Genomic DNA, 144179 nt, shown 5'->3' with positions numbered 1-144179 from the left:
TGGCTTGAGTGCCACTGTGATGTACAGCTTCCAGGTGTTTTTGGCAACCCTTCTGGTTGAATGGGGCTGGAAGGCACTCTCCACAGTGAGTGAAACTAGGTCTCAGCCCCCTTGTCTGGGTGGAAGTGGTAGAAGCTGATCCTGGCTACTCTCAATTTCCCAAACATACTCTCTGGTTGGGAGGGACCACTCTCTACCCTGAGCCTTGTTTATGAATTAATGCTCGTGCCTGTGCATAGCGTGTGAACTTTCCATGCCTGGTACTGGCTTTTTTTCTGGGGGAATCAGCTTTTAATACCTAATTCTTGGCTCAAGTGCTACTGGGCTAGACAGTTTCCATGAGTTGTCACTAGCTCTTCTGGTAGGGAGCTAGAAAATACTCTGTATAGTGTATGGGTCTTTAACTCAGCATGTCAGCAAAGTGGACTCTAAAGCCAGAGAAATAACTTCTCTGAGAATTCAATCAGAAAATTCTGCACCCCACTGGGTTCCCTGATCAGAGTACAACCCTGAGTTGGTTTTGCAGATTAACATAGTTACTGGCTGGGGTTACTACTTGGTCACTGCCAATATGAACTCAATCTGGCAGGATATGTGTGCTGGTTGTTGCAAACCCTCCTTTCTTCTCTGTCACAGTCAGATTCCCTTTGGCTACAACCCACAAATTCTCTTGCAATCCCTGTGGAGTGAGGTCAGAGTAGGGACTCCTGCAAAGTGATTCAGAATGTTGGGAGCACTGTTTGTCTTCCCTGGGTTCTCTTTTCTCACTGGAGGAACCAGAGGCTCAGGGGAGACCTTTCTGTATGGTGCTGCACTGGTCTGGTGGAGGGACATATGGTCAGTGTGTAGGCACTTCTCTTACCCTTCTAATGCAATCTGTCTTGGTCTCTGAGGTACAGTGGGGTGCTTCAGCTTCACTCTGTGTTCTAGGATTCTCTCAGTGTTGTCTTGAGTTGCTCGTTTTGTGAGTTGGGGATGAAGTCAGTAATAACCTGTGTCTCTATATTGTGATCTCCGTTGCATTAATTTTCTTTGACTATGTTAAAATTTTTTCTTTCTCTTTTGTTTTCAGAAATTTGGTTATGATGTTTAAGCATTATTTTCTTTATATTTATACTGTGTGGAGTTCACTGAGCTTCTTGAAGCTGTAAATTTACTTCTTTAATCAAATTTGGGGAATTTTTAGCCATTATTTCTTTACATATTCTGTCCCATTCTAAATCTCTTCTTCTGTGACTTCAATAACTCATATATCACATATATTAGAATGACTGATATTATCCTATAGGCTCTTGAATCTCTTATCATATATTTAATATTTTTCTCTCCGTTGTTCAGATTGAATAATTTCTAATGATTAATTTTCAAGTTCACTGAAGTTCCTTTATCGTTATTTTTCCATTCAGCCTGTCTAATGAAGTTTTCAAATTTTCACTGACAATAGTTGGGATAGCAGTTTTAAATTCCCTGTTTGCTAATTCCAACATTTGGGTCATCTCAAGGTCAGTTACCATTGATGGTTTTTATTTTGAGAATAGGTCACATTTTCCTGTTTCTTCATATGTCAAGTAATTTGGGGTTGTATCTTGAACAAGGTTAATACTAATGTTGTAGAGATTCTGGATCCTATTTTATTCCCCCAAAGAGTTGTTTTAGAATGAAATAAAGTTGGTCACACTCACCCCGAAAACTTTGTCTCTTAGGAAACACTTCAAATCTCACATCCTTTATTAGATGAGCTGATTGAAATCTTCCCAACCACTTGTAATTCACTGGTCAACTAGAGCTTTGGGTACAGTTTATACACAGAATTTTGGGCTCTTCTTGGTTGGTGCTCTTTTCAAGTTGTTCCAAACTCTGTTCTCTGGTTCTTCAAACCAGAAAGACTGGGTTTTCTGTCAGAGTTTTAGACATTTTTTGTTGTGCCAACTGCAGCTGTTTTTACATCTAAAGCTATAATAATGGGAAACTCACTCTATGCCATGCCCTACACTCAAGTATAATTTTTCTTCCATAAATTGTCTGTTTTGGTCACCTTCCAGTTCCTACAGGTGATTGCATTCAGAGTTTATAGTTGTTATCTGCAACAGTGTTGGTCCAGTAGGTTACTCAGCCATACCAGAATTTCAAGTCCTTCCTTCTCTTTTTTACCAAAAGGACATCTGCTCATCTGTCAAGAATAGTTAAGACATTACCTCCCCACAGAAACCCTCTCTTTCTTTCATTTCTTTCAGGTTGAAAGTCAGTTAGCTACATAAGAGCTGATTAGGTGTCTCTCCCCTGGGCTTTCATAGGAACTTGTATCAACATTGCTTAGAGAACTTTTAATGAAGTTATTCATGTGTATATTTCTTTTTCAACTGACTATAAGAATTTGAGCTCAGAGATCCTAGTTTATTTATCTTTATATTCCTTGTGTGTTGTACAAGATCTGGTGCATAGACTATTTTGTCAAACATTCTGTGTTGATATATATACATCTTGTAGCACTGTGTGACACTACAGAGATAGAGAGATAGAGAGAGAGATAGAGATAGAGATGGAGACAGAGATAGAGACAGAGACAGAGACAGAGATAGAGATAGAGATAGAGATAGAGATAGAGATAGAGATAGAGATAGAGATACACATTGACTCTTGAACAACATGGGGATTAGGGGGGTCAACTGCCCACAGTCTAAAATCTGCATAACTTTAACTCCCCCAAAACTTAACTACTAATAGCCTACTATTAACTGGAAGCCTTACTAACATAAACAGTCATTAAAACATATTTTTGTATGTTATATGCATTATATACTATATTTTTACAATAAAGTAAGCTAGAGAAAAGAAAATGTTATTAAGAAAATCATAAGGAAGTGAAAATACATTTACATCTACTGTATGTATATGCATATACAGTTGACCCTTTAACTGCATGGGTCTAGTTATACATGGATTATTTTCAATCAATATACTGGAAAATTGTTTAGAGATTTGTGACAATTTGAAAAAACTTGCATACAAACCACATAACCTTAGAAATATTGAAAAAATTAATAAAAAGATAGGCATGCCATAGATACATCAAATATATATAGATGCTAGTCCATTTTATTTATCATTTACTACCATAAAATATACACAAATCTATTATAAAAAGTTAAAGTTTATCAGAATTTATGCACAGAGTGTACATGGTGCCGTTCACAGTTGACAAGCTTAAGATTCGTATTAAATCATAACTGCATAAAATTAACTGTATTACATACTGTATTGCTGTAATAATTTCATAGCCACCTCCCGTTGCTACTGCGGTGAGCTCAGGTGTTGACTATTTGCTTAAAATGCCATGTGATGCTAATCATCTCTGCATGAGCTGTTTGTCTTTCCAGTAAATTGCATATCACAGTAAAAAGTGGTCTCTTGTGGTTCTCATGTATTTTTCATTGTGTTTAGTGCAATACCATAAACCTTAAATAATACCAGGGGACCCATACAAAGTGCCACTGGTGATGCTGGAAGTCCTCCCAAGAAGCAGAGTCATGACATTGCAAGAAAAAGTTGAGCTTCTTGGTATGCGCTATAGATTGAGGTCTACAGCTGCGGTTGCTTACCATTTTAAGATAAATTAATCCAGTGTTAAGGACCATTGAAAAAAAGAAAAGGAAATCCATGAAATCATCACTGAAGCTACACCAGCAGGTGGAAAAACCTTGCAATTTTTACAAAATACTTTTTAATCTCATATTGAAAATGCAGCTTTCAGGTAGGTGCGGCATTGCTATAAGAAAGGCACACCTATAGACTAATACGATTCAAGATAAAACATTATATGACAACTTAAAACAAAAGGAAAGCGAAGGATTTAAAGCTAGAGAATTTAATTCCAGCAAAGGATTGTTTGATAATTTTAGAAAGAGGTTTAATTTAAAAAATGTCAAGATAGGGGCGCCTGGGTGGCTCAGTCGGTTAAGCGTCCGACTTCAGCTCAGGTCACGATCTCACGGTCCGTGAGTTCGAGCCCCGCGTAGGGCTCTGGGCTGATGGCTCAGAGCCTGGAGCCTGCTTCCAATTCTGTGTCTCCCTCTCTCTCTGCCCCTCCCCCGTTCATACTCTCTCTCTGTCTCAAAAATAAATAAACGTTAAAAAAAATTAAAAAAAAATAAATAAAAATAAAAATAAAAAATGTCAAGATAACAGGAATAGCGTCTGCCAACTATGAGGTCGAAGACGAGTTCACAGATACCACTAAGAAAATCATTGAGAAGAAATGATATCTGCCTGGACAGATTTTTAGTGCAGACAAAAGTGCCCTATCCTGGAAAAGAAAATGCCACAAAAGGCATTTATTAGTAAGGCAGAGAAGTGAGCATTGAGGTTTATGGCAGGAAGGGATAGGCTAACTCTACTATTTTGTGCAAATGCAGTCAGGTTTATGATCAGGACTGCCCTCATCTATAAAACTGCTAACCTCAAACTTTGAAGGGAAAAGAGAAACACCAACTGCCAGTCTTTTGGTTGTATAACAAGAGGGCCTGGACAATGAGAACACTTTTTTTTTTTTTAAGTTTATTTATTTGTTTATTTATTTTTACACGTTGAAATGTCATTCATTTCCCCTTGTTTCCTAATGTGGTTCCTACTGTCAAATTCTAGATATTTTTCCCCTTTTTGGGAAAAAGAAATTCTGACATGACATTTTTTCAAAGAAATGTCAGTCCAGTAAATGAATTGGGGCAGATGGACTAAGGAGAAATGGGTGTGTAATGCTCAAAAGGCTGAGACACAAAGGAGTAACTTCATAGAGAGGGACCCATATTCTTTGAACTTTTTCAGTTCTCTGAGGCAGGGGCTGCTTGGTAGCATTGGGTTTGAGGGCTGAGAGTGTAGCTCAGGTTTCAATAAGGACAGAGACAGATTTTTTTTTTTTTCCCAATGTGGAGAGTAGTTTCTTCAAGCCAATTGAGAAGGAGGATTGGGAAGATCCCTGTGGTTCCTCAGAGCCCTGTCATTGGGAATTAGGAAGACACTGAAAAGGTTGACTGAAGAGCTGAAGGTGCGTTAGGCTCTTAAATTTGTAACACTCTTTTTTCCAATGTCCAGAAACTCTGATAAGTGAAGAAGAAATGGATTTAAGTCTGGATAATAACCATAGCCTTCCTTACTTCCCCCAAATGATTCCAAATAGGATCCCCTGTGGAGTTTCAAAACCCATCCTTGCTATTACACTCCTCCTCAGATTTTGTAAATTGGTGTGGATGGAAACACCATCCACAGTGTTTGATTTAATTAAGTGCTCCAGGTGAGGCCAGTATTAGTTGGCAAAGCTTCCCATTAATTTATAGGAGTTGAGTGCAGGCTTTTGCTCAAGGAGAGGTAACAGGGTCTCCTCTACATGAGTGTGGGAGGATTAAGTCAATGCAGCACACTCTTCCTATGCTGTAGTAGAATTTGTGGGTGTCTGTGGGAGAGGAAGCCCCTGAAAGTATAGAAGGAAAACTCAGAGATTGGTCCCCAAGTAGGAAGTCTTTGTTTCTGAAAAGCTCCTGCTACAAAAAACTAGGAAGTTGGGCATTTCAAAGTCCTGCCTGCCAGTGAGCAGTTTTCTGGTGAAGATGTTCTGTTGGTGCCTTTAAGGGCATTTTCTCCTGATGCAGCTGTGAATTCTCCACAACTATCTTCTGAGAAAGAGATCTAGAGGATGAGGTGAAAGAAGAAATGGCCAGCTCTCAGGTAAGCCTGGTGTCCCAGGTCGGAGGCTGAGTCATCTTTTTCACCTAAAATTCCATGCATTTAGAAATCGCAAATGTTGATTTCTCTATTTCTGATGTTTCTGCCTCGTGTTTTCACTTAAATTTTTAAGCCTTCTCAGTAATGGTACTCAAGGTTAGGTCATTAGAAATCTTCTCCCATTTAACCTGGAGTCTTCTCTACATTCTTCAACCTGGCTTCCAGTAGGGCGTTAACAATTGTACTTTGAAATAAAGTCCTGCAAGTATTGAAAACATTCCCTTTATGACAGATCCAAAGGGGAAAGGCATTGAGTCTGGATTTCCTCTTGCTGATGGGGTCTGGTCCTGGGAGATCACTCAAGGAGAATAGTTTCCCCTTTAGTTCCAATATGGATGCTTTATCATCTCTCTGTAGACCAGGATTAAGAAAACGCAATAATACAAGTCTTAAAATATCTTATGAGTCCTCCTAACATATGAAAGTCCTTCTGGAGGCCCCAGAAGGGGGCCTTTACTTCCCCCAACTCCATAATATATAACCAGTCACTCTTCACAACGCCAGTGTGGCTCTTGCTGCCCACAGGTCCCAGGCCTCTGGTATAATAAAACCACCTTTTTGCAACAAAAAATAAATGAGAAGGTAAACAAGATGGATATGAGGTCCAGAATAACTTGAAAGTTCTCAAAAACAGGGGGGAGGGAAATCTTTCTCTTTAAAATGTGAAAAAGAGGGGCGCCTGGGTGGCTTGTTCGGTTAAGCGTCCGACTTCGGCTCAGGGCATGATCTCACGGTCCGTGAGTTCGAGCCCCGCGTCGGGCTCTGTGCTGACAGCTCGGAGCCTGGAGCCTGTTTCAGATTCTGTGTCTCCCTCTCTCTCTGCTCCTCCCCTGTTCATGCTCTGTCTCTCTCTGTCTCAAAAATAAATAAATGTTAAAATGTGAAAAAGATACTCTGTTTAAAATATACTAGATATTGCAAGACATGCAAACAGGAGTCTAAATGAGAGAGAGCATGAGTAGGGAGAAGGGGCAGAGAGAGAGAGATAGACCGGTCAGCCCAAGTGGGGCTCAATATCACAAACAGTGAGATCATAACCTGAGCCAAAATCAAGAGTTGGATGCTTAACTGACTGAAATACCCAGGTGCCCCTAAATTTAGTAAATATAGCGTATGTGAGTGTATAATTTTTATTATTCTCTTCATGTTGGTAGGTATGTAGTGTCCAGGTATTAAAACCACAGTGTTCAAGGGGATAAGTCCAATATAACTGTTGGCCTAGTAAGTATAGGATGGTTATGGAGATAGCCAAGTAGACTGGGGTCCTTGGAAAGATTCCAGATTTAGCAGTGGGAATGACAATTAAAACTAGGAATGGAAGCAGAATCTATCCTGTTGAGCAGGCACTGATGACAGGGGTTAGAGAAGAAGGCAGCCACATACTGAGTCTACAGGTGCCTGGAGGGTTCTCATTCCATTCGCACCAACCAATTTAAAAATCTACGCATTTAATCTGGAATAGCCTTAAAACTGGATTAGTCTGACCTTTAATCTAGTGATCTTCAGTGATGAAAGTTATTTCTGCTAGGGGACACATCAATCCTGGTCCCAGAAAAGTCGTAATTTTATATTCATTTCATTAAATTGATTCAAATTCAAATTCAAATTCATTTAAATTCAGTAAAAATATCTGTGGGAAGGGTAATAGTTTAGAAGACAGTCAATTAACTGATAGCTAGCTGAGGCCAAGACCAGGCAAGAATAGGACATAGGAGAAATGTATGGAATTGTTGACTCTATACATAGTACACCTGAAACTCATATAACACTGTATGTTAATTATTCTTGAATAATTTTATAGTATAGCATATATGGCAGTAGAGTGTGTATGATGGAAGAACACAAACTGTAAAACATTTCCATAGCTTTATGGAGGGTCACTGTTTGGGAAGATCATTAGTCAGTTTTCCCTTCACAGGCTTCCAAACCTCAGGCACTTAGTGTACAATGAATATTTTCCTCTCTTTGATAAAAATATGAAAATAATTTGTGGCTATTAACCATGATTCATGAGTAAGTCTTACTGAGATTTTATGCACCTTTCTAAGAGATAAATTCACATTATGGCAATAAACAGGATATCATGGATGCAAAGTAACTTTGTTTGAAATTTATGCCAGCTTGCTGTTTGTTGCCTCCAGTAAAGTATAAAGACTCATTGCTCCCAGTTCCGGTGCTCCACCACTCATTTACTGTCTTTATTGCTACTGCTCCTGTCAATAACAATGAAATAACTCTTTCACAGTGGGAGTCTCTTTCAAACTCTCTAAGGGAAATCTCTGCTGGTATTGGCCAGTTATTGGGCACAAGGGCACTATACTTAAGCTGCAGCTCTCATGATAGGGCTATACCTGCTTGCCAGGTCACTTACTACCTCTGGCTCTCATAACTGTGGTTATGAAAAGTGATGAAGAATTCACTACCTGCAAGATAGTCCATTTCAACAACTATGGCTACAAAGCCTCCTAAAGGCAGAATCTAATTACAACAAAGCTTTGTCTAAATGTACAAAACTGTGAATCATAGAGTATTTAAAAATAATTGTATCTACCACCCACTGATTGTCATAACAACACTAATGGTTTTCTTCATTTTACAAGTAAAGAAATTGAGGCTCTGGGTAGGTAGGTTAATTACCCAAAGTTGCACAGCTGTTAGGTGGCAGATCCAGGAAACCTTAGATCTGAGTCTAAAGTGGGTGTTCTTGGTACAATACTATATTGTCTTTCAAAATACAATTTTGTTTCTTTCAAATACTTTAAATGTCTGTATTACTAAAATAGTTTCTTAGCTAACACGCCTGCACATAGTTTCTCTCCTCCTATTCCTAATTATCATACACTCCCCGGTTCCAGAGCCTCCAGTGTTTTCTGATTATCATTTGCACCTTATTACTCACTGCCCTCCATCCATAGACCTCCACTGAATTTCTAGAAGACACCCCCATTTCTTCTTTCCATCACTCCACATCCACATAATTCTTTTGTTTCTCAGTAATTGCCAAATGTTAAGGTTCTTTATGGTGCAAACCAAATCCTTTCTTCCCCAGGAAGTAGGTCTTATTTCTCAAGAACTCCAGAAGTGTTCCCTTCTTGAATCCCCATAATGTCTATTACACATTTTAGCTCTTCCTTAATCACAAATTTGATCATATTGTTGCCTTAACTTTTGCAATTTTTCAATCTCCTTTCCTCTAAAATCATTTTAAAGCTAACATACAGCTTTATATGTAATGGATTTTTCTATCCAGCTCGGTTTTCGCCCCTGAAATAACAAGTATTTTATTTTTATGCTTTTTATACTTGCTATACATATAACATCAGGATAGGCTTTTTTTCCATAACCTTGTACTTTTCACATTTCGAAGGGTCAAATTTTTATTTTGAAACACATTAGAGAAAATAAACTATTATACTGGTTATATACTGGTTATAATGAAAATATGACTAAAAAATTTTTTTGGTGTTTATTTATTTTCAAGAGAGAGAGGGAGGGAGGGAGACATAGAATAGGAAGCAGGCTCCAAGCTCCAAGCTGTCAGCACAGAGGCCGACGTGGGGCTCGAACTCACGAATCATGAGATCATGACCTGAGAGGAAGTAAGACACCCAACCGACTGAGCCACTCAGGCGCCCCTAAAAAATTTTTTGTAGTAAAAAAAAGCAGTGGGGATGGGTCATAAAACATAGCTTTAATCCTAAATCTATTGTTAATGAACCATGTAACCTTGAATGAATTTTTAAATCTCTCTAGAAATTGGCTTCCTTGTTAGTGTAAAATGAGGGGCTTATGCCAGATTATGTACTACTCTAAAATTATGATTCTGTAGTACGATCTCATCTGAACTTTAAAAATACTTTTTAAATATTTTTTTTAAAATTTGTAATGTTTAATTTTGAGAGAGAGCAAGAGCGAGAGCGAGAGCGAGAGAGAGAGAGAGAGAGAGAGACAGAGCGCAATCAGGGGAGGGGCAGAGAGAGAGAGGGAGACACAGAATCCAAAGCAGGCTCCAGGCTCCAAGCTGTCAGCATAGAGCCTGACATGGGGCTCAAACCCATGAAACATGAGATCATGACCTGAGCTGAAGTTGGAAGCTTAACTGACTGAGATACCCAGGCGCCCCTAAAAATACTTAATCTTAAATAGATCGGAATTCCGTTCCAGCTAATGTTAAGGGTATCTTAGACACAATTTCCAAGTTGTGTTTGTTTTTTCACACATTTAACTGAATTCCAATTAGATTCATCCTACCCATTCGCTTAAGACTTTTATCTATCCTGTTACAAGATCTATACTGTTGAATCAGCTGCAAATGTTTATTCAGGTCACACTCATAGTGATGAACTTTATTGTACAAAGATCCAGAATTCACAACATCCTTTAAATTCATGTTTGCTTTCACAATGTTTCCATAGCAGAATGCTATGTTTCATACATTTTCATTACTGTGAAACATATTTCAAAACTACATAACATCTAAACATTCCTAATTTTTTTTGAAGATTTGTGGAATTGAATTATGGATGACTAGTTGTGAATTTTCAAGCTCCAGAAGCACTGTCTGAAAAGTGTATCACAAAGTACCTCCGATTTAAAAGTGGCACTGTGAGAGATGATATGTGTCACCCATGACTTGCCTTCTAGATGACACTTATAGTCACTTAGTATTATTGAAAACATTAGCAGATTGGTTTATCAGGGCAGGACTAGAGGAGATCTCTGCCATTTGAAGGATGACAGATCAAAGTATGGAGCAACTCTGCAACAAGATCTAATAATTATTGTACATAAACATTGACATAGAGAAGATTTTGAGTAATTACAGCTAATGTTCTGCTTTTGCTCTAGAAGAGCTATGGATTTAACACACTCTTGTCTGACCTCATCTGACATTAATTACACAATGTTTGAAGGTAGGGAACAGCTGCTGAAAAATACATAACAAAGAATAAGGGGGGGGGGTAGTGAATGCGTCTTGTTGTTTGCGGCCAGTTGTCAATCTGCTGAGGAAGAACACCCAAAAATCATATCTCCCTCCCAACATAGATTATATAAACAAGTTTGGAGACAATGGTAAGATAGAAAGAAATTTTTTTTGACTATTCGTTTTGTGTATTGAAGATGATTCTTATAAGAAGTTGACCATTCTATAGTATATTATTGTATAGCATTAGATTAGTGTTTCTTAAAGCTTAAATTAAAATTTTTACTGGTAATTTTAAAGCAAATAATTTCAACAAACAGATAGGTTTTACTTAGGCATCGATATTTATCATAAAGTATTGGAGAGATGATACAGATTTTAATAACAGTAGCTTTTTCTATAGGTGAAGAAAAGGTGAGAACTTCTCCTATATGAATTTGTGTTATAAAGTTCTTTAATAACTGAAGCTGGAAAACACATTTAAGGTTTTTCTAATGAACTTATAACCAAGAAGAGATAAATTAAGACTAAGTTGTTTCCGTAATTCTTCTCTTATTACCCTGACTAGACTGGTTTTATTTTTTTCTTATCCGCTTATAACTACTTTATACATTTTAATGTAAACTTGATTTATTTTACTGTCTGCAGTAAAATTTTATTGTATGTTGAGAAGTACTCAGAACATATAAGCTTGTTTTAATTAAATTAATGTATATGCTGTTGTTTTTGTTTCTGGTTATTTCCCTTAAGGAAAACCATGACTAGCCTATTGAAAAATGAATAGTCAACTCCTAAGGATGCCACAAAGAAATGTTCAGCTTTGGATATTTTTAATGAAATAATGAAACTAACAATTATTGCCCAATTTCTGATATCTCTATAGTACACTGGGGAAAAATATAAATCATATTAGCACTCTAAATTAATAGAAGGCACTTTTGAAAAATATAACCTATGCTTTATAAGTTGTGCATAACTAATTCTTTAAAATTCATATTAATTTGAAAGGAGTAAAAAATTATTAAAAGAAATTTTTGAGGATGATTAAAATTGTGACTAAAATTACTTATTTAAGGGGCACCTGGGTGGCTCAGTTGGTTGAGCTCAGCTCAGGTCATGATCTCACAGTTTATAAGTTCAAGCCCCACATTGGGCTTCCTGCTTTCAGGGCAGAATCCAGTTTGGATGTTCTGTCCCCCTCTCTGTCCTTCCCCCACTTGCACTCTCTCAAAAATAAATAAAACTTTTTTTAAAAAAAATTACTTACTTAAAATAAAATCTAATAAAAAGTGGAAAGAAATCTAACAAAAAGAGATGATGTGATAAACATTTAAATTGGTACATGTAAAGAAAGCAGCATGAATCAATTCAGTTGGTCAGGCCTAAGCTTCAGGTTTTAGGATATGGACTGATTTAAGAGAAGGATATGACCATCCTTTGGCACCAAATTCCTCAAACATATTGTTGACAGTAATTGCCTTCTACTCATTCCCTTCTAACATGGCTTCTAATTCTTCCACTTTCCTATAAATACCCTTCTTGAGGCCAGTAGCTTCTTTCTTGCCAAATCCAGAGGGCTTTTCTCAGTCTGCCTATTGCTCAGTTTTTCCATGGTATTTTAGTTGGGTAACTTCATATTTGTTTCATTTTACTTTTAGCATTCTAAATATTATAAAAGTAATATGTGTACTTTGTAGTGATTAGAAAATCCAGATTATTTTTAAAAAGGTTTTCAATTTCCATGAACATTTTAGTGGAATCTTTCCTGGCTTTAATTACATGTATATACTTGGCACATTTGTATCCTGAGTTATGTTTGTTGGGGTCAGAGATAGGAGTCATTCCTTTATTAATATTCAGATGTCACTGGCTTTTGCTCTACCTGCTTACAGAAGTCACTATCCACTTTTGTGTCCTTCAAGTATTTCTGGGGGCTCCTAGAGGTATCTTTCTTGTATTTACAAACAGGTCTTATCTTAAAGGTACTATTACTCCTCTGCAAGGTATCTACCCCTCTTCCAGCAGGTATCCTGGACTCTGCTGAACACCACGTTTGGCTCCCTAGAGCCCTTGCATTGTCAAAGTTGGGCTGAGTTCCAGAAATAAGAAAGGGGAGGAACAGATAGACTGATGAAAGTGACTAATCAAAAGATAGCCAAGTTAGTTACACTAATATGAGATAAAATTGACCAAAAAGCATTATTGGGGATAGATTATTACATAATAATAAAACCTTGTTTGCCTCTACCACATTTTAATTCCAAAATGTTCTCCTTTTTTCACATTTTAATATATCTGAAGTCAGAAGGCATCTCGCAGTTAAAGTCAGACAAGCAGCCAAACATAAAAGGTTTGCTTATAATTATCAATGGTTCAGTGTTTACATCAGAACCTGCAGAATGGGTGTCAGAGACATGGAAGAGAATTCTGGAGAAAATAGTGGAGCACTCTTAAGTGCTTCATAACCCACACTTGATGATACAGAAAATAATACTGTATGGAGAAGGGTGGACATTGATGACTCTTCGTTGAAAAGTGATTCAAGCAAGTCAAACTGAATTGGAATATTTAGGAATATCTTAACCAATCATTTTTCCCACAGTTTTATTGAGAAATAAAGTATGCACAATAAAATTCACTGATTTTAATTGGGTAGTTTAATGAGGTTGGGTATTTATGAATAGCGATGTATCTACCACCACAGTTAAGATTAGAGAACATTTCCAACAATTAAAATTTCTCTGTGGCCCTTTCCAGTCAATGCCTTCATCTCACCTCCAATTCTAGACAGCTATCAATTTGCTTTCAGTCACTATGATTTGCCTTTTCCAGAATTTAATATGATGGAATCATATAGCATACAGTCTTTTGTGTTTGACGTGCTTTCATTTGTGTTGGGTAACTACCTAAATTGTTGTGTTATATGGTAACTATATGTTGAACTTTATAAGTCACATCCAAATTGTTTTTTATATGGTGGGAAGTAGGAATCATAGTTAACTTTTAAAATAAGGATTTATAATTATCCCACTAATATTTATTAAAGAGACTATCCTTTCCCCCATTGAATACCTTTGTACTTTTATTGAAATGTGTGGGTTTACCACAAACCATGAGATCATGACCTGAGCCAAAGTCGGATGCCCAACCAACTGAGCCACCCAGACGCTCATATCAACCATTTTTAAGTAATCAGTTCAACAATGTTAAGTATATTCACATTGTTGTGCCATGGATCTCCAGAAATTTTCCATCTTATAAAACTGGTGCTCTATGGCCATTACACAATGGCCTTTGAACCCTTCATTCAGCCATTGGCAACTCGTACTTTCTGTTTCTGTGAATTAGACTACTGTGAATATCTTATGTAAGTGGAATCATACAGTATTTGTCTTTTTGTGACTGGCTATTTTACTTAGCAAAACAACCTCAAGATTCATCTATGCTGTAGCATGTGACAGGGTTTTCTTCCTTTTTAAAGGCTGAATAATATACCATTGTATGTATATACTACATTTTTTTTGTCCATTCATCCATTGATGGAAATTTAGGTTACTTGTACCCTAAAGTGTTCATCTTAATGTATTTTCTGAGGAAACACATAAAAGATGCTGTGAGGAAAACTCAACTAAGCAACAAGGAGAAAGAATGGATGTGTAATAACTGAAATGAAGTCTATCCACTTGACATTCAACACACCAGGACCTAAAAGAAACTGGGTACACCAAATAGAAAATTAGTCAGTGGATCTATAAGAAACTACATTTATTATCTCCTTTTGTTTTCTAACCCCCTTGTATTTTTGTACTCTTTCTTGATGAAACTATTCAGAGGATATTGTTGGATATAGATATATTTTTACTCTCTCAGTCTAGAAATATACCTGTAAAAGATGTAGCCTGACTGAGTAGAAGGTACCATGGATGGATAGATAAAGATTGGGAGAGTGTCAAACTTTTCAAATGAAAAAACTTTTTCTTGATTAATAAAAATTACATTTAAATCCCAAAAAAAAAAAAAAAAAAAAAAGAAATGTGTGGGTTTACTTTTGGGCTCTCTTTTCTGTTCCATTGATCTATACATATTTTTTTTTCAGTACTATATTGTCGGGATCACTGTGGTCTTAATATCAGGTATTGTGAGTCCTCCAACATTGCTGTTCTTTCTCAAAATTGTTTTGGCTACTGTAGTTTCCTTGTCATTTCATACAAGTTTTATAATCAGTTTGTCAATTTCTACAAAAATCCAGCTGGAATGTTGATGAGAGAGAATTGGTATTTTTCACAATATTGAGTCTCCTATTTAATAAACTTGGAATCTCTTTACATATATTTGGTCTTTGGTATCTTTCATCAGCGTTTTGCAGTTTTCAGCTTATAGATTTTTCATATATTTTGGTAGATTTATTCTTAAGCATTTCACATTCTTTTGGTGCTATTGTAAATAGTACTGCATTTCAGAATTCAATTTCCAATTGTTCATTGCTAGTATTTAGAACTGCATCTAGTTTTTGTGTACTGGACTTGTATCTTGCAACTTTGCTAATATCTCTAAATATTTCCGTGGACCTTTGGGGGTAGATTCTTTGGGGTTTTTCAAATAGACAATCATGTGATCTGTGAATAGAGACACTTTTATTTCCTCCCTTCCCAGATTGATAAATTAATTTACCTTATTGCATAGGAGGGAACTTCAGTTCTCCAGTATGATTATGAATAAGAGTGGTAAAAATGGAAGTTCTTGTCTTGTTCCTCATATTATGGGGAAAACATTTATTTTTTTATCATTAAATATGAGGTTAGATGCAGATTTTTTTTTTTTTTGAGATGCTCTTTATCAGGTTGAAGACGTTCCTTTCTCCTCCCAGTATGGTGAGAATCCAATGTTTAATCTCTACATATTAGGCATTATTATTAGTAGGCATTTTAGAGACATTATTTATTTAGACTGACATGCCTGTTTACCATTTTATATGCTTACTATTTCTTCTGGCATCTCAAAGTGTTCTTATGGTATGATTTTCTTTCTTCCTGAGTACATCTTGTAGAAGTTCCCTTAGTATGTGTATGTGGGTGGTGAGTCTCTTAAGTGTTATTTATCTGAAGATATCTTTATTATACTCTCACTCTTGCAATATAGTAGTAGTGAGTGCATGGTTCTAGACTGAAATTTTCTTTGATCCCTTTGAGGATACAATAAAATCCCCTCAGAATATGGAAACAATATGGCAATATTAGGGAAGATGAAAATGTGGAACTATATACAAAGAAGAGTGGGATTATTGTGGAAATTAAAGAAAGGAGTCACCTGAGTCTGTCTAGCTGGCTGGCTAGAAGTTTTAGTGTTCTGGCTCTATAATTAAAATCTTTGCTCATCCTGATTGTGGTTTTGCACCACTTGGTGGTGGCGGTCTGAATCAAAATAAACACCAGTGATGCCAATTCTGGATCCTGTCTCACTGACTAGAGCTTCCAGGACAGTGACAGCATTTATAGTAATTTATAGTAATCTTCTATATAGCTGGGGCCCATTTAATCATTCTAATCAAAGGAGGGTAGATTGGAAGAATACTGGCAATAAAGGACTCAGCCTCTGCTTCTCTGTGTCCTGAGATTGGGTGCTTAGTTTTTCTCACACAGCTTTTATGTCCCCTTTCTTCATCACTCCACACCCTCTATCTCTTCCACTCAGAAAATAAAGGTTTCTCCCACCCAGTTTGAAAATGGGGGCTAGAGAGAAGGTAGCCAATCATTAATGATTAATTGGTGATTAGTCATCCATTATGCTTGATCCAAATTCTCACTATAATGGAGCTTACTATCCTGGGATTTCACTAATCATTTTACTGTCTTCTGGCTTCCATTGTTGCTATTAAAACATCTGCTTTCAGTCTAATTCCTTCTTTGTAGGTTGTCTTTTTTCTCTCTGGCTATTTTAAAGATGCTTGAAAAAAAACTTTTGGGTTGTATAACAGGTCTAAGAATAGATTTTTAACTTTATCCTCCTGTGTTTCTTGAATCTATACATTCATGTCTTTCCTAAATTCTCAAAAATTCTAAGCAATTAACTTTTGTAATGTTGCTTCTCGATATTTAAAATCTGTCCTTGGAATCTGATTATGTACGTGTCAGATCTTCTCAGTCTGACTCCTATGATTAACATTTCTTTTATATTTACCATGTCCTTGTCATTCTCTGTTCATTCTGGATAGTTCTCCTAGATATTTTATGGTTAACAAATTATTTGTGTATAATCTGGCATTCGACCTATCCACTGAGTGTTTTCATTTCAACAAAAAGGCGTTTAATGTCTAAAAGTGTCATACAATTATTTGTCACATCTGCTTGATGATTCCTGAGAGTCCTTTGTTGCTTCATCATCACTATAACTCTATCCCTTATTTCTTTAAATATATTCTAAATAAATATTCTACATTTCACAACTGATAAAAATTTTTATATCTGAGTTTATTGGGGATTATAAATATTTATTATTTCTTTTGATTTCTCCCTCATGGTGACTTGCTTGCTTCCTTTATGCCTGGTTATTTTTGATGGTGCACTCACATTTTGTTGATCTTAATCCAGGAATCTGGTGGGCTTAATTAAGGATATTTTTCCTCTGAAAAGGCTTTGTATTTGATTCTGTTGGGAGCCTAGGTACATTATCAATTTGGAGCTATTTTAGTCTTTATCAGTTAGTTCAGTAGCTTAGAAGAAGGGTCTCAGGTTCAGATCTTCCATATTACTGATGATCTCAACCTTGCTTTCTGAGCACAGTCCTTTTATGGGCATTTTCTCAGGTTAACCCATTTTATTTTTTAAAAACTTTTTCTAAAAAGTTTATTTCTTTGTTTGCTTTGAGAGGTGGGGCAGAGAGAGAGAGAGAGAGAGAGAGAGAGAGAGAGAATCCCAAGCAGGCTCTGCAGTGTCAGCACAGAGCCCAATGCAAGACCTGAACCCATGAACCATGAAATCATGACCTGAGCCAAAGTCAGACATTTAACCAACTGAGCCACCCAGACACCCCAGCTCATTTTATTTTTTTAATTGCCTATTCACAAGAATCCGTTTTGTTCATTTGGGAGGGCAGAGAGCTGGAGTGGCAGATGTCAGCAGGACACAGAAGTTTTCCTTACCTCTGCAAATTAAGCAATGCGTATATGCTTGTTTAACAGAATCTGGTTGTTGTACAAGAAGAGAATCTAGCTCACAATTCTGTTAAAGAAGTCTCTTTTAGCTTATTTTTTAAAAAATAGACTTTATTTTTTAGAACAGATTTAGGCTTGCAGAAAAATTGAGAATATAGTACAGAGAGTTTCCATATACCCTGCACCCAGTTTATTCTATCATTAACATCTTCTACCAGTATAGTACATTTATTAAAGCTAATGAACCATTCTTGATACATCATTATTAACTAAGGTCTATAGTTTATTCAGATTTCTTTGTCTTTTAACATAATAGATTTTTCTGTCCCAATATTCTATACAGAATACCACATTATGTTTCATTGTCATGTCTCTGTAGGCTTTTTGTGGTTGTGACAGTTTCTCAAACTTACCTTGTTTTGGAAGATTTTGACAGTTTTGATAAGTACTGATCAGGTATTTTGTAGGATGCTCCTCAACTGGAATATTTTTTATTGTGGTAAAATATATATAACATAAAATATACCATTTTAACTATTTTTAAGTCTAAAATTTGGTGGCATTATGTATATTCACAATGTTGTGCAATGATCGATATTAGCTACGTCCAGAATTTTTTCATCATCCCAAACAGAAACTCTCTAATTAAAAAGTAGCTACCCAGTCCCTCTCTCCCTCTCTAGTCTATATTCTGTCTCTGAATTTGCCCATTCTAGGCACCTTGTATAAATAGAGTCATGTAATATTTGTCCTTCTGTGTCCAGTTTTTATCACTTAACATGTTTTCAAAGTCATCCATGTTATAGCATGGATCCAAATTTCATTATGTATAAATATATATACACATATATACACATATATATGTGTGTGTATACCGCCTTTTGTTTATCAATTTTGTTTATTAGCTGCAAGAGTTTTTTCAGTAATTCTTTGAAATTTTCTTCATAGACACTTATATCATGTCTGAACAAAGACATTTTATTTATTCCTTCCCAATGTATACCTTTTAGTTCCTTTTCTTGTCTTATTATCAGCTAGGACTTCAGGTATGATATTAAATAAGAATGGTGAGAGAGGACATTCTTGTCTTGTTCCAGGCCCTAGGGGGAAGTATTCATTTTTTTCTTTTTTTCTTATTTATTTATTTTTTTAATGTTTATTTATTTTGAGAATGAGACAGAGAGACAGAGTGCAAGTCGGGGAGGGGCAGAAAGAGAGGGAGACACAGAATCTGAAGCAGGCTTCAGGCTCTGAGCTGTCCGCACAGAGCCCTATGCGGGGCTCGAACTCATAAACAGTGAGATCATGACCTGAGCCAAAGTCACACTCAACCGACTGAGTCACCCAGGTGCCCCTCTAGGGGGAACTATTCAGCTTCTCACCATTAAGTATGATGAAAGCTGTGGGTTTTTTGTAGATGTTCTTTATCAAGTTGCGGATGTTCTGCTCTGAGAATTTTAGCCAAGAAATTTTCTACCATAAAAGTTGTTGGATTTTCTAAAAGCTTTTGCCACATCAATATTTATGATCATGTGTTTTTTCTTCTTTATATGCTAAATTACATTGATTGTAGAATGGTTTAACTATTTTTGTATACCTGGAATAAATCTCCCATTTGGTTGTGTGTATAATTCTTTTTGTACATTGTTGGATTCTATTTGCTAATATTTGTTGAAGATTTTTGTGTTTATGTTCGTGAGAGATATCAGTCCATTGTTTTCTCTTCTTATAATGTGTTTAACTGCTTTTCAGTATTAGGGACTAATAGAATGATTAGAAGTGTTCGCTCTGTTTCTACTTTCTAGAAGACATTGTGGAGAATTGGTACCATTTCTTCTTTAAATATTTGGTAGAATTCATCAATGAAACTATCTCAGCCTAGTGCTTTCTTTCTCAGAGGGTTAGTGACTCAGTCCTTGACTATGCAAATTATACATTTCTCCTTGTCTGAGTTTTGGTCATTTGCATCTTTCAAGGAATTTGTCCATTTCATCTAATTTATCAAATGTGTGAATATAGAGTTGTTTATAGTATTCTCTTATTATTCTTTTAATGTTTATGAGATAACTAATGATGATCCCATTTCCATTTCTGACCCTGGTATTATATCATTTATATTTTTAATTTTTCTGTGGATTATGGTGTTTTGACATCTTAAAAAACCTTTCTGCCTGGGGAAAGACTGTCTCTCCGGGGGTTAAGCCAATTCTCAGAGATAGCAAAGGACTCAGCCAGGAGCATGCCTTTGGTATGCAAATTAACCAATCCAGAGTCATATCTCTTTTACCTGTCCTGTACACCCCAGGAGGCAATACTCCTCTGCCTTAATTGTCCCAGGACCAGATACCAGGCAACTAGGGACAGCTCCTATGCCCCAAGGCCTGCTGAAATTATTCAAACTAGTCAACCCTAAACTGCCTTGCCTTTCCTGCAGAAACCCCAATAAAAGCTCTAGCCTAGGTTTCCCTCTTGCTTGTGTTTTCTGTCTCCTTACCACCAGAGGCTTTCCCCTGTAGTTTTGTGTGGCATTCTTTGCCACCTGTTTCTCTCCTGTGACTCCTCTCATGGTCATATCTGACTAACCATCACATAAAATAACACAGAATAGGTAATTTATTTTGTGTCTTCTTTCCTTTTCCTAGTTTAGCATGACTAGAGGTTTATTGATTTTATTACTCTTTCCAAAGAACCAGATTTTTAGTTTCTGTGATTTTCTCTATTGTTTTCCTGTTTTCAATTCCAATGATTGCTGTTCTTTTACTTCTTTTTTCCCTTTTCTTTTGTTTTTTTCTCTCTTTAAGCTTAAGTTGCTCTTCTTTCTTTCATTGCCTAAGTTGGAACCTAAGACTGTCAATTTTAAGGTTTTCATCTTTTCTAATATATGCATTTAATGCTAAGTACTCTAAGTACTGGTTTGCTGCTTCCAGTAAGTTTTGATAAGTTGTATTTTTGTTTTCATTTAGTTCAAAATGTTTTTAAAATTTCTCTTGCTACTTGTTCTTTGGCTCATATATAATTTAGAAGTCTGTGTTTTATCTCTAAGTATTTTGAGATTTTCCAGCTATTTTTATGTTACTGACTTCTAGTTTAATTCTATCATGGGCTGAGAATATAGTTCGTATGATCCTGTTATAGGTTGAATTTTGTCCCCTCAAAAGATATGTTCAAGTCCTCAGCCATGCTCCCCAACCTGTGGATTGAGCTTATTTGGAAATAGGGTCTTTGTAGAGGTAATCAAGTTAAGATGAGGTCATTTAAGGTGGGTCTGTAGTAAGTGGCTGACCTTAAGCTTTTGATTGCCAAGACATCCCTTTCAAAGACATCCATCTCGAATAAACATGTTGCCAGCTGGATGACACAGCTACTAACTAAATAACTAGATAAGGAGCGAGGCCTCCCCTATCCATGGACTTCTCCTTTTATAAAGGAAACCTAGATAACGGACTGCTTGAGTGTCCACACCCCTTTCCCCTTTCCATGCCCCAATTCTTACTCTTAGGTTTGAAAATTCACCAATAGAAGTGAATCAAGGAAACCTTAGGCAACCTGTCTTCAACCCTGATAAAGGCAGAATCCCAGGTCTGTACTCCCTTTCTACCTGCAGCCTCCCTTGTATGGCCCTTAGGCATGCTGTGTACCCTCCAGGATTCGTGAGTAATAAACCTCATTTTTTCCTTCATGGTTGTTGCTGGGGTGTATCTTACATTCATAATAAGAACCATAAAGGTCAGTCCAGCCACAACACTGGCTCTGGTTGGGGAAATATCCGTGGGGGCTTGCCACAAGTGGTATGGGTCCAGGTGAGTCCCCCAGGCATTCCTGACTGATAGCATCACTACTGGTAGACTGATATTGACACTAAAACAGTGTATTTGGCCAATACACTGGCAGTCTTTATGAGAAGAAATGCCATGTGAAGACAGAGACGCTTGGGGAGAACACAGTGTGATTACAGAGGCAGAGATTCAAGTGATGCACCTGCAAGTCAAGGAATGCCAAAGAGTGACAGCCACCGCCAGAGGCTAGGAAGAGGCAAGGAAAGATTCTCCCCTATATGTTTCAAAAGGAGCATGGCCCTGCCAACACTTTTTTATACCTCTGTCCTCTAGAACTGTGAGACAATACATTTCTGCTGTGTTTTTAATTTTTAAAATGAATTTATTTAAAATTTTTTTATGTTTATTCATTTCCTGAAAGAGAGAGAGAGAGTATGAGCAGGGCGGGGGCTGGGGGGTGGGCAGAGAGAAAGGGAGACACAGAATCCGAAGGAGGCTCCAGGCTGTGAGCTGTCAGCACAGAGCCTGACATGGGGCTCAAACTCATGAACTGTGAGATCATGGCCCACGCTGAAATCGGATGCTCAACCACCTGAGTCAACCAGGTGTCCCTCTTCTGTGTTAAGCCACCTAGTTTGTGATACTTTGTTACAGCAGCTCTAGGAAACTAATATAAATTATATTCTTTTAAATTTTTTTATTTTGCATTTTTTGATACAGGATGTGGTCTATTTGGATGAATGTTTAATGTGACATTGAGAAGAATGTGTGTTCTGCTCTTGTTGGAGGGAGTATTCTCCAAATGTCAATTAGATCAAGATGATTAATAGCAATTACATCCTTAATGTTTTTCTTCCTGTTTAAACTATCAATTACTGAAAGAGGGGTGTCAAAATCTCCAAATATATTAGTGGACTTATCCGTATCTTATCCCGTTAGTTTTTGCCTCATGCATTTTAACACTAAAATGTTTGTCGCATACACATTAAGGATTGCTGCCTCTCCATGGAGTGTTAACCTCTTTATCGTTATGTAATGCTTTTCCTTGTTGCTGATAATTTTCCTTGTTCTGAAGTCAGCTTTGCTTGAAATTAATACAGCCACTTCAACTCTCTTTTGATTGGCATTAGTGTGGTGTACTTTTCTCCATCCCTTGATCTTTTCATTTTAATAATTTATTTTTTTTAATGTTTTAACAACTTAATTGATGTATTTCACATACCTATGATTCACCCATGTAAACTGTACTATTCATTGGCTTTTAGTGTAGTCAAAAGGTCGTGCAACCATCATCACAATCAATTTTAGTATATTTACAATACCCCCACGAAAACCTTGCAACTTAGCCAATCCTCCATCATCTGTAAAACTGGGCAACCACTAATCTAGTTTCTGTCAATATATATTTTCCTATTCTGGACATTTCACATAATATGTGGTCATATTGGAATGGATTCAGTTAATATGTGGCCTTTTATGAATTGCTTCTTTCACATTTCATGTTTTCAAGGCTGATCCGTATTATAGTATGTGTCAGTACTTCATTCTTGGGTGCAGAATAATATTCCATTTTATTATTATACCACTTTTATTTGCTCATTAATCAGCATATGATCATTTAGGTTATGTTCACTTTTTGGCTATTCTGAATAATGCTGTTATATAAATATTTGTGTACAACTTTATGTGAGGGCGTATGTTTTCATTTTTCTTGGGCATATACCTAAGAGTTGGTTCCTAGATCATCTGGTAACTCTATGTGTAACTGCCAGACTGTTTTCTGAAGTGGCTGCACAATTTTATATTCCCACCAATAGTGTATGAGGGTTTGAATTTCTCCACATTTTCCCCAACACTTGTTATTGTTCGTCTTTCACTTTATTTATGGTATACTTTGAAACAAAATGTTTTTTTTAATGTTTATTTTTGAGAGAGAGAAAGAGACAGAGCATGAGTGGGGAAGGGGCAGAGAGAGAGGGAGACATAGAAGCTGAAGCAGTCTCCAGGCTCTGAGCTGTCAGCACAGATCCCAATGTGAGGCACAAACTCGCTAAGTGTGAGATCATGACCTGAGCTGAAGTGGACACTTAACCAACTAAGCCACCAAGATGCCCCAAAACAAAATGTTTTTGATTTTCATGATGTTCAGTTTATTGATTATTCTCTTGTGGTTTGTTTTTGGTGTTATATTTAAGAGATGATTACTTGATTCAAGGTGAAGATTTTCACTTACAGTTTCTTTGAAGAGCTTTATAATTTTATCTCTTAAGGTTAGGTGTTTGATCCAGTTTGAGTTGTTATACCTGGTGTGAGATAAGGGTCCTATTTAACTCTTCTGCATCCCAGTACCATTTGTTGAAAAGACTATTCTTTCCCCCATTGAATGGTCTTGGCATCCTTGCCAAATGTTGACACTTGTAAAAATTAATAAAAGGAAACCTTATTGAGAATGGAGTCAGGAGACCAGGAGGGGGAAGCTCTTAAACTCTACCACTTAACAATTGCAAATCTAACAGGAAGAGATAGACCTTGCACATGGATACACTTCCTTAGGAGGAAGGGTGTTTCCCATAGCCTGACAACAGCCCAGCCAATAACAGACTGTCACAGCTCAGCCAATGAATAGCAACTATACTTCAAACTCCCAGTTTTTATTCCAATAGGCTTTTTGTTTATAACAGCTTTCCCAGCATCCCCCTTTCCTGTATAAGAGCAGTCCTCTCCTTTGTTCTGTGGATTTGCCTGTGGTTCTGCTGCAGCTTGCTTGTTCCAGATTCCAGTTCTCTGCTATTCCCAAACCCATTTTTGCTGGTAAAATAACTGGCAGTTTTATTTTTTAACATGTGAAGGTTTATTTTTGAACTCTCAATTTTATTCCAAAAGAGCTGGAAAATTTAACTGCTTGCTGTGTTTCAGCCACAATCCTAATCACAAATTCATTTACTCCTCATTGTAACTCTATGAGATGGGAACTATTTTTATTCTCCTTTTACAGGTGAAGTAGCCAAGATACAGAGTGATTTACCCAAGACCGTACAACTAGTAAGCGGCAGAGCCAGGACATGAATTTAGGCTGGCTGATGCTCTGTGAGAAATTAGAACCTAAAATCCCAATAACGAGTTCATTTTTTAAAAACCAGGTGGAGGTCGAATTGGCTAGTAAGTTTGGAAAAGCACAACAGAGAAGGAGCTTTACTAGCTTGCTTCTGAGTTTTAGAAACGGACCTGCCTTCCTTGATTGAAACGTTTCCAACCCCAACTTCACAATTTGTATGTCGACCCAGTAGGCTGGCTTCCTGGGCTACTGGGGCAGTGCAGATCAGGGTTCCCCCTTTCAGTCCACAGCTAGAGCTTCCTCTGTGCTTATTCCCTAGCCCTCATGCCCCACCCCAGTCTCAGACAGCTCTAGAGTCCAGGACTAGACGGAGTCTGCGCCCAGGGCGGTAGGCTGTCTGGGATGCGGGAACTCTCGCGGGAAGATGAGTTCGTTGCCTCGGTAACAGCGTCGGTCGTGAAAGATGGCGGGGCGCAGTGTCGGTCCCCGGGTCAGTTCAAACACAGACACGCGAGTAGCGACTAGATTTCCAGCGGGCTGAGAACGCGGAACCTCATTTAACTTCGGGTCTGAAAGTCCCTTTCTCTTTTACAGAGACGGAGCGTTCCAGGCACTCCGCTCCCGCAGCGTATTCAGCAACCTGCTGCGCCTCGACGTGACCTACTTGCCCGGGAGGAAGAATATAAGTAAGAAGCCGTTCAGCTTTTCCTACTTTCCTTTACCCAAATGAGGCTGCTTGCAAGTACTTTCCTGGTGACTGACGGGGTCTTCGGGGTTACTCACTGTTTACCACTCTCCTTTCATCATCCTATTCGCTAGTCTTTCTTCATCTTTTCTCCGCTTGCATCGTCAGTGTTTGAAGGGGATGGAAATTTACCCCAAGTAAACATGTTCATCAGGAAAATGATAATGCTCTTTGTGAGTAGGATAGCAGGAATTGCCAGTATTTCAGTTTCTAGTTTAAGAAAATCCACTTAATTTGGAGTCCCTAGAGTTTAGTTATGTAAATTTCTCTTGGTTTTTAAATTGAAAGCGTGTTTCTCATTGAAGTTGGAATTCCCGTTCTCATCCACATTTGGTGGAGTTGGGAGGAGCATTTCCTTATCTGCGCTCAGTGTAATTATACCTATTCTGACAACACGTGCTTTCATTTTTAGATCATTTCTGCCTTCATGCCCCAGTTTTCACACAGACCCAGAGTAATCATTCAGTTTGATCATGTCACTCCCTTGCTTGAAACTTTGCAGTGGTTCCCTGTTGCACTTTAGAAACTGTCTGAAGTTAGGGAGGGAGCCAAACCCTAAGAGACTTTTAAAAACTGAGAATAAACTGAAGGTTGATGGGGGGTGGGAAGGAGGGGAAAGTGGGTGATGGGCATTGAGGAGGGCACCTGTTGGGATGAGCACTGTGTGTTGTATGGAAACCAATTTGACAATAAATTTCATATTAAAATAAATAAAAATCAAAAAATCAAAAAAGAAGCTGTCTGATCTGGCTCCTGTCTCTAGTTTGATCTGGTGCCCTCTCTTTTTTGCGTACCAATTTTGAGCCTCACTGGTCTTTAAGCTTCTCAGACTTTTCCCTTGAGGACAATCACACATATGCCTTCCACCTGTAATGCTCTGCGTGGTCTTCCTGAACTATGTTAAAGTAAGCTCCCCAGTTACTCTTTTTATAGGGACTTACTAATTTTTCTTTGCAGTTAGCATAATTCATTTGTTAGTGTACTTTTTGTCTGTTTCTTCCACTGGGCTGTAAGTTCTTTAAAGTAAGAGACCACGTCTTTTATTTGTCATTGCATATACCCTTACAAAAAATTATATTTTACCAACTCATTTTCTTTTTAATTTATCTAATTTAATTTAAAATTGGGAAACATTATAGTACTGCATCATATAGTTAAACATAGAGTTACCATATGATCTGTACTTAAAATTAAAGCATATTTAAAGTTAAAACTGAAGTGAACTCTCTTGATGAACTAGACATGTACTCGTTAATTTGCCATAACATGTAGGAAGATAATAATTCTCCTCTATTTAATGAAATGGGCCTATTAATTCACTTCAGGAGTTTACCTAAGTAACTCATCTGTTGTCTGTGTACAGGTCTGAAGCAGCTGTGCTCAACCCCAAATGGTTATTTTCATTATACTCTAGATAGCACTAAATACCTGCACTGATTAGGTTAATTCATTTACTTATTTAGGGGTATAATTTGCATCTAGCTCTGGTATGTTGTTATGGTCCTGCTTCAAGTCTTCTTAAAGATGTTTATAGGAGCTATTCTATTTTAACAAAAGTCATTTTGTGGTAAAGGTGGCCAGTTGTTGCTTGTTCTGTTACCTGTACTCAGGTGTGCAAATCTGAGGCATATATGAACAGAGTAGCTTCCTGGCTCTGCCTGAAGCTATAGATCACTTCTGTGCCATGCAGAAGAGTAAAATATCTGGCCATTCTAATGGGCAAGAATAAGAGGTAATAACAAAGTATTTTGCCACATGCGCTCTTGATATTAAGCATATTTGGGATGTCTCCAATCAGCAGAACACAGAACTTGCCGGGATCCCAATATAGAATGGTCTACAATCAACTGCTGTTAGATATTTTCAGGAAATAATCACCATCTGAGAGAATATACTAAAGAATGTGCTGATTACTCAAGTCAGTAGGTTTTCCAAGTTTCTTGCCTATATTGTAAAACTAGAAATCTAAACAGTAAGATTCTGTGACCTCTGTTATAATGGTCTTGATAACCGGTAGGGCAAGCCCCACTCCTCCCCACATCCCATACCCATAAATACTACTGACATTGGATTTATAGATTAATTGGCAGAGAACTGGCATCTTTATGGTATTGAATCTTTCTTTCCATGAATATTGATACATCTCCATTTATACAGGGGTTGGGGTTTTTTGGTGTCCTTTAATATTTTATATTACTACATTAAACCCTCACATATGTAATCTATTTCTAGGTGCCTTATAGTTTTTGTGGCTATAATGAATGGCTTTTTAAAATATTTCTAATTGATTAGATGTGTAGGAACATTGGTGATTTTGTATGTTGATCTTATGCCTGTATTTATATATAGTCAGTCCTGCTGAACTCTCTTAGTTGTTGTGTAGATAGAGCCCCTTGGATTTTTTATAATCATTGTTATATTAAATGCAGATAAGGATAGTTTTGTGTCTTCACAGTTTCTTATGCATTTTTTTAAATCAATCTGGTTAGCACCTCCACTGCAGTATGGAATAGAAAAAGTGATGATGAGCATCCTTATCTTGGTTATGATTTTAAGGAGCCCACTTAATTTATCACTGTGTATGAAATTTGATAATAGAGTTTTACTAGATTGTTTTATTAGGTTTAAGGACATTGTTTCCTTTAATTCCTGTTTTGAATGAATGTTAAATCCTATCAAAACTTTTTTCCCTAATTAATTTAGGTGACTAAATGCCCTCCCCCACCATATTTAATGTTTTAACACTTTGAACTACTAAGCAGATTTTTTATTTTCCTTTAAAGCCTGCTGGATTTGACTGCTCTAATTTTATGTAGGTTTTTTGCATCTTCAAACAAATGAAATTGGTCTTATACTTTTTTCTAGTTCTTTTCCTTTCTGATTTTGATACCCATATTATCCTAGCCACATGAAACAACAGAATAGTTTTCCTTTTTGTTTTTTTCTGTTCTTGGAAGCTTTTTGTAACTAGGGATCATCTATCCTTTGATTAAAACTGAAATTGAGTCTGATGTATTTTTTGTTGATGGAATTTTTTTGCCTATCATTTCAGTTTCATAAATGAATAATCATTAATTTAGATGTACTAGTGCTTCCAGAATAAATTTTGGTAATTTATAGTTTTCTAGAAAAGTGTCCACTTCATGTATGTTTTAAAAAGGTAAATTTATAATATAAAAACATAAATATACTCTTAATATGTTTATTTTTTAAGAAATAGTTAATTTATTACTATTTTTTTTTAATTCCAGTATAGTTAGCATATAGTGTTATATTTGTTTCAGGTGTACAGTGTGGTGATTCAACACTTCCATACATCACTCTTTGCTGATCACGACAAGTGTGCTTTTTAATGCCCATCCCGAAGTTGACCTATCTCCTCACCCACCTCCCCTCTGGTAACCATCAGTTTGTTCTCTGTGGTTAAGTATTTCTTGGTTCTCTTTCTCTTTTTTTCCTCCTTTGCTCATTTGTTTTGTTTCTTAAGTTCCACATCAGTGAAATCATATGTTATTTGTCTTTCTCTGATTTAATTTCACTAACATAATACTCTCTACCATCATCCACGTTGTTGCAGGTAGCAAGATTTCATTCTTTTTTATGGCTGAATAATGTTCCATTATGTGTATATGTGTCTGATGTGTGTGTGTGTGTGTGTGTGTATTTTAAGTCTTGTGCGTGTTTGTTACCTTATACACACACATCTTATGGAAGCTTTCTAGTGTCATTTATTTTTGCCTTTTCTTTTTTGCAGTCTTGCTGGAAGGTCTATTTTATTGGTCTTTTCAGAGAACTAGCTTTTTTTTTTTTTCTTTAAGTAGGCTCCATGCCCAGCCCAACACGGAACTTGAACTCATGACCCTGAGATCAAGACCTGAGCAGAGATCGAGAGTCAGATGCTTAACTGACTGAGCCATCCAGATGCCCCCAGAGAACTAGCTTTTGATTTTGCTGCTAATCTATGTTTTTTTATTTGGTCTTTATCCTAGCTCTTCTAATTGTGGTGGATTTTTTTTTTTACTCTTTAGTTTAGTAATTTAGTTCATATTTAGTTTACTAGGGCACCTGGGTGGCTCACTCAGTTGAGCAACTGGCTCCTGACTTCTGCTTAGATCATGATTACAGGGTTGTGAGATGCAGCCCTGTGTTGGGCTCCACACTGAGCATAGAGCCTGCTAAGACTCTCTTTCTCCCTCACCCCTCTCCCCTGCTCATGCTCTCTGTCTCAAATTTAAACAAAAAAGTTATTTTTAATTTACTTTAGTTTCATTTTTAGTTTTGTTTTTAATTTTTTAATAAATACATTTAATTTTTGTAAATTTTTCTCCACCTACAGCTTATTTGTATTTCAGGGCCTAGTTTGATATTTATTTCTTTTGTGGTTATTTGTTTTAAATATTTTATGATTTTCATAAGTGATTATTTAGGAGTTTTTTAGTTCCCAGGCATATAGATTGTTTGATTGCTTTATTTTTATAATTTTAAAATTTACGTTTAATTGCACTATGGTCAGAGAATTACATACTAATGTTATTTGAAAATGTATTGAAACTTACTTCTGAATAGATACATGTTCAGTTTTTGTAAATGTTCATGTATTCTCTGATAGAAAGTATATTTGCTATTTGTTGATTAATCTCTTAGCTCAAGCAAATTAATTTGGCTTTCCATAATATCAGTATCCTCACCATTTTTTTTTTCTTGCTAGCTCTGTTGATTCCTGTTAGAGGTGTATTGAAATAAGCTATAACTATAATTTAAAAACTTTTTCATAGAATTGTGTTCATTTTTTTGCTTGGACACTATATTGTTTGATTTCCTTAAATCTTCCAGATGAAATGAATTATTCCTTTCATTATTAGTTCCATTTTTTATTCTTTTATTTACAAGCTTTTTATATCATTTAGTTTTAAAAACATTGTTTTTATATCCTGTCTGATCATTTCTGCCTCTGATAAGTGAATTTATTTACATTATTGTGTCATTAATTTGAAATTCTTTGGGTCATTTTATTTTTTGTATTTCCTCTTTACTATCCCTTTGTTCTTTTCTGTCTTCTATTGGGTTGAAGTTTTTGTTGTATCTCTATTTTTCTTTTTCTGGTTTGGGAAGACCTTAAAATGCTTTAACTTGGTTTCCTTCTATCTGTCAAGTTAGATAATACTTGACTTGCTCTTAGTTTTGAACATTCCTGCTCTCCAGGTTATCATTAATGTTATTTTTATGTTCTGTACTAATTTAGATTTATCATCATGCTTTCTAATTTTTTTCCCTGTTGTGACCTTTTTTCTAGGTCCAGCTTCCTCCTTCCTGAAGTGTAGACCCTTCATTACTTTTTCTGAGTCTGCAGTCTTTTTTGAAAATTTTGTTAACACTTATTCTTCTATGGTAGTTTAGCTGGACATAGAATTCTAAATGGTCAGTTTTCTTCCTCTGCAATCCATTGAAGTTAACACTTCATTGTCTATTGGAATCTAGAGATGTTGATAAACTGTCTACTCTCAGCTTTTTAGAACATCATGCTGGTAGACTATTTTTTTTTTAAATAATTGCTTTGATAATTTAAAGATTATTTTTGTCTTTGAAGTTCTGTAATTTCACTATGACATATATAGGTGTGGGCTAATTTTCTTTCTTTCCTTCTTTCTTTCTTTCTTTCTTTCTTTTTTTCTTTCTTTCCTTCTTTCCTTCTTTCTTTCCTTCTTTCTTTCTTTCTTTTTCTTTCTTTCTTTCTTTCTTTCTTTCTTAAGATTTAAGTAATTTCTAATCCCAGCATGGAGCTCAACCCCACAACCCTGAGATTACGAGTCATATACTCTACTGACTGAGTCGTCCAGGTGCCCCTGTTTTCTTTTTTGATTTATGTTTGTTATATGATTATATATATATGTTTTGATATATGTTTGTTATATAATAATTTTAATTCTTTTATCCCCAGTGACTTTGAGAACCAGAATGATCAGAGTGGGAAAAGGAGATATGAATGTAACATAAAAGAGGCTAAGTAAAAGCTCTGTAGTCTTGAATTTGGATTGGAAGAATGTTTGAACTTATGATTTATTTTATCTTTAAAACAAAATAGGGGTGCCTGGGTGGCTCAGTCGGTTGAGGAACTTCGGCTCAGGTCATGATCTCAAGGTTTGTGAGTTCGGGCCCCGTGTCGTGCTCTGTGCTGACAGCTCAGAATCTGGAACCTGCTTCATATTCTGTGTCTCCCTCTCTCTCTGCCCCTCCCCCATTCATGCTCTGTCTCTCTCTCAGAAATAAATAAACATTAAAAATAAATAAATAAATATATAATAAATAAACAAAACATCTCCTCCCCTTCCCCCCACCCACTATTTCCTAGCTTTGTCCATGAAAAGACCTAGAAACAGTAACCATTCTAATAACACCAACCTTAGTGCCCAGATTACAGTCTTTTTTTTTAACTTGTTTTATTTTTTATTTTTTTAAATTTACATCCAAATTAGTTAGCATATAGTGCAAAAATGATTTCAGGAGTAGATTCCTTAGTGCCCCTTACCCATTTAGCTCATCCCTCCTCCCCACAACCCCTCCCATAACCCTCAGTTTGTTCTCCATATTTATGAGTCTCTTCTGTTTTGTCTCCCTCCCTGTTTTTATAACATTTTTGTTTCCCTTCCCTTAATGTTCATCTGTTTTGTCTCTGAAAGTCCTCATATTAGTGAAGTCATATGATTTTTGTCTTTCTCTGACTAATTTCACTATTTTAATTCCACTTGAGATCCATGTCTTTCTTCAGTACTAGAAAATTCTCAGTATTTGAATATTGATGTTCCTGCTTCTGGGATTTCCTTCTGCAGCTTCTATTAGGTAGATGTACATATGTCTTTGTCAGTCTCTCTTCAATGCATGTTAACCTTTCTTTTGTATTTTTATCGTTTTGCTTCTCTTTATCTCCTTTTAGGTGCATTGTCTCTTATCTCTCATTCATTTCCTCTTCAGTTCATTTGATTGTTCAGTGTAACCATTGAGTTTGAGTTTTTAAGTGCAATGACTGTTTTTGTTAATGTAATTTCTACTTGGTTCTTTTCTAAATTCAGTGTTCTTTTGTTAAAAAAAAATATTAGCTCTTGCCTAATAGTTTCTATTCCTGCTTTTTGGGGAGTGGGCAAATGAAAAATCCTGATTTAAAATATTTAAAAATAGATTTTAGATTTAGATTTTTATTTATAGATTTAGAAAATCTAGTTATTATGGTATAAGTTTTGTCGTGTCTGCCGTTTCTCTGTCTTGGTAACTTCTTTATGCAGTTTGTTATGTTTGTGAGGTTATTTTTAGCAGGGTTTGCTTTCTGAGAGAGCTCCATATGTTCTACATGAATAAATGTCATTATAGGTTGATTTCACATTTACCTTTCCTAGCTTATCAGAGTTTTCACTGCTTTCGGTGTACCTTTCTACACTAAAATTTGGCACAGTGTCCCCACACCATCTGGGAAAGATGAATTTGCTCTGACCACTGACAAGAGAATCTTTTCCACCCATGACTCCAGTTTCATTCCCATTTGCCTAATGTTATGGGTAGTGTTTTATAGTCTGTGTTTCACAGGTGTAGTCCTTCATGACTCCCACACATGCATCAGTTTTTAGCTGTTAGACTCTTTTGGCTTCTGTTCCTGTTTACTGCTCTCACTTTGAGTTACTGCTTTATTTTTAGTGTCAGGGTATTTTCCTTGCCTGAGTTGGAGTTTAGCAATATTTCCTTCATTACATTTTATCCAACATGTCCATTTGGACATCCATGGTTTGGAGCAGAATAGTGTTCGGAGTCATCCTGAGGAAACTATATTGACCAGAAGCTTCTATTTAAGTTCTCATGATTCTTAAGAAAATGTGAAAAATCAAGTAATGGCATCTTAAATGCAACTTTAAGTCTTTATTAGTTATTTTTCTTTTGATTAACTGATCTTAAGATGTAAAAATATTTCTTACAACATTAGACTGTTTTAGGAAGGCATAAGGAATGTAGTATTGCTTCTCTTCTTCCCCTTTTTTTTTTTTTTTTTTACTGGGGGGTGGGGATTGTCTGAATTTTGTTTCTTCTGAATCACATATCGAAGAAAAACAAAATATCATATCTCATTTTAAAAATTGCTCAACATATTCCCTTCATGTAATTTCAAAAGAGACTAGATGGTCTAGAAATGTGACCTATGAATAAAATTAAAAAGTTACATGCTTTTGAAGATATTTATTATAGTGTTAACCTTTAAAAGTGAAAAAGAATCTTTAACAGTAGGAAGAGTTTAGTACATTATGTTAAGTGCAACTCATTAGAATTGTGTAGCCATTTAAGGCATGAATTATAAAGATTATGTGGAGATACACATTCCTTCTGTTTTTTGTAGGAAAGCATAGTATGAAATTGTGTGTATAGATGAAAATTAGAAGGGAATATGAAAAATAAAAACAATTGGATGATGGTGGAAGGATTATGAGCACTTTTTTCTTTAAAAAGAGTTTCCTTCAGTGATATTGCCATTCTTGCCATTCTTCCCATCTAAATGGAGCCAAATAGTATTCCTATTCTTGGTTAGATTCCAAGTAGATGTGGTGGGGTGAGGCAGGGATGGGGGTGGAGGAAGGAGTGGCAAGTGGAGGCCAAAACAGTCACCTTTGTTTCTGAAGCTGATACTGAAGTATGTAGCTGAGGTGTGAGCCACATTAGGTCTGCTCACTAAACCCAGAGTTATCTCCCCAGTTGCAGCAACACCCCAGACCAAAGCAGGCCTCTCCCCCGCCCTGCCCTATTCCTGTCCCCAGTTGGAGTTGATCCCACGAAGATGGAGAGTGAAACTGAGTTGAACCCATCCAGTTTGTTCTACCCAAATAAATCATTCCACCTGAAGTGAGGGCCAGAGAGGCCACGAGTTACTGTATGAATTTCTACCACAAAAGATAAGGAATCATGAGTGGTTGGAGGTAAGAGTTCTAAAGTAATGGTAATTTTAGGATAAAAATGTCATGTGTGTATTTTGGCATTTTTTTGATTAGCTAAAGTGTAGTTACTGAAATTTAATTGCTTTTATTTTTGTTAGAATTTTGAGTATATCCCAAATAATAATTATTTTCTGCCTTTAGGCGTTTAAATGCAGAATTGGAGGCAAAAACAGCTGATCTGGTTCGACAAGCTGAGGAAGTAATAGTAAGTAAATATGCAATTATTACTAATTTCATGTGAGCGCTAGTTTTTTTTAACTTTTTAAAAGTGCCCAAAACATAAATTTTTAGTTCAATGAATTATCACAGAATGAACATGAATATATGAATAGGTGTATGTATATATATGCAAGTATATGTTTTTGATATGCACGCATTTTTGAAAAGCCACTGAAAAAGTGTTTTCTATTTGATGTTCCAGTCATCTAATTAGTAAGAACATTCATACTTAGTAATCTTTCCCACTACTTTAAAATTAATGTTTGAGAGTAGATGTATATAATTAATTCTGGTAATTCAGTAAGGATAGAAATAACATGGGCTCTGCAAAAAAGTTGAATAAAGGATAACAGTCATCACTGATAGTCAGATGGTAATTTGTTTCTTAAATTCTGCAGTTGGATGTAACTCAGATTCTTAGGGCTAGACTGTAGTCAGTTTTATAGTTAGAGAAAATGTAGTGAAGTTTTATCACTAGACAATATAAGCATATTTTGCCCCATTCTGGCTACCAAATTGTTTATTCCTAATGTAAGCAGCTCCGTATGCATCAACATTCCCATTATTTATTCCTTAGAGGAATAAAGTGGCTGCTTTCAAACTTTTTTCAGTTTTTACTCTACTTAATACATCTTCTTTTAAAATTCTCACCCATCCCCCTTAGGAGGGTAGTGAAGAATAGGGAATAATTTGTTTGAACTGCCTTATACAGTCCTTCATTATTCATTAGTTTTGAAATAATAAATATATGTTATATATAATATTATGTATACGTGTATATATATAATATGTATATATATAATGTATTATGTATACACATATATAATATATAATATAATATATATAATATACATGTACACACATATATACACACATACATACACACACATCACATTCTTTTCAGGTAATGTATTCAGATAATGGTTATAGACTTGCTAGTTTCATTTGTAATTAAAAATTTACTTTTAGTAAAACATTTATGATATCTTTTAGTTTTTGCCAGTGTCTAGAGTAGGAAAATAACAAACCATATTATAGGAAAATGAGGGATTTATTGCTCCAAGAATCCTCTAATAAGGACAATCTACCTCTACCCGAAAAAGAGTAAAGTAGAAGCCCAGGAAGGTCTGGGAAAGGGGAGAAGACATTGCTGCCCCACAGAAGCTAATGGATATAACTTTTGCTCCCTTGAATTTTTGTTTACTCACTTTCATTTCTTGATACATCATTACAAAAAACTTAGTACTTTAGTGCTTCATGATCTTCTTAACATTGAAGTCTTGCCTATTTTGAGATAAGCATTTCTACCCATTAAACAGATTTATGTTCTCATTTCCTGTGAGCCTAATTTCCTTTGTATGTTACAAGTTGGAAGACTAATGTAGTGGGGAAACAGGAGTTAGACAAGATCACATAAGGCATTGATACATTTTTCCTTTAAAATTGACTTTCTTAATCCAAAAAGAATGAAAGGCGAAATTACATTGTTCCAAACCTTATATTCATACCATAACATTTCAAATTCTGTGCCTGGATTTCATGGAAACTATGGACAACTCTGAAATGATTAATGATCAGAAAGGCACTTAACCATATCCTGGTTTTGTGATTTTTGTTTATATGACTTACCTTTACTCATTTAACTAGAGAGATCAGCAAGAAGACCAATCGAGGCCTGTTTCAACACAAATTAAATCATATGAAAAGGAAGAGGATTGCAATTTAAAGTAAGTTAAATCTCAAATACCATTTTTTTGATGATGCATTTGGATCTTTTTTTATGTAAGATCTTTTTGCATGTAAGTATTGGAAATTTATAATTTGAAGAATAATGTAATGTATAATGTAGTAATAAAATGGGAGCTTATATCAGCCAGACACAATGTAAACCCTTTACCTACTTTATCTCATTTAATTCTCAGAGTACTATTTTGAAATAAATGTTATTGTCCTCATTTTAAAAATGAGGAAACTAGAACTTAGCAAAGTTCAGGAGCTTGCCCAAGGATATATAGATAATATGTGATTTCACTGAGATGCAAACCACAGTTGGTAAGATTTCCGAACCTGTTCTTACATCCTATACTTTCTTTTAAAATTGCATATGAAAATTAGGTAAAAATAAATAAATTAGTAAAAATAAAATATATTAGATCTTTTTTCCCTTGAATTTCATGTGGACTTCAGGTATGTTAAAAGAAAAAAATAGGGACCCAAAAAGTATTTAGGAATAAATTTAACAGGAAACATAAAAAATCTATGTGAATAAAACTATAAAATCTTAAAGCTGAGGCAATATTGATCACCCAACATTCTAAGTTTCTTGCTATGAGCAAAAGTCAGACTATTCTCTTCGAAGCCAACAGATAGGAGTTGGGTTTTGAACCTCAAGCTGAGTCTTTCTATGCCATGATCAGTGAAAATCCAGTTGATGAAATCTCCCAGCCTTGTCTCTGGGTGACCATATGGAACTTATGGTAGAAAAAAGTGTGGCTTTAGCTTTGTAGTTAGGTGGTAGCCAGTGAGGAAACTGATCCTGGAAAGACAGAGAAGTTGTATTAAATGTACCAGCAGTAGATTTAGTAAAACTGCCACCTTTGCTAAATGGGAAGGCAGAACAGATGTCAAATGAACTTGTGCGTTAGGGAGAGAGGTTGGAAAACAGAATATTAGTAGTACGTGCTTTTAGTTACTATTAGCTGTATTATTCTTTGCCCACTGAATGGTCTTGGCACTTTTGTCAAAACTCACCTGACCAGAGACACATGGTTTTATTGGTGGACTCTCAATTCTACCCAATTGATCTATATATCTTTTTTTTTTTTTTTTTTTAATGTTTATTTATTTTTGAGAGAGAGAAAGACAGAGTGTGAGCAGGGGAGGCGCAGAGAGATAGGAGACACAGAATCCAAAGCAGGCTCTAGGCTCTGAGCTGTCAGCACAGAGCCTGATGCAAGGCTCGAACTCATGGACCATGAGATCATGACCTGAGCTGAAGTTGGACACTCAACCAACTGAGCCACCCAGGCGTCCCAATCTATATATCTTTTCTTATGCCCTCCCTCACTGTCTTGATGACTCTTGCTTTGTAGAATCAGCTGCTTTTTGACAAGAGAAATTATGATATAGAGAAATTCTTTGAGGAACAAAAGCCTATTAAAGCTCAGCCTTGAAGTAAAAGTCAAACTAAAGATGTGCGCTTCATGCTATTGATAAAACTTTACAGTGGATTAAGATTCTTCAGGGCAAGGATCATTTTGAATGGCACCTAGTGAAACTTTCCAATTGGGTAAAATGGCTCAGTACAAAGATCTAACTAAAGCTGTAGTTTCCCCATAGAAGCCTGACAACCTCAAAGTAAGCCATTTTTAAAGTCAGGAAGGAGAAGGGGAGGAGGGTGAGGTGTTCAGTTTAAAGCAATACAGTCTCAGAGAGAACTGTAGGTGTGGTAATGGCACACAGAACTAACTGGAATCAAATAGGTGTGAAATCCACTAGTTTTTGAGGGAGTTTTATTGGCAAAGAAACTTTGAGTGATAGACTAAAACTGTGACTGTTTAAATCTTAAAACAGCTGTGCGTCCTCCCATTCTTCTGAGATGAAGAAGCAGGCTGTGAAAGCAGCACAGCCCCAAGAGGGTCTAATGTTTAAACACCTTAGAAGGCTTAGAAACAGAAAAGAAATGTGTTATTTAAGCAGTAGTACATTTGGCTCATACTTGAAATATTGGGACATCATTCATTTACTCAAAAATACTGCGTATGATACAGCAATTCTCCTTTCGCTGGTTACCCAAGAGAAATGAAGACACACGTCCAAACAAAAACCTTTATGAGAATGTTTATAGCACTTTTATTTATAATTGCAAAACTGGAACAACTCAAATATCTATCAAGTAGTAAACAGGTAGGATAAGCAAATTATGTTATATCCATGCAATGGAATACTACTTGGCAGTAACAAGCAATGAACTATTGATGCAGCAGCAACATAGAAGCTAAGTGAAGAAGCTAGACTAAAATATATGTATGCTGTATGATTCCATTTTTTTAAAGTTTTTATTTAAATTCCAGTTAGTTACCATACAGTGTAATATTAGTTTCAGGTGTACAATATAGTGATTCAACACTGCCATACATCACCCTGTGCTCATCATGACAAGTGCACAGCTTAATCCCCATCACCTATTTCACCCATCCCCCCACCATTCACCTCCCCTCTGGTAACCATCAGTTTGTTCTCTGTAGTTAAGAGTCTATTTTCTAGTTTGCCTCTCTCTCTCTCTCTTTTTTTTCCCTTATCCCTATGTTCCTTTATTTGACATTCTGGAAATGGTAAAACTATAGAGACAGAATCTGATTCGTGGTTTTATGTTGTGGAGGGGAGATAATTAACTGCAAAGCACAAGGGAACTTTTGGGGGTGATGGAAACATTCTCTGTCTTGGTTGTTATGGTTATATGATCATAAAGTTTGTTAAAATTTATAGAGCTGTATAGCTAAAAAGAGTATATTTTACTGTAAATCAGTAAATCTTTCTGAAAAAAAAAGAAACAATTTTTGAACACCATCCATGCCAGGTCTAGCTACTGGTGATACAGTGATAACAGACCAGGTCCTGCTTCCAAGGAGTTAATGCCTGGTGCATTTTAATTTTTTTTAATAAAATTTTTTCCCATAAAAATTTTTTTATATCATCATTTGACATACACACGTGAAACAACTTATCCTTATTATATATAACACTTTCTGATACTTTATGGGAAATGATGCTATCAAAATTCCAAAATTTGGATTACAGAGAAAATGAGGCATGGCTTTTATCAAGTAAATGAATAGATTGAAATGATGGTAATGACTGCTAATGCCTAGTTTCTGTTGAAGCAAGTGAGAGACTGATTTCACAAGCCTAAAGATAAATCTGTTGGTTTTCTTTCACAAAATTTTCTTTAAGTGCAAAGTGGTGATGACACCTCTGTTTACCTTGGTCAGGTGACTTTTTAAAAAAATACTACTGTTTGAACAATTGGCTTTTAAACATGCTACTTGACTATTAGTTGGGAATTGCTGAATCTGGAAGGTAATTCTGTAGAGAGACAATCCATTTTAGCTTGGAGAATAATACACCTAAATGATTATGGTCAGGCAGTATACATTATAATAGGTCTTCAACATCCAAGGTTACTCTGCCAAACAATACAGTTGGAAAACCAGAATCTAGCTTCTTAACAGTATGGGATACATATCCTTCGATCTGTTGGAAGCAAGGTTTACCACACAAATCATTTCAGTCATGTTACGTACAAACCTTTCATGGAGAAATGTAATGAAAGTAACTAGAATACTGTATTTCAGTTCATTTTTCACAGAAATACACTAGCAAAGTAATGTCACTCAGCTAAACCTGAGGGAGACAGATAACCGTTAAATGTCTTTTGGCTGATACGTTTGTGTATCTGGGAAGGAACAATGGAAGCTACAGAAAATGTAAGGAAATGGCAAATATTTTTGATATGAAGGCCATGGAAGAGGACAGCTAAAATTTTGTACAAAATTTGGTAACATTTTAATATCATATGTGAGAATGATTCTTAGTCTGTAATTTTAAGCTGTTTTAAAGCCTTCTTTTTATTCTTTGCAAAGCTATTTCTGGTTCTTTGAGAGGTTGTATATAATATCTATCTAAGTATATTTTTGTATTTAATATTGAAATAACCTATGTGTAACTAGTTCAGTAGGTGACATCTGATAGAAAGTAATTTTGTTTTTATGTCCTTATTCTGGTAATGAGTTCTCAGGGGGATATGATGAAGTGTTTTGTTTTTAAGTATTTTATTTATTTATTTATTTATTTATTTATTTATTTAGGGAGAAAGAGAGTGAGAATGTGAGTGGGGGAAAGGCAGAGAGGGAGGGAGAGAATACCCATCCGGCTCCACACAGTCAGTGAAGAGCTGCACGCAGAGCTCCATCCCACAAACCATGAGATCATGACCTGGGCCGAAATCAAGAATAGGACACTTCACCAACTGAGACACCCAGTGCCTGTTTTGTTTTTTAATAGCAACAAGATATAGAAATAATAATATATGTAATGGGGATGATCTAGACAATTGATCAGGGGGTAGGCAGAATCTTCTTGTGAAGAGCCAGATAGTAAATATTTTTGTATTTGTCAGCTTTACAGTTTTTGTCACTACTCAACTTTGCTGCTGGTAGTGTGAAAACAGCCATAGATAATGTGAAAATGTGTTGATGTGGATGGATTCAGCCCATGGGCCAGAGAGTGCAGACCCCATAAACACTCTTTGTACTAAATAAAAACATATTTTGAAAACTGCGCAGAAAAATGAGTTGTATTTTAGAGGTACAAATTTCTAGTAATAAATTAAGTCAGTCACAGGGATGTAATGTACACCACAGGGAATATAGTCAGTAATATTATAACAACTTTGTACGGTGACAGATGGCAACTAGACCTATTGTGGAGATCATTTTGTATTGTATAAAAATACTGAATCACTATGATGTACACCTGAAACTAATAGACTATTGTATGTCAATTAAAAAAATGTGAAGTTAAAATGTTTAAAAAATGAATTGTATTTTAGATTCATGCATTTAGCAAATATTTACTTGGTGACAATTTAAGAACCTATATACCATGTACTACACCACGTACTAGGCATAGAGCAGTGAACAAGGCAGACATGATTCCTACCTTCATGGATTTCACAGTGTAATGGGAGAAACAAATACAGACCACGTATTTAAATGCATTAAACAAAGGATAACACTGGGCGGGCTCACACTAAAAAGCCTTGTGGTGAATTATTTTGTAAAATAGATAATCCCTGTGTGTGGCAATAATCACTCCTTATGATTTTAATTTGTTAAAGTTTGTGCTTCATTTTCCTACAAAAATATTGGTATTACATTATAACTTCTTAAAGGTGAATTATTTAACCAAAGCAATTTTCTTGTGTTAATAAATTAACATGCGCATAACTAGAATTATAGCAAAGTCTACTTGGTAGTTGTCTATTTTCCCTTTCAGATGTAATTACTGTTGACTTTTATTGTGTCTCAGCGTAGTATCATCTATTATTAATGTATAATGTTTATTTTTGGTCTGTAGAGGTCTGTTGTCTGAAGGGATAGTTCATCTTCATTCAGAAACTAAGGTATGAAATTGAACTTGCTGTAAATGTAATTACGTTGTATAGAATTTAGGTTATTTTTTAGGCTTTTCTTAGAACAAAAGAGAGGAGTATGACTCTACAGAAATAGAATATAAGCCTTGATACTTAGAAGAGTTGCCTTCATGATGTGTTACTTATAAAATAAGCTGAATCCTTTTTTGTCTCATAATTTCACTGAACAATTTGGTTATATACTGGAAGAAATTCTGAGTAAAATGAATCTGTAACCTAAGGAGTTTGTTTTCCCTCTGAAGCTGAAATTTACCAGGTATTCGACCCAAAAACGAAAATTATTTATATACTAAGAAGGTAATTTGAAAGGTTTATTCATTCATTTAAATATTTGCAGTGTATAGATCACTATTACAGGTGCTGGGCTTATTGAGATCTACAGGTTCCCCACCCACAGATATCAAGGCCAAGAAAACAGCCTATGTGAAGGCCTGCCTGGGGAATAATCAGTGAGGAGAACTCAGTTCTGTGAGTCATAACATCCGGTTTAATATTCCACTAGCCAGCTGAATATCCTTGACTTTATGGGACTCATTTTCCTTATCTTTGAACCTGTTGGTGCTAGTGATATCTAGGTCTTTTCCAGCTATACAGTTTCTGGGATTCTTTAAAATACAATTCAATAATTCCATGAAAATAGGAGTTCTTCTGTGTAGTAAACTAGCAGTTCTCTGTATTACAAAACTGCTTTCCAGGGCAAATGATTAGAATCTAATTAATCAATAATTTAAATTCTTTGATGTAGCCAAAGACCAAAAATGTTGATGCAGTGAACAAGATTCAAAACAGACTACACTCTACAAATAAAGGAAGGAAAACAAATTCAAGGTATAGTACAGTTTTAAAAGTATTACTTTCTATTTTTTTAGTTTTATGATTCATACTATCATGATTTTAGTTATATTAAGCTCTTTCTCTTTCTCCAGATCTTTTTATACCTGGCATCGTATATATCTTATCTACATTCAGTAATTTAAAACATTCTCAACTCAGAAATGTCTTACAGCAGTTAGTAAACATTGTACACAGTTCTTTTAAGCAAAATCGCCACATTTCAAATTTTTAAATGTTATTTTTAGTGAGATATTTTCTTAGAACTGAGTCTAGAACATAGGTGTCTTTGCTTAGTTCTCTCAGACTAGTCTACTTTTTCGAACATTTAATAGAACACCATACATTATTGTGTGTATTGACATACAGAGTGATTTGGTAGGCTCTAAATAAGACTCTAGTATCATTATAATTTACATTCTATTGTTTTTGGTGATAAAGAATTCAAGACGGTTCTTAGTAGTTTAAGCTTGAAAAGGGGACCCAAGAGGCAATCTAGGATAGGAGACCTTCTGGAAAAGGAAGGTCATACCTACAATGGGTTGTACCAACACACTTCTTATTCACAGTAAATTATTAAGTGTCTATTACTTATCCAAACTGATACTGCATTATAATCCTGGAAAAATCTTTGTTAATGTTGGTGTCTTTTAATAGGCTAAATATTTTTTTTGTTTTTTGAATAAAAGAAAAAATACAGTGAAGGGATAAGGAAAATAAAATAAATCTAAAATAGATTGATAGGGGAGCCTGGTGGCTCAGTTGGTTGAGGGTCCAAATTGGTTTCAGCTAAGGTCATAATCTCATGGTTCGTAGGATCGAGCCTCACATTGAGCTCTGCACTGATAGTGTGGAGCCTGCTTGGGATTCTCTCTCTCTCCCTCTCCCTCTCCCTCTCCCTCTCCCTCTCCCTCTCCCTCTCCCTCTCCCTCTCCCTCTCCCTCTCTCCCCCTCTCTCCCTCTCTCCCCCTCTCTCCCTCTCTCCCTCTCCCCCTCTCTCCCTCTCTCCCTCTCTCCCTCTCTCCCTCTCTCCCTCTCTCCCTCTCTCCCTCTCTCCCTCTCTCCCTCCCTCCCTCCCTCCCTCCCTCCCTCTTTTTCTCTCTCTCTCTTTCTCTCTCTCTGTCCCTCCCTCTGTCCCTCCCCTGGTTACACTCATGGTCTCTTTCTCTCAAAATACATAAACATTAAAATAAATAAATAAATTGATAGAAGAAAAGAGAACATATACTGCGTACATCAGTACATGCATGCATACATAACTGGTTATCTTATTTTCAGACTTCAAAACTACTTTTTAAGGAAAAGGTTGTTTTTATAAATAGAATTCTGAAGTCTGTGCTTATGTATTAAAAGAAAGTTAGGCTTTAAATTAAGTAAAAAGTTAAAAACAAGGCTTTTGGAATCATAAACTTGATGGGTTAGGCTTGGCTCATTCCTTAATGCCTTTACTAGTGACTTTTATTTCATATTTCTTCTCTTGTTAAGAAAAGCAAATCCAATTTTTGGTTGATTTTGGTTCTGGTTAGAATGTGTTTCTTTAGGTGGAAAAAAAAGTTGATTTTGATTGAGCTAATAAATGTTCACTCTAATTCTTAAGAGGTATTATTCTCAGTGTTTGCAGAATTATGGCTAAACGCAATATCACTTTATATAGTTCTTCAGCAGCATATAAGTTAAAATCCACAGTCTGGATCTAACTTGTGAGGCCAAGTTCAGCACTCTTAGTTTTGATGTTTACTTGTTTGGAGGCAATGTGTAGACAAACTGGTTTCATAAGCCTTCTCTAGCTCTGTGGCTGTGTGATTCATAAAGATTGAAGCCAAGTCTTTTATAATATAATCCTTGGAAGTATCAATTATAGGTTTCATCATAAATTCAAAATTAATAATTTTTTAATTAATAATTTTGATCTTTTTTATTTGGATAAAAGTCATATTTCCTTTGTGTGTTGACATTGTATATAATATATAATGAGTATGTATATGTGTGTGTATGTTTATTTATAGTATAAAATTGAAATACTTTGATGTACAGACTGCCAATGATGTTGCCATTCCAGAGGATTTCTCAGACTTTTCTCTTGCTAAAACAATTAGTAAAATTGAAGGGCAACTGGAGGAAGAAGGCTTACCTGATTATATCGATGATGATATTTTTTGTGGTGTTAGTAATGACATTGGAATAGGTAAGTTTTCTTCTGTTTATTTTTATCTGTATATCACAATTACTTAGAAACAGATATTTGGGAAATATTTTTTTGCATTTAAAAAAAGTATTGTGATATCTTGCACTTGTTTCAAAATCATCTAGTGGGACATGATGGTAGGAGGAATGAGTGGAATTATAGATGACATAAAATTGGTTATGAGTCAGTTGTTGAAGATGGATGATAGGAAAGTGGTTTTTCATTGACAGTGTCTTTCTACTTTTATATGTTTGACATTTTCCATTATAAAAAGTAAAAATGAAAAAGACTATATGGTATTGGTTTCATTGACCACTGTTCAACTAAGGTTAAAATGCCCCATACCTTATCATTAAACATTAAAATACTTTTTAAAACCCAATGTCTTTGTATTTCTTTCATTGATTGTTACCGTATTCTACTTATGGCATGTTAAAAGGATAAATGAATCACTCATGTGGCATCAGTTAAAATAATCAAATTAGTTTTCTAATGAATGTGATTTTCTTTCTTATAAACTCATTCTCTGCATATCACTTTGAAAAATAATAATAAGTTTAGATACTCTAAAAACATTATCAGTAGTGCCTCTAGAACTGTTGAATTTATGAGGTGCCACCTATGCTATTATAAACATAAGACAGTTGAGTGTAGATGAAGAGTTAATACTGAACTATAATTGTAAGTTCAGGCAAGCCACTTGGCCTCTCTGTAATTGCAATTTCTTAATTTCAAAATTTAGCAGCTTATATTAGATGGTCATAAGGTTATCTTTAAAATTCTGATTCTGTGAAAACAATAACAATTTATATGTATAATGATTATTGTGCTACATGCTACTCATTCATAAATGAGCAATTCATTTATGAATTTATCACATTTACTGGCTAGTAAATCTAAGCTTTCTGGGTGTACTTGTCAGAAGAGAAGATAAAGGAAGCAGGAAGCTGCCTTTAGGTCTTTGTCAAGATGCCTTCAAGGACACACTGGTCACATGTTGGCTGTTTCTCAGTACATAGTCACCCGTGGTCCCATTACAATATTCCCACTCCCAGATACATAGAACCAATACAACAGACTACCTTATATTGCCACTTGGTTTTTATTGCTGAATCACCTCTCTGCCACTTTGTCTCCCTGCATTCCCTTTCCAGAGTCTTTGGCCTAGGTATCTCCCCTTTTGGGGGAGTTTTTCTCTTATTCCAGATATGAATGGGTATCTTACAGGCAAGAGGAAAAGATAAGAAAAGTAGTTTAGTAGCACATACTGCTTTCTAAGACTAAAGTCAGAGGGAGATGGGGATGGGAGGTTAATGCTGTGGCCTACAGAGATGAGAGCACTCAACTCCTTGATGACACTAAGGTTAGTTGGGGAGAGAAAGAGATGGACAAACTCAGGCTCTCGCATTCTTCCTCCTTTCCCCTTAGAGAACAGCTACTGCAAACTTCACATTTTTAAATTTATCATTTCCCTTCTATCCTGTGCTGCTAACCTGGAGTGACACGAGAGGCTTGAAGGAGAGTTGAGGCTGGAGAGATCTAGGTGGGTTAGAGCCAGTCATCATTAATCATCTCCATGATAACACTGGAAGCATTTAATAGAGAGAGCTTTGGGGGCACCTGGGTGGCTCAGTCAAACGTCAGACTCTTCATCTTGGCTCAGGTCATGATCTCATGGTTTGGGAGATCTAGCCTTGCGTCAGGCTCTGTGCTGACAGCACGGAGCCTGCTTGGGATTCTCTCTTTCTCTCTTCCTGTCTCCCTGTACCTCCCCAGCCCACATGTGCACTCTCTCTCTCTCTCTCTCTCTCAAATAAACTTAAAAAAAAAATAAAAAGAAGAGCTTTGGAAGGAGTATGGATGAAGAGATTTTGTGCATTCTCTGGGGTATATTCTAATGACTTCTCAGAGACCACTCAGGGTGTTTACTCAACATAAGATCCATGAAGGCAAAGCTTGTTTTATCCCCATTAGGTCTGGAACATTGTAGAGACTTAATGTATATTTTTTCAATGAATGATTGAATGAATTATGGAGTGAGTGCTAATTTCAGTTTTCACTTTATTTACTTGTATACACCTAGAAACATCAAAGATTTACTGCTGATATCATTGAATAAAGAACTTTAGGTAGCAATGAAATACTTTGCAAAGGCAGATCTTAGAGTTTGTGCGAGAAAGCTTCAGCAGTAAGGTATTAGTGTATTTCTTTGCTTCTAAGGCACATAGACTACATTATAACTTCCGTGAAATTGGCAAGTGTGTTACAGTCAATGGTATTTTATAATTACAATGGCTGAGACTGAAGTTGAGTTTTGTTCGAGTGGTTTTGTGTTTGTTTCTGCCAAACACCTGGGGATGTTACCAACCTGAAACCACTTTAAATTTTGACTGAGGTATTTTGTACCACCTTGGTAAAGACAAATTCAGTTTGCAAGAGTGAATACTGGCTTGTGGTTCAGATTCTAAGGAAAGGTTTTTGGGTTTTTTTCCCCTCTTTACTCAGTTCCACTGTTGAAATGTGAACAGTTCCTTTCTGTTGGGTGGATTTGTTTTTCCTTTACCTTGATAGTATGAGTATTCAGTGTCTTTAGTGTTCTCAAACAGGGGTCTCCTGATAAACTTGCCATCTTGAGCATTCTTTTTCCTCATAAAATGGTCTGTCTGCAGTTAATGGCATCTTAGATTCAGTGAAGGACAATAAATGTAATCATTTAAATCCACAGAAGCACAGAACAGATTTCTAAAGGCCAAACTCCGTGTTATGCAGGAGGAATTGGATAATGTTGTATATGAATGCAATAAGAAGGTATGTTTTTTAAACTAAATGCTCTATATTTAAAGATATGTTAGGAGCAGTTTCATTATTTTTACAATAAATGTTTATTGACATGTAATTTACAGTTAACTTTTGAATTAAAAATTGTATGTAAATACTGACTTATGTTCTAATCTGAGATGTTGAATTTTCACTAAGTGAAAAAATTTTAAATACTTGTTAGCAGTTAGAATTTTTTGTATAAGATTTACAAATGGAAGCTATTAAACACAAATGAAACTTCTATTTTTGAAGATGAGAATGGAACACAATTTGTTATTCTCCTTGAAATGGATATAAGTATCTCATTAAAAATCATCGGAAACTCCTTTTTGTTTTCTGCTTTATGTTTTGATACCAAATCTTGTGTATTTTTCACATAATCTGTAATTTTATAACTATAGGAAAATGAAATTCAGGATTTAAAGTCTCAAATAAAAAACTTGGAAGAAGATTGTATGAGACAGCAGCGAACAATTAATTTGCAACAGTCTCAAACAGAAAAATATAAAACTCTTTTTGAGGAGCTAAATAAAAAATGTGATGGATTACAGCAACAGCTGTCTTCAGTAGAAAAGGTAATAATTTTGTGATTTTTTCCTGCCCTAATGTTAAAAACACTATAAAACATTAAAGTTACATGTTTGTGTAGACATCACTTTTGTTCACTTATTTTGTTAGTGTTTACTAAAAAGTCTTCCACCATATATAGGAGAATATTAATAGATTTATTGAGATAAAATTCACATATAGTACACACCACACTCTAAAATTTTTTTTAATTTTTTTAATGTTTATTTATTTTTGAGAGAGAGACAGAGCACAAGCAGGAGAAGGGGAGAAAGAGAGAGGGAGACACAGATTCCAAAGCAGGCTCCAGGCTCTGAGCTGTCAGCAAGAGTCAATGCGGGGCTTGAACTCATGAGCTGTGAGATCACGGCTTGAGGCAAAGTTGGATGCTTAACAGACTGAGCCACCCAGGCACCCTGAAATCACCCTTTTAAAGTATACAATTTGGTGACTTTTTCTTAAAGTTTACTTATTTTGAGAGAGAAAGAGAGGCATCCAGCATGAGTGGGAGAGGGACAGAGAGAAAGGGGGAGAGAGAGATTCCCAAGCAGGCTCTGCACTGTCAGTGCAGATCCCAATGCAGGGCTCAAACTCATGAACCATGTGATCATGAACCAAGCTGAAATCAAGAGTGAGATGCTTAACTGACTAAGCCACTGGGTGTCCCCCAATTTAGTGGCTTTTAATATATTCACAGAATTGTGCAACTATCACCATGATCAATTTTAGAACATTTTAATTCAAATGAACATTTAAATTTAAATACAGGTTAACATATAGTATATAGTTTAATAATGATTTCAGGAGTAGAACTGAGTGATTCTTCACTTAACCTATAACACCCAATTCTCATCCCAACAAGTGTCCTCCTTAATGCCCATCACTCATTTAACCCATCCCTCTCCTTCCTCCCCTCCAGTGACCCTCAGTTTGTTCCCTGTATTTCAGAGTCTCTTATGGTTTGTGTCCCTTCTCTGTTTTTATCTTAATTATCCTTCCCTTCCCCTATGTTTGTTTGGTTTTTTTTCTTAAATTACACATATGAGTGAAATCATGATATTTGTCTTTTTGTGACTTATTTTGCTTAGGATAATAAACTGTAGTTCCTTCCACATTGTTGCAAATAGCAAGATTTTATTCTTTTTGAGCACTGAGTAATATTCCATTGTGTATATATATGCCACATCTTCTTTATCCATTCATCAGTTGATGGACATTTGGGCTCTTTCCATTCTTTGGCTATTGTTGATAGTAGAGCTATAAACATTGGGATGCATGTGCCCCTTCGAAACAGCACACCTGTATCCCTTGGGTAAATACCTAGTAGTGCAGTTGCTGGGTCATAGAGTAGTTGTATTTTTAATTTTTTGAGGAACCTCCATACTGTTTTCCAGAGTGGCTGTACCAGTTTGTGTTCCCACCAGCAGTGCAAAAGAGATCCTCTTTCTCCACATCCTTGCCAACATCTGTTGGTGCCTGTGTTGTTGATGTTAGCCATTCTGACTGGTGTGGGGTGGTGTCTCATTGTGTATTTCCTGATGATGAGTGATGTTTGTATTTCCCTGATGATGAGTGATGTTGAGCATCTTTTCATGTGTCTGTTAGTCATCTGAATGTCTTCTTTGGAAAAGTGTCTATTTATGTCTTTTTCCCATTTCTTCACTGGATTATTTGTTTTTTGGGTGTTGAGCTTGGTAAGTTCTTTACAGATTTTGGATACTAACCCTTTATCCAATATGTCCTTTGCAAATACCTTCTCCCATTCTGTCGGTTGCCTTTTAGTTTTGCTGATTGTTTCCTTTGCTGGGCAGAAGCTTTTTATCTTCATGAGGTCCCAATAATTCATTTTTGCTTTTGTTTGCCTTGCCTCCAGAGACATGTCAAGTAAGAAGTTTCTGCAGCCAAGGTCAAAGAGATTGCTGCCTGCTTTCTCTAGGATTTTGATGGCTTCCTGTCTTACATTTAGGTCTTTCATCCATTTTGAGTTTATTTTTGTTTATGGTGCAAGAAAGTAGTCCAGATGCATTTTTCTGCATGTTGCTGTCCATTTTCCCCAGCATCATTTGCTGAAGAGACTGTCTTTATTCCATTAGATATTCTTCCCTGCTTTGTCAAAGATTAGTTGGCCATACGTTTGTGGGTCCATTTCTGGGTTGTCTATTCTGTTCCATTGATCTGAGTGTGTGTTTTTGTGCAAGTACAATACTCTCTTGATGATTCTGGCCTTTTAATACATGTTGAAGTGTGGGATTGTGATGCCTCCAGCTTTGGTTTTCTTTTTCAGGATTTCTTTGGCTAGTCAGGGTCTTATCTGGTTCCATACAAATTTTAGGATTGTTTGTTCTAGCTTTGTGAAGAATGCTGGTATTAATTTGATAGGGATTGCATTGAATATGTAGATTGCTTTGGGTAGTATCAACATTTTAACAATATTCTTCCAATCCATGAGCATGGAATATTTCTCCATTTTTTTAATGTCTTCTTCAATTTCTTTCATAAGCTTTCTATAGTTTTCAGTGTATAGATTTTTCACATCTTTGGTTAGGTTTGTTCCTAGGTATTTTATGGGTTTTGGTGCAATCGTAAATGGGGTCGATTCCTGGATTTCTCTTTCTGTGGCTTCATTATTGGTGTATAGGAATGCAACTGATTTCTGTGCATTGATCTTACATCCTGCGACTTTGCTGAATTCATGGATCAATTCTAGCAGTTTTTTGGTGAAATCTTTTGAGTTTCTGTATAGAATATCATGTCGTCTGCGAAGAGTGAAAGTTTGACTTCCTCCTTGCCGATTGGGATGCCTTTTATTCCTTTGTGTTTGCTGAGGCAAGGACTTCCCATACTGTGTTGAATAACAGTGGTGAGAGTGGACATTCCTGTTGTGTTCCGGAACTTAGGGGTAAAGCTCTCATTTTTCCCCCATTGGGGATGATATTACCAGTGGGTCTTTCATATATGGCTTTTATGATCTTGAGGTATGATCTTCTATCCCTATTTTATGATCTTGAAGTATGATCCTTTATCCCTACTTTCTTGAGGGTTTTTATCAAGAAAGGATACTGTATTTTGTGGGATGCTTTCTCTGCATCTATTAAGAGGAGCATGTGGTTCTTGTCCTTTCTTTTATTGGTGTGATATATCACATTGATTATTTAGCAGATGTTGAACCAGCCCTGCATCCCAGGTATAAATCCCACTTGGTCATGGTGAATAATTCTTTTAATGTATTGTTGAATCTGGTTGGCTAGATCTTGTTGAGGATTTTGCATCCATGTTCATCAGGGAAATTGGTCTGTAGTTCTCCTTTTTAGTGGGATCTTTGTCTAGTTTTGGAATCAAGGTAATGCTGGCTTCATAGAATGAGTTTCGAAGTTTTCCTTCCATTTCTGTTTTTTCGAACAGCTTCAAAAGAATAGGTGCTAACTTTTCTTTAAATGTTTGGTAGAATTCCCCTGGAAAGCCATCCGGCCCTGGACTCATGTTTTTTTGTTTTGTTTTGTTTTGTTTTTCTGAGAGAGATTTTTGATTACTAATTTGATTTCTTTTTTTTTTTTTTTTTTTTTTTATTTATTTTTGGGACAGAGAGAGACAGAGCATGAATGGGGGAGGGGCAGAGAGAGAGGGAGACACAGAATCAGAAACAGGCTCCAGGCTCCGAGCCATCAGCCCAGAGCCTGACGCGGGGCTCGAACTCACGGATCGCGAGATCGTGACCTGGCTGAAGTCGGACGCTTAACCGACTGCGCCACCCAGGCGCCCCTAATTTGATTTCTTTACTGGTTATGGGTCTGTTAAATTTTCTGTTTCTTCCTGTTTCAGTTTTGGTAGTTTATATGTTTCTAGGAATTTGTCCATTTCTTCCAGATTGCTTAATTTATTGGTGTATAATTACTCATAATACTCTCCTATTGTTTTTATTTCTGCTGTGTTAGTTGTGATTTCTCCTGTTTCATCTTGATTTTGTTTAGTTGGATCCTTTCCTTTTTCTTTTTGATCAAATTGGCTAGGGGTTTATCAACTTTGTTACTTCTTTCAAAGAACCAGCTCCTGGTTTCATTAATCTGTTCTACTACTTTTGTTGGTTTCAGTAGTATTCATCTCTGCTCTAATCTTTATTATTTCCTGTTTTCTGCTGTTTTGGGGTTTTATTTGCTGTTCTTTTTCCAGCTCTTTAAGGTATAAGGTTAGATTGTGTTTCTGAGACCTTTTTTCCTTCTTAAGAAAGGCCTGGATTGCTATGTACTTCCCTCTTATGACCACTTTTACTGCGTCCCAGAGGTTTTGAGCTGTGGTGTTATCATTTTCATTGGCTTCTATGTACTTGTTAATTTTCTCTTTCACTTCTTGGTTAGCCTATTCATTCCTTAGTAGGATGTTCTTTAGTCTCCAAGTATTTGTTATCTTTCCAAGTTTTTTCTTGTGATTGATTTCAAGTTTCATAGCACTGTGGTCTGAAAATATGCATGGTATGATCTCTATCTCTTTGTACATGTGGAGGGCTGATTTGTGTCCCAGTATGTGATCTCTTCTGGCGAATGTTCCATGTGCACTCAAGAAGAATGTGTATTTGCTGCTTTAGGGTGAAATGTTCTGAATATATCTGTTAAGTCCATCCGGTTCAGTGTGTCATTCAAAGCCATTGTTTCCTTGTTGATTTTCTGTTTAGATGATCTGTCCATTGTTGTAAGTGGGGTTTTGAAGTCCCCTGCTAGTATGATATTATTATCGATGAGTTTATGTTTGTGATTAATTGATTTATATATTTGGGTATTTCCACACTTGGAGCATAAATCTTTACTCTGTTAGATCTTCTTGGTGGATAGACCCCTTAATTATGATATAATGCCCTTCTTAATTTCTTGTTACAGTCTTTTTTTTTAAATCTAGATTTTCTGATATAAGTATGGCTACTAGGGCTTTCTTTTGGTGACCATTAGCATGATAGATGGCTCTCCATCTCCTTACTTTCAATCTGAAGGTGGCTTTAGGTCTAAAATGGGTCTCTTGCCAAAGAGACTTTTAAAAACTGAGAATAAACTGAGGGTTGATGGGGGGTGGGAGGGAAGGGAGGATGGGTGATGGGTTTTGAGGAGGGCACCTTTTGGGATGAGCACTGGGTGTTGTATGGAAACCAATTTGACAATAAATTTCGTATTAAAAAAATAAATAAAAATAAATAAAAATAAAATGGGTCTCTTGTAAAAAGCATATAGATGGATCTTGTTTCCTTATCCATTCTGTTACCCTATGTCTTTTGATTGGAGCGTTTAGTCCATTTATATTTAGAGTGAGTACTGAAAGATAGTAATTTATTGTCATTATGTTGCCTGTAGAGTTGGTGTTCCTGGTGGTGTTCTCTGGTCCTTTCTAGTCTTTGTTGCTTTGGGTCTTTTTTTTCCCCATCTTTTCTCCCCTCAGAGAGTCCCTCTTAAATTTTCTTTCAGGGCTGGTTTAATGGTCATGAATTGCTTTAGTGTTTGTTTGGGTAACTTTTTTTCTCTCCTATTTTGAATGACAGACTTGCTGGATAAAGAATTCTTGGCTGCATATTTTTCTGATTCAGCACATTGAATATATCCTGCCACTCCTTTCTGGCCTGCCAAGTTTCTGTGAATTGGTCTGCTGTGAACCTGATCTGTCTTCCCTTGTAGGTTAAGGACTTTTTTCCCTTGCTGCTTTCATGATTCTTTCCTTGTCTGAGTATTTTGTGAATTTGACTATGATATGTCTTGTCAATGGTTGGTTTTTGTTGAATCTAATGAGAGTTCTCTGTGTCCTGGATTTTAATGTCTGTGTCTTTCCCCAGGTTAGGAAAGTTTCCTCTATGATTTGCTCACATAAAACTTCTACCCCTTTTTCTCTCTCTTCATCTTCTGGAGCTCCTATGATTCAAATGTTATTCCTTTTTAATGAGTCTCTGAGTTCTCTAATTCTTATATTGTGCTCTTTTGCCTTAGTTTCCCTCTTTTTTCCTGCTTAATTATTCTCCATAAGTGTGTCCTCTGTATCGTTGATTCACTGCTCTGCTTCATCCATCCTTGCCACTGGGGCATCCATGTGAGAGTGCATCTAAGTTACAACACTTTTAATGTCATCTTGACTAGATTTTACTTTTTTTAAACCCCAGGTAGTATTCTTATTATTGTGATTCTGAATTCTAGTTCATACATCTTACTTTTATTAAGTCCCTGGCTGTCATTTCGTCCTGTTTTCTTTTGGGGTGAATCCTTTGTTTTGTCATTTTGCAGGAAGAAAATTAATACAATAAAATAAATAATTAATTAATTAAAAGCAACACAGAAAAAAACAAAGGATGCTAGATTCTAAATGTGTTTTGGTCTTGTTGTTGAAAGAGGCTTGATAGAGTAGAGAAAAAAGGGAAAGAAAAGAAAAAAAAAGTTTGAAAATTTTAAAAGATGAATACACTAAAATAGAATAAATTGAAATGGTGAGAGTAAAATAGAACTAAAAAATTTACCAAAAAGTAAAAAATATAGTAGAAAAAATTAAAAATCTTCTTTATAAAAATAATTGTTTTCTCTTCCTGTATTCAAGAATAAAAGGAAAAAAATTGATAGATGGACCAGTGAACAGAATGAAATATGATTAAAGTTATGTCCAGTTTACCCTAGAAGTCCAACTATGAAGCACTTTATAGTCCGTGAACTATGCAGGCAGAGAGACTTGTGGTCCTCTAGGGAACGGTTGGCCCAGTTGGACAGGGCTTGGAGTAAGGACACTATTCTCCACTAGATGGCACTGCCTAATTTACTGGTAGATGGCACTGCTTAATTTACTGGTGTGGATTATTGTGGCACATGTGGCAACAGAGGGTTGAAAATGGTATCACCCAGGTACCCTGTCTCTAGTATCAGAACTCTGTGCTTTTGAGCATTAGCAATCAAGCACCCCTCCTTTGTCTCCAGCTTCTGTTAACTCCCCACTTCTATACTGTGACCAAGCCATCAGCCTGCCAGGCAGCACCTGTCCTAAGTTTTATCTCAGATGGGGCTGTGTTTCTAGACCCCTCACTTCTGAGGGCCCTGCAGCTTTGACCCACTCAGACCCTCTGGGGAATGGCTAGGTGCTGGCCTGCCCTCAGGAACTTTCACATGACTGCTTTGCTGCAGATTCCCAGAGACTACAGCCAGGTGCCTACCTGCCCCAGAAAAAGTTTGCACAATCATGTAGCAGCAGTGTTTCAAGGATTATGGGAAGTTACAACACACATCTGGCACCAGGTTTCACCCTCAACGTCCTTGTTCCAACACCAGCAAACATGGCTGTTCTCCAGAAACCCCTGGGACCTTTGCCTTTGGGGAGGCTGCACAGCCTCTATCAAATGTCCTCCCAGCAGGGGAACCGCCACTCTCCATGTGGCCTGAGGACCCCTTGGTCCTCACTGTCTTCTCCTGGGGATTTGCTCTTCCTACTAGAGCTCCACCAGGTATCAAGCTGCAGAGTTTCAGACTCTGTACTCCCCTGTTCATACAGTCTGAAAGGTATCCAAACCCTCTCCTTTCTCCCTTTCTTGTTCAGTCCCTTGCAGGTTTTCTACTCTTTCTCTTTCCCTCCAGCTGCTTTAGGGGGGAGTGCTTTTTCTGTACTCTCCATCCTCTCTCTGCAAGCAAAACCAGCTCCCTACCCTCTCTGGCTTCTCTCTCCCCATTTCATGTCTCTGTGCCACGTACCTGCTGAATTCTGTGGTTCAGGTTGTATTGTTATGTTAATCCTCAAATCAGTTTTCTAGGTGTGCAAGATGGTTTGGTGTTGATCTGGCTGCATTTCAGGGACAAGAGAGGCAAAAAAAACTTCCTTGCTGCTCCTCCATGTTAGCTGGCAACTCTCAAATTTCTATCTGTCTCTTCTTTGCTTACATAAGCACTTAAAGCTATAAATTTTCCTCTAAGTGCTGCCTTATCTGCATTCCACAAATTTTGATGTTGTCTTTTTATTTTCATTAAGTTCAATGTATATTCCCATTTCCTTTATAATTTTTCTTGATCATTGGATTATATAGAAGTATATTGTTTAATTTCTAAATAATTGGGCATTTTTCATGTCTTTCTGTTGATTTCTAATTTAATTCTGTGGTGTGAGAACCTACCCTGTATGATTTCATTCTTTTAAAATTTATCTCAACTAGTTTTATGGACCAGCATTTAGCATCTTTTGATGAATACTTCATGTAATTTGAAAAAAATATATAGTATGCTGTGTTGAGTGGAGTGTTCTGCAAGTATTAGGGTGAGTTTGTTGATGGTGTTGTTAAAGTGCTTAATCATTTATTAGGTGCCGATGCTGAAATCTCTGACTAGAGTTGTGGATTTGTCTTTTTCTCCTTTCAGTTATATCAGTTTTGGATTCATGTATTTTCAGTCTCTATTTTGGATGCCTGCAGAATTAGGATTGTAGTGGTTTTGATTAATGCTTCTTTGTAAATACTTTTTTAAAATCTCTGATGATATTTCTTGTTCCAAAGTCGACTTACTTTTTCTGATATTAGTGTAGTAGTTCCAGCTTCATGATGCATAGTGTTTGTGTGATACATCTTTTTACTTGTCATCTGCCTTTTATACTGAGAATGAGTTTGTTATAGCCAGTACAAAATTGGGTTTTGCTTTTTTATCTACTTCGATGGTCTCGTCTCTCATTGGCATGTTCATACCAATTACATTAATTCAGGTTTTGATATTTGGATTTAAATCTATCATCTTGCTTTTCTAACTGTTCTGTTACTTCCTTTCTCTTGTGAATTAAATATTTTTTAGTATTTTGTGGTTTTTCCCCTATTGGCTATATCTTTGTTTTATATTTTTATGTTAGACTCAACACAAAAAACATCAAAAATGTTTGCATGCATAAATTACATCAAACACAAAAAACATATTTACCATATCACAATCTACCTTCAAATCATGTTATACTCTTTCAAATATAAGACGCTCACAACCATATACTCCATTTCTACCTCCTTTCCTTTATGCTTGTGTTGTTATACATTTACTTTTAAATGTCATAAATCTCACAATATTTCTTTAAATAGTTATAGTTTAAAAAGATTAACGTATGAAAATGCCTTTTATACTTGCCATTTCTGGTATTCTTCATTCTTTAGATCTGTTTTTGTATATGTCTGCTTGAAATAACTACTCTTTCCATTTTTGTGGTATCAGTTTGCTAATTACTGATTCTTTGTTTTTGTTTCTTTGAAAAAAAACTGTTTTCTTTAAATTTTTTTTATTTTGAAAATCATAGATTCACAGAAAGCTGGAAAAATAATAAGTCCTGTGTACCCTTCACTCAGTTCCCTCATTGATAACATTGAACATAATTACAGTACAATATCAAAACCAGGAAACCAACATTGGTACACGCCACAGGTATTATTCATATTTCATCAATTTTGTATGCACTTGTGTTTGGACCCTTACGTTTTTGAAGGGTATTTTCCTCTAGAGATAGAATTATCAGTTGAAAATTTTTGTCTTCTTTTAGTACTTTAAAGATACCATCCCACTGTCTCCTAGGTTATGTCATTTCTGACAAAAATTTCACAGTAATTCTTTGCTCTGTCTACCTTTTTATTTTTACATCTTTTATCTCTGCTTTTAAGACATTCCCTGGTACTGGTTTTCAGTAATTTGATAATGATGTGTTTTCTTAGTTTTGTGTGGAGAATGTGTTTATTCTGCTTGAAGTTTGTCGAACTTTTTGGATCTGTGGGTTTATAATGTTCCTGAAATTTGGAAAATGTTGGCAATTATTTCTTTCAGTATTTTTTCTTTATCCTCTATTTCTCTCCCCTGAGACTTCAGTTATACTTTTGTTACACCACTTGATATTATCACACTGATAATATATCAATGATATTAGGTCACTGATGTTTTTAAGCCTTTTTCCTTTATATTTTTTGTTTGGATAGATTCTGTTGCTATGTCTTCAGTAGTTCACTCATCTTTTCTTTTCAATGTCTGATGTGTTCTTATTCTTAACCCAGTGAAAAGTTCATTCGGATATATTATTTATCTGTAGAAGTTCCATTTGATTCTGTTTTATATTTTCACTTTATGTTCTCATTATAATAATGTATATAATTAAAATAGCTGTTTGGAAAGCCTTGTCTGCTGGATCCATCATTTTTCTCAGATATGGATTTGTTTCTCTTGACTATTTTTTCTCCTGGAGATCAATCACATTTTCCTGCTTCTAGAATTGGTTAGTGATTTTATATTGGATGATAGACATTGTGAATGTTATATTATTGAGTGTCTGTGTTTAGTGTGCTCTTTGAAGCTAGTATTGGGTTTTAACAGATATTTTTCAATATAGTCCCTTTGAGGCCTGTTTTTAAGTTTGGCTGGGTGTGTCTAGAGTAGCCTCCAAGAATAATTCAACTCTACTACCAAGGCTTCCCTTAAAGATATCTTCCAAAATCTCCACTGAATGCCTTAGATTATCACTATGGACTCTCACTTCTGTCTGTATAGAGCTCAAATGTCTTCGTTCCTTGTCTGAATGACGTGAATTGTTCTATATACACTTCCTGCTTGTTCTTTGCTGGCCTTGTTGAGTTTCTCTGTATGCAGGTGTGGCCTAATCCTCAGTATGTGGATTCCTGAAGTTCCTTCCTAATGGAGTTCCTCCTTACTTGAACCCTTCTTAGAAATTCTAGCTGCTTCAGTCTCCTCCAACTCCCATCTCTGTCTCCTTACTCAGCTCAACAGACCTTGAGCTCTATTTGTGTTTTCTCCTCCTTGTACCCAAAGTGTGGGTGTTGCCTTGACGCAGAATGCTGGGGTGATTATAGGACTACTTCATTTATTTCCCTTCTGTCAGGAATCACCATCCTACTCTTTTCCATGATCTCTGAATAGTCATTTAACAAGTTTTGATTATTTCTTTTAGTTGCTTATGATGTGTTTTTATGTTAGATCCTTATTGTTTATCATGTGTGGAAGACTTAATCTCTGTTTTATGTTGGTTTTGGTCAAATTAAAGTCAGCAGGTACATCCACAAGTTTCTCTGACCATGGATTGTGTCACACAAACATGCTTATCATTAGTAACTCACTTTTTAAAAAGTCTGCTCTCTTTTTATCTTTTTCCCCAGCTAAAATTGATGTTTGTATCATTTCTTGAAGATACTTTATTCTTTTTTGCTTTTATAGCAAAACTACTCAAAATCATTTTCTTAATTTCTTCAAGTTCTTATTTTGCAAAGAAAGTTTTTTAAATTTTTGCCTAGATGTGTCCTGTAGAGCTGTTATATTAATGGTCCTTTTGTTTAATATTGTGTAGTTTACAAATTGCTATCATGTACATAAGATAGTTGTGTATAGTCAAATACATTTTTATTATACAGATCTGTATCTCCCCCCAGTTCTTTATTCCCTTCCTCCCAGCTTAGTTTTCATGTTCACTACTTAATTATCCATTGTATATTCTTAATTTCCCTGCAAATCTAGTGTGTGGGCAAAACTCAAGCCTAGTTAAACCTAATGTCCTTGCTACTGCATGCTTCCTCAAGTGCAGTGAATTTGGGCTGTCAAAACAAAACAAAACAAAAAAACACCAGCCAAATGGATTGGTCCTATTTTAATTTATTTTACAAATCTCAGGTGTAATGCCATTTTCCTCTCCAACTTTCTGAGAAGTCATTTCCCTCTCCCAAGATGATTATTAAACAGGTGAACTTTTCTCCTCAACTTTTCAGTACTTCTTCTAACTTTCCCATTTTAAGTTCATGACTTTGCCCCCTGTTTTACTAAGAAAATAAAATCAAAAGATAACCCTTTGTCATCCTGTCACTAAATCTGTGAATGTCTCTGCCTCTGTACCCATCTACTCTGCTTCCCCCTAATGTATGACAATAGATTCCTACCTCTTCTGTGTAAATGCCTCTCTTTACCATGTACTGGATCACATACCCTCTCTCCTACTCAAGGACTTTGCTTTTACAATTATCCTGTCTTTCTCTCTCAAAAATCACATTCATCTATTGGATTACTCATATTATCATAGAAACATGTTATAGAATATGCAATATATTTTTTAAAACCTCCATAGATCTTATATGTACCTCCAGCTCTATAACATTGCTCCCCATTATAGTGAAGCTTGTTAAAATGGTTGTTTATACCCAATGTCTCTATTCCTCATTTGTCATTCTCTCCTGAAACTAGTCTAGTTAGGTTTCCATCTCTGCTCTGCCTCAGAACCATTCTTTACAACATCATCAATAATCCACACTGCCAGTTGTAGTCAGTTATTATTCCTTTCAGTAATTTGTCTCTCAGTAACATTTGCCATGGTTGATTACTCACTCCTTGAAATACTTTTCATTTGACTTCTATAGCACACTTAATGATTTTCGTCCTTATTTTCTTGATCTTTACATGTGGAAGTGCCCAAGGCTGAGTCCTTGGCTCTCTTCACTATTCTGTCTACATCCAGTTGTTAGATGCTCTCATTCACTTCCATGGCTTTATATACCATCCATATGTTGATCACCACCACATTTCTTTTTCTTGCTCTAACCTCTTCTTTGGTGCCCACTTGATACTTCTGCTTGATATATTAAACTTCGTACATCTTAAAAGGAGCTCCTGCTTCCCTGCCCTCTGCAAACATGCTTTTCCTCTCCTTCTCAGTAAAAGACATCAAGTTGTTCAGGCCAAAATCCAAAAGTCCTGTTGCTCCTTCTCTCTTCCCATATCTACATCCAACCCATCAACAAGTTCTGTCAATTCTATCTTCAAAATACATAGAATTAACTACTTATCAAAAACTCACTACTTCTATCCAAGCCCCAGCTACTGTCGTTCACTTACTCTATTCCAGTAACCTCCTAGATTGATAGTCCTACCTCAATAGCAATACCACCTTGGTGATCTTTGAATATGCTGAATGGATTCCTACCTCAGGATCTTTGTTTTCATTGTTCCTTCAGTCTATAATTCTTCCCTCCAGATCTTTATAAGAATCATCCCCACATTTGGAAGCCTTCCAAATGTAAATTTCGGGAGTAAATATGACTCTCTTAAGGTAGCCAAATGCCTCATCACCTAATTAGTGACATGCATGAATAGATGAACAAGATTCCCACTGTCCCTACCTACTATCCAGTGAAACCAAAGCCAGGGGAACAGGCTTGGCGGAATCAGGGGGGAAAGAAGACCCTGTTGACCTTGACTCTAGTCTGGCATGGTGAAGAGACATGAGAGGTGTAGAATAAGTGAGGCCCCCAGTGGCCCACCTCCCATCCCTGTGAGGGGTTAACCAGGGAATGGGTCAAGCAGGCAATTAGAGAAGAAATTTAAAAATAGATGGAAACAAATGAAAATGAAAATACAACAATCCAAATGCTTTGGGATGCAGCAAAGGCAGTCCTGAGAGGAATATACATTGCAATCTTGGCCTATCTCAAGAAACAAGAAAAATCCCAAATATAAAATCTAACAGCACACGTAAAGGAAATAGAAGCAGAACAGCAAAGACACCCCAAACCCAGCAGAAGAGAAATAATAAAGATCAGAGCAGAAATAATATAGGATCTAAAAAAAAAAAACCTGTAGAACAGATCAATGAAACCAAGAGTTGATTTTTTTAAAAAATAAACAAAATTGATAAACCTCTAGCCAGGCTTCTCAAAAAGAAAAGGGAGAGGACCTAAATAGATAAAATAATGAATGAAAATGGAATTATTACAACCAATCGCTCAGAAATACAACCAATTATCAGGGAATACTATGAAAAATTATATGCCAACAAACTGGACAACCTGGAAGAAATGGACAAATTCCATTGGAATTCCAACTTCTGTTGGAAGGTCTAGCATCAGCAATCAGACAACAAAAGGAAATCAAAGGCATCAAAATTGGCAAAGATGAAGTCAAGCTTTCACTTTTTGCAGATGACATGATATTATACATGGAAAACCCGATAGACTCTACCAAATGTCTGCTAGAACTGATACATGAATTCAGCAAAGTCGCAGGATACAAAATTAATGTACAGAAATCAGTTGCATTCTTATACACTAATAATGAAGCAACAGAAAGACAAATAAACTGATCCCATTTACAATTGCACCAAGAATCATAAAATACCTAGGAATAAACCTAACTAAAGATTTAAAAGATCTGTATGCTGAAAACTATAGAAAGCTTATGAAGGAAATTGAAGAAGATATAAAGAAATGGAAAAACATTCCATGCTCATGCATGGGAAGAATAAATATTGTTAAAATGTCAATACTACCCAAAGCAATCTACACATTCAATGCAATCCCAATCAAAATGGCACCAACATTCTTCTGAAAGTTAGAACAAGCAATCCTAAAATTTGTATGGAACCACAAAAGACCCCGAATAGCCAAAGTTATTTTGAAGAAGACCAAAGCAGGAGGCATCACAATCCCAGACTTTAGCCTCTACTACAAAGCTGTCATCATCAAGACAGCATGGTATTGGCACAAAAACAGACACATAGACCAATGGAATAGAGACTCCAGAATTGGACCCACAAAAGTATGGCCAACTAGTCTTTGACAAAGCAGGAAAGAATATCCAATGGAAAAAGACAGTCTCTTTAACAAATGGTGCTGGGAGAACTGGACAGCAACATGCAGAAGAATGAAACTAGACCACTTTCTTTCACCATTCACAAAAATAAACTGAAAATGGACAAAGGACCTGAATGTGAGACAGGAAACCATCAAAACCCTAGAGGAGAAAGCAGGAAAAAACCTCTCTGACCTCAGCCGCAGCAATTTCTTACTTGATACATCTCCAAAGGCAAGGGAATTAAAAGCAAAAATGAACTATTGGGACCTTATGAAGATAAAAAGCTTCTGCACAGCAAAGGAAACCACCAACAAAACTAAAAGGCAACCAACAGAATGGGAAAAGATATTTGCAAATGACTTGTCAGACAAAGGGCTAATATCCAAAATCTATAAAGAGCTCACCAAACTCCACACCCAGAAAACAAATAACCCAGTGAAGAAATGGGCAGAAAACATGAATAGACACTTCTCTAAAGACATCCAGATGGCCAACAGGCACATGAAGAGATGCTCAACATCACTCCTCATCAGGGAAATACAAATCAAAACCACACTCAGATATCACCTCACGCCAGTTAAAGTGGTTAAAATGAACAGATCAGGAGACTATAGATGCTGGAAAGGATGTAGAGAAACGGGAACCCTCTTGCACTGCTGGTGGGAATGCAAACTAGTGCAGCCGCTCTGGAAAACTGTGGAGGTTCCTCAAAAAATTAAAAATAGATCTACTCTGTGACCCAGCAAAAGTACTGCTAGGAATTTACCCAAGGGATACAGGAGTACTGATGCATAGGGGCACTTGTACCCCAATGTTTATAGCAGCACTCTCAACAATAGCCAAATTATGGAAAGAGCCTAAATGTCCATCAACTGATGAATGGATAAAGAAATTGTGGTTTATATACACAATGGAATACTACTTGGCAATGAGAAAGAATGAAATAGGGCCTTTTGTAGCAATGTGGATGGAACTGGAGAGTGTTATGCTAAGTGAAATAAGTCATACAGAGAAAGACAGATACCATATGTTTTCACTCTTATGTGGATCCTGAGAAACTTAACAGAAACCCATGGGGGAGGGGAAGGAAAAAAAAAGTTAGAGAGGGAGCCAAATCATAAGAGACTTTTAAAAACTGAGAATAAACTGAGGGTTGATGGGGATGGGAGGGAGGGGAAAGTGGGTGATGGTTATTGAGGAGGGCACCTTTTAGGATGAGCACTGGGTGTTGTATGGAGACCAAGCTGACAATAAATTTCATTTAAAAAAAAATAAGTGGGAGGACCCTGGCGTCCCCGCCCCCCCCCCCCCCATGAAGGGGCGGGGCAGGGTCTGCCGGCCTTGCCGGCCAGCGGTGAAATACCACTACTCTTACCGTTTTTTCACTGACCCAATGAGGGGGAGGGCAGGATGAGCCCCAAGGGGCTCTCGCTTCTGGCGCCAAGCCTTCTTTATTTTTCTTCATAGCCCTTATCACTACCAGATATTATGTATGAGTATGTATATATGTATGTGCTTATCATCTGTCTTTTCGTCTAGAAGGTAAGCTTTATGAAGGGAGGAACTTTGGTTAATTATCATGTGCCCATCATTCATATAGAATAGTACCTGGCACATAGTAAGTGCTTGATAAATGTGTTGCATAAGTAATTAGATACACATCTCATCACTTCCAATTTCAGATGTGGAAACTGAGTCTATCACAGTTCATAGGTTTTCTGACTCCACGTTTAATGCTCTTTGTACCTTAGCCACCTGTTTCTAGAACCTTATCTGATCATTTACTTGTTGTCCTCATGTGATTATTTCTCTTCTAAATTACTGTGGCGACTTTTTCCTCTTAAAGCATTTGCTACATTTCATCCTGTGCTGTGGCTACTGATACATACCTCTCTGTATTCTTGCCCTCTTGTAGTGCCTTATGAATGCTTTAAAAGTTATCAGAGGATGGCAAATTATTTCTTGGATCTCATACTCTTTGAGTTTTAAAGTTAGATTTTATTTTATTTAAGCTATCTAGATTTTTCTTTTAAAGCTGATGTAAAAGTAAGGGCTTGAGATCTTTCATAAAAATTTTCTCTAACAACATGTAAAATGCTTAACTTTGGTAACAATAGGTTTACTTTATTATTTTCAGCATATATAAAAAATATTGGTACTTTGTATGCATTTTGTAGAGAGTCCTTGAGTGTGACTGAAAGCAGCAATGTTTTCAAGTTTTTGGTAAGGTTTTCCCTTAGTAGATTTACTCGTATAGGAGTATTTTATTTCGTATTTTAGTATTCTAATGGCTACCGTTTTTCTTTTTCACTTCTCCCAAGCAGGAGGTCAATATTGATTCACAAAAAGGGGAACATAATGTGGTGTAGGATGGTTTCCATTTCTCTATGAAGCAGGTTACAAAGTCACCAGGAGGAAAGAGAAGGGCAAAGATTTATCTCATATTCTTACGAGAGGAGGCTGAAATGAGGCAGCTAGAATTGTGGACTTTCTAGCTAATGAGAATCTCTGCCTTTTCCATGTGAACAGTGAGATAAATCAAGCTTGCTCTTACTGTAGCTACCACCCACAAAGCTGTGAAGAAGGCTGGTGATAGCAGATGGTACCCATACACAGTTTGATTTGTTTAGAAACCTACATAAAGAGCAGCATGTGTTTTGTTGTATTTTGTTTTGTTTTGCCCTTAATTACTCAGAGCCAGGGAGATCAGTTTTCAAATAAAACCTAGTGATGCAGCCAGGAGAAAAAAAACTTAATAAAAGAAGAAAACAGACAACTGTAGCTTTAACTGCATCATTTCAATTCCCTGATATTTATTGAGTATCTGTTGTATATAAAGCTCTGTACTAGGCACTATAGGAAATGCAAAGAAGAGTGGGTTAAGTATTACAAAATAAATTTAATTGAATAAACATGTCATTAAAGTTCTGGGAATACAGAAATTAAGACCATTTCTATCCTTAATGAGTTTATATTATAGTGGGGGAAATGAAGTAAATGGATAGTTTCAGTTCTCCACAGCAGGTACCATGATAAATGTGCGTCACGGTGTTGTAGAAGCTCTAAAGGAAGGGTACCTAATCCAGCCTAGGAGGAGAATGAGGAAGATAATGAGGGAAGGCTTATTGGAGGAGGTAAAGCCCTCGTGTACACCCTTCACTGAGTTTTAAAGGATAAGCATGTAAAAATGAGGAGTAGGCAGGAGGGATCAGGGCAGAAGCAAGAGCATGAGCAAAGGCTTAGAGGCAAGAAACATCATAGCTGTTTAGAAGAGATCCACATACTGCTGATACATCTGAAGGTAACATTTCTGGCAGGAGATGAAACTGTAGTGCCAGATGATGGTAGAATTTGGAGTTTATCCTACATGTTCATGTTTCTTCATGTGTGGCCTGTAGACTCTGTGCAGCAGCATCTCTTAGAATATTTGCAGAAATGCAAGTCTAAACCTACCCCAAGATGGGGAAAATTAATCCACAAGATCTGTTGTTTTTGCTCAGAGTTGGGATTTTCCCTATAAGGCTAACATAGAATGCTCTGTTTTTAACAAATATTTCTTCTATACTTTGTTAGGTTTACATAAACACAGTGTTTATGAGAGAGTTTGTGCCTTACATGGGTGTTTTGGGGAGGTTCCCAAAGGAAGAATTGTAGTTACAAGGAGTTGCTTATAAAATAAATACAGAGAATCTCTATACTACATAAAAAGAAGTAGAAAATTCCAAACAAATAGTAATTTGAAAGTTGAATTCATAACTACATTTTTAAGGATATATTTTCCTACTACAAATTTGGAAGTGAGAATTCCCTGAGACTTCTGTCAGTCAGTCTTCAGCCCTCCGCCCCCAGCTGTATGTGTGTGTGTGTGTGTGTGTGTGTGTGTGTGTGTGTGTAAAATTTGGGAGAAATGGAAAATGTTATATAATAATAGAGGGAACTTGTGATATATTCATAAATGTCCCATATATTTCTTTTACTGTACAGGAATTAGAAAATAAAAGAAGACTACAAAAACAGGCTGCTACTAATCAAAGTGCTACAGAAGTTCGGTTGAATAGAGCTCTAGAAGAGGCAGAAAAGTATAAATTGGAGTTAAGTAAATCAAGGCAAAATAACAAGGTATGGAAAAATTGAACAGTTTGGGTAGTGGTCACCTTTGGTAACTTCTTTTATGCAAGAGTAAAAAATAATAGTTTTTAAATTATAATTCTTGATGTCATGGCAAACAATTCTCTTCAAAGAAGAAATACTTTCATCATCAATATGTACATCTTCAATAAGTTAGGATTATATTTCTTGGGCTATTGCCATAATTGGATGATAGCACACCTCTTTAGAGGATTCAGTCATTTTCCCATCCAAAAATCTTTATTGTGTGCACATATTATGTGCCAGACATTTTTCTAATCTCTGGGGATAGATGAAAGGAAAATGTCCCTTTTCCACCTCAAGTCTGCTTCCTTCTCTGAGCCTCAATTTTTCAGTATATTAATGCAATTATGTGGTTCTCAAACTTGAGCGTGTATCAGAATTACCTGGGAGGCTTATTAAAACACATTGCTGGGCCCCAACCCTAGAGTTTCAGATTTAGTAGGTCTGGGGTGAGGCCTGTTGTAACTACTTTAAGGAAGCAGTTTTAACAAGTTCCCAGGTTGATGCTGATGCCACTGCTTCTGAGACAACATTTTGATAGTCACTATTATAGGGTTGTTGTAAGGATGACTGTTGTATCCTGGTATCTAGCCAGTGATGGTCATAGAATTAGCACTCAGTCCCTGAAATGTCTGTTGAATAAATAAAGGCTCACATATCCATGTTGTGTAAAAACTTTTTGTATACTCTATTTTGTATATCAAAATCTTGTATAAATTTTGGCTCTTAGTTTTTGGTTCTATGTCAGCCTAAAAGTGATGCTCCATTGGAATCTCTCCCTTAGGACAATAATGAATACTTTAACAATGACTTGGGTGATGAAATTAGGAGCCACTGTCATTATAGACACAGATGATACATTTTGGACTAAATTAATAACACTTAATAAGTATTAGAACTAACAGTAACACTATGTTAGAACATAGAACTAAACTGAACTTGATGAATCCTCTAACATGTTTAACAGAGGCAAATATGTTACAGTGACTAAAGAGTTTTAAGATATCTTCTGTGAGATAGTTTATGCTGTGTGATCAGACTATGTTCATGTTCAAGAGCCATCAGTGATAGTATGATGACAGGGATTTATTAATAGAAGTTAGTAAGCAAGTTAGGAAGTCATCTTTATAACTTGCCAATAATTAGCATGCTCTTGGAGTATTATTTTCACTTTGGTGCACTCTGAAGGGATTTTGAAGAAAATGGAATAACCATGTATATGCCAGGATTTGCTAATTCTTGGTTGTAGATGTGATGTCTGTTTTAGCACACACATTAGAGAAGCAGAAGGAAAAACTAGTTTCCATGACAGCAATAATCCTAATCAGCCATTTTACAAATTCAAGTAATGAGGATTTGGTATGCGATCTCAGTTTAAAACCATCAACACTGTAAAAACAAATGTGTCCAAGATAAATTTCTGATCCCAAGTCAGCATTATGGGTGATGAGTTTAAAGATAGTTGGGATAACATTTTGTGTAACTATTTGCTATGAAGTAGGCATTTCAAGATCAGAGTTCTTAGACATAACTTATTTCAGATTTCTGAAAAAATATGTGTATGTCTTTAAGTTTTTCATTTTTTAATTACTTTGCTTTATTTCTAACTTCTGTCTTTGAAGGACTCTGGGCATATGCTGTTAGGTTTTTGCTTGTCGTCTAGTCTGTATATAAGTTTTGTGAGGAGGTATATTTTATTTTCCATTTTAATTCTTTGTACTTTGCTTCTCATTCTCATTAGACATATAAATAGGTAGGTAATTAAAATTATTCAGGTCTGTATGTTTAAGAAAGAGTAAATTTTCCATAAAATAGAACAAGATTTCCTCAGAGTCATAAGAAAGTTAAAGATTTATTTTAAAAATAATGATATATTTCTTCTCCACAGAGGTTAGGAAACAAGTAATCTGGCCTTAGAATAAGAGTAACTTTCAAAATGAAAAGTCAGTCAGCTTAAACCAGATGCTGCATGAGTGGAGGGACCCTGAATGTCTCATCCATTGTTGGGTCTCAGTGCCTGAAACATAATAATTGCCCCTGAAACACACTGCAGGAAGGAATGAGGAAAAACAACTTTGTGATGGTTTAATTGGAATTCTTAAAACAGGGCATTTGATGATTTGCTTGTAATCCATTTAAAACATGTCACCAAGTCCATGTCATTTAGGAACAAAGAATATCTAATTCTTCCTTAATTCATTCAGAAATATTTATGAGGGCCTTCTAGGTACCTGCCAGATTTTTACTAGAGGCTAGAGATATAAACATGATAAAAATAAATGTGGTGCTTACAATCACACACTTCATAGTGAAGAAGCTGTGTGTTAGACAGTTCATCAAGCAAAACTAAGGTGCAACTGTGCTTTCAGCAGGTAACCAGGTCAAGGAATGCTTTTTTTTTTTTTAATTCTTTTTTTTTAATGTTATTTATTTTGAGAGAGACAGAGCACGAGCAGGGGCAGAGAGGGAGGGAGACACAGAACTTGAAGCAGTCTCCAGGCTCTGCGCTGTCAGCACAGAGCCCGACGCGGGGCTCAAACCCACAAACCACGAGATCATGACCTGAGCTGAAGTCGGAAACTTAACTGACTGAGCCAACCCTGCACCTCAAGGAATGCTTTTTTAAAAAGTAATTCTAAGCTAAGTTCTAAATAATATTAATGAGTTAGATGCTAGATTATGGACAAAAGGAATCCTATGTAAAAAATGGCACTGTGGCAGGAAGAAAGACAAGGTATGAAAGTCAGGGATGGATGTCAAGGGAGTGTTGCAAAGTGAGGCCTCCAACATTAGGTAGAGGCCAAACCATCTAGATCCTTTAGGCCATGTTAAGTATTACAGGTTTTACCCAAAGAGTAGTATAAAGTCACTGTATGGTTATTTGAAAAAGGTGAAAGGAGACTCTGCTATGATCAGATGTGTACCTGGAAAGTATTTCTGTGTGCTGTGTGGATAATTGATTGGAAGGATGGATGCTGGTTAAGAGGTGCAGTGTGAAAGATGAGGTAGCTTGGACTAAACTGATAGTGGTAGAATCAAGTTGCATTCTTTTATATGTGAATATCTAATTTTCCCAGCACCATTTATTGAAAACACTATCATTTTCCCATTATTAGTTGACTGTATATGCATGGATTAATTTCTGGGCTCTTGATTCTGTTCCAGTGGTCTATGTGTCTGCTTTTATGCCAATACCATACTATTTTAATTACTAGTCTTACAATATAGCTTGAAATCAGGAAGTGTGATGCCTCCTGCTTTGTTCTTTTCTCTCAGGATTGCTTTGGCTTTTGGAAATCTTTTGTGGTTCTATATAAATTTTATGATTGTTTTATCTACTTCTGTAATAACTGCAACTGCAATCTTGATAGAGAGGCATTGCATTGAATCTATAGGTGGTTTTGGTAGTACGGAAATTTTGCTTGGAGTTGCATTAAATCTGTAGATCAACTTGGAAAAGTGACATCTTAATACTGTGTTTTCCACATCATGAATAGAGCATATCTACTTTTTAAGCCTTCTTCATTTTCTGTAGGCAGTTTTTTGTAGTTTTTGGAATACAGGTCTTGTACATTTTTTTCACACTTGTCCCTTAGTTTTTAATCTTCCTCATGTTATTGTAAATTTTTAAAATTTCAGTTTTCAATTATTTGTTGCTAGTATAGAGAAATACAGTTTACTTTTATAGATTTAATTTGTATCTTGAAACTTGGTAAAGTCACGTATTCTATCCTTAGGATTCTACACAGGACAAAGGTAGGCAAACTTTTTCCATAAAGGGCCAGCTAATAACTATTTTAGGTTTTGTGGGCTACATATTGTCCTTGTGGCCTTCACCAAATTTCATTTTTTAAAAAAATTAATCTTGTCAAAATAAAAGAAAATCATCCTTAGTTCATGTGACAATATTTTGAATTTCAAATTCAGTTTCTCTAACAGATACATAAGTATTCTATATAGAGGCCATCTGTACCTTATTGTGTGATTTGGATGTGTCTTTCAAAGCATCTTTGCATTTTTTTTCGAAGTCATTGTTTTTTTTTTATTTATTGTAGAACATTATACAGCCAGTGATAAAAAGCACAGTGAAAGTTTTATTTATTTTGTTTCTTCAATATATGAAATTTATTGTCAAATTGGTTTCCATACAACACCCAGTGCTTATCCCAAAAGGTGCCCTCCTCAATAACCATCACCCACCCTCCCCTCCCTCCCACCCCCCCATCAACCCTCAGTTTGTTCTCAGTTTTTAAGAGTCTCTTATGCTTTTGCTCTCTCCCACTCTAACCTCTTTTTTTTTTTTTCCTTCCCTTCCCCCATGGGTTTCTGTTAAGTTTCTCAGGATCCACATAAGAGTGAAAACATATGGTATCTGTCTTTCTCTGTATGGCTTATTTCACTTAGCATCACACTCTCCAGTTCCATCCACGTTGCTACAAAGGGCCAGATTTCATTCTTTCTTATTGCCATGTAGTACTCCATTGTGTATATAAACCACAATTTCTTTATCCATTCATCAGTTGATGGACATTTAGGCTCTTTCCATAATTTGGCTATTGTTGAGAGTGCTGCTGTAAACATTGGGGCACAAGTGCCCCTATGCATCAGTACTCCTGTATCCCTTGGGTAAATTCCTAGCAGTGCTATTGCTGGGTCTTAGGGTAGGTCTATTGTTAATTTTTTGAGGAACCTCCACACTGTTTTCCAGAGTGGCTGCACCAATTTGCATTCCCACCAACAGTGCAAGAGGGTTCCCGTTTCTCCACATCCTCTCCAGCATCTATAGTCTCCTGATTTGTTCATTTTGGCCACTCTGACTGGCGTGAGGTGATATCTGAGTGTGGTTTTGATTTGTATTTCCCTGATGAGGAGCGACGTTGAGCATCTTTTCATGTGCCTGTTGGCCATCTGGATGTCTTCTTTAGAGAAGTGTCTATTCATGTTTTCTGCCCATTTCTTCACTGGGTTATTTGTTTTCTGGGTGTGGAGTTTGGTGAGTTCTTTATAGATTTTGGATACTAGCCTTTTGTCCGATATGTCATTTGCAAATATCTTTTCCCATTCTGTTGGTTGTCTTTTAGTTTTGTTGGTTGTTTCCTTTGCTGTGCAGAAGCTGTTTATCTTCATAAAGTCCCAGTAGTTCATTTTTGCTTTTAATTCCCTTGCCTTTGGGGACGTGTCAAGTAAGACATTGCTACGGCTGAGGTCAGAGAGGTCTTTTCCTGCTTTCTCCTCGAGGGTTTTGATGGTTTCCTGTCTCACATTCAGGTCCTTTGTCCATTTTGAGTTTATTTTTGTGAATGGTGTGAGAAAGTGGTCTAGTTTCAACCTTCTGCATGTTGCTGTCCAGTTCTCCCAGCACCATTTGTTAAAGAGACTGTCTTTTTTCCATCCGATGTTCTTTCCTGCTTTGTCAAAGATGAGTTGGCCATACGTTTGTGGGTCTAGTTCTGGGGTTTCTATTCTATTCCATTGGTCTATGTGTCTGTTTTTGTGCCAATACCATGCTGTCTTGATGATGACAGCTTTGTAGTAGAGGCTAAAGTCTGGGATTGTGATGCCTCCTGCTTTGGTCTTCTTCTTCAAAATTACTTTGGCTATTCGGGGCCTTTTGTGGTTCCATATGAATTTTAGGATTGCTTGTTCTAGTTTCGAGAAGAATGCTGGAGCAATTTTGATTGGGATTGCATTGAATGTGTAGATAGCTTTGGGTAGTATTGACATTTTGACAATATTTAGTCTTCCAATCCATGAGCAGGGAATGTTCTTCCATTTCTTTATATCTTCTTCAATTTCCTTCATAAGCTTTCTATAGTTTTCAGCATACAGATCTTTTACATCTTTGGTTAGATTTATCCCTAGGTATTTTATGCTTCTTGGTGCAATTGTGAATGGGATCAGTTTCTTTATTTGTCTTTCTGTGGCTTCATTATTAGTGTATAAGAATGCAACTGATTTCTGTACATTGATTTTGTATCCTGCAACTTTGCTGAATTCATGTATCAGTTCTAGCAGACTTTTGGTGGAGTCTATCGGATTTTCCATGTATAGTATCATGTCATCTGCAAAGAAAGCTTGACTTCATCTTTGCCAGTTTTGATGCCTTTGATTTCCTTTTGTTGTCTGATTGCTGATGCTAGAACTTCCAACACTATGTTAAACAACAGCGGTGAGAGTGGACATCCCTGTCGTGTTCCTGATCTCAGGGAGAAAGCTCTCAGTTTTTCCCTATTGAGGATGATGTTAGCTGTGGGCTTTTCATAAATGGCTTTTATGATGTTTAAGTATGTTCCTTCTATCCCGACTTTCTTGAGGGTTTTTATTAAGAAAGGGTGCTGGATTTTGTCAAATGTCTTTCCTGCATCGATTGACAGGATCATATGGTTCTTATCTTTTCTTTCCTTAATGTGATGTATCATGTTGATTGATTTGCGAATGTTGAACCAGCCCTGCACCCCAGGAATGAATCCCACTTGATCATGGTGAATAATTCTTTTTATATGCTGTTGAATTCGATTTGCTAGTATCTTATTGAGAATTTTTGCATCCATATTCATCAGGGATATTGGCCTGTAGTTCTCTTTTTTTACTGGGTCTCTGTCTGGTTTAGGAATCAAAGTAATACTGGCTTCATAGAATGAGTCTGGAAGTTTTCCTTCCCTTTCTATTTTTTGGAATAGCTTGAGAAGGATCGGTATTATCTCTGCTTTAAACGTCTGGTAGAACTCCCCAGGGAAGCCATCTGGTCCTGGACTCTTATTTGTTGGGAGATTTTTGATGACTGATTCAATTTCTTGGCTGGTTATGGGTCTGTTCAAGCTTTCTATTTCCTCCTGATTGAGTTTTGGAAGCGTGTGGATGTTTAGGAATTTGTCCATTTCTTCCAGGTTGTCCAGTTTGTTGGCATATAATTTTTCATAGTATTCCCTGATAATTGCTTGTATCTCTGAGGGATTGGTTGTAATAATTCCATTTTCATTCATGATTTTATCTATTTGGGTCATCTCCCTTTTCTTTTTGAGAAGCCTGGCTAGAGGTTTATCAATTTTGTTTATTTTTTCAAAAAACCAACTCTTGGTTTCATTGATCTGCTCTACAGTTTTTTTAGATTCTATATTGTTTATTTCTGCTCTGATCTTTATTATTTCTCTTCTTCTGCTGGGTTTAGGCTGTCTTTGCTGTTCTGCTTCTATTTCCTTTAGGTGTGCTGTTAGATTTTGTATTTGGGTTTTTTCTTGTTTCTTGAGATAGGCCTGGATTGCAATGTATTTTCCTCTCAGGACTGCCTTCGCTGCATCCCAAAGCTTTTGGATTGTTGTATTTTCATTTTCGTTTGTTTCCATATATTTTTTAATTTCTTCTCTAATTGCCTGGTTGACGCACTCATTCTTTAGTAGGGTGTTCTTTAACCTCCATGCTTTTGGAGGTTTTCCAGACTTTTTCCTGTGGTTGAGTTCAAGCTTCATAGCGTTGTGGTCTGAAAGTATGCATGGTATGATTTCAATTCTTGTATACTTATGAAGGGCTGTTTTGTGACCCAGTATGTGATCTATCTTGGAGAAGGTTCCATGTGCACTCGAGAAGAAAGTATATTCTGTTGCTTTGGGATGCAGAGTTCTAAATATATCTGTAAAGTCCATCTGATCCAATGTACCATTCAGGGCCCTTGTTTCTTTATTGACCGTGTGTCTAGATCATCTATCCATTGCTGTAAGTGGAGTGTTAAAGTCCCCTGCAATTACCACATTCTTATCAATAAGGTTGCTTATGTTTATGAGTAATTGTTTTATGTATTTGGGGGCTCCCGTATTCGGCACATAGACATTTATAATTGTTAGCTCTTCCTGATAGATAGACCCTGTAATTATTATATAATGCCCTTCTTCATCTCTTGTTACAGCCTTTAATTTAAAGTCTAGTTTGTCTGATATAAGTATGGCTACTCCAGCTTTCTTTTGACTTCCAGGAGCATGATAAATAGTTCTCCATCCCCTCACTCTCAATCTGAAGGTGTCCTCAGGTCTAAAATGAGTCTCTTGTAGACAGCAAATAGATGGGTCTTGTTTTTTTTATCCATTCTGATATCCTATGTCTTTTGGTTGGAGCATTTAGTCCATTTACATTCAGTGTTATTATAGAAAGATATTGGTTTAGAGTCATTGTGATGTCTGTATGTTTTATCCTTGTAGTGATGTCTCTGGTACTTTGTCTCACAGGAGCCCCCTTAGGATCTCTTGTAGGACTGGTTTCGTGGTGACAAATTCCTTCAGTTTTTGTTTGTTTGGGAAGACATTTATCTCTCCTTCTATTCTAAATGACAGACTTGCTGGATAAAGGATTCTCAGCTACATATTTTTCCTGTTCATCACATTGAAGATCTCCTGCCATTCCTTTCTGGCCTGCCAAGTTTCAGAAGAGAGATCAGTCACGAGTCTTATAGGTCTCCCTTTATATATTAGGGCACGTTTATCCCTCGCTGCTTTCAGAATTTTCTCTTTATCCTTGTATTTTGCCAGTTTCACTATGATATGTCGTGCAGAAGATCGATTCAAGTTACGTCTGAAGGGAGTTCTCTGTGCCTCTTGGATTTCAATGCCTTTTTCCTTCCCCACTTCAAGGAAGTTCTCAGCTATTATTTCTTCAAGTACCCCTTCAGCACCTTTCCCTCTCTCTTCCTCCTCTGGGATACCAATTATGCGTATATTATTTCTCTTTAGTGCATCACTTATTTCTCTAATTTTCCCCTCATACTCCTGGATTTTTTTATCTCTCTTTGTCTCAGCTTCTTCTTTTTCCATAATTTTATCTTCTAGTTCACCTCTTCTCTCCTCTGCCTCTTCAATCCGAGCCATGGTCGTTTCCATTTTATTTTGCAGCTCGTTTATAGCGTTTTTTAGTTCCTCCTGACTCTTCCTTAGTCCCTTGATCTCTATAGCAGTAGATTCTCTGCTGTCCTCTATACTGTTTTCAAGCCCAGCGATTAATTTTATGACTATTATTCTAAATTCACTTTCTGTTATATTGTTCAAATCCTTTTTGATCAGTTCGTTAGCTGTTGTTATTTCCTGGAGATTCTTTTGAGGGGAATTCTTCCCTTTGGTCATTTTGGATAGTCCCTGGAGTGGTGCGGACCTGCAGGGCACTTCCCCTATGCTGTCTTGAATAACTGGAGTTGGTGGGCGGGGCCGCAGTCAGACCTGATGTCTGCCCCCTGCCCACCACTGGGGCCACAGTCAGACTGGTGTGTGCCTTCTCTTCCCCTCTCCTAGGGGCAGGATTCACTGTGGGGTGGCGTGGCCCGTCTGGGCTACTTGCACACTGCCAGGCTTGTGGTGCTGGGGATCTGGCGTATTAGCTGGGGTGGATAGGCAAGGTGCACGGGGGCGGCGGCGGGGGCGGGAGGGGCAGGCTTAGCTCAATTCTCCTTCGTGATCCGCTTTAGGAGGGGCCCTGTGGCAGCGGGAGGGAGTCAGACCCACCGCCAGAGGGGTGGCTCCACAGAAGCACAGCGTTGGGTGTTTGTGCAGTGCAAGCAAGTTCCCTGGCAGGAACCGGTTCCCTTTGGGATTTTGGCTGGGGGATGGGCAAGGGAGATGGTGCTGGCGAGCGCCTTTGTTCCCCGCCAAACTGAGCTCTGTCATCAGGGGCTCAGCAACTCTCCCTCCCGTTGTCCTCCAGCCTTCCCACTTTCTGAGCAGAGCTGTTAACTTATAACCTCCCAGATGTTAAGTCCCACTTGCTGTCGGAACATACTCCCTCTGGCCCCTCCGCTTTTGCAAGCCAGACTCGGGGGCTCTGCTTGGCCGGCAGGCTGCCCCTCTGCCCCGGCTCCCTCCCGCCAGTCTGTGTAGCATGCACCGCCTTGCCGCCCTTCCTACTCTCTTCCGTGGGCCTCTCGTCTGCACTTGGCTCCGGAGACTCCGTTCTGCTAATCCTCTGGCGGTTTTCTGGGTTATTTAGGCAGGTGTAGGTGGAATATAAGTGGTCAGCAGGAGGTGGTGAGCCCAGCATCCTCCTACGTCACCATCATCCCTGAAATCCAGAATCTTTACATTTTACCTATGTTGTCAAATTTATCGGCATATAATTTTTTTTGTTATTCCTTTATTGTCCTTTGAATAACTAGAGAATTTATATTGATGTTCTTCCCACATTCTCATAGATTTCTTTTTCTCCTTATTCTTGATATTGGTAATTTGTATCATCTTGATCAGCCTTACTAGAACCTTACTAAATCGGTTTTTATTTATTTTTCCTCAGTTTTCTCTTTTATTGATTTCTATTTGTTATTTCCTTCTCTCTCTTTAATTGGGTTCAATTTGTTCTTTTTCTAGTTACTTAAAATGGGAACAGAATCTGTTGATTTGAACCCTTTCTTTTCTAATATAAGCATTTAACATTGTAAATTTTCTTCTATGCATTCTTTTAGCTACAAATTTTGATTTGTCATTTTTTCATTTTCATTCTATTCACATACTGTCTAATTTTCCTTTTGATTTCTTTTTTACTTATGAGTTATTTAGAAACTTGTTGTTTCATTTACAAATATTTGGTAATTTTTCCAGATACTTTTTTTACTGATTTCTAATTTAATTCATGGTGGACATATAATGAATTTGTGTTTGTTTTTGTTTTTTTAAGTTTTTTATTTTAATTCAGTTATAGTTAACATACAAGGTTATATTAAAGGTAAACAATATACTGATTGAACAATTTTAAACATTTTCTGTACTCACATATCTGATAAACGTATTCTTAATCCCCATCACCTATTTCACCCATTGCCCTACTCACCTCTCTGTTAACCATCAGTTCTCTATAGTTCACTCTTAGTTTCTCTCTCTCTTTCATTCTCTCTTTCTCTCTTATGCTCATTTATTTTGTTTTTTAAATTCCACATATGAGTGAAAGCATAAGGTATTTGTCTTTCTCTGACTTATTTCACTTAGCATTATATTCTCTAGCTCCATCCATGGTGTTGCAAATGGCAAGATTTCATTCTTTTTGTGGCTTAATAATACTCCATTGTGTATATGCACTGCTTCTTTATCCTTTCATCTGTTGATGGACACTTGAGCTGCTTACCTATTTGGTTATTTTAAATAACCAGAGGGATGCATATATATCTTTTTGAATTATTCTTTTCATGTTCTTTGGGTAAATATTGAGTAGTGGAGCTACTGGATCATATGGTATTTCTATCTTGAAATTGTTGAGGAACCTCCATACTGTTTTCCAGAGAGGCTGCACCTGCTTGCATTCCCACCAACAGTGCATTGAGGGTTCCTTTTTCTCCACATCCTCACCAACACTTGTTGTTTCTTGTGTTTTTGATTTTAGCCATTCTGGCATGTATGAGGTGATACCTCTTGTGGTTTGATTTGCATTTTCCTGATGATGAGTGATTTTGAGCATCTTTTCATGTCTTTTGGTCATCTGTATGTCTTTGAAGAAATGTCTATTCATGTCTTTGGCCCATTTTTGGATTATTTGGTTTTGGGTGTTGAGTTGTAGAAGTTCTTTATATATTTTGGATATTAACCCTTTATAGGATAGGCCATTTGCAAATACTTTCTCCCATTCAGTAGGTTGCATTTTAGTTTTGTTCATTGTTTACTTCACTGTGCAGAAGGTTTTTATTTTGATGTGATCCTAATAGTTATTTTTTAAGCTTTATTTCCCTTTCCTCAGGAGACATCTCTAGAAAAAATATTGCTATAGCTGATGTCACAGGAATTACTGCTGCTCTTCTAGGTTTTTTTCATCGTTTCAGGTCTCATGTTTAATCCATTTTGAATTTATTTTTATGTATGGTATAAGAAAGTGGTCCAGTTTCATTCTTTCACATGTAGCTGTCCAGTTTTTCCAACTCCATTTGTTAAAGACACTTTTTCCCATTGCATATTCTTTCCTCCTTAGTTGAGGATTAATTGACCATATAATTGTGGGTTTATTGGGGGCTCTATACTCTGTTCTATTAATCTGTTTTGTGCCAGTACCATACTGTTTTGATTACTTGAGCTTTGTAATATGACTTGAAGACTGGAATTGTAATACTTCCCTCTAGTTTTGTTTCTCTTTTTCAGGATTGATTTGGCTACTTGGGGTCTTTTATGGTTCCATACAAATTTTAGGATTGTTTATTCTAGTTCTGTGAAAAGTGCTGTTGGTATTTTGATAGGGATTGAATTTAATCTGTAGATTGCTTGGTAGTAAGGACATTTTAACAGTATTCGTTCTCCCATTTCATGACCATGTTTATTATATCTTTCCATTTCTTTGTGTCATGTCCAATTTTTTCATCAGTGTTTCATAGTTTTCAGAGTACAAGTCTTTTACCTCTTTGGTTAGGTTTATTCCTAGGTATTTTATTATTTTTGGTGCAACTGTAATGGGATTCCTTGCTTAATTTCTCTTTCTGCTGCTTCATTATTAGTGTATAAAAATGCAAGAGATTTCTATACGTTGGTTTTGTATCCCTCAACTTAACTCATTTATCAGTGCTAGTAATTTTCTGGCGAACTTTTTAGGGTTTCCTATATAGAGTATCATGTCATCTGCACATAGTGAAAGTTTTACTTCTTCCTTACCAATTTGGATGCCTTTTATTTCTTTTTGTTGTCTGATTGCTGTGGCTAGGACTTCTAGTTCTATGGTGAATAAAAGTGATGAGAGTGGACATCCTTGTGTTACTCCTGACCTTAGGGGAAAAGCTCTCAGTTTTTCACCACTGAGTAGGATATATGCTGTGGGATTTCAATATAAGGTCTTTATTATGTTTAGTTATGTTCCCTCTAAACCTAATTCGTTGAGTTTTTTGTTTTTATCATGAAGCATGTTGTACTTTGTCAAAAGCTTTTTGGAAATGATCATATGGTTTGTATCCTGTTAGTGATGTGCTCTATCATGTTGAGAGATTTATGAATATTAAACCACCCTTGAATCCCAGGAATAAATCCCACTTGATCATGATGAATGATTTTTTTAAATGTATTACTGGATTCAGTTTACTAACATTGTGATGAGGAGTTTTGCATCTGTGTTCATCAGAGATATTGGCCTGTAGTTCTTTGTGGGTTTGTGTGTGTGTGTGTCTGTGGTGGTTTTATCTAGTGTTGGTATCAGAGTAATACTAATCCCATAGAATGAATTTGGAAGTTTTTCTTCCTATTATGTTTATTGGGATAGTTTGAGGAGACTTGATATTAACTCTTCTTTAAATGTTTGATAGAATTTGGGGCACCTCGGTGGCTCAGTCAGTTAAGCATCTGGCTCTCAATTTCAGCTTAGGTCGTGATCTCATGATTTGTGGGATCAAGCCCTGCATTAGGCTTCATGCTGACCATGGAGCCTTCTTGGGATTCTATCTCAACATAAATTAATAAAGATTAAAAAATAAAATATGTTCAATAGAATTTGCCTGAGAAGCTGTCTGGTTCTGGACTTTTGTTTGTTGGAAGTTTTTTGACTAGTTCAATTTCATTGCTGGTAATCATTCTGTTCAAATTTTCTATTTCTTTCAGTTTTGGTAGGTTATTTGTTTCTAGGAATTTATCCATTTCTTCTAGGTTGTCCAATTTGTTGGCATATAGTTTCTCATAATACTCTCTTAAAATTCTTTTTATGGTGTTGGTTGTCATTTTTCCTTTCATTTATGATTTTGTTTGAGTCCTCTTTTTTTTTTTTTTTTTTTTTTTTTTTTGATGGGTCTCCCTGGAGGTTTATCAATCTTGTTGATCTTTTCAAAGAACCAGCTCCTGGTGTCATTGATCTGTTCTATAATTTTTATAGTCTCTATATCATTTATTTCTGCTGTAACATTTATTATTTTCTTCTTTTGGTTTTGGGTTTTGTTTGGTCTTTTTTTTTTCTCGCTCCTTTAGGTGTAAGGTTAGATTGTTTATTTAAGACTTTTTATGTTTGTTGAGATAGGCCTGTATTTATGTAAACTTCCTTTTTTTTTTAACATTTTTTTTTAACGTTTATTTATTTTTGAGACAGAGAGAGACAGAGCATGAATGGGGGAGGGTCAGAGAGAGAGGGAGACACAGAATCCGAAACAGGCTCCAGGCTCTGAGCTGTCAGCACAGAGCCCAATGCGGGGCTTGAACTCACAGACCGCAAGATCATGACCTGAGCCGAAGTCAGACACTTAACCGACTGAGCCACCCAGGCGCCCCTAAACTTCCCTTTTAGAAACACTTCTGCTATACCCCAAAGAGTTTGTACTGTTGTGTTTTCATTTTCATTTGTTTACATGTAATTTTTTATTTCTTCTTTGATACCTTGGTTGACACATTCATTTTTTAGTAGCCTATTATTTAACCTCTAGATATTTGTGTTCTTTCCAGATTTTCTCTTGTGATTGATTTCTAGTTTCATAGCACTGTGGTCAGAAAAGATGTATGGTGTGACTTTGATCTTTTAAATTCTGTTGAGACTTGTTTTGTGCCCTAATATGTGGTCTGTTCTGGAGAATGTTCCATGTGTGCTTGAAAAGAAAGTGTATTCTGCTATTTTAGGATGTTTTGAATGTATCTGTTAAGTCCATTTAGTCTCCTGTGTCATTCAAAGCCACTATTTCTTTGTTGATTTTTTGTTTAGATGACCTGTCCATTGATGTAAGTGGGATGTTAAAGTCCCCTACTATTATTGTGTTACTATTGATTAGTTCCCTTATGTTTGTCTTTAACTGTTTTATGGATCTGGGTTCTTCCATGCTAGGTGTACAAATATTTTCAATTATTGTATCTTCTTCTTGGATTGTCCCCTTTATTATATATAGTGTTCTTTGCTTTATGTTACAGTGTTTTAAGTCTATTTTGTCTAAGTACTGCTATCCCAGCTTTCTTTTGACATCCATTTACAAAATAAATATTTCTCTATCTCCTCACTTTCAATCTGCAGGTATTTTTAGGTCTAAAATGAGTCTCTTATAGGCAGCATATAGATGGATTTTGTTGTTACCCACTTTGTCATCCTGTGTTTCCATTGGAGTATTTAGTCCATTTACATTCAAAGTAATTATTGATAGGTATGTATTTATTGTCCTTTTGTTACTTGTTTTGTAGGATTTTTTTGTAGTTTTTCTCTGACTTTTGTCTTGCTCTCTTTCATGGTTTGCTGATTTTCTTTAGTGATATACTTGGATTCCTTTCTCTTTATTCTTTGCATATTTTTTACTGTTTTCTGATTTATGGTTATCATTAGGTGTATATATAACATCTTCTACCTTTATCATAGTCTTATGAAGCTGATGGTTGCTTAAGAAAGAGAGGGAGAGAGAGAGAATCCCAAGCAGGCTCTGCAATGTCAGCACAGAGCCTGACCTAGGGCTCGAACCCTTGAACCATGAGATCATGACCTGAGCCGAAATCAAGTTGGCTGCTTAACTGACTGCTATGAACATGAGTGTACAATTACTCTTTTTAACCCTGGTTTCAGTTTTCTTGGGTATATATCCAGATGTGGAATTGCTGGATCATATGGCAAATACTTATTAATTTTTCAGGAAACAACCATACTGCTTTTCCACAGGAGCGGTCTCATTTTACATCCTCACCAATGGTGCATGAGGGTTCTAGTTTCTCTGTATTTTCACCAGCAGTTATTTTTTGTGGTTTTTGTTTTATTTTTTTTATAGTAGTCATCCTAATATTTATTAGGGGGTTATTTCTCATTGTGGCTTTGATTTACATTTCCCTAATGAACAGTAATACTGACCACCTTTTTTGTGCTTGCTAGACATATGTATATCTTTTTTTGGAGAAAGGTCTACAAAATAGGCAAGGACTTGAATTGGTTGACTGTGCTCTGTTACTGATTTGTAGGAATTCTTTACATATTCTGGATATTAATTCCTTGTCAGATATATGATTTGCAGAGATTTGCCATTCACTCTGTTGATTTTGTCCTTTAATGTAGTATTTTTTAAAATTTTTTTGTGGTTGCTTGTACTTTTGGCATCCTAAGAAATCACAACTGAATCCAATATCATGTACCATGTCCCCTGTGTTTTCTTCTAATACTTTAATAATTTTAGGGTTTACATTTAGGTCTTTAACCAAACTTGAGTTAATTTTTGTAGATAGTATGATATAGAGGTACAAGCTCATTATTTTGCTTGGAGATACCAAGTTTCCAAGTACAGTGTGTTAAAGAGGATGTCCGTTCCCAGGGAATGGTCTTGGCACTCTTGTCAATATAATTATTTGTCCTTATGTGTTTATTTCTGGGCATTCTGTTCCATTGGTCTATGTCTTTTATGAAGGTATCACATTGCTTTGATCACTGTAGCTTTGTAATAAGTTTTGAAATCCAGAAGTATGAGACCTCCAACGTTGTTATTCATTTCAGGATTGTTTGACCATTTATATCCTTTTGAGATTCCATATCAATATTAGGATGGATATTTCCATTTCTGTAAAAAAACACAGTTGGGATTTTGATAGAGATGACATTGAATCTATAAATATCTTTTGGGTAGTATTGGCATCATAAAAATAAGTCTTTCCAATCCACAAACACAGAATATCTGTCCATTTATTTGGATTTAAATACTTTCAGCAGTTTTCAAGTTTTCAGTGTAAAAGTCTTTCATGTTGGTTATGTTTATTCCTAAGTATTGTATTCTTTTGAATACAATGGTTATTGTATGGTTACAATACAATGGTTATTGTACAATGGTTATTTCTTTTTAGGAATATTCATTGTTAGTATATAAAACATAACTGATTTCATGTAGAATCTTTAGGGTTTTCCACATACATGTGTTATCTGTGAACAGGAATAATGTTTCTTCTTCTTCTTTTTTTTAATTTGGATGCCTTTTATTATTTTTCTTCCCTGGATGCTCTGACCAAGACTTCCAGTACTATGTTGGATAAAGTGGCAAAAGCAGGTATCCTTGTCTTGTTCTTGATAATAGAGTAAAAGCTTCTGGTCTTTTACCACTGAGTATATTAGCTGTGGGCTTTTCATGTGGGGCTTTTATTATGTTGAAGTAGGATCATTGTTCCTTGTCTGTTTCATGTTTTTTAACATGAAAGCGTGTTTAATCTTCTCAAATCCTTTTTTGACATCATTCAAGAGGATTGTGTGTTTCTTTCATTGTGTTAATGTGAAGTGTTACATTGATTGATTTTCATTATGTTGAACCATCCTTGCTTCCAGGAGTATATCCCCCTTGGTCATTCTGTACAGTCCTTTTCATGTACTGTGGAATTGTGTGCTATTATTTTGTTGAGGATTTTCATGTAAGCATTTGTGAGGGATATAGGTCTGTAGTTTTTTTGTTGTATTTTTGTCTGGCTTTGGTATTAGGCTGATGCTGTCTTCATAGAATGAGTTTGGAAGTGTTTTTGTTCTCTTCAGTTTGGGTAAAGAATTTGAAGATGGTTCATGTTCATTTTTTTTTTTTTTTTAATATTTGGTAGAATTCACCAGTGAAGCCATCTAGTTCAGGGATTTCCTTGTTAAAAGGTTTTTGAATAGGGATTACCTTATTAAAAGGTTTTTGAATACTCCTTCAATCTCCTAACTAGGTACAGATTTATTTGGATTTCCTGAACTGATTTCGTATTTATCATTCAGTTTTAGTAGATTGGGAATGTCTAGGAATTTGTTTCATCTAGGTTATCCAATTTATTGGTGTACCACTGTTCATAGTATTCTCTTACCTTCTGTATTTCTGGGATATCAGTTGTAATGTCTACTCTCCCATTAATTTAAAATCTTCCAAAAATAATAAATAAATAAATAATAACATCTCCCAAAATGGGGGCACCTGGGTGGCTCAGTTGGTTAAACGTCTTCACCTAGGTCATAATCTCACGGTTTGTGAGTTTGAGCTCACGTTGGGCTCTGTGCTGACAGCTCAGAACCTGAAGCTTGCTTCTGATACTGTGTTTCCCTTGCTTTCTGCCCCTCCCCCACTTGCACTCTGTTGTAAACATTAAAAAAAATTAAAAAATAAAATCTTCCAAAATGGCTTTGTTTCTGTAAAATCAGTTGCAATATCCCCTTTTTCATTTTTGTTATTATTTTTTTGAGAGTGAGCAAACATGAGCAGGGAAGGGGCAGAGGGAGAGAGAGAAGTTTAAGTAGACTCCATGCCCAGTGCAGGGCCCAATGTGGGACTTGATCTCGCAAGCATGAGATCATGACCTGAGCCGAAATCATGAGTCAGACACTTAACAGACTGAGCCACCCAGGTGACCCCTGCTTTCATTTCTGATGTTAGTTGAGTCATCGTGGGTTTTTTTTTTTTTTTAGTCTAGGTAAAGGTTTGTCAATTTTATTGATCTTAACAAAGAATGAACTCGGTTTCATAGATTTTTCTCTACTGTTTTTTTATTCTCTATTTCATTTATCTCTGCTCTAAGCTTTATTTTCTGTTTTCAACTAGCTTTGGGTTTAGTTCTCTAGTTATAGTGAGATTGTTGATTTGAGATATCTTCTTTTTTAATGTAAGCATTTATAGCTATACATTTCATTTTCCCCTTAGCACTGCTCTCACTGCATCCTATAACTTTTGTTATATTGGGTTTTCATCGTCATTTATCTGAAGATATTTTTCTAATTTCTCTTGTGATTTCTTCTTTGACCCATTGGTTGTTTAAAAGTATGTTAATTCCCATGTATTTATGGATTTTCCATTTTCCTTCTGCTATTGATTTCTAGTTTCATTTCACTGTGAACAGGAAAGACACTTTGGTTTCAATCTTTTAAAATTTCCTAAGACTTGTTTGTGGCCTAAAATGGTCTATTTTGGAGAATGTTCCATGTGCACTTAAGAAAAATATATATTCTGCTTTTCTTGGGTGTAATGTTCTAATGTCTTTTGGGTCCAGTTGGTCTTTAGGGTTGTTCAAGTACTGTTCTTATTGCTCTTCTTTCTGGTTCTATCCATTATTGTAAGTGGGGTATTGAAGTCTACTGTAACTGTAGAGTGGTTCTTTTTCTCCCACCAATTCTGTCCATGTTTGCTTCATATATTTAGGAACTCATGTTGGGTGCATATATAATTGTTATAGCTCCTTGGTGAATTAAGCCTTTTATTATTATATAATGGCCTTTTTTTGGTCTCTCGTACCTGTTTTGACTGAAAGTCTATTTTGTCTGGTATTATTGTAGCTACCTCCATCCTCTTGTGCTTACCATTTGCATGGATTATCTTTTTCCATCCTTTCATTTTCAATCTGTGTATGTCCTTAGATCTAAAGTGAGTCTTTTGTAGACAGTATATACTTGATCTTGTTTTTTAAATCCAATCTATGGGGACTTTAATTCACTTACATTTCAAGTTATTACTGATGGGGAGGAAATTCCTGCTACCATTTTGTATTATTTTCTATATGTCTTAAAGCTCTTTTTGTCATTTAAACGTCTTAATTTCCTAGGAGTCTCAGCCCTGCTGCTTCTCAGGGCCTTAGATGTTGTATTTTATTCCTCTGCCCATAATCTCTTGCCCTTAGGCATTCATGGTTCTGCAGACCCCCAGTAGCCCTCAGGTGTAGCAGTTCCCATCAGTGCTCTGAGTCAGGCAAGACAGTCCCTCAAGCAATCCTCAGACAAGTCAGAACATCACAAGTAAGTTCCACTCTTTTTCCCATGAATTTAGAGGCTTTTTTCCACTAGGCCAGGAGAGTGAGGGGAAAGGGTGAGCATAAAGGCCATAAAATTTCCTATCATTTTGAATGTGACTTTTTGTTGGTTAGGTGTTTGGTTGTTACTGCTGCTTAATTGGCTTCTAGAGTTCTCACGTTACATTGGGGAGTATATTGTATCTTCAGTGTTTCCCTGTGTATTTGTTGGGGGGAGAAGGGTCTGGAGCTTCCTAATCTTGGTGATATCGCTGTTAATTATCTTTTACAGAGATTTATTTTGAAAAGAAGTCTAATATTCTATTATTTCTGGTACTTTTTTATGTGTATGTAGATTCAGATTTCCTTCTGGTATCATTGTCCTTTTGCATGAAAGACTTCCTTTAATATTTCTTTAAGATCTTCCCATACTTAAATAAATTCTACTGACCTGTCTTAAAGCTCACAGATATTTTTTCTGCACTGTCGAAATTGCTGCAGAGCTCATTCAGGTAATTTTTGCCAAAATTACAAACTCTGCCTTGTCAGGCCACTGGCTGAATTCTCTTCCCAGCTCTCTAGACCACAGCTCTTGCCTTTCATGTTGTCTTTCCTAGGGGTCTCACTCTGCACGTGGGCTATCTAGGTATCTGCCAAGGATTTGAGGGAATTTTGAGGGCTCTTTTCTTTCCAGGATTTGCCACCTGGAAATTTCTACCACCCTGGCAACCCTGCTCTTTCATTCCTTAGCCCAGTAAAACTACTTTTTCCTTGAGGTCTATCTCCTGTGAACCCATTAAGTGGAAAGTGCTCTCAGAAGCCAGTTGAATATGGACCTCAGTCAGTTTATTTCCCTTTTTTCAAGGATCATATCATCTCCACTTTCTGCTTACTATTGATTACTCATCTGTGCCTTCAAATATGTTATTGTTACCCTCAGAAGAGTTTGGTCCATTATAAGTTACTCTGCCACTACTGGAATTAGAACTGAATTATATTTAAAATGCTTAAAATGTATGAGTTATCAAAGTCAGTTTTTCAGTAATGCAAAGAAGATTTACAAAAATTTTATATTTTAAAGGTAGTTATTACAAAGTGACTATAGTTTTTATAATTTGAAGACTATATGGGATTTGTTTTTCCTTGTGCAGGATATAGCCAATGAAGACCACAAAAAAATTGAAGCATTAAAGTCTGAAAACAAGAAGCTAGAAAAACAAAAAGGAGAATTAATGATAGGGTTCAAGAAGCAGTTAAAATTAATTGATGTTTTAAAAAGGCAGAAGGTGAGTCTATTCTAAAAAAAAACACAGTTAAATTGTAGATATTTTTAGATGTGTTTGATATGCTTAGGTGCAAAATTTTACCTATAGAACATACATAATAAGATTTCTACATAACATGTCATCCAAGCAAATGGATATTTTCAGGCAGGTAAATTAGTAATGTGGAAAATGGGACTGGTAAATACAGTATGGGTACTCCCTAATGATAGAAAGTATATACAAGAGTATAATATGCTATTATCTTATTGGATTGGTTTGCCTCTTTAAACACGGAAGAGTGAAAATGGATTCCAAATCACTCTTCCCTTCTCTACACATGAATTACCTGGTGGTGAGAAGATTCGAAGCCATGGCTCTGCCACTTTCCCTTTTTGCAAAGGTTATGTATTAAAATACTACTGACGTGTTCTCTCAACAGGTTGATTCAGTAACCACCATGGACAAATAGGCTTTTACAGGCTGACCCTTGAATGTAATTATTTCAAATATGTTTATTGGAATTAGAGTACACATTCCAACAGAGCTTATCATTTGATAGCATATTTATATACACATTTTTATCAACTGCGTGTTGTCCTGTGGTCTACTCTTAATGCTAAAACAATATTGATTTGTTACAAACACAGATGCATATTGAAGCTGCCAAGATGCTGTCTTTCACCGAAGAGGAATTTATGAAGGCACTTGAATGGGGAAATTGATAAGTGACCTACTTTAATTAGTCTGTATAACTGACTGTGTGCCCCATATACATTTTAAAGTTTTAATGATTTATTTTTACTCTTTATAAATAAGATATTTGATAATGAAATCAAAGCAATTGCAACAAATTCCCTGTTTAGATTTGGGGTGGATACAAAATTGATAGATGATTATTAGAAAATTGTGAGCCACTTGCCCTTTTATATAAAGTATTTTATGCTCTGGTGATTTAGCTCTAGTTAATAAAAACAGTACTAGCACATAAACTGTCATTTAAGTTCTTATTGACAATAAAGCACTTTGAAATTCCTCACTCTTTACTATTCTTTTCCCTTATAGTAGAAAGAAAAAGATAATTTCCCTAAACACAAATACCAAGCTCTGAGCAGGAGGAGTAGTATGGAAAAGTTAGTCTCCTGGGTTCGGCTGTATTGTATTTATATAAAGGAAATGTTGTAATGTGGTGTGTAACTCAGCTCTTCAAATTATCAGTACAAGAACAAGAATTTGGCTAATAGCAATTAATTTTATAGATAAAAAATATTCTGCAATTTAATTTTATCAGAAAACAAATATTTTCTTATAGATAATTGTTTACAAATGATGAAATACAGAGTTGCTTTACAAAATCCAAATAGATTATGGATTCTATCACTGACCTGTGAAACAAAAGTCACACTGACATCTAGTGGTGAAAACAAAACAATCCAGGTTTTACCAAATCTTGATGGTATCACTTCTCTTCACAAATTTCGCTCCTTTTCTGATATACTTTTCTAAACTCTTCACCAAGCATATCAATATCATCCTCCTTTTTAAATACTCCCTACAGGAAAAATATTTTGTGAGTTACTTCAAATGCCAGAATATTTAACTAAATGCTTCTAAGACTAACATATAGACTACAAAAATTTGTAAAGTTATCTCCAAGATAATGAAATCTATTTCATAGGTTTACATATAATATCACTAGTCTCTGAAAATTATGACTCTGTGTATAATGAAATCTTTGACCTGATTTCCTGATTTTATTTATCAGCTCCAGTATAGGAATTTGTAATAGGAATCTGGAATTCTATTTTACTACCTCAAGTACCACTGCTTGGATTGGCTGAATGAGAATTTCATAAGGTATGAGAGCAGTCAGAGTTAAGAGACTGAGCTTTGCCAGATTCATGCATGGGATTGGCTCTCACCTCCATTCTATGGTTGATCAGCAAACATTGTCTTGCAGGAAAGACTCCAGATTTGGAGTTACATGCCCTTTAAGCAAGCCCTTTGAAATTCTTGATGCTTTTATTTACTTTTCTTTTCCTTATAGTACACAATAAAAGGCTGTTAAATATTTACTTATGTAATTTAAAGGAGCTAAAGAATAATTTAGGTCATTTAGGGCCATTAGGACCTAAAAGATTAAAATCATTTTGGCAGAACAGGTTTGTTAGACTCTCCTTATCTCCACATTTATTTCCTTTTAAAAGTATCTAAACTGAGATTCTCCAGAATTTATAGTCTAATTTTTTTGAAATGAATTTCTTATAGCTTTTGTCAGTATATCATTTCATATTCATTAATCCAATCAGCCAATTAGACTATAACATCCTGTGGACAAGCAATAATTACTCATATATTTCCCTTTATCTTTCCTTAGCACTGGACTGAACCCAAAATAAGCACTTTATTCTTCCAATGGAATAAAATATCAAATGACATTTCTATTTGAAGGTTGTAAATTTTATTTACATGAGTCCAGATGTTTATGGGGCTTAGGAAAATCCATTGTTACTTCATTTATAGTCAGAATGTATCCCACTTATACATGAAAATCTGTTACCTTCTGGAAGTACTTTTAAAAATAGATTACTTAGTACCTACTTATAACCTCCCATTATACAGCAGCTCTGTCTCGGACTCGGTTCAAGCATGTTTCTGTTATCAGTGTTACCAATTACAAGAGTTTCCTGTACAAAAAGTATCACAGTTCCTTTAGGGTAGTTTAGTTTTAGACTTCCTACACCAAAAGGGAAAAAGAACTTCTAAAATTTAAATTCAGTAAATCTAGCTCCTACTTTAAGAATGTGCCAAGATTTGGGGTACCTGGGTGGCTCAGTCAGTTAAGCTTCTGACTTTAGCTCAAGTCATGCTCTCACAGTCCATGAGTTCAAGCACCAAGTCAGGCTCTGGGCGGACAGCTCAGAGCCTGGAGCCTGCTTCAGATTCTGTGTCTCCTTTCTCTCTGACTCTTTGCTGCTTGTACTCTGTCTCTCTCTCAAAAATAAATATTAAGAAAAAAAAAAAAAGAATGTGCCAAGACCAACTCTAATTTTAGAGACAGATGTTCAATGACTGCCTCTGATCCCACTGCTGCTTTGTAACAGCCACAAGTAAGTGAAACCCAGGCCCTCTGTTTTTTTTCCCCATTATTAGAGTTTAGGAAGATTATACCTTGAATTAAATCTCACTTACTTTAGGAAGATATCCTAGTAATTTTGTAGCATGTTCTTTGAGAAGCTTTAGTCTTTCTTCTTCAATAATTGCATTAATACATCCTTGTCGTCTTTGCTGCAACTGCCATTCTTCCAGTTCACGTTGCTGGAAATGTAAATGAAATTTTATTGTCACAGAATACATTAATCTTTTAAGAAGTCATCAAATAAAGCCATCTTGCAGTGGATTAGATAAAACTGAACTATTTTTTACACTAACTTCAGAAAATATTATGTAGTATATATATCTTTTATATTTATTATATATATACAAATCTCTTTTTTACAGTCACTATTCCCTTAAGGATACAAAAAAATAGGCATGGCTGGGATTTTAGGGAGGCAAGTATATGTCTTCAGGACAGTATCTTCATCACCAAGGAAAAAATGTACAAAGAAGGGACTTCCTAATTAATTCAAATATTTATGTAATGTTTACCATATGCCAATTGCTGAAGGCAGCTTTCAGTGTAAAACAAAACCAAAAACTGGATGAAACAGAATAGGGATATCTAAAAGATAAATATTTCCATGTATGTTAAAAATGTTAAGAGCCCATATGAAGCACAGGAGTAGCAGCAAGAGTTCTAACAGGAGAACCAGTGTTTCTCAGGCAACAGTTCTGAATGCTCTCATGTAACCGCACCAAAATTCTGTGCCACATGCTATGGAAGAGATGGCCAGTTTTAAAAGTTTTAGGGCTTAAAAGAACTCTTACAGCGTTGTATCCAAATAATCTATTGGAAAGGGAAGGGTGCTAAAGGCAGGCCACTGAAGTAGTGATGAATTCCTACATAGAATTAAAGTAGTATTAATGTTGAGCTGGTCTGTGCAATAAGTAGTTTCCTAGGGTCACAATTTCTTCAAAACTCTTCATAGTTACCAAATAAAGAAGGATGCTAGGACACAGCCATATCCAATGCCACTTAAGCCTTTAATGGCTTCTAATGAGACTATTTTGTCTACTATGATATTACCTTATTTGCATTACAGAATCAGAAGAAGCATTGGTAGCTGAGAAAAGACTTACACTCTCTACCCATCTTGTTATTGAATCAAAGAGTTGAGTGGCTCTTACTTATTTTCTAAGATGATATAAAGTTATAGAATCTGCCATGGAATCGTTATACCTGAATTTGTTTTGAGACTATATTTCTAAGGCTCCCTTATAATCATGTGTGGTCACAACAGGACTTGGTTTCTGCCAATGGACTATAAGCAAAAGTGTCATATGGCAGATTCCAGGAATCAATCGTATACACCCACTTTGTCTCTCTTCAACTCTTCCATCTGCTACTTGAAACATGAAGGGTGAAGATCCAATTTAGACCATGAAGATAAAGGGTATAGGCTACAGAAGCCACAGCGAAATGCTAGGATGACCCTGGTTCCTGAAGGCTGAATAAAGCCTCCATTCCAGCCCTGAATTCCCTTAGACTTTTATGTGAGAATAGTAAACTATCTACTATGCCACTATTAATTTGATACTCTGTACCTGCAGCCAAACCTAATCCTAACTGATCTGTTCTTTATAAAAAGGAGATGCAAAAGATTCTGAAACGTTGTGAGGAAAGGTCAGTTGTTAGATTTTTGTCCAATGATGTATGGTCTCTAGTTGGGGTAGAATATAAGATTTCTCTACTTGGGATGTGGTAAACACATTAAATATTTATCCTAATAAACACTTTCATAGTAAATTAGGGTAAATAGAAAGTATGAAACCAATTTGTCCATTTAGACAAACTCAATAGAGCTGGTATTAGGTAACTCTTTCCTGGGGAGTTTTATATTTTGTCTAACCATATGATTTTTTTAGAGGTAGACAGAATTGTAGTTACCTATTTAGGAATATATCTGAAATCTAAAAAAACAGAGTTAGAACCTTATAGGATTAATGTGTTCCATGATCATGAAAATCCACCCTTGCTCTTGGGCAAGAAAAATGTGACCCAATCTCACAGACACTTTTAGCACACAGCTTTATATTAGGAATATTTACATTAGAAAAAATTAAGAAAATTAAGACATAAATTGTAGAAATATCTATGCTTTAGGTGGTTTTATGTGATTTCCATTTATAGTTGCCTTGCTAACTTTTCTAGGAGCTTTCTAATTACCTCTGTAAGCCATGAGATAGGACGGTCTATCACTGTTTCTACCTCTTTCTAGGCAAGGAGTATTCAAAACCTTCTGATCATTTCAAATTTTCATCAAAATTCTAATTTTCATCCTCCTTGACTGCTCTGCTTGTCTGACACTGTTGATCACCCTCCTTGATTCAACAAACATTTATTATTCACCACTTGTCAAGCAAAATGCTAGGTGCTTAAAGGTTAACCCTTAAAGGTTAGAGTAGATCATGACTGATTTATCAAAGATAAGGAATTGGGATTTTATGCTGTAGGAATCCACTTAGGTTTAAGTACGAGGAGGACATAATGAATTTTTTAAGCCCATTATAACTAGTAGCAGATGGACTAGTCATATGGTGACCAGTAGATAACAATTTCAGTAGTCCATAGGAATGGTATTAAATGTCTGAACTAAGTTATTAAGAAAAGAAACTGGATTTAAGACTTATTACTGAAATGAAGTCAATGGAATTTGGTGGCTGACTAAAAATTATTAGATAGGAATGGGGAAAAGTCCAGGATGATTTCAAAGTCATAGACTTGGGTGACTGACTGAATATGCTGTCTTTAACCAAGATTCAGGCTACAGAAACTGTAAAAAGTTTGTGTGGAATGTTCACTTTTGGAAACTAAATTCTAAGGCACCTACAAAATTTCCAACTATATCATTTAGACAGCTAGAAATATGGCATCAGAACAAAAGCATGAAATGAATAAGAATAGAAGAGTCCTAAAAATTGAACTCCAAGTATCCCCCCCACCTCCCCACTTCATGGAGCAGAAAAAAAAAAAAAGAGCTGACCTCGCTTAGTTTTCTGTGACTACAACCATCCAGATTCTCTTGCCTTTCTGACCATCTCTTGGTCTTGTCATTGTTTTTTTCCTCCTCCTTCTACTCCTAAGTAAGAATGTTCGCTGAGACTCCATCATTGGCCTTCTGATTGTTTCTCATTATAATATATTCTTGGAATCTCTGTGTGCTAATTAATGCCAGATATGTATGTTTAGGAAAACTTGACCTAAGCTTTGCTCCTCTGAGTCAAGTGCCTTCAAGATATTTTCAATTTGTATTTCTATTTCAAGTCCAACATGATATAAACTGAAGTAATTATCTTTTTTCTCTGACTCAAAACATAACAGCACTTGGTATTCTTTGAGTTCTCCTAGTTGAAACCTTGGAGTTATTTTGACTCCTTCCTCCAGTCTACCCTATATGATCCACCAACAAAACAAAACAAGACAAAACAAAACATACCAGTCTCATATTCCTTTAAAAATATTTAAACTCTTCCTTTCTTGCTTCTCCCATGCTTTGTTAACCTATTCTAGGTACTCATCACCTCACTCTTGAATCACTACATTCTCTTCTTCCTAAGACCATGTTGTGATCACCAATTTCCTATTGTATCATGTCTAAACTCCTCTATCACTCAAGTTTCTCATTGTGGGTAATTCCATATGCTGCCAACTTAGAATAGCCTTCTTCTGCTTTTATTCATCTTTTATGTATTTCCAGGAAAACCCACATAGTTCTGCCATAAATGCACAGTTGACCCATGAACAACACAGGTTTGAACTGCGTGGGTCCACTTACCTGCAGATTTTTTTCAGTAATATAATATGGTACCATAAAGATATTTTCTCTTATGATTTTCTTAATAAGATTGTTTTCTCTAGCTACTTTATTATATGAATATAGTTTATAATATGTATATAAAATGTGTGCTAATTGACTTTTTTAAAATAAGATAATCTTTTTTATTTTTTTATTTTACAGAGAGAACACAAGCTGGGAAGAGGGACAGAGGCGGGGAGAGGGAGTGGGGGAGAGAGAGAGAGAGAGAGAGAGAGAGAGAGAGAGAGAGAATATCTTAAGCAGGGCTCCATGCACAGCACAGAGCCCAATGTGGGACTCAGTGCCACAACCCTAGGATCATGACGTGAGCTGAAATCAAGAGTCAGATGCTCAATTGACTGAGCCACCCAGGCACCCCATGTGCCAGTTGACTCTTCATGTTATCAGGAAGGCTTCTGGTCATCAGGAGGCCATTAGTTAAGTTTTGGAGGAGTCAAAAATTTTATGTGGATTTTTGGGGTGGGGGTTGGGGGAGGTGTCAGCACCCTTACTTATCCCCTGTGTTGTTCATGGGTCAACTGTATTGCACAATTGGTAAATTATAACTACCAAATTCTATAAATGTACACTGTACATTTAAGAAATGTATTCTCAGTATAATTTTATATATAATTGAGAGTTTTGGGAATCTATACCCCATTTTTTGTACTACACTAGAAAGTACCAGAATTAACTTGTATTTATTTTGGTTCTCTCACCAATACTCAGCAGAATGCCTAGCAGATCAGTATCTATTGATTACAAGAATATCCTGAGATTTCTTTCTGCCTACTCATACTGGAAAAGATCATCATTAGGATATCAATTAACTTAATTCCAGCTCTGCCACTTACTTGCTATAAAACCCCGACCTACCTAACTCATAGAGTTGAAAGGTTAAAGTTATTTGCTTGAAATGAGCTTAGAATAGTTGAATGACATATGTAAAAGCTCAATAAATGTTAGTTGTTACACTACCACTTATATTAATTATTTTAAAATATTTACCCTATGCCTAATCTGTACTCTTCATATTTAGAGTGTTTATCTTTACAAAGCACTTATACGTTATCTTATTTGGTTCTTTTTTTTTGAATTTTTTTAATGTTTATTTATTTTTGAAGGAAAGAGAGACACAGTGTGAGTGGGGGAGGGTCAGAGAGAGAGGGAGACACAGAATGTGAAGCAGGCTCCAGGCTCTGAGCTGTCAGCACAGAGCCTGACGCGGAGCTCGAAATCATGAACCATGAGATCATGACTTGAGCCCGAGTCGGACGCTTAACCGACTGAGCCACCTAGGTGCCCCTCTTATTTGGTTCTTAAAGCACAACAAGCTGGTGTGGCAGATTAAGTATTATTTCAGTTTTATAAATCAAACATAAAATAGATAAATCAATGTGTCCAAAGGCACAAACCTAGTTCCATCTCCAACTCTTAAATCCATATTTCCAACTAAGAAATCAACCCCTGGGGCCTCAAAATCAATGTGGACAAAATGGAATTATATACCCCCTTGAAATCTATTTTTCTTTGTTTTCTTTAGGACATCACCCACTCACTCACTGAAGATGGAAGCAATAGTATTATTTAGTGGTAGTAGCAGGCATAATCCTGCTCTCACCTCTCCAGACCCAGCTAACTGGTCAGCAAGCCCCATCAAGTCTATCTCCCTAACATCTCTCACATGGCCCCCTTCTCTATTTGCACAGGCTTTCCCCACCTATCATGGACTGATGGTAGTAATGTCCTAACTGATCTCCCTGTCTCTGGTCTCACTCCAGGCAGTACCCCCAGTACCACTACTCAAGTCATCTTTCCAAGTGCAGATCTTATCAGATAGCTTTCTTAATTTTTCAGTGGGTTCCCCTGGATAAAGACCACCTTCCTTAAAATAGCATCCAGGGCACTCATGATCTGTGCCCTGTCTACCACACCAAGATGCCCATACCTGTATAATTATTGTCACGTGTACCTGGCATATCTTTACAATGATTGTTTTTATATATTTTCTTTAACCAAGACCATAAAATAAAATCATAGATGTCATAGACTTAGCTGTACATATGTTCTCAACACCAAACGGTGTCTAGCACATAGAAAGCATCAATAAATACATTCTAGATGCATAAATAAATGGTCAGAAAATGTCTATGCCATGTGACTAGTAAGCAGATATCTAACATCACCTGGCACATAAAAGGGTTTCAGTTAAATGCTGAGTGGATGAATAGATGAGCTGACTACTGTTCAGTGATAACAAAAATGAACACTTTTTCTTACTTTGTCTGCAAGGAACTGGTTGCGACGCTCTTCAATAAGCTTTTCCACAGCCCTCCTGTGTTCTAGCTGCTTCATTCTTTGCTTCTGAGCATTCATCAGTTCTGTTCGATCATCCTCAGCAAGCTTAGCTAGCGTAGCTTTTCTAAAGGTCTCCTCTTCCTCTTTTGCAGCCTGGAGTACTAGTTCCTTCAGGGCCATTTGTTCTAGAAAATCTTGTTTCAACTCCTTTTGCTTTCTTAATTTCTCTTCTGCTTCCTCCTAAACAACAATCCGTATAAACATTGATTCAGTAACTGTTTCTTTACAACAGATTTATAAAGAAAGGGTGGATAGAGTTTGGTTAAGTGCAGTGTTACAATATGAAATAAAGCTGAAAAATTAAGCCTTTTCAAGATAACACTTTCCCTCACCCTGTTAACACTAGTTGGATAAAGGACATGTTACTTTGGATTGCCTTCTTTTATTTTTAAATTTTAATTTGTATCTATTTTGAAAGGAGCTGACATAAAAACTTTTTTGCATAACTGAGATCATTAAATCTGTGGTCTGTGAAATTTGTACCCACAAAGAATCATTCTAGAATCTTGCCTGAAATTATGATTCAAATTACTGGGAAATATTTTTCAGAATAATAATCTACAAGTGACAAGCACAAGTTTTTCAGGAAAATTCAAATTTACTTGGAGCAGTTCAAGTGTTTTCCTACAAGCTTTAATTTTCCTAACATTATGAAAAATTTCAAACATAACTGGAAAATAGAAGTTTACAGTGATCACTCATCTACCTAGCACCTAGATACTGTCAGTAACATTTTACTATTTTTGCTTTATCATCTATCCAATTAGGACTGATACAATTCCTTCTCAACTGTAACCTGCCTTGCCTAATTCAAACACGATTTCCAGGAGGTAAGCCATATCCTCAAGGCAATCAAAATATTGCCTTAATAACAGCCGTTTGGTCAGATTTCTTACAGGTAACAGAAGCTATAAGGGATTTACTACAGGCCAGCAGGTGTTATGAGAGAACTTCCAGGATGGCCAAGGAGCCAGCCACCATCTTGGTTACCATCTGTCTTTGGTAGAGTTAACCATCATGGCTCAAATTCCATGATGGTAACTCTACCAAAACTACTCCCAAAGACCCAGTCTTCTACATGTGACTGTGACCTCATTTTGCCCACTTCTATCTTCACACCTTGAGGTGGAGAGTAACTTGGAAGATAACCTAGGTCCTATGAAGAATTCTAGCTAAAAGAAATGTGGTTTTAACTCTATAGCTTTTATAACAAAGTAAGACAAAAAAGTATAGGAGTGGATTTTAAGCCACCCAATCTGGAATATTAGCTGTTTGTTCCACCTATTTGTTAATTATCTTGGATGTTCCACTTCTTTTTCTTCACTTACCTCTATCTAATCTGTTCAAAACCTACCTCCTCCAGAAAGTCACTGTAATTCATACATCTCTCTCTTTTGGGCCTCTGATACCATTTATTTTTCCCATCATTAATTTTACTTCAGATACATGCATTATCTCCTCACTAAAAATAAATTCCTAGAAGGCATATTATTTCTTATTATTTTATTTATCTTATATATTATTTTTCTTTGGGATGCTGGGCACAGTGTTTTTATGATATTATAGTTTGTGTTCGTCTCTATGTATTCTATATAGAAGTCAGAAGGCTCACTGAAGGCAGATATTATCTCAGCTTTGAATTCCTCCAGAGTTTATCCTAATACCTTGCACACAAAAAATACACATAGAACCAAATCAACTGTTGACATTTCCTGGCATCCATCTCCCATACAAATTTTAGTTTAATCCAATCAACGGTAAAGACATCTGGCTAAAAATCAGGGAAATGTTAGCAAAACAAAACAAAACAAAACACCATTCACTGTATTTTTTTTTCAACTAGAAAAATGTCCCTATACTCTTTGATATGCCTGGATCAGGAATATATATTAATGTAATATGAACTGCATAATTTTCCAAACTTTTCTACATTCTAAAGCCCATAATGTGGTTTGAGAAATAGCTCTTCACTGCAGGTTTGAAATAATTTGCTGAAAAAACTACTTTGAGCCTGGAAACTTTTAGAGGTATCTTGGTCTGGGTTCTCCTCTGAAAGCATAATCTTACACAAATATTTGCGTATACATATTTTATGAGAGAGAGAGAGAGATCTCAGGAAGCAGCAGTGAGGGAAAAGCAGAGAGAAATAGGGAAGGGAGAAAAGCCAACACGTGGGTGCATCACTGAACTGGTTACTATGTGGGCAAGTGTGGCTTAATCCTGCCAGAATCTTGTGAGGAATGCATGAAGCACCTTTCAGGTCTGTCCTCAAGGCTGACAGGAAGAAGCATTTATCCCTTAATTCCTGTCCACTGTTGGCTGAGGGATGCCTCAGAGGGTGTTCACTCCCTGCCCCCACCAACAGCACCACACATTAGGACACTGTCAAGCACAGTCAGTGTAAACCCTCACAAGTGTTCTCCACAGCTGTCACTGAAATTAGAGGTGAGGCTAAGAGGGTATGAGGCAGGGCACAGCAAGCTTTTCACATGGGATATATCCTTAGTAATCTTATTTTGGCTTTTTCTACATTTTTTTGAAATCACTATATTTTTAATGCAGAAAATAGTACCATTAAGATTTTCCCACTTTATAAGTATACAATTGAATGACCGTTCATTATTTTCTAATCTTTTTTCTTTACAGACCTTTTAGTCTTTCTAGTTTTGTTTTTGCTTTCCTTTTTAGTATGTTTTTCCAGAGTAAAAGCTTTACCACCCAATATTAAATAATTGGATTAATTAATTCTAATATGTTTTCCTGATTTTGGTAAATTTCCACTTGTATCTTTATGATTCCCTTCCATATTCTTGCCCCATACTTGAATTTGTATTGTTTTTCTAAGTTACTGAGTTGGCTGCCTGGATAATTTTTTCTAGTATTTCTTGTTAAAAATTAATTGCCTCAACTTTAAGATACAAAACAGATGAACATAAGGGAAGGGAAGCAAAAATAATATAAAAACAGGGGGACAAAACATAAGAGACTCTTAAATATGGAAAACAGAGGGTTACTAGAGGGGTTGTGGGATTGAGGATGGGCTAAATGGGTAAGGGGAATTAAGGAATCTACTCCTGAAATCATTGTTGCACAAATGCGAACTAATTTGGAGGTACATTAAAAAAATAAAATATAAAAAAAAATTTTTAAAAGATTAATTGCCTCAGAGATCAGTTTTATAAATCTGATAAGATTTTGATGTGTACTAATCTCATCCTCTAAATTACCTACAAATTTCCTCTTCAACCAATAATAACTGAAAATAATATTTTTAGATTTTCAGATAGAAGATGAAAATATTTGTAATTAATTTCTAGTGATGATAAATACCATTTCCCCTTGTATTATTCTGGTAAATTTTCTTTGGAAGTTTAATAGCTTTTAAAGTTATGTACTTCAGGGGTGCTCAGGGGCGCCTGGGTAGCTCAGTCAGTTAAGCATAGACTTTTGGCTCAGGTCATGATCTCACGGTTTGTGAGTTTGAGCCCCAAGTCAGGCTCTGTGCTGTCAGCTCAGAGACCGGAGCCTGCTTCAGATTCTGCGTCTCCCTCTTTCTCTGCCCTTCCCCTGCTTGCACTCTGTCTCTCTGTCTCTCAAAAATAAATAAAACATTAAAAAAAATTTTCAAGTTATGTACTTCAATGCAATGTTACATAGAAGATTAAATGTTTATCCTGTAATACCCTCATTGTCAACTGTACCTTTCATCTGTGATATCTGGGATTCATTTGATGTTCTATCTATCTGATGCTAACCTTGCCTATTTGCTTCCCCTTGGTCCATATATACCTGTTACACCTTCATCCATCATTTTATTCTTAACTTTTTTGGGTAATTTGATATTAGGTATATATAAATGGATTACATTAAGTTGTTTTTAAAAAGAAATGTACATATTTTACATTTAAAAAAATTTTTAATGTATTATTTTTGAGAGAGAGAGAGAGAGAGAGAGAGAGAGAGAATGAATGGGGGAGGGGCAGAGAGAGAGGGAGACACAGAATCCGAAGTAGGCTCTAGGCTCTAAGCTGTCAGCACAGAGCCCAACGTGGAGCTTGAACCTACGAACCACAAGATCATGACCTGAGCCCAAGTCGGACACTTAACCAACTGAGCCACCCAGGTGCCCCTATATTTTACATTCTTACATGCAGTAATCATTAAGAATATACACCCAAAAGGGTTTTGATATCAATACATGGTAACTCTTTCCAGTTTATCTAAAATGATGTTTTGTTTTAGGAGAAAAATATTAAAAATAATGCTAATAACCAACAATCTATTGTATACTTGGCTATTCATGTATTTGTTGTATGAAGTCTTTGTTCAAACTTGTTGCTCATTAAAAAAATAGTTCTTTATTATTCTATTATTGAGTTATAAGTGTTCTTTTTATATTCTTAATAAAAGGTTTTTGTAAGATACACGTACAGAATACTATTTCCCAGATTGTGGCTTGCATTTACAATTTCCTAACAGTGTTAGTTTTGATGAAACCCAATTTGCAACTTTTTCCTTTATGGATCATACCTTTTTTACTGTACCAAAAAAATCTTCACCCTTCTCAAGGGTGAAGACTTTCTCCTCTGTTTTCTTCTAGAAATTTTGTAGTTTCAGCCTTTTTGTTTGTCACACTTATTTTGAGTTAATCTTTGTATATAATGAGACAGAAAATAATAAACTGGAGGGTAGGGGAAATAGGAAGAGGCTGATAATGGGTACAAAGTTCAGCCATAGGGCCTGAGGATCTAATGTAAAATGTGGTGATTAAAGTGAATAACACTGTATTATATAAGTGAAGTTTGCTAAAAGTCCAACTTAAGTGCTCTCTTCAAAAAGAAATTAAAAAAATAATTATGTGAGGTGATAGATGTATTAACTAGATGGGAGAATCATTCCCCAAAATAAACATATATCAAATCACCATAATGCTTTAAATATCTTACAAGTTTATATGTCAATTATACTTCAAGAAGTCAGTAAACTTGAAAAACCTGAGGCAAGAGTGACCAAAAAAACAAACAAATTACCAATATCAGGAATGAAACATGGGATAGCATTGGAGACCCTGCAGACATCAAAAGGATAATAAGGGAACAGTATGAATAATTCTACATACACGTTTGACAACTTAGACAAAAGGGATCACTTTCTCAAACACAAGTCACTAATAGTAACCAAATATGAAATAAGATCATTTGAATTAATCTATAACTATTAAGGACACTGAATTAATAATTTAAACCTCTCAAAAATAAAACTCCAGGGCCAGATGGTTTCATTGGAAAAGACTACCAAACATTTTAACAAAGCATTAAAACCAATTTTACACAATCTTCCAGAAAACATAAGAGGGAACACTTCTGCATTTATTTTATGAAGATCAGAATACCCTGATACCAATATGAAAACAGAAAACTAAAAAGCAATATTCCTCATGAATATGGATGAAAACATCCTTAGCATAATATTAGAAAATAGAATCCAGCCATATATTAAAAGACTTATACACCAATGCAAAGTGGGATTTATTCCAGTAATCAGACTGGTTCAATATTCAAAAAAAAATAAATGTAACCCGCCAAAGTAAAGAAAAAACACACAACGTTATCTATAGATATAAATAGATATCTATATAGATAGACAGATATAGATATCTATATCTATAGATATAAAAAAGCATTTGACAAACTTCATATCTCTTCATGATAAAAATCTTCAGAAAATAGGGTTAGAAGAGAACTTCCTCAACTTAATAAAGAGCATCTACAGAACTACAATTAACAAAATGCTTTCCCTGAAGATAGACAACAAAGAAAGCCGATATCTATCTCATCACTGTTACTCATCACAGTGGTAGACAATGCTAGAAGTTTTAGCCAGAACAGTAAGGCAAGAAAAGGAAATAAAAAGGATACAGATAAAAAAGAATTAAAACTGTCCCTATTCTCAGAAAACATAACTGGGTAGGTAAAAAAAAAAAAAAAAAAGAAAAACAACTCCTACAGTACAAAGTTGTGAGATACAAGATAAATATAAAAAAAGTGAATTCACTAGTAATGAGTCCGTGGACACTGAAATTAAAACTAAAATTCCATTTACAATTATTCAAAAAAAAGAAATACTTAAATATAAAAACAAAGCACATACAGGATTTGTACGATGAAAACTATGAAACACAAGAAAAAATACAAAGATGATCTAAATAAATGGAGAATCATACTATGTTCATGGACTGGTAGACTCAACAGTGAACACGTCAGTTCTCCCCAAATTGATACTTAGATTTAATGCAATTCCTCTCAAAATCCTAGAAGACTTACTTGTACTTAGAGACAAGATTATTCAAAAATATGTATGGAAAGGCTGGGGTGCCTGGGTGGCTCAGTCAGTTAAGTGTCCGACTTCGGCTCAGGTCATGATCTCGCGGTCTGAGTTCAAGCCCCACGTCAGGCTCTGTGCTGACAGCTCAGAGCCTGGAGCCTGTTTCAGATTCTGTGTCTCCCTTTCTCTCTGACCCTCCCCCGTTCATGCTCTGTCTCTCTCTGTCTCAAAAATAAATAAACATTAAAAAAAAATTTTAAAAATATGTATGAAAAGGCTAAAGCAAATTTGAAGCATTACATAGCTACAATAACCAAAACTGTCTGGTATTGGTGGAGGGACAGATACATAGATCAACAGAACAAAATAGAGATCCCAGGAACAGATCCACACAAATATACTTAACTGTGTTTTAATAAAGTTGCAAAAGCAATTCAATGTAGGGTAGAAAATCTTTTCAACAAATGATGTAGAGCAACTAAATATCTAAAAGCAAAAAACTTTGACCTAAGTTTCACATCCCACACAAAATATTAACTGAAAATAGATCACAGACTTAAATGGAAAAGGCAAAAAGTTTTAGGAAAAAAAGGAGAAATTCTTCAGGATCTAAGCAAAGACTTCCTAGAATTGATACCAAAGTATGATCTAAAAAAAATAAAATTAGCAAATTGGACCTCAGAGAAACTGAAAACATTTGCTTGGAAGAAGACCCTGTTAAAAAGATAAAAAGACAAGCTATAGACCAAGAGAAAATATATGAAACCCACATACCTGACAAATGACTAATATCTATAATACATAAAGAACTCTCAAAACTCTACGATAAATTAACAACACAATTAGAAAACTGGCCAATCATCTTGACTTGTGGTCAAGGTTTTTGATGTTGTTGAACATATATCCTGTGGTTTTCTGACTACTTATTCTATATATTAATGAGAAGGGATACTGAAATCTTCAACTATAATTATGGATTTGTCTCTTTCTCCTTTCAGTTTTACTTCATGCATTTTAAAGCTTTATTTAGGTTCATCCACCCTTTAGGACTATTATATCCTCTAGATGAATTTACCATGATTTCCAACACCACTTGCTTTTGATTAGTGTTTAGTATATCTCTCTCCATCCTTTTGTTTTTAAACTATATGTCTTCATATTTAAATTGTGTGTCTTATAGATAACACAGTTGAATCATACTTTCTATGCAGTTTGTGAACTGTTACCTAGGTATGACTTTTTTATCCAGCCTGAAAATTTCTCTTTTAATTGCAGTGATTATTCTATTTACACATAATGTAATTATCAATATGGCTGGGTTTAAATCTACTATTTTTCTACTGCTTCATCTCAAGATGATATTCTTCTCTATGTTAATCATTCTTTCCATTTCCAAAACTTACTTTTAGTTTCATCTTATGTATTTCAGCTTGTTCTTCCTGGTATAATTCTTGTCTCACTTGTTCCAAATCTTCACGTTGCCGCAGCATTTCTTCCAATTTCTGAGTCAGCTATTAAATTTTTAAAGAAACACACAAACATTAATAAGAAACAAATTCTATATCAAGTATTTCTGAATTTCTCCAATGTTAAAGAAGTGGCTATTTTAATACCATATTCTGAAGCTGCAGCCTTTTTTCCTCATTTTCTTGAACTTTTGCCATTCGATCTTCTTCTCTTTGTTGCTGCATGTTGGCAAACTCTATGATTTTTCTGTTTTCTTCTTCCATCTCCTCACGTTTCTTTTTTCTCCAGAGAGCCTGCTCTTTCTGAAACTCTTCTATGTACCTTCGAGTTACATTCATTTTTTCTAACTTTTGTTGTCTTTCCCTAAAAAAGCAATAGTTGAGTACAGTTTTATAGTACAAGAAATAATATAAATATAAAAATGTGTCATTTCCTTCAGTTGATAATGTGGGAAAAAACAGCCTTTCTATTTATAGTTTATTCATTCATTCATACCACAAACATTTTGAGTGTCCACTATGTACTGCTAAATATAATGACAGGTATGAATTTTCCAAGTAAAATACTACTTATACCTTTCCTCTAACCTGTTAATGAAGTTTTATGCCTCTCACTTCAGAAAGGCACCAACCTGTTTACATAAGCCTAGCAGTACACTACACTTCAGTTGTCTAGCAAAGAAATGATCAGAAGACAAGTCCTCTGACACGATATGGGCACATTTAAGAAAAACAAAGGTTTAATCATTCTGTTACTTAATAAGCATTTGTTACCAGATAATTATCATGCTCACAAAGATAAACAGGAGTTGGACTCCGTTTATGTGATCGTAATAATTCCTGAGAACTTAGTACATATTCAGCACTGTTCAGGTGCTTCTCCTCTTCACAACAAGCCTGACATAAATCTCATCTCAATTTTTAGGCATGTAAAGAAACTGGGATAAACTTACAATTGATCTTCTTCATAGATTTTCCTAACAATTTCATCAATCATGAGTTTCTCTTTCAGTAACTGCTCATAAGCTTCCTGCTTTTTCCTTTCTTGTTCCTCAAGTTGTTTCTCCAAGTCAAGATAATACTGTGCTTTTACTTTATTCCGTTTGTTCTCTGCAGCATTCTCTTCCTTTATTGCTCTCTCGTGTTCTTCCATCATGATTTTGGCTATTTCAGCATCACGTTTCTGTTATGAAAACAAAATTCATCTTTCTACTTTCAAATGTGAGTGCAGTATGATAGAATATTTCAAAACAGGTGAAATTGAATATAAAGTGTACTGCATAAAATATTTTCATCTGTCCAGGTAAATGCAAAGGTAAGTCACTGTTACTTGAAGGGTTTGAATGATGAGTCAAACCCTAAAGATGCTTTCCCATTCCTTCAAGTAGATCTCAAGGAAATACGAGATAAGTGTAACTAATAACTCCACGTGTGAGAAAATTAGAAAAACTCCGCATTTGAAAAACAGCAAAAATTTGAAAAAATTAGAAGCACTTTATTAATAACTGTTTTTAAAAAAAGCAGTAGTAATCTTTTCCTTTTATTTAAAAGTCATGTAGGCAATTTTTAGCTCCATTATGTATCAGCTGCCCTTTACAGTAAGGATTGTACTCTTTTTCAGACAAGTCTCCTATTAACCAGCTCTAAGCAACTCTGAAGTTTCTCTCAGCTTAAACTTTCTTTCTTGCCACCAGCCTTTGAAGTCTCTCATTTTTCATTTATTAAATGCCCTTTATAATCACTTTAACTTAAAAGAGTCACATATATCATTGTGCCTGTTTTCTGTAGCTTTTAATTCACTCATTCAAGACCATTCCCTCTGAGTTAGAGACAATCTTACTTCTTAACTAGGTTAAACCTCTTATTTGTTTTGAGCATTTTGAAATCACTTAACAAAATAAGTTGTAAATTAAATATATTGAGGCAATTTTTATTACCCTTGACCATTAGGATCACATACCAAATAGCATCAAATAGACAAGAAAAGATTAAAATGTGAATGTGAATGCCATTCCTAATCTAATTGAGGTTTTTAACATATACACTATTAATATGACTTGACCAAAATTCTTTCTCTTCTACTTTCTTAGCACATGTTGTATTGGGTTCTTTAAAAAAATGTGAAATGACAAAAACATTTATGTACACACTGCCACACACTTATAGACATACAATGTTCTCATTTCACAGATTTAAGAACACTAAAGCTCAGACAGACAGAGCCCATATTGGCACCTAGGTATCTTGACACCTAGTCACGTTGTAGGACTATTTGACTTTAATTTTTGTGGACTCATTTTATTTAGAAAATAGTGGCAATTCTTTCAGGAGTCAGACTTAAATGTACAACTACCTGGAAAACCTTCAATGATCAGAATAAAACTGCAAACTACTGGTCAAAGAGTACACTGTTCATGTTCTACTTTATTTTTGTTTTTAATTTTATTTATTTTGAGAGAGAAAGAAAGAGAGAACATGAGGGGAGGAGCAGAGAGGGAGAGAGAAAATCTCACAAGGATGTGGGGTTGATCTCACGAAGCATGAGATCATGACCTAAGCCAAAATCAAGAGTTGGACCAACTCCTGGCTCAGCTTAACCAACTGAGCCACCCAGTTGCCCCAGTTCCACTTTATTTTTGAAAGGGTAGAAAAGAACTACATGGCTTAGGAAATGAGGTCTCCTCATGCTCTCCTACCACCTGCCACGCCAAAGGCAATCCCAGTTAACAGCATGCTGTGCAACCCTTCAGACTTTTCCTGTACTAACACACATGCATGCACATCACTGTGGCCAGCATCTATTCTTATGAGATGCCTATGTTGCATTGTGCTGGTTAAGTATTTTGATATTATTCCTCTAATTGTATGTGTGCATCAACATATATGTGTTGAAATATATACACATATGTTAATATACAGTTTTTAAAAAATAAAGACGGTCTGTGATGTATATTTCTCTCCAACTTGATTTTTCTGCAACTTTTTTTTTCTTTTTAACCTAAAATATAACTTTAAAAGCCACAACATTTACCTCTACCTCTTCTTTTTAATAGCTTATAATCCTTGAAAGGGATCCAAGAGAGAGGAAACTCTACAACCAAAATGCTCTATGTATTAATAGAGAAACGAGAGAAAAGAACTTCTAAGATTGTGTACTATTGCAATCAGACCTTTTCATCGATGTCTAGCCTTTCCAGGGGACCATGAGGGCTCACGTGATGGTGTGCACGCTGCTTTTCAGAATTAACTCAATAAACCCTATTTTACATTTACTGTAGCACCACTAGTGAGTGTGTCTAAAACTCCTTTGCCCAAGAGTAACTCTTGCCCTGAATCTGGCAGTATGTCAGGAGTTAGAAAAGGGAATAAACAGAGGAAAAAAGATAGAGATAGCTACTTACAAAACAGGAAAGTTTCCTGCTTAAAATTATAAAATAGTTCACTTTTTAAAACATTTAACAAATGCAAAATCTAGTAACATTCTAAAATGAATTGATCACACTAACAACTTGTACTGTATTGGTTTGTCAAAGAATTATCAGTCACAGACCACAAAGAATGCTCAGACTTACTGAGTATAGCTATTCATTCTAAACAGCAACCACATTCTTTGTGTCTCTGAAAGGCTCTAATATTAAATTAAACAAGGCTCACTATTGAATAATTTCTGAGTTTCTATACCTTAAGGATCTGAAAAGCATAAAAGTATTTAAGAAATCTAGCAGTGTAAATTCTTCATAGTATGTAGCAATTTTCAAAAAATTGGTCTATTGTTGGTTTTCTAAATGAAGCTAAAAATATAGAAAACATAATGACCAGAAACATGATTACCATTTGCTCATGTTTAATGGCATCCTTCTCTGCAATCTGAGCTGCCCTTTCTTTATTCATGTAAGCTGCTTTTAATTTCTTCTCCAATTCTCTGAGCTCAATACTGTTTAAAAAAAAAAAGACAGAAATTTTAAATTGAGGACCACATTTTCATCTTAAAAATCTGTACCTGAAATTTAAAATAATTTTTTTCTAAATGTATATTTATATTAAATATCTTGAAAGTTAATACTCTTTTCTCTCTTCATCTAAAGAAAAATCAGAATGAAAATGAGGCATTATAATTAATTTTCCAGACAAAACAACTGTTTTATTTCCAATAATCATCACTAAAAATCTTTTTGCCAGTGCCTGACTCAGAGAAGATGCTTTATCAATATTGGTTAAAATTTCTGTCCAGCTACTGACACTATTGAGCTACAAGAACTATAGTGGAGGGGTTGTAAACACTCTGAAAGCGATGACTATTTTTTGATGATTAATGATGGAGAGGAATGACCATGGGCAAGTTTGCTTCACTTCTCTGGGCTTGTTTACTTACCTGTTAAAAATGAGGATCACCCTCAGAAAACCTCTGAACTGCTTTTCAATCTATCCCTTCCCTAACTATAGTGGAAAATAATATGCCATACACAACTTTTCATTTTAATGTGCCAGTCATATTTCTGAATATGAGAATTCTGAGTCAGAAGGGTACTTAGATGTCACTTAGAAGCACATCTTGGGGCACTGGGGTGGCTCTATAAGTTGAGCATCTGATTCTTAATTTCAGCTCAGATCATGATCCCAAGGTCGTGGGAGCCCCCGCGTGGATCATGGAGCCTGCCTAAGATTCTCTGTCACCCTCTCCCTTTCCCCTTCCTTGACTCGTGCATGCTGTTTCAAAAAATTAAGTTAAATTAAAAAAAATTTTTTTAAGCACATCTTAATTCTTACTAGAACAGAAGCACTCACCTAATTATAAACAATTGAGAAGTACCCTACACCTCCAAAGAGACAATCATGGATAGGGAAGAGAGCTATTCTTGGTATTGTGATGTGTCCTTCTTGCCCTCACTGCTGTAGTTGTAAATGTATGGGACACAAGATTGCCTTCCTTCATAAAAGTAATAATATAAATGAGGATTAAGTTTCTAGGTTAGTCCACATATTTTACTCTAAGGAGCTGACATATTTACAAGAGTTTTTGTTGGATTAGAGCTAGGTACTAATATTAGTAAGCCAATGTACATACCCAATCCCAATTTATAATATTACCTCTCCAAAACAAAGTGCATCAAATTCCAAACAACCAACATGCAAATAAATGACTTTCATTTGAAGGACAAATGCACAGATTTCTATTGGATATATACCTAGGAATGAGATTTCTGAGTCACAGGGTAGGCTGTATTCAAATTTCATAGAAAATGCCAGCTTTCCATGCTCTGTACAGAGATTTACACTCATAGTGCTTCAGTACCCCCACTGCTACACATCCCAGCAACACTTTTTAGTCGTGTCATTCTTTTCATTTTAACCACTCTTGTGGGTAAAATATCACTGTGGTTTTAATTTGTTTCCCTAATAAAATGAAACTCAGACCTTTTCATATGTTTGAATCATTTCTGTGAAGTCATTCATCTTCTGTGAAGTTTTTGTTCAAGAATTTTTTGCCCACTTTTAGACTAAATTGTCTACTTCTTGTTACAGAAGAGTTCTTTGTATGTTCTTAATATAAGTCTCTTGTTAGTTACAATCATTGCAAATATTTTATTCCAGTCTGTACTTACTCTTATAGCTGTTTCTTTAGATGAAGAGAAGTTTTCTAATTCACCCATCTGTTTCTTCATTGTCAATGACTTTTGTGTCATGTTTTAAGAAATGTTGCCTACTGCACAGACATAAAGTTATTTTCTTTTGTTAGTCTCTCAAAATTTTGTTTCACCATTGACTTTTAGACTATAATCATTCAAGAATTGAATTCTGTGTGTAGAGTGAGGTAAAAAATCAAGTTCGTTTTTGTATATATGGCTATTTAATTGATGCAGTACCATTTTATAAAGATGTCCATTTCTGAATGTTCTGCACTACCATTGTAGTGCCAGGGATCTGCAGTGTCATAAAGTTTAAGTGTGCATATATGCATGGATCCATTTTTGAATATCCCATCCCATCATTCCTCAACTGGGGTTCCATAAGAGAACTAAGCCTCACAGAAAATGGAGTCTATATTTTAATTCTCTCATAGACGGTATATAGCAGGCATTGTTTTAGATCCACAGGAAGTAAGTTAATTCATTACAAATGCCGTAGGCCATTAGGGTTTAAATTTTCTGGTTGAAAAGATCTGCTCCATCCTATTTCATCGATCCATTTGTTTATTCTGTGCTAAAACCACAATATCTTAATTATTATAGCTTTTTCATATCCTAAAGAATAAGTCTCCAATTTTGGTCTTCTTAAAGATTGTCTTAGCCATTCTAGGTACTTTGCATTTCCATATACATTTTAGAATAAGCTTGTCAAATGTCATAATAAACAATACTGGCTGAGATTCTGATTAGGATTATACTGAATTTATATATCAGTTTGACATATTTACAATACTGAGTCTTCAATTTTATAAACATGGCACATCCTTCCAATTATTTAGGTTTTTAAAAACTCTATTGATAATAGTTTTTCTTCAGTGTTGAGGTTTTACACCTCTTTCATTAGTTACTTACTTTTCTATGCTCTTGTACAAATTATTTTAAAACTTTCATTAATTGTTGCTAATTTACAGAAATACAATTAATGTTGTATATTGACTTCACATCCAACAACACTGCTGAACTTATTTTTATAATTTATACATAGATTCTTTTGGATTCTCTACATACACAATCATATCATCTGGTAATAATGAAAGTTCTATTTCTTTACTGACAATCCTAACAACTTTCATTTACTTTTCTTGCCTTATTGCACTGGCTAGTGTGCCCAATACAATTATTAAGAGAAGCTGTTATAGCAAGCATTCCTGTCTTCTTAATATAAGTAAAGTGTTTAATGTTTGCCATTAAGTATGATGTTACTGTAAACTCCTTTTATTCCTAATTTGCTAATCCTCTTTTAATCTTAGAGTGATGTTGATTTCTACCAATTGGTTTTTTTCTGCTCATACAGTTTTTCTATTATATTCTGTTCATCGGATGAATTACACTTACTGATTTTCTAATGTTAAAACAAGTTTGTATTCTTAGAATAAGTTAAATTTAGTCAGATTTTTATCTTTCTCACACACTGTTGGATTTGACATTAACTAATTTCAGATTACAGTAGCTAAATTCAAGAGAAAAATTAGTCTATAATGTTCTTACCCTACTCAGGTACTGATCTGATTACAATCAATTGGAAAGTGTTTCTTCTTTTCCCACTCTGCAAAACTATGTGAGATCGGGGTTATTATTTGAATGTTTGGTAAAATTCACCAACCACCTAGCTATGTAGGTTTCTTTGTTAAAAAGGTTAATTATAGGTGTAATATCTTCAAAAGTTATAGAAACATTTATGTTTCTGTTTCTACATATGCCAGTTTGGTAAATAGTTCTATTTAAGAATTTATCTAATTTTCAAATTTATTTGTATCAAATTATTCACAATATCTTGCTATGATCTAGTAAACATTTGTATGATCTACAGTGATATCTTATCATCCATTCCTAAAATTGGTTATTTATGCATTCATTCTCTTTTACACTATACCGTTCTAACCAGAGGTAATCAATTTTATTAGCCTTTTTAAAGGCACAATTCTGGATTTCATTCTACTTTATGTTTACATTCTAATTCATTTGTTTCTGCTCTTACTATTCTCTTCCTACATTCTTTTTATAATCATTCCAGATGGAAATTTGGTGTACATTCTCTAATATCCAGATTGAGCCTTCATTTCTAATAGTCATTTCAGATTATAAATTACTCTTGAGCAACAGCTTTAGCTAAACCCCATAAGTTTGAGGGTTTTCATATTATAGTTTTTTTATTGTGGTACAATACAAAAAAGAAAAATTTGCCATTTTTAACTATTTTAAGTGTACAATTCAGTAGTGTTAGTTGCATTCACAATGTTCTACAACGATCATCACTATTTCTAAAACTTTTTCATCATTCTAAATAGAAATGCTGTACTCATTTAAGCAGTAACTTCCCATTCCTCTCTTTTCCTAGCCTCTGGTAATCTCTTACTACTTTTTGTCTCTATAAATTTACCTGTCCTAGTTATTTCACATAAGTGGATGTACACAGTAATTTATCCTGTTGTGTCTGGCTTACTGCACTTAACATATTGCTTTCAAGGTTCAGCCATATTGTAGCATGTATCAGAACTTCATTCCTTTTCATAACTGAATGATATTCCACTGTATATACATACCAAAGTTGTTGATGGACAACGGGGTTGTTCCTACCTTTTGCTATTGTGAATAATGCTGCATTAAACATTAATGTACAAATATCTGATTAAGCCTCAATTTTCAATCCTTGTGGGTATCTACCTAGATAGATCATACGGCAGTTCTATATTTAACTTTTTGAGAATTGTCAAACTATTTTCCACAGTGCTTGCACCATTTTATGTTCCTACCAGCAATGTCCAAGGGTTCCAATTTATCCACATCTTCACCAGCATTTACTTTCCATTTTTTTATTAAAGCTATCCTATCAATTTCCCTAATGACTTAATGATGTTGAGTGTTTTTTTTTTCATGCGCTTATTGCCCCTTGTCTGTCTTCTTTGGAGAAATCTCTTAAGTACTTTGCCTATGTCCAAACTGTTGAATTGTAGGAATCATTTATATATTCTGGATATTAAATTCTTTTTTTTTAAGTTTTTTAATGTTTATTTTGAGAGAGAGAGAGAGAGAGAGAGAGAGAATGGACAGGGAGGGGCAGAAACAGAGAGGGAGACACAGAATCTGAAGCAGGCTCCAGACTCCGAGCTATCAGCACAGAGCTATCAGCACAGAGCCTGATGCAGCTGTGAGATCATGACCTGAGCAGAAGTCAGACACTTAACTGACTGAGCCACCCAGGCGCCCCAAGGATATTAAAATCTTATCAGAGATGTAATTTGCTTTTCTAGTCTGAGTTGGTTAGGAGTTATGTGTAACAGAGATGAGCATCTTGTGTCAATCCTACAGGTAGCTACCAGGTAGGTTCAAACATACATACATAATAATTTTCTAATAAGATCTGATCTGCTCTCCTCTCTCCAGAATGAGGGACAGATACTCACAATATAGGCTACTACTTTCAAGACTGCCTTAGAGCTGGGAGGGGATGGAGCAAGGACAAATGAAAAAACTACAAAGCTTTGCTGCCATTTATAAGTTGCCTTTTTCTTGATTCAGCATTCACTTGGTTGCTATGAACCTTTGACTGTTCGAACTGTACCGCCATCAGGAACAAAGTGGCTATGTGTTTAATAAAGGAAGCCTATCTCTGTCTCCTCTTTGAGCCAGTGTTTGCTAAACTTAACTATCAATTATATATGAGATACTTGTTTTTGCTTTTATAAAACTATATATTAACTATATAGTACATGTATAGCTGCTAATTATGTAATTATAAATTGTATAATTAATTATATAAGCATAATAATTTTAAATAACTAACTGAAATTATTAATCACACATAATTATTGATCTGTGGTATAATTTTAAAAAAGACTTCTAAAAATAGGAAGTGACTAAAAAAATAAAAAAATAAAAATAGGAAGTGATTGTCCCATCTCAAGGTAAAAGCAGTGATAAAATTAAACTGTCTTTTAAATATTTTCTTGGATTAAAAAATCATGTGTTCAAAGATCAAATAACAAAGAATCTCATGACTTTCAAAGTCAATTATTTTCAAAATAAATGTCAATGAGCTTTAAAAATTTACCTTGGGTTTTAAAAATTCATTTCTTTTAGATTTAAAGAGGCTAATCTTACTATACATGGTTTTTAATCACTTAGGATGTATTTTGAGTATCACTGCAAACATTTCCTTGATTTGAGAACTGCCAATTTGCAGATGAAAACACTGATCAGAAAACTGGTCCCTTTCTGCACGTCAGTCACAATTCCATCACGGCTTATGCACAAAATTAAAAACTCTTAGCAGTTTTGACACTGCTAAGAAGTAGCATACGCTATTTGAAAAAGCACTCAGCTGAATGACTTCTGCCTTAAATTTGAAGAAAATTTTCAAAAATATAGTATTCTAGATGGGCCATTATTTTCTTTCAGCCCTTTCAATACATGGACTTCTCGTTTTCACTGTTACTTTCAAAATCGAGTTGTACTTCTGATTGTTGCTCCTCTGAACGTAATAGTCTTTTGAGGGGCTGCTTTTGTGATTTTCATAGTTTTATTTATTGTTGGATTTCAAAAGTTTGACTAGGATAAGTACAGGTATAGTTTTCAACATTTGTTGTGTTTTAACCTGTGGCTTTATGTCTTTTATCATTTTTGGACATTCTTGGCCAATATCTCTTCAAAGAGATAGAAAGCCCTTATCTCTTTCAAGCTTTCTTTTGTATTTTTCTATCTTTTTGTCTCTCTGTGCTTCATTCTGGATATTTTCCACTGGCCTGCTTGCACATGACTCTCTTCATCTGTTTCTTTCTAATAAAATCAAATTGAATTCTGTATTAGTGAAGTAAAACATACACAAAGGTGCAAAAATCTTAAACATAAAGTTTATTAAAATGTTGAACACCTTGCCATATGCTTATTGGCTAAGCTCTGCTTCAGTTCTTAACTCTCAGCCATACTTTTGGAATCAGCAAAGCTTCCAAAAGAAATGCAGCTTCAAATGCCAAGCTTACCATTCTGGTTTTCTTCTTTCCCAGATCTGACTTTTATACTTTCTCCAGATAACCTGTTCTCAGAGGGAGCAATTATTGGAATCACTTTGTCTAAAAATTGCTAGAAGTAGAAAGTTCCTCCATTTCATTTTTAGATCAGTGAATTAGACAAAAATATGATGAAATATTTGTTTCATCTTCAGATAACATAAAACCACAAGGGATAGCTCATATGATTGGAGAATTAATGTCCAAAAAGACAGTTTGCGACTAGAACAATACGAAGACATTAGTGGCAATTTTAAATCTTTAAGAATTAGTAAAAGAATTTGATAAAAGTTATAGACCCAGAAAAACACACATGGGTACATCTGTCAAACATATAAATATAAATTAATGAAGTTTAGAATCCCTGAAGGTCACCCATGGGTCATAGTCCTACAGGAAGTTTGGCTCAGTTAAGAAAAAATGTAACAATTATCAAAGTAAATAAATTTCTATTATATTCAACTATGTAAGTATAGGATGGGTATTTAGTTAGCCCTGAGTTTTAACCAACAGCGTGACATGGCTGCTCCTAATAAGTAATTCTGTCTTAGGCAACATTAAGAAACATATTTTAGAACAATGTGGTTAACAGTCCCTCTAGTACGGGTATTAAGCAATACCCTGGAGCATTACACATAATTATGGGGGTAATATTTTGTTAAGGACCAATAATCATGTAAATTATATCTACAGAAGAGAACCAGGATGGTGAAGCTTGAAATTATACTATATGTGAAACAAATGAAGGAATGAAGGATGTTTAACTTATAGAGTAAAACATTTATGGGATTCATAAATATGAAAGGATATCCTAAATAAGCACTAAATTTGTTTGTTTTTTATTAGATAGCAGAAATGAGATAAATTCATGAAAGTTACAAGGAAATTAATTTTGAAACAATATGGGGGAAAGATATTCAGAGTTACAGCTGAATGAAAAAAGAAGTTCTATGGCAATCACTAGAGGTGTTGACCCATAGTTGACCAGCCACTTTCCAGTAATACTGGGGTAGAAAATTCAATTATGTAAGGTTTCACTTAAGAGTAGGATTCATGAGTCTATTTTTTAGGTCATTTAAAAAATTACATTTAGAGGAAAGATAAGAAAGTGATATTTATTTTCACCTTAAACACTACTTTGAATACAACTTCTTTTCTCAAATGAATATATACAGGACTTAAAGCAATAAGCATTTCCAGACAAAATATTAACTAAGTGCAATGATACAAAGAAAGAAATTTCACTTTCAGGTGCCAAGCATAACATAAATAGTTTAAAGGCAAAAACAAAATAACTGAAATTTATAAAGGCCAAGATACCTGTTTTCTCTTACTTGTTGCCTCATCTTCTCATCCTTTAGACTTTCATGTTTTAGTTTGGCCAATTCCATAGCCAATTTTTCTTCTTGTTCAATCTGAAGTTCCCTCAATCTTTTGTTTTCTTCTGCCTGAATTTTTTTAAAACAGAAACTTCAATTATTTGTCCTTCAGAATCAGATATATTTTTTCCTCAAGGAAGACTCTGTTTTGTAACAGAAAACTTCAAGTGCCTTCGGAGCAACAACCATTTGTGTTTTATTTTAAAATACAAAACGCTATTTCAATCAACACTTTCCCAAACATTTTACCATAGAAAATGTCAGATATCTTAAGTAGTAAGAATATTAAAATACACCCTCAAGTAGCATTACTCATTTTCAATAACTACCAATATTTTGTCAACCTTTTTTCTTTGTTCTTCTACTCCAATTTCATTTTTTTCTTTGTTCTTTTTTGCTAGACTATTTAAAACATATCCTAGATATGTCATTACCATATAAGTAATTCAGTATTGATCTCTATCTGATAAGAATTTCATCTCATATAACAACCATACCATTAACATGTCTAAATAACAGTTATTCCTTAGTAAGGTGTAGTCCATTTTCAGGTTTTCCCAATTGTCTCAAAGATGCTTTTAGTTTGCTTTTTCAAATCAAAATCCAAACAAGGTCCACATGTGGCATCTAGTTATAAGTTCTGTAATAGTCATCCCATACACACATTTTTCCCCTCAAGCCATTTATTTGTTGTAGAAATTAGTACATGTAGCCCGTAGAATGTCCTACATTCTGAATTTGACTGATTGCTTCTCCGGGATACCATTTAACTTGTTTCTCTTTTGTATCACAGGTAAAATGGTAGAAGAATCTACAGGCTTAACTAAATTCTGTATTTGGAAGGAATAAGCACATGAAAAGATGTTCACTATCATTAGCATTCAGGAAATGCTGATTAAAATTACAACAACAGATCACTACAAACCTATTACAATGGCTAAAATGAAAAATAATGGAAAACCAAATGTTGGTGAGAAATTGTTTGCTGGGTGGGAATGTAAAATGATAGAGCAACTCTGGAAAACAGTTTGGTAGTTTGTTATAAAGCTAACATACAATTACCATATAACTCAGTAACTTCACTCAAGCATTTATCCCAGAGAAATGAAAACTTATGTTTATTTAAAAACCTATATCCAGAATTGGACCCACAAATGTATGGCTAACTAATCTTTGACAAAGCAGGAAAGAATATCCAATGGAAAAAAGTCTCTTTAACGAATGGTGCTAGGAGAACTGGACAGCAACATGCAGAAGAATGAAACTAGACCACTTTCTTTCACCATTCACAAAAATAAATTCAAAATGGATGAAGGACCTAAACGTGAGACAGGAAGCCATCAAAACCCTAGAGGAGAAAGCAGGGAAAAACCTCTGTGACTTCAGCTGCAGCCATTTCTTGCTTGACACATCTACAAAGGTAAAGAAATTAAAAGCAAAAATAAACTATTGGGACCTCATCAAGATAAAAAGTTTCTGCACTGCAAAGGAAACAATCAACAAAACTAAAAGGCAACCAAAATAATGGGAAAAGATATTTGCAAATGACATACTGGGTAATAAGGGCTAGTATCCAAAATCTATAAAGAACTCACCAAACTCTACATCTGAAAAACAAATAATCCAGTGAAATAGTAGGCAGAAGACATGAATAGACACTTCTCTAAAGAAGACATCCAGATGGCCAACAGGCACATGAAAAGATGCTCGACGTCACTCCTCATCAGGGAAATACAAATCAAAACCACACTGAGATACCACCTCGTGCCAGTCAGAGTGGCTAAAATGAACAAATCAGGAGACTACAGATGCTGGAGAGGATGTGGAGAAACAGGGACCCTCTTGCACTGTTGGTGGGAAGCAAACTGGTACAGCCGCTCTGGAAAACAGTATGGAAGTTCCTCAAAAAATTAAGAATAGACCTACCCTATGACCCAGCAATAGCACTGCTAGGAATTTACCCAAGGGATACAGGAGCGCTGATGCATAGGGGCACTTGTACCCCAATGTTTATAGCAGCACTTTCAACAATAGCCAAATTATGGAAAGGGCCTAAATGTCCATCAACTAACGAATGGATAAAGAAGATGTGGTTTATATATACAATGGAATACTACTTGGCCATGAGAAAGAATGAAATCTGGCCATTTGTAGCAACGTGGATGGAACTGGAGAGTATTCTGCTATGGGAAATAAGTCAGGCACAGAAAGACAGATGCCATATATTTTCGCTCATATGTGGATCCTGAGAAACTTAACAGAAGACCAGGGGGGAGGGGAAGGAAAAATTAGAGAGGGAGGGAGCCAAACCATAAGAGACTCTTAAATACTGACAACAAACTGAGCGTTGATGGGGGTGGGGGAGAGGGAAAAGTGACAGATGGGCATTGAGGAGGGCACCTGTTGGGATGAACACTGGGTGTTGTATGAAACAAGTTTGACAATAAATTATATATTAAAAAATAATAAAAAAATAAAAATAAATAAAAACCTGTATCCAAATGTTTACAGATTTATTCAAAATAGCCAATAATGGAAATAAACAGACAAATGCTACCAGGTGAATAGTGAGATAAACTGTGGTACATCCTACCATGGAGGACTGCTCGACAACAAAAGGGAACGAAATAGTGACACTAGCAACAACTTGGATGAATTTCTAGCAATTAAGCTGAGTGAAAAAATCCAATCCCAATATACTGTTTGGGCCCATTTATATAATGTTCTTGAAACACGTTCCTTATTTTACAATTGCGCTTTAATTCACATATTATAAAATTCACCTTTCACAATTCCCAATTCAGTGTTTTAAAAAAATTTTTTTTTAACGTTCATTTATTTTTGAGACAGAGAGAGACAGAGCATGAACGGGGGAGGGTCAGAGAGAGGGAGACACAGAATCTGAAACAGGCTCCAGGCTCTGAGCTGTCAGCACAGAGCCCGACGCGGGGCTCGAACTCACGGACCGCGAGATCATGACCTGAGCCAAAGTCAGTCGCTCAACTGACTGAGCCACCCAGGCGCCCCTGTTCAGTGTTTTTTTAGTATATTCACAGTGTTGTGCAACAAACATCATTATCTAGTTTCAGAACTTTTTTTTAAGTGGATATTTTTTTTGAAGCAGCTTTGTGTTCACAACAAAACTGAGCAGAAATAAGAGAGTTCCCATATACCCAAAGCCCACACATATGCACCGCCCCACCTCACTATCAACACCCCACCAGCGTGGTACGTTTGTTACAATCAGTTAATCTGCAATGACACAATCACCCAAAGTCCACAGTTTATATTAGGGTTAACTCTTGGTGTTGTACATTCTGTGGTTTTGAGAAACATGTAATGATATTTATCTACCATTAGTTATCATACAGAACTGGTAGATAGTTGGAATCATGCAGTATGAAGACTTTACAGGTTGGATTCTTTCACTTAGTAATACACATTTAAAGTTTCTCCATGTCTTTTCATGGCTTGATAGTTCACTTCTTTTAGCACTAATATTCTATTGTCTGGATCAACGATCCATTCATCTACTGAAGGACATCTTAGTAGCTTACAAGTTTTGGCAATTAAAACTGCTATAAACATCCACATGCAGGCTTTCGTGTAGATGTAAGTTTCAACATTACAGAACAGTTTCATCGCCTCCAAAAAAAAAACAAAAACAAAAAACAAAAAAACACCCATACCTGTTAGCAGTCACTCACCATTCCACATACCCACTAGTTTCTGAGAACCACTAATCTGCTTTCTATCTCTATGTTCTTGCCTATTCTAGATACTTCATTTAAATGGAATCACAGAATAAGTGGCCTTTTTGTGCTCGGCTTCTATCATTTGGTGTAATGCTTTCAAGGTTCATCCATGTTGCAGCATGTATCAGTACTTCATTCCCTTTTATGTCTGTATAATATCCCACTGTATAGATAGAACACATTTTATCTAGTCATCAGTGGATGGGCACTTGGGTTGTTTCCAACAACCACCTTTTGGCTATCATGAATAATATTGCTTTCAATATTCATGTACAAGTTTTTGTGTGAACATGTTTTCAATTGTCTCGGGTTTAGTAGAATTGCTAAGTGATACAGCATTTGCATTTAACTTTTTGAGGAACTGTCCAACTGTCTCCCACAGCCACTACAACATTTTACATTTCCAAAAGCAACGTACAAGGGTTCGAAGTTCTCTACATCGTTTCCGATACTTACTATCCTTTTTAAAAAGAATTAGAGCAATTTTCATGGCTCTGAAGGGATACCTAACTGCGATTTTGATTTGCATCTCCCTAATGACATTATGTTGAACATCTTTTATGTGCTTATTATTCATTTGTGTATCTTCTTTGGAGAAATGGCTATTGATGTCCTTTGTCCATTAAAGAGTTTATTTGTCTTTTTATTGTTGAGTTGTATAGGTAACATTCTTGAAATGACAAAATTATAGAAATGGAGAACATATTAGTGGTTGCCAGAGTCAGGCATGAGGTATGGTGTACAAGAAAGAGATGGTTATGTTTATGAAAGGACAAAATGAGCGACCCTTGTGGTCATGGAGCTCCCCTGGATCATGACTGTGGTGCTGGACATACAAACCTACACGTGTGATAAACTGTAGGGAACCAAATACACACACACACACACACACACACACACACACACACACCAATGCACAGACAGGAGCACAAGTAAAAGTAGGGAAATCTGAACAAGATTGGTGGATTGTATCATTGCTGTTATTTTGCCTGTGATATTGTACTACAGTTTTGCAAGATGTACCATTAGGAGACATTAGGTGCAAGGTATATTGAGTCTCTCTGTATTATTTCTTACAACTGCATATGAATCCACAATTATCTAAATAATAATTTCAATTAACAAAAAGCAACTGCAAGTACTGATGATGACACAAAACAACTGGAATTCTCATACACCACCCGAGGAAATGCAAAAAAATGCAGCAACTCTGCAAAATGGTTTGGCAATTTCTTATCAAGTGAAACATACACCTACTATATGACACAACCATCCTACTCTCAGATATCTATCTAAGAGAAATGAAAATTTATGTTCATATAAAAGTTTGTAATCAAACGTTTATAGCAGTTTTATTCACAGTTGCCATAAATTGGAAACAATTCATATTTTTTTCAACATGCAAATGAACAACTGTGGTACATCCATATACTAGAATACAACAATACCATTCAGCAATAAAAGGAACAATTCATACAACAATACGGAATCTTACATTTGTTTTGCTAAGTGAAAGAAGTCAGACCCAAAAGGTAACATATTGCCTAATTCCAGTTATTTTTATGACATTGTGGAAAAGGTGAACCTAACAGGACATAAAAGAAATCAGTGGTTTCCAGGGATTTGGGGAGAAGGGTGAGTGGCTGACTACAAAGGGGCAGCATGAGGGGACTTTGGGGATGATAGAAGTGTTTGAATGACACTGGGAGGGTAGAGATAGAAATCTATCCATTTGTCAAAATCCATAGAACTACATATACATCAGAGAGAATTAATTTTATAATATGCAAATTTAAAAAGAAATCAACCAGTAAATCCATGCCATGCACTACTACTCAATAATAAAAAAGAATTAACTATTGACAAATTCAACAACTTGGATGACTCTCAAAAGCATTACACTGAGTGAAAAAATCTACTCTAAAGGTCACATATAACTCTACATATATATGGAATCACACACAATTACATTTATATAACATTCCTGAAAGAACAAAATTACAGAGATGGAGAACAAATCAATGGTTGCCAGGCATAGTCGGTGGCAGCAGCGGGGTGGTGGGGAGGGGAGGGCAGTGGTGGTGAAGAAAATATATGACTATAATGAGGTAGCATGAATAAGGTCTTGGTGGTGATACAACAGTTCTCTATCTTGAATTAGGTGGTGGCTGTGTAAATCTACTACACATTTGAAAAAAATGACATATGGGTATATATGCATATTGTACCAATATCATTTTCTAGAGTTTGATATTATATTGCAGTTATGCAAGATGTAACCACCGGGGGAATCTTCTGTATCGTGCCCAATGGACCTCTCCATATGATTTTTGCAATTTCCCAAGAATTTGTAACTATTTCAACATAAAAAAATTTTTTAAAGAAATCAACCACATGTGGGGGGAATAATGGAATGCAGACTATGTCAAATTAACTGTATTAAAAATCAGGGGGTCCAAGATGGCAGCATAGGAAGATCCTGAACTCATCTCCTCCCATGGACACACAAAATCTACAGCTACATGTAGATCATTTGTGTAGGAATGCTGACAATACCGACTCCATCTTTAGCCCTCCATCTTGTTCATGGTTGCTCAATGACCTTTCTTGGGGCTACAGGTTCCATGTAGCCATTCCATGGAAATGAATAATCATACCTTAGAAATGCCCACCAAGACCAAAATAGGGAGAAGGTTGTTTTGGTCTCCCATTAATCTTTTAGAAATAATAGTCTTTCCCCTTCCTGATGCACAGGTGAGGCTGTAAGATCTAATTAAAAGTTAGCTGTCAATTAGACACATTCAAGCTCTCTGCGGTGTGTGTGAACCTTTTGATCTCAGTATAGTGCCCTTCTATGCGTCCCTTTGCTCTATAAGGTTTGTGGACTAAGGTCTGGATTTGGCAGAGAATAACTATGCAGTTGCTGTGAATAGTCAGTCTTCCACCCAATCCCCCTGTCAGTAAGTTACCTGAAGTAAAACACTGTGTAAACTGTATGGAGTGGCCTACTTCATTTTCCGGTCTCCAAGTGCCTTCTCAGTTTGGGGGATACTTCATGTCTCTCCTGCACCTTCTAACAATTTCTCTCTGAAAAGGATCTGAAAACTAGATGAACTGCTTCTCTACAACAAAGGATAAAAGGACCACACTGAGAGGGGTAGAGACACTGTCTTGCCAAAAAACCCTACATCCAATAGGCAGGGAGACACAACAGAGAGGGATCTCACCAGTCCAGCACCTCTGCCAGATGAGTGAGGGGTTGGTGCCCCACATTAGGCACTCCAACACTTCAGAGCTGCACCAAAAATGTCTGGCTTAGAAAACCAACAGGGCTGACATCCAAGGGACCCAAAGTACTATAGGAAACTGAGATTCTCATTTTAAAGGCTCACCTACAGTCTCACTCATCCCAGGATCAAGCACAAAAGCACCAATTTGAAGGGAATTCATTTGCTGATCTGGGGGAATCTGCTGCAGAAGTAAGGGACAGTTGGGACTCTGCCAGAGACAGAGGCAAGGCTAACTCCTTTTGTGTGCTCTCTACCTAACCTGCCAGGGTAGCACACTGGATGCTGCACCCTCTCACTGCCTCCCTGGGGCTGGTGGGACAGGTGGCCTCAGTGACATCCTGCTGCTTATCTGCAGCTGGGCAGTGGGAGCGGTCATAGCAATCCCCCATACCCTGCTTGGACTGGCAAGTGGGAGCAGTTGTGACATTCTCCTGCCACCAACCTGGGGCCATACAGGCACAGAGACAGGGCACTCTCCCACAGTATCACAGAAGCCTTCAGTCACATGCAGTCAAGACATTTCCCCCCTGCCTTTCTGAACCTGGTGAGCGCACCTTTCGGAGCAGGTGTGTGCAAACCACACAGGGAATGCCCTTTGTTCACTTGGCCTTGGTGGCCAAGAGGGCTGAAAGTCCTGAGCTCCAAGGGACTCTTACCATCAGAAGACAGTTCTTGGCAGGCCAACCCCCCAGGGCACTGCACGCCCAGTCTTCCTTGAAAAAGGCCTATTTATCCTGGAGCTCCAGCCTAAGAAAGAGTCTTCAGGTTTCCCACACAAACAGTAGCTACAAAGGCACTCCCAGGGAACATAAGTAGGGAGACATTATTCTTGCCCATCCTGTTGGCCTCACTGCAGCTCAACAAGACCTCCCAGAAAGGAGCTTATATACTCATTTGCAGCCCTGTTTTTACAACTGTTGCCCAGGGAACACCTCCATCTCTAGATCTGGAGGCCAACAGAGTTTACAATTGTAGCCCCACAGGACTGCATATATTTGCATATATTAAAAGCTGCTGCCTGAGGGTCTGGCTTCCATTCAGCCTGAAACTAGGTGCTGAATAAGATTCCTCTCCTTGGAACACAGACAGGTCTTGGCATACCATCAACAACACAGACATATCAAGAATAAAAATCAGGCTGTTCACAGACGATCACAAACGTTCAAGAGACAACCAAGAACTAATCAATGGTGAATGAGAAGTTTCATCATCTACACAAAGCCACTTCTTCAAGACTGAAAGAAGTACTTGTTTTGCCTAACAGAGGGAAACAAACACAGCCAAACAAAATGAGGATACAGAGAAGTATGTTCCAAATGAGAGAATAAGACAAAACATCAGAAAAAGACCTTACTGCTCCAGAGATAAGTAATTTACTAGATAAAGAATTCAAAGTAATAGGCATAAAGATGCTCACCAAGCTTAGGAGAAGAATGAATGAACACAGTGAGAACTTCAACAAAGAGATATAAGATATAAGAAAGTATGAAACCAAAATCAGAGCTGAAGAATATAATAACTGAAAAATACACGAAGAGGGTTATACAGCAGATTGGATAGAACAGAAGAATGGATCAGAGAACTGGAAAACAAAGCACTGGAAATCACCCAGACAGAGCAGCAAAAAGAAAAAGGAATTCTTAAAAAAAAGATGATAAATTAAGAGATCTATGGGACAAAATCAAGTGAAATAATATCTGCATTATAGGGATACCAAAGGAGATGAGAAAGGAAAGAGGCAGAAAACTTATTTGAAGAAATAATGGCTGAAAACTTCCCTCACCTAAGGAAGGAAACAGACACCCAGATCCAGAAACCCAGAGTTCCAAGTAAAATAAACCCAAAGAGATCCATGCCAACACACATTATTATAAATATGTCAAAAATTAAAGAGAAAATCTTAGGGTGCCCTAGGTGGCTCAGTTGGTTAAGTGTCCAACTTTGGCTCAGGCCATGATCTTGCAGTTCATGAGTTTGAGCCCTGCATCGGGCTTTGTGCTGACAGCTCAGAGCCTGAAGCCTGCTTTGGATTCTGTGTCTCCCTCTCTCTCTGTCCCTCCCCTGCTTGCACTCTGTCTGTCTCTCTCTCTCTCAAAAATAAATTTTAAAAAAATTTTTAGAAATTAAAAAAAAAAAAGAAAATCTGAAAGCAGTACAAGCAACTTGTTGCAAAGAAAACCCCACAAGGCTATCAGCAGATTGCTCAGCCCAAGCTGTGCAGGCCAGAAGGGAGTGGCATGACATATTCAGAGTGCTAAAAGGAAAAAACTTCCAACCAAGAACACTCTACCCAGTAAGTTTATCACTCAGAATTGAAGGAGAGATAGTTTTTCAGATAAGCAAAAGCTAAAGGAGTTCATCACCACTAAACTGGTTTTTCAAGAAATGTTAAAGGGATCTTTTAAGTTGAAAAGAAATGGCACTAATTAACAACCAGAAAACATTTGAAAGTAAAAATCTCTCTGTAAGATTTAATATTTAGTGAAGGTAGTATATAAGTTAACTCATAAAGTTAGTATGAAGGTTAAAAGACAAAAACAGCAAAAGAAAACTACAATAATTAAGTGATACATAAAATAGGAGATAAAATGTGACATCAAAAACATAAAATGGGGGAGATGGTAAAAGTGTACTATTTTGGAGTAAGTTCAAGTCGATATCAACCTAAAACGTTGATAGGATGTTATATATGTTGTATACATAAATTATCTCACAGTAACCACAAAGCAAAACCTTACAGTAAATAAGTAAATAAAAAAACTAAACACAACACTAAAGAAAGACAATGAAACACAAGGAAAGAGAGAAAGAAAATGGAACAGAGAGGAACTACAAAAACAGCCAGAAAACAATTAACCAAATGGCAATAAGTACAGATCTAACAGTAATATTTTAAATATAAATGGACCAAATGTTCCACTCAAAAGACAGCTGGCCAAATGGATTATAAACAAACAAACAAAAAACAAACAAGACTCATCTATATATTGCCTGCAAGAGAGTTACTTCAGAAGTAGGGATACACACAAGCTGTAAGTGAAGGAATGGAAACAATATTCCATGGAAATGAAAAGAAAGCTGGTATAGCTATACTCATATCAGACAAAATAAGCTTTAAAACCAACACTGTAATAAAAGACAAGGAAGGGCATTTCATGATAAAGAGGTCAATCAAGCAAGAAAATATAAAATTTACAAATATATATGTATCTAATATAGAAGCACCAAAATATATAAAGCAAATATTAACACACCAAAAAGGGGAAATCAACAATACAATAATGGTAGGGGATTTTAACACCCTACTTATATCATCTGACAGAAATAAGAAAATCAATAAGGAAACATCAGCCTTAAACAACACCTTAAACCAGGTGGACTTAATAGATATATACAGAACATTCAGTACAAAAATAGCAGAATACACATGCTTCTCAAGTGCATATAAAACATTCTCCAGACCAGATCAATGTTAGGCCACATAAAAAAGAAAATCTAAATAAATTCAAAATTGATATTATATCAAGCACCTTTTCCAACCATAATGGTATGGAATTACCAATTATCAAGAAGAAAACAACAAAAATGTGAGAATTAATCAGCATGCTACAAAGCAACCACAAGAGCATCGAAGAAATAAATACCTAGAAGAAATGTTTAAAAAATCTACAGCCAGGGGCACCTGGGTAGCTCAGTCAATTAAGAATCAGACTTTGGCTTAGGTCATGATCTCACCATTTCCAAGTTCAAGCTCTTTGTCAGACTCTGTGCTAACAGCTCAGAGCCTAGGCCTGTTTCGGATTCTGTGTCTCCCTCTCCCTCTCTACCCTTCCTCCCACTCATGCTCTGTCTGTCTCTCTCTCAAAAATAAAAATAAACATTGAGAAAAAATTTTAATTAAAGAATAAAATTTTAAAAATTTGGAGACAAATGAAAACAGGAAAATAACATCAAAATGCAGCAAAAGCAGTTCTAAGAGGGAGGTACACAGCAGTACAGATCTTTCTGAAGAAACAACAAAACCCTCAATTAAACAGTCTAACTTTGCACCAAAAGGAACTATAGTAAGAATAAATGAAGCCTAAGGTTAGTAGGAGGAAAATAATAAAGATCAGAGTGGAAATAAATGAAATACGGACAAAAAAAGACAATAGGAAACATCAATGAAACTATGAACTACTTCTTTGAAAATATAAATAAAAATGGGGTGCCTGGGTGGCTCAGTCAGTTAAGCATTCAACTACTGGTTTTAGCTCAGGTCATGATCTCACAGTTTGTGAGTTCGAGGCCCAGATTGGGCTCCATGCTGACAGTGCAGAGCCTGCTTGGGATTCTCTCTTTCCCTCTCTCTCTGCCCCCACCCCCATTCATTCTCTCTCTCTCTCAAAAATAAACTTAAAAAAGAAAATATAAATAAAATTGACAAACTTTCAGCTAGACTGTGGGGGACCGGGCCCCAGTGCCAGGCTGAGACCCGGTCGAGCAATGTTCCCTGTTGACTTAGCCAACCCGGTGGTTCCCCCTCCCATTTCCCCACTTTCAAGGGCATACCAAAGCCTTGTCAAGGCTGAGAAAGTTAATTCCTGAAGCCTGTGGTCTGCAGGTGTTGGCAGTAATGCTACCTCCCTTTTTCTACCCCGAGTCAGATAGAAACAAACATGGGAATTGTGTTTTGCTAGCAATCTTATCAACAAGGTCTTGTTGTGACCCGTCTAGAAAATGCACAAGAAACACAGAACTAAATGTTTTGGTTGGCAGCGATTATGTGAAACCTGTTTATTCTTAGAATGGACTGACCCATAAGAGTCTGGATATAAAAGATTGTGTACAGCAACAATAAAGCCGTCACTTGGGCCATCAGCCCAGGGGACCCTCCTGTTCCCAAACTTTCTCTTCTCTCTCTTTTTTCTTGCATTCCCCTACCCTCAGGACCCTGACCTCGGTGTTTGTCGCGCCAGTCGCGACACTAGACTTACCAAGGAAAAAAGAGAGAGGGCTCAAATACATAAAAATGAGAAGTGAAAAAGGAGTTACAACTAATACTAAAGAAATGCAAAGGATCATAAGAGAGTAATATAAACAATTATATGCCAAAAATTAGACAAACTAGAAGAAGTGGATAAATTCCTAACACACGATCTTCCAAGACTGAATCAAGAAGAATTCTTGAATCAAGAATAAAATCAACATACTAGTAGGGAGATTACTAGTAAGGAGACTGAATCAATAAAACCTCCCAAAAAACAAAAGTCCAGGACTATGTGGCTTTACTGGTTAACTCTATCAAACATTCAAAGAATTAATATTTCCCCTTCTCAAACTCTCAAAAAACTGAAGAGGAGGGAACACTCTCACTGCATGTCATGAGGCCATCATTATCCTAATACCAAAACCAGACAAGGATGCCATACAAAAATAAAATTACAAGCTAATATTCTTGATGAACATAAATGCAACATTCCTCAACAAGATATTAAGCAAACCAAATTCAACAACATATTAAAAGGACCATACACCATGATTAATGTGACATTCCAGGGATGCAAGGATGATTCAACACCCCAAATCAATCACTATTATACACATTAACAAAATGAAAGATAAAAATCATTGATCATTTTGATTCAGGAAAAGCAGATTATGGAGAGAATGTGCCTCAACATAATTAATACCCTTATGACAAACCCACAGTTAGTTTCATACTCATTGGTGACAAGCTCTAAGATCAGGAACAAGACAAGAATGTTCACTCCATCCCCACTTTTATACAACATAGCACTGGAAGTCCTAGCCATAGTAATTAGGCAAGAAAAAGAAATAAAAGACATCCAAATTGGAAAGGAAGAGGCAAACTTGTCACTATTTGCAAATAACACAATACTAAAGACTACACCAAAAAACTATTAAAATAAATCAATTCAGTAGTGATAAGACACAAAAAATACATAAAAACCTGTTGAATTTCTACACATCAATACCAAAAGATCAGAAAGAAAAATCAGAAAACAATCCCATTTACAACTGCATCAAAGAGTACAAAATACCTAGGACTAAATTTAACCAAGGTGACTATATACTGAAAACTATAAGATACTCATGAAAGAAACTGAAGAAAACACAAATAAATGGAAAGATATTCTGTGCTCATGGAGTAGTGGTATAAAATGTCTGTACTTTTCAAAGCAATCTACAGAGTCAATGTAATTCCTACCGAAATATCAACACCATTTTCACAGAATTTGAACAAATAATTCTAAAATTCATATAAAAGCACAAAAGAATTAAGATAACCAAAGCAATCTTGAAAAAGAACAAAGTCAGAAGTGTAATGCTCCCAAATTTCAAACTATTATCACAAAGCTATAGTAATCAAATCAGTATAGTATTGGCATTAAAAACAGACACATAGAGGGACTCCTGGGTGACTCAGTTGGTTGAGTGTCTGACTTCTGGTCAGGTCATGATCTCACTGTTCATGAGTTCGAGCCCCGCGTCCATCTCTGTGCTGACAGCTCAGAGCCTGGAGCCTGCTTCAGATTCTGTGTCTCCCTCTGTCTCTGACCCTCCCCCATTCATGCTCTGTCTCTCTCTCAAAAATAAATAAACATTAAAAAAATTTTAAAATAAAAGCAGACACATAGATCAATATAACAGGACAGACAGCCCAGGAAAACCCACACATATATGTCAATTAATTTAGAACAAAGGAGGCAAGAATATACAACGGGGAAAAGTGGTGTTGAAACTCTTCAAGTGCTGCTGGGAAAACTGGATAGCAACATGCAAAAAAATGAAACTGGACCACTATCATACAACATATACAAAAATTAACTCAAAATGGATCAGAAATTTGAATGCTAAGACCTGAAACCATAAAAGTCTGAAAGGAAAACATAGGCAGTAAGCTCCCTGACATTAATCTTAACAATGTTTTTTTTTAAAGCTGATTCCAGAGGTAACTGCAATAAAAAAGCAAAATCAAATGAGACTACCACAAACTAAAAAGCTTCTGCACAGCAAAGGAAACCATCAACAAAATGAAAAGACAACCTACTGAATGACAGAAGTATTTGCAAATCATATATCCTATATGGGGTTAATATCCAAGATATATAAAGTCATAAAACCCAAAAACAAACAAAATATAAACAGTCTGATTAAAGAATAAGCAGAGGACCTAAATAGACTCTTTTTAAAAATGACATACAGATGCCCACCAGCACAGGAAAAGATATTTAACATCACTCATCATCAGAGAAATGCAAATCAAAACTATAATGTGATTATTACCTTACACCTGTCAGAATGGCTATTAGCAGAAAGAAATAAGTGTTGGTGTGTGGACAAAAGGGAATCCTCATGCAGTGGTGGTGAGAATATAAATTGGTGCAGCCACAATGGAAAACAGTATGGAAGCTCTCAAAAATTTTTAAAAAATCACATGATCCAGCAGTTTCACTTCTGGGTATCAACCAAAGAAAACAAAAGCGCTAATTTGAAAAGATATATAAATGTAGCATTATTTATAATAATCAAGATATGGAAATAACCTATGTCCATCAATGGATGAGTGGATAGAGAAAATGTGGTATGTAAGTACAACAGAATGTTGCTCAGCCATAAAGATAATCTTGCCATTTGTGACAATTTGGATGGACCTTGAGGGTATTACACTAACTGAAATAAGTCAGAGAAAGACCATTATCTTTGATTTCACTTATATGTGGAATCTCAAAAACAAAACAAATAAACAAAACAAAACCCAAATTCATAGATATAGAGAACCAATTAGTGGTTGCCAGACGAGAGGGGAGAAGGAGTGGAGGTGTGAAATGAGTGAAGAGGATCAAGAAGTACAAACTTCCAGTTATAAAATAAGTAATGGGGATTTACATACAGGATGGGGAATATAGTCAATAATAGCGTATTAACTTTGTATGGTAAATAGATAGTAACTAGACTTATTGAGGTCATCATTTCACAATGTATACAAAGGTCAAATTGCTATGTTGTGCACCTGAAACTAATATCATAATGTATGTCAATTATACCTCAATAAAATTTTTAAAAAGACAATCACATAAATGCAGTAGAAATAGACATAAGTAATTTTAGGAAACAGCGTCTGACTAGATATTATAAGGCTAAGGACAAAAAATATTTATATCCAAATCCGTACTGTAGTAAGTAAATGTGTTGTTCACAGGGGTGCAGGTTAACAATTCTGAGACTACTTTATTTGTATACTAGGGTTGAAAGAATAAGTAAATATACTATAGATAATGAGAACCAGGTTTCTTTTTGTTGGAGAAAGCAATTATGAATAAGGAAAGGAGAAAGGCTAGAATAACTACTGTGCTAATCAGAAGGGAGATTCTCTTGGGTAGGCCTGACCTAATCAGGTGAGCCCCAAAATGACAAAGAGCAGTTGAAGCCACTGTTCTGTGGATATCAGGGAAACAGACTGCTATGTTGTGGAAAGGATCAAGTGGCAGGGAATGTCAGCAATCTCTGAGAGATATGAGCATTAGTCTTCGAACTATGAGAACATGCACTCTACCAACTTAAATGAGCTTAGAAGAGGACCCCAAGATTCAGATGAGAATATATTCCAGACAACACCTGGATTTCAGCCTTGTGAGACCAAGCAGTCAATCCAGCTATAAACCATGTTTGGATTTCTGACCAACAGAAACCGTGAGGTAATCAACAGATGTTTTTAGCCACTAAATTTGTGGTAATTTGTTACATAGCAACAGAAAACTAATATAATAAATGAGCAGTAGTCTTTAAAATTGTCAAGGTCATGAAAGACAGGAAAAGTGAAAAACTATTACAGATTGGAGGAGATTAAGGAAACATAACAACTAAATGCAGTTTGTATTCCTGAAACAGAAAACATGTTAATGGAAAAAACTCATGTGATCTGAATAAATACTATAGTTAACATATTGTACCAAGGCTAATTTCTTCATTTTGATAATTGTTCCATGATTATTTAAGATGTTAACTTAAAGAGAAATCAGTAAAGGGTATACAGGAATTCTCTTTACTATTTTTTGCAACTCTTATATATCTAAATTTATCTCAAAAATTGTCTCTAAATATTATTTCCATTAGATGATAACAGTGCTCTTTGGTACAATGGCTGATTCCGGGTGTGAAGCCAGAAATTTACAAGATGAGTCTTGTATTCACCAGAGGAAAAGAACAAATAGGATAATGAATCAGCTCAAGTGATTCCTAAAATCTGAGAGTAGAAAGCCAGAGACCCAGAGAGGCCTGGGTGGCTCAGTCGGTTAAGCATCCAACTTTGGCTCAGGTCATGATCTCACAGTTCATGGGTTTGAGCCCCGCATCGGGCTCTGTGCTGACAGCTCAGAACCTGGAGCCTGCTTTGGATTCTGTGTCTCCCTCTCTCTGTCTCTCCTCCACTCATGTTCTGTCTCTCTCTGTCTCTCAAAAATAAATAAACGTTAAAGAAAAATTTCTTTTTAAATAAATAAAGGATGAGGAAGAGACTATTTTAGATTAGAGGTACCTAACAGACATAACAACCAAATATACTATATGAACCTTGTTCGGATCCTGATTAAAACAAACCAACTGTAAAAGCAGACTTTGACATAATCCCCAAAACTTGATTATGGGATGGCATTAAATGATACCTAGAATTTACTGTTAATTCTATTATGTGAGATAATGGCATTGTTCTGCTACTATGTTAGAAAATATCTGTATTTTGTAAAATGCATCTGATATCTAGGATTTTCTTTAAAATTAAAGAAAAAAATAAGAATAAAAATAGGAAAAAAAATCTAATCCCTAGGATCTTATTGCTCAGAGTTGAAAATCATGTCTAAGCTTTATGAAATTGAAATTCAGAGGGATGGATATCATTTTTAAAAGTTGCTTTTGCCATTCCCCACAATATCCTGCAAAATGTTGAACATAAAGCAGGAACTCAATAAATAGTGAAATATCAGAACACCTTTTTCACATTTATGACAACTTGTTTCTTATTGGTTTCCCTTTTTTACCACCTTCACCCTGTAAAATATTTAGAAGTTTCCATTGAAAAATTATCTCCATATTTTAGGAGTTATATATATGTACTGTACCTGAATTCAAGTCAGTATTTCAAAAATCAAAAATACAAGTAAATTCAAATCTAATACATACATGTTCATTTTCTACCACTGAACAATGAACATGTTTAATATCAGTAAATTCAAAAAAGGTAATCTGAAATTTTTTCTTTTGAATTTTATGGAATGCAACTGAATTTTACTTATATGAGCAAAACTCAGTAATTATGGATTTCATGTTTATGAAAAAAACGAGAAAACCTGTGTCTTACTCTGTTCCAGGTACTTTTCCAAGTGCTTTGCATGTATTAAATCATTAACTATTAAAACAATCCTACAAAGTGGGTACTATTATAATTCCTGTTTTATAGATGAGGCAGCAAGTAAAATCATGGTTCAACAGCTTATATACAGCAATACTAGGATTTAAAGACATAACAGTCTAACTCCAAAAACCCAGTTCTTTACCACTACACTGGACTGACATACAATGAGGCATACTTTATCTGATGCTGTTATCTATTCAATTCCAGTATCAGTAGTTGATTTTTATCATTTCCAAGGAGAAAATGAAGGGAAAAAAATGATGTAAGAATGAATAGTAAAATGTACCTTTTGAATGGCCTCTTCCATATCCAACTCAAATTGTTCATTCTGTAATAATCTGAGGAATCTCCTGCGCTCCACACGGTCATCATTTTCGTTCTGCACCATTTGGTCCCTGACTTGATTCTGTATCTTTCTTAGTGATTGGACATGCAATTTCTTGCAGTAGTTTACATCTACTAATTTCTGATGTCTTTCACTGAAGTTCATAGCTCTCCTTTTAGAAGCCTATAATGAAAAAAAAGAAAAGTATGCATACTTTGATATTCCAAAATCTAATTTTTAAAAGAATACTGCTGTGGAGTGCCTGGGTGGCTCAGAGGGTTATGCACCACTCTTGATTTCCGCTCAGGTCATTATCTCCCAGTCCTGGGATTGAGCCCCGCTAAGGAATTGAGCCCGGCTGAGCGTGGAGCCTGCTTGGGGTTCTCTCTCTCCCTTTCTTTCTGCCCTCCCCCACTTGTGCTCCCTCGCTCTCAAAATAAATAAATAAACTTTAAAAGTATACTGATGTAAGCTCCCATTACAAAAATAGGGAACACTAATAAAAACAAAGGACCTTTGGCCCCCTTCCTAAATTCAGAGAAATAAAAAAAAGTACGCGTGGTAGCTAATATATTGATATATCAGTAAACTTTTATTACTCCCCATTTTATAGATGAAGAATAAAAAGTAAAAGCAACTTTACCCAGGATTCCTCAGCTTAAATATGCCGCAGTACTAAGATTCAAAGACCGGTAGTCAAGCTCTGTAGAACTAGCTTTTAGCGCAATACAGGGAATTCCTCCTTCCCCATTCCACCCCCTCTCCCTTACCCCTTGGCCATCAAGTTCCGTTGAGAAACTGGTCAGGTTTTCCTAATATAGATTTAACAGGTCGGGCCGCTGCTACTTAATTCATTCACTCTCTCCTGGAGTTTTCTTCCCCCAGTTATTCGTTCAACGTTCTTAATCTTTTCCCAAATTTCCACAATATGAGAAAAAAGATATTTACTGGGCAGATCTAATAACAGCCAGAAATTTGAGAAAAGGCTGGAAGCCACCGTGTTCGTTGCTTAAACAATAGCACAGGAGGCCTCTGAAAGCAAATTGTACGAGTTTCCCACTTTAATTCTCAGATTAGGCACTTCAAATCCTTTTTAGGTGCAAGCTGGCTCTAAACTACAATTAAACCAATAGATAAACAAGTAGTTTCCAGACCCCCAACCGGCTTACCATCTTGGCAGATGAAAATCCCCCTCTCGTGCTCCAGCGGCCACCACCTCCCGCTTCCAAAGCAGAGGCTCAGCTCTCTGATGTTGATGCGGTTTCCTGGCAACTGCCGCCAAAGAGGGTCCCACCTACCGGCGCAGGGCGCAGTCTCTCATTGGACGCAGGAAGAGCCAATGGGCATTGAGCTTCTTGGAAGGCTGGCAGAGGGGCTACTTCTCCAGCTCTAATTAACAGGCGGGAAGTTCAGATTCTGTATCCAGGCGCGAGCTCTTTGTAGTCTTTTAGGGCGCTCACGATTTCCCTCAAGCGGCTAAATTGTGTGATTTGGGTGGGTTTGGGAGCCAAGGGGAAGCTGTGGAAACTTTACACAGAAATACGCAAACTCCTATTCCATGGGGCCAAAGTCACTTTCCACGCATAGAACATACTGTGCCCTCAAAGCCCGTTCTGCCTGCGTTGATGACTGCCTTCACCTTTAGCAGTGGGAGGCACGGCCACCGTCTCCCTAGCTGGGTAACTGTGAGGCACTGCGGGTGGCATGTCCTTCCAGCGCCCTTCACCTCACACCCCGCAGACGCTGTTGGTAAACTGTGGTAATAAAATGCATGGGCCACACAGAGCTTTCTCCGCTGTGGAATACCTGGTCCAGGTATCGATGAGCCAGCATACAGATGATGGCAGGATGTGATCAGGTTTATTTTACTGGCAGTTACACACTACAGTCCATTTTAAATGGAAGAATTTAAGAACAAGAATGGGTCAGAAAAATTAGTCAAAGATTATAGAGATGACAGAGAAGTCCCTAAAAAAAATGAGGCGCCTGCGTGACTCAGTGGGTTAGGCATCTGACTTAAGCTCAGGTCATGATCTTGGGGTTTGTGAGTATGAGCTGATAGCTCATAGCCTGGAGCCTGCTTCAGATTCCGTGTCTCCCTCCCACTCTGCCCCTCCCCTACTTGCGCTCTCCCTCTCACTCTCTCCCTCTCTATCTCTCTCAAAAATAATACTAAAAAAAAAAATTAAACGTAGTGTGGGAACTCGACTTAGTTTGTGCTAGCTAATTTGAAGCCCATCATGTGCAGCAATATTGTGCTTAAAGATTAATAACCAAAAGGACTTCCAGTTCTAGCTCCAAAATGTAAAAGCTTGGAAGTTATCACTTGTCCTTACTATCAGAAAAATTTCAACAAACTAAAAACTAATGATTTTTCTTGGACTCATCAAAGAACTGAGGTCACAGGGCAACCTACAACCCTGAAATCTGGAGAGGTGAGTCCAGGGGGTAACAGCCAAGACCTACTTATCTAGAGCAGGAGCCTCTGAAGCCATAAACAAGGAATACTTGAATACTAATTTTGATTAATTGTTGGAAACTGAGCACAGACTGGCGTGAGTTAAACTACCCGGGGTTTGCAGTCTTGGGAGCCCCAACACTTGCATGGGTTTTGCTTTGACGAACTCCAGCAAGTTCTCACCATGAAAAACCAAGAAAGATATCTTGTGGCTCCAGGAAGCAGATAAGATTAATAATTATTATCAAATATATCTAGAGCCTTCTCCTTAATAAAGGCCTACTTCCCAGAAGAAAAGATTGTACCAAAGCTATATCCCACCCAAGGCAAGGACAGTTCTCTGACTATAGCTTCCTCCAGCCTGCCAGTCTCTCCTAAGTAGAGAGGAGGAAGCTAAGAAACACTTGTGAAGGTCACAGCCCAAAGAGGTTTAAAGAGGCTTAAATATAAAATTATGGAATTCTTCCCACACTTAACATTGAGTACAGATGAAAGCACTGCAAAATCACATACTAACAAGGAATTCTTAGGGAAATCCAAAGACAACAGGAGACAGAAACAAAAATACTAGAGGTATTTGAAACCTCTAGAACAAACAGCTACAGCAAACATGAAGCACAGCCCAACTCCCAGCCATGTAATAAAAAACTCACATTAAGCGCTATTTACCTCAATTCCTGTTACCCAATATAACACAGCCAGTTTCAACAAAAAACAACAAGGCTAAAGGCAAGGAAACAGTCAGTTTGAAAGGCAAAGCAAGCATCAGAACTAGACTCAACCAGATTGGGAGAAACAGAACAGATTGGGAGATTATTAAACAGTAATATAACTATGATTAATATGCTAAAGGAGCTGATGAAAAATATTGACAACATACAAGAATAGATGGGTGATGTAATCAGATAAATGGAAACTCAAAGAATCCAAAGAAAATTTTAGAAATAAGAAACACTGTAACAAATGAGGAATGCCTTTGACAAGCTTATTGTAGACTGGACAACACCGTGGAGAGGATCATTGAGCCTGAAGATATGTCAGTAGAAACTTCCCAAACTGAAATGCAAGGAATAGATAATCCTATTGGGCTTGTAGACCTCACCTTAGAATCAAATTGTTTTCTACAATAGAAAAGGGCATGTGTGTGTGTGTGTGTGTGTGTGTGTGTGTGTGTGTGTGTGTTGAGGGGATGGTAATTGTCAAGGTTTCTATTTTTTGGGAGATCATATAAACCCAGTTACCACAAAAGTCGAATTGGCCACATGTGTACAGTGCAAAACATTTTGAAAACATTCAATTTTGTTTGTCTAGAACTTCCACAAGAATTCTACAAAAAGCACAGCTTATGTATAGCTTCTCATAAAGTAGCCTCTAATTAAAATTTCGTTGGTTGGGCTGTCAGCAGGAATTTTTGTTTTGTTTTGAACAATGATTAGTGCCTGGCACATAATAGGTGATAAATAAATATTTGTTAAATTAACAAATGATTGAAATTATGGTACTGTTATACACATAGGAAAAAGCTCTACCCAGATAACTTTGAAGAAATATATTGCTCTTCATCATTTAAAGTTTTATCAAATTTACTTACATTTTCAAAGAGCAAACTTTTGGCTTTATTAATTTCTCTCTCTCTCTCTCTCTCTCTCTCTATATATATATATATATATATATATATATATATATACACATATATATGTATATATATTTTTTTTTCCATTTTAATTGTTTGCTGCTCTTACCATCATTATTTTCTTCCCAGCTTGCTTTGGGTTTAATTTGCTTTTCTCTTTATAGTTTCATAAGGTGGAAGTTTAAATCTTTAACACCATTCTTCTTTTCAAATATAAATGTATAATATAAATTTCTCTCTAAGCCTTGCTTTAGCTGCTTCCCACAGATTTTGATATATGGTGATTTCTCATTCATTCAGTTCAAAATATCAAAGACTTTTTCTTTGACTTATGAATTATTTAAACATGCTTTGTTAGCCATTTCCAGGCATCTTTTTGTTATTGATTTCTAGTTGATTCCATTATGGTAAAAAAATGTACCTGTATGACTTCAAATCTTTTGAGTTGTAGAGATTTATTTTATTCAGCAGAATATGGTCTATTTTGGTGACTGTTTCATGTGTCCTTGAAAAGAATATGTATTCAGGTACTTTGGGTGAGGTATTCTATAAACATCGCAAAGGTCAAGTTGGTTGAGAATGGCTTTCATCCAATGCCAAGGAAATTCCATGTCCTTACAGTATTTCTATTTTATCAATTACTGTGAGAAGTGTTGAGGTCATCAAGTATAATTGTGGATTTGCTTATCCTTTTGCTGCATGTCTTTTAAAGTATTATTGTTAAGTGTGTATATCTTTAGGATTAAGGTATATACATTAACATTTTGACATTAACATTTCAAACACCCTTATTTTCCCCTGGTAATTATTCTTTATTCTTTTTAAAAATTTTTTAATATTTATTTATTTTGAGAGAGAGAGAGAGAGAGAGAAAGAATATCACAAGCAGGCTCCATGCTGCCAGCACAGGGCCTGATGCAGGGCTCGAACTCATGAACTTTGAGATTGTGACCTGAGCCAAAATCATGAGTCAGACACTTACCTGACTGAGCCACCTAGGCACCCCAGTAATACTCTTTTTCTGAAGTCTTGTTGCCATTAATGTAGCCACCCCAGCTTTCTTATAACTAATGTTTACATGGCATGTATTTCTCTATGTTTTTACTTTTCTAATTTTCTATCTAATGTATCTGCATATTTATATTTAAAATGACTTTCCTACAGATATCATTGAGCATTATTTTCTTATTCAATTGAATAATCTCCATCTTTTTTTAAATTTAAGTATAATTAACATATAATGTTATACTAGTTTCAGCTGTAGAATACAGTGAGCCAAAAATTGTATACATTTCTCAATACTCATCAAGAAAAGAGTACTCTTAATCCCCTTTATCTAGTTCACCCAGCCCCCCACCCCTCTCTGGCCGGTTCCCCTCTGGCAACCACCAGTTTGTTCTCTGTATTTAAGAGTCTGATTTTTTTTCTTTTTTTTTTCTTTGTTCATTTGTTTTGTTTTATCACTAATCATCAGGGAAATAAAAATGAAAACCACAATGAGATATCATTTTGTATCTGTCAGAATGTCTAAAATCAAAAACACAAGAAATAACAAGTATTGTTGAGGATGTGAAGGAAAAGGAACCTTCGTACACTATTGGTACAAATGCAAATTGGTACAGCCACTGTGGGAAACAGTATGGAGTTTCCTCAAAATTATTAAAGACAGAATTAGCATATGATCCACTAATTCTACTACTGGGTATTTACCCCCCCCCCCAAAAAAAACCCAAAAACACTAGTTTGAAAAGAAATATGCACCCCTATGCTTATTACACATTATTTACAATAGCCAAGATATAGAAGCAACACAAGTGCCCATCCATAGATGAATGAATAAAGAAGAGGTGGTAAATATGTACAATGGAGTTATTACTCGGCCATAAAAAAGAATGAAATCAGGGGTGCTTGGGTGGCTTGGTCGGTTAAGCATCCGAATTCGGCTCAGGTCATGATCTCACGGTCGGTGAGTTCAAGCCCCGCGTCGGGCTCTGTGCTGACCGCTCAGAGCCTGGAGCCTGTTTCGGATTCTGTGTCTCCCTCTCTCTCTGCCCCTCCCCTGTTCATTCTCTGTCTCTCTCTGTCTCAAAAATAAATAAACGTTAAAAAAAATTAAAAAAAAAAAGAATGAAATCTTGCCATTTGCCACAATATGGATGAACCTAGAGGGTATGTTTGAGTGAAGTCAGTCGGAGAAAGACAAATAGCATATGATTTCACTCATATGTTTAATTTAAGAAAAATTTAAGAAAGTCTCCATCTTTTAATTGCTAGGTTTATGCCATTTACATATCAGTAATGAGATGTATGGATTAAAATATACACTTATGCTAATTTTAAAATATTTGTTGCATACGTTTTTTATTTTCTCTTCTTTTTTGGTCTTCTTTTTTTATTATTTGTGATTTCATTTTATTTTCACTATTGACTTGTTATTTATACCTCTTAAATGTTTGTGATTGCCCTAAGCTTTACTATTTATATATTATTCAAATACTGTAACTCTGCCTCAGTTGTTGTGTGTAAACCTTAGAACAGTATAATTTCAATTCTTCCATCCCATATCTTGTGCTGTTACCATACATTTTAAATTACATAAATCCACAATACATATGTTAGATTGTTGGATATTGTTTCAAAATTCTCAAGTGCTCTGTTTTTTGTTTTCTCCGATATTTTTCAGTCTTTCATTTTGGGTAATTCTTATTAATATATCCTCAAATTCGCTGACTCTTTTCCTCAGCTATGTTGTCTTTTGTTGAAACTGTCAAAGTTCATTTGTTTTATTTTTATCTAGAATTTCCATTCAACTCTTATAGTTTCCATCTTCTCAGCTAAAATTATCCAAGTTTTCATGTATATTGTCTACCTATTCTGTTAGGGTCTTTAATATATTAATCATAGTATTTAAATTTTTCTGAGTTTCACCATTTGGGCCATGTATGAATTTTGTTCTGTTGATAGGTTCATCTTTATACACCTTTTACAATGTTGTTCCTTGAATTTTGGTGGATGTCATAGTTCTGGATTGAATACCAGACATCACATGTAAGGCAGTAGAGACTGAGGTAAATCATATTTAGGCCTGGAAATAAGCATACAACATCAGTGTAGGAGGTTGAGCCTAGGTAGTCAGGAGCTGAGCTGGATTTGAACTTCGTGTTGCTATGGTTATGTGGTTCCAGTACACCATTATCTTCAAATTTCTCTAGCATTATCTTTTGCTTAATGGTGGAAGCTAGTTTTCCAAAAGGCTTCTCTCAGTGTTCCTGGTTCATCTTTAGCTTAAGGCCTTCCCTGTGATTCTGGCATGCCAAAGCTTGTCTCTCTCCACCTTCTGGTTCCTGCCCTCCCAGGAGACTGCTGTTTTTTGTTGCTAAGGCTAGCTTGCCAGGTAGTGGGAAGAGGGGCTTCTCTGTTACCCTGGTCCAGTCTCAGTGTTAGGTGGGTTCTGGCACACTAGTTGTGTGTGTGTGTGTGTGGGGGGGGGTCTCATAAACTGATAAAACTTCTCTTAATGGTAAGTACTGGCTGTTTTCTTATTGCTTTTAAAGAAAATCTAGAACCCTTCACCTGGCTGTAAAGGCTGTATGTTTATCTCTTCAGATTTCTTCAAACTTCAGCCAAAATTGACTTCTTTGAGCTCCTTCCTGCAAGAAGGCCTTTATATGTGTGGGTCTCTGCCCTTAATAAGAGGTTGTGATGACTGAAAGCCCACCAGCCATCTTGTCAATGAGATAACACATGCTCTGGATGGCAGAAGAGAAAAATGGAAGGAGCCTTGGTTATTTATGACCACAGAGCTACAATATCAGGTTGGGCTGCCTAATGCTATATGAAAGAAAAATAAATTCCTCATTTGTCTAAGCCTCTGTGTCCTCTTCTTCACTCCGGATTCTTCTTATTATTAGTCAGATGCAATTCCTAAATGATACAAACCACCATCTCTATTTAATCTCATGGGTGAAAATGATTAAGAAAAACAAAACTTTTTATAGCATTCATTGCCTTTTAAAATCAATATTTGATTTTGAAGATTAACAGGCAGAGTGGAAAACCTCCGATTTCCTTTCTCCCATTTTCCTCTCTCCCTTATCTTATAGAAGCTACTAATTAGTTCCTTTCCCATAATTCCTGTGCTCAGAGTCTTGATCACAACTTTTGATTCTTGTGTTGTTGTTTTTTTAATTTAATTTACATCCAAGTTAGTTAGCTTACAGTGCAACAATTATTTCAGGGGTAGATTCCTTAGTGCCCCTTACCTATTTAGCCCACCCCCCTCCCACAACCCCTCCAGTAACCCTCTGTTTGTTTTCCATATTTAAGAGTCTCTTATGTTTTGTCCCCCTCCCTGTTTTATATTATTTTTGCTTCTCTTCCCTTGTGTTCATCTGTTCTATGCCTTAAAGTCCTCATATGAGTGAAGTCATATGATATTTGTCTTTCTCTGACTAATTTCACTTAGCCTAATACCCTCTAGTCCCATCCACATAGTTGCAAATGGCAAGGTTTCATTCTTTTTGATTGCCGAGTAATACTCCATTGTGTGTGTGTGTGTGTGTGTGTGTGTGTGTGTGTGTGTGTATACATACATATATATGTGTATATATATATATATATACCACATCTTCTTTATCCATTCATCCATCAGTGGACATTTGGGCTCTTTCCATACTTTGGCTATTGTTGATAATGCTGCTATAAACATTGGGGTGCATGTGCCCCTTCGAAACAGCATACCTGTATCCCTTGGATAAGTACCTAGCAGTGCAATTGCTGAGTCCTAGGGTAGTTCTATTTTCAGTTTTTTGAGGAACCTCCATACTGTTTTCCAGAGTGGCTGCACCAGTTTGCATTCCCATCAGCAGTGCAAAAGAGATCCTCTTTCTCCACATCCTTGCCAACATCTGTTGTTGCCTGAGTTGTTAATGTTAGCCATTTTGACAGGTGTGAGGTGGTATCTCATTGTGGTTTTGATTTGTATTTCCCTGGTGATGAGTGATGTTGAGCATTTTTCATGTGTCGGTTGGCCATCTGGATGTCTTCTTTGGAGAAGTGTCTATTCGTATCTTTTGCCCATTTCTTCACTGGATTCTTTGTTTTTTGGGTGTTGAGTTTGATATATTCTTTATAGATTTTTGGATACTAACCCTTCATCTGATATGTCGTTTGCAAATATCTTCCCCATTCCATCGGTTGCCTTTTAGTTTTGCTGATTGTTTCCTTCCCTGTGCAGAAGCTTTTTATTTTGATGAGGTCCCAGTAGTTCATTTTTGCTTTTGTTTCCCTTGCCTCTGGAGATGTGGTGAGTAAGAGTTGCTGCAGCCAAGATTAC

General features: G+C 36.1%; 2 protein-coding genes across 3 annotated transcripts; one reads left to right on the top strand and one right to left on the bottom strand.

The window, feature by feature from the left end:
- The first annotated feature begins 25077 nt into the window (after positions 1 to 25077).
- On the top strand, positions 25078 to 88829 carry TEX9 (testis expressed 9). Of its 2 annotated transcripts, XM_078448637.1 has the most exons (12): positions 25078 to 25170; positions 25275 to 25366; positions 34533 to 34596; positions 36258 to 36337; positions 41748 to 41793; positions 42569 to 42651; positions 44661 to 44839; positions 47565 to 47647; positions 48061 to 48234; positions 66778 to 66912; positions 87680 to 87814; positions 88441 to 88829. In XM_078448637.1, the coding sequence occupies exons 1-12, from the start codon at positions 25144 to 25146 to the stop codon at positions 88513 to 88515; spliced, it is 1173 nt and encodes a 390-aa protein (XP_078304763.1). In that variant the 5' UTR covers positions 25078 to 25143; the 3' UTR covers positions 88516 to 88829. The 2 variants fall into 2 exon arrangements, with proteins under 2 accessions (XP_078304763.1, XP_078304764.1); XM_078448638.2 differs by lacking the exons at positions 25078 to 25170; positions 25275 to 25366 and adding an exon at positions 34060 to 34373.
- On the bottom strand, positions 88281 to 136047 carry MNS1 (meiosis specific nuclear structural 1). Its single transcript, XM_060618449.3, has 10 exons — positions 135923 to 136047; positions 134715 to 134936; positions 116911 to 117038; positions 108729 to 108831; positions 105851 to 106080; positions 105045 to 105261; positions 104835 to 104942; positions 97030 to 97287; positions 90983 to 91108; positions 88281 to 89342 (listed from the first exon to the last, which is right to left on the bottom strand). The coding sequence occupies exons 1-10, from the start codon at positions 135923 to 135925 to the stop codon at positions 89250 to 89252; spliced, it is 1488 nt and encodes a 495-aa protein (XP_060474432.3). The 5' UTR covers positions 135926 to 136047; the 3' UTR covers positions 88281 to 89249.
- Between the last annotated feature and the right edge of the window lie 8132 nt (positions 136048 to 144179).

Source organism: Panthera onca, chromosome B3, assembly GCF_046562875.1.
Source record: "Panthera onca isolate mPanOnc1 chromosome B3, mPanOnc1 haplotype 2, whole genome shotgun sequence".
Lineage (NCBI taxonomy): Eukaryota > Metazoa > Chordata > Mammalia > Carnivora > Felidae > Panthera > Panthera onca.
Note: the sequence above shows the minus strand (reverse complement) of the source record. Positions and strands in the feature narration are given on the sequence as shown.

What these genes read in the sequence shown, in the direction of transcription:
- TEX9 (XM_078448637.1), top strand. Translation starts at nt 25,144, where the DNA reads ATGGCGGGGCGCAGTGTCGGTCCCCGG. An exon ending in ATCTTCATTCAGAAACTAAG is followed by an intron (nt 41,794 to 42,568) that starts GTATGAAATTGA and finishes TCTTTGATGTAG; the next exon opens with CCAAAGACCAAAAATGTTGA. An exon ending in ATGTTTTAAAAAGGCAGAAG is followed by an intron (nt 87,815 to 88,440) that starts GTGAGTCTATTC and finishes TTACAAACACAG; the next exon opens with ATGCATATTGAAGCTGCCAA.
- MNS1 (XM_060618449.3), bottom strand. An exon ending in GGCTGCAGCTTCAGAATATG is followed by an intron (nt 104,943 to 105,044) that starts GTATTAAAATAG and finishes AAAATTTAATAG; the next exon opens with CTGACTCAGAAATTGGAAGA. An exon ending in ACCAGTTCCTTGCAGACAAA is followed by an intron (nt 91,109 to 97,029) that starts GTAAGAAAAAGT and finishes TTACATTTCCAG; the next exon opens with CAACGTGAACTGGAAGAATG.